The sequence below is a fragment of the Taudactylus pleione genome, unplaced genomic scaffold, assembly GCF_031769625.1.
Source record: "Taudactylus pleione unplaced genomic scaffold, aTauple2 ptg000008l, whole genome shotgun sequence".
NCBI lineage: Eukaryota > Metazoa > Chordata > Amphibia > Anura > Myobatrachidae > Taudactylus > Taudactylus pleione.
In genome coordinates, this window is record NW_028284411.1 from 7,943,851 (window position 1) to 8,088,029 (window position 144,179).

General features: G+C 48.0%; 1 protein-coding gene across 1 annotated transcript; it reads right to left on the reverse strand.

Annotated features, from left to right (window-relative positions):
• Positions 1 to 16,207: 16,207 nt before the first annotated feature.
• On the reverse strand, positions 16,208 to 107,336 carry LOC148542825 (guanylate cyclase 2G-like). The gene is made up of 22 exons (XM_088464485.1): positions 107,024 to 107,336; positions 103,181 to 103,305; positions 95,872 to 96,048; positions 88,756 to 88,900; positions 87,653 to 87,788; positions 85,854 to 85,957; positions 80,172 to 80,338; positions 79,007 to 79,153; positions 77,591 to 77,653; positions 76,745 to 76,831; positions 72,961 to 73,065; positions 63,728 to 63,799; positions 61,493 to 61,661; positions 42,778 to 42,933; positions 40,924 to 41,098; positions 37,913 to 38,053; positions 30,671 to 30,863; positions 29,014 to 29,188; positions 24,851 to 24,949; positions 21,662 to 21,753; positions 21,309 to 21,416; positions 16,208 to 16,291 (listed from the first exon to the last, which is right to left on the reverse strand). Exons 1-22 carry the CDS (start codon positions 107,334 to 107,336, stop codon positions 16,268 to 16,270), a joined length of 2,973 nt encoding a protein of 990 aa, XP_088320611.1. The 3' UTR covers positions 16,208 to 16,267.
• Positions 107,337 to 144,179: the final 36,843 nt, after the last annotated feature.

Genomic DNA, 144,179 nt, shown 5'->3' on the forward strand with positions numbered 1-144,179 from the left:
CACAGGAGACAGTGGCTACCCTTGCACGTCCTGGCTGCTCACTCCTTATTTGGCTCCCACACCAGGCCCACAAAGTGATTTTAATTCCACACTTACAGCCACCAGGCAAGTGGTGGAGCGCTGTATCGGCCTTCTAAAAGGCTGATTCAGATGCCTCCACCGCTCTGGTGGCGAGCTCATGTATTTGCCGGATATGGTTTTGAAAATTGTGGTCCTGTGTGGGATATTTCACAACATCGCCATAAGAAGTCCTGTCCCAATGCAGCCAGACGATGCCTTGCCTGAGGATGGCCCCCCCGAGGTTGGTCGGAGGTCAGTATGTGGGGGGGCCATACGCGATAATGTGGTGGCCAGATTCTTTAGGTAATTATTGACACAAAATAAGTTATTTGACACAATGTAGAAAGGAAATTATTTTTCAATCAAATTAATCATTTTTTTATTTCCCATCTTGTGTTTTATTTCATAATATTTTGGAATGAAACGATGACTACTTCCTGCTCCCAAAAAATGACTGCATGGGGCCACATTGGATATATATTCTGGACCGAATTTGGAAACGCAATATTTGTGGAATCATGTTGGCATGCTCATTCGTCAACCAGTTCTTGATTTTTAGCTTAATTTTTATTATGGTGTTTGCTGTTTTTTTCAGTTTGTTATCACTGTGTGTATTGTTTGTGACCCAACACTTTGTGTTTTTAATTTTTGGTGAATAAATTTTTGGTTATTTGAAACAAAACATTTCTTTTCGACATTACAAGCAAGTGTAAGCAGGTTCACCCAAGGAAAAGTTGCTTAATGGCTAATCCTGTAATGTGTCAATTTGCTCATTTTTTAACTATGCTTTGTGGGTAAAAACCAACACCAAAAGGTATTATGTAGAATCAGTATGTTTTTGAATCTCGGCCTAAGCAGGTTTACCTAAAAAAAAAAATCTGTTAACTCCTCCAAACCTATTGTTAGTGTTAGGTGTTTCATGTGGCTGCTTTAAAAAATCAGCATAACACAATCTTATTTACATTAGTTTCAAATACTTGCTGCAATAGTCTACTTATGTAAGTTTAAACAATCTAAGATTTTCAGACAAGGAATGAGACTGTATTCAAAATTTTAATTTTTATTTTGGAAAAATAATTCTGTTGAAAACAAAAAAAATTAGTGGCGCAGGATCCCCGACATCCTATCCAGGACCACCAGCAGGCCGATCACATGCCCCCGCATCATTTGGACACACCCGGCTAGGTCCGCCAAACGCCTCTGGTCCTCTGTGGGTTATAAAATTGTGGTGCTTACTAAAATGAATCCATAATTTATGAATCTAAAAAACTACTCAAGCAAAATAGACTTAGCAAAAAGTGACAAAAGTGTTTCAAAAACAACAATAAAAAAAAACCTTGAACAATACAAAAAGAAAACCTTAAAAATCTGGCTACCGTAAACAAGAGATACAAGTTTGACTGTTTTGACATGTGGGATATGTGTATGGGGAAATCAGCTGTGAAATGTAAATACAAACAGATATATAACCAACCTTTTAAATTAATAAAAAAAGGAAAAGGCACAGACAAAGGATTACATCAACACATTTTCCTTAAAAAAAAAAAGGATAAAAGGGAAACATACCGTTGAGAATGACGGCTGGCCCCGAAACCACTCCATCGTCCTCCTCGGAGGTGGGCACATTTCCAAAGGAGGTGGGGGGTGTAATGACTGACTCGGGAGATGGGGTGGTCAAGAGAGGGGTGGGTTGAGGGGAGGGGGAATTTGGATGGAGGGGAAATCTCCAAGAGGGATGGGCGACAGGGTCTGGGCAGAGGAGGTTTGGCTGGGGGTTGGGGAGAGTGGACGAGGGCGACGTCTGCGCCGGCGATGACGCCGTAGTCTTCACTCGGCCCCTAAATGATGGGAAACAAATTGAGGTTAGTTTAGAACATCACCTTGCTAAACGCTAATTGTTTAACAAACAAAAAGGAAAACATGCACACGCAGATATGAGTGAAAAAAAGAAACAGGCCAAACAAGAAAACATGCACACGCAGATATGAGTGAAAAAAAGAAACAGGCCAAACAAGAAAACATGCACACGCAGATATGAGTGAAAAAAAGAAACAGGCCAAACAAGAAAACATGCACACGCAGATATGAGTGAAAAAAAGAAACAGGCCAAACAAGAAAACATGCACACGCAGATATGAGTGAAAAAAAGAAACAGGCCAAACAAGAAAACATGCACACGCAGATATGAGTGAAAAAAAGAAACAGGCCAAACAAGAAAACATGCACACGCAGATATAAGTGAAAAAAAGAAACAGGCCAAACAAGAAAACATGCACACGCAGATAGGGCCACAAAGATAAACATGAAAAACAAACAAAACATAACTTACTTTCCGCTATACGCTGGCGAAAACATGCCAGCAAGCAGGGCGTCCGCTGTTGAAGGTCGGACCACCTGCGCTCCAGCTGGCCGATCTGTCGGCGTGAGCCGAAGGAACGCAGGCGGCCGCGAACCTCCGCATAGGCGGCATGCTTCTCCCGATTGCTGATGGAGGGAGGCTGGCTGGTGATACGCCTGTCCATCACCTCTGTAAGAACCAGAAGCTCTCGCTTGGTGAATGCCGAGGCTCTCATGATGGCAATGGTGTATTTTTAATAAAACAGTTTTAATAAAGACCAGAAAATTATTTTGATTGGCTAATGTAGTTGGTAAATTAACAGGAACCATTCTATTGGTTAGTGTATGAGTCATGTGTTCTACAGGCCAAAAAATCTATTGTGAGTTATGATAGGCTTGATGCAGTGACATGCGTAAGCTAATTTAAATAAAGAAATGAACCCAGTAAAATATGCGTGGGTAAAAACATGGAAAACAAATGGATAATTGGCTCAAACATGTATTTTGGCAAAAGAAAACCATTGTTTAAACCGTACGTATTCTGCGGGTAAACAAAAACACGGACAAGAGTAAAGTTTATTGAAAAAAATATAAAAAGGAACACATGTGAAGAGCAATTAAGCTAATTGATATATTGATTGGCATGATACGATTGAAGGAGGTAGGCAGAATGAACGAGCAGGTAATCGGAATCTGACAGGCCCACTTCCGGTTTGTACTTGTGCGTGCGTTCCCTGCAAGCCACATTGGGGATGTACGCTCGCTATTTGGCTCGCTCGTTAGCTAGAGGAGGGGTCGGTAGACTTTGGGGAGGAAGTTTAGCTGCGTTCGAAATTACGTGCGAGCGCTTAAATTAACATATTTTGGCACGTACGCCGAACGTACGAACGGCCACTTGCGTCCGGGTCTGAATCAGGGCCTATGGCCCTGATTCAGAGCCGGACGTTCTGACCAGAGCACTCGCTCTGAATCAGGGCCCACCTCCATTAATATGGAGCGTCCTCCTGGACGCTCGTATAGCTGTGGGTCACCATCCACAGCATATACGAGCATGCAGGATGATGGTCGCGATGGTCTTGACCATCGCGACCATCGAAACTGCGAGCAAAACCCTGCGGTTGAGTTTTTCAACCGCAAGGCCAGGAGTGATTTTGGCTCTATCAGAGCCAAAATCACTCCCACTGACATCACTAGTGATGTCAGTGGGGCTGGCTTCAGACGGTAGGCGTTCCCTTGGGAACGCCTCCGTCTGGCAGGCACGCCCACCAAAGGGGGCGTGCTGTCAGTCAACATCGACAGCATGCCCCCTTTGATGAGACACTCCGAGCGAAGGAAAGTCCTTCGCTCGTCGCATCTCGCGCATGCGCACGACGGAGCTCCCTCCGTCGTGCGCATGCGCAGTGCAGACCATCGACCCACTTGCGAGCGGACAGCCGCTCATGAGTGGGTCTGAATGAGGGCCAATGTTACTATGCGCCTGTGGTGCAAACACATCCCATTGCGTCTGCAATCCTGTACGTCTGTGGTGCACACACATCCTATTGCATCTGCGATCCTATACGCCTGTGGTGCAAACACATCCCATTGCGTCTGCGATCCTGTACGTCTGTGGTGCAAACACATCCCATTGTGTCTGCGATCCTGTACGCCTGTAGTGCAAACACATCCCATTGCTTCTGTGATCCTGTACGCCTGTGGTGCAAACACATCCCATTGCTTCTGTGATCCTGTACGCCTGTAGTGCAAACACATCTCATTGCGTCTGCGATCCTGTATGCCTGTGGTGCAAACACATCCCATTGCATCTGCGATCCTGTACGCCTGTGGTGCAAACACATCCCATTGCTTCTGTGATCCTGTACGCCTGTGGTGCAAACACATCCCATTGCTTCTGTGATCCTGTACGCCTGTAGTGCAAACACATCTCATTGCGTCTGCGATCCTGTATGCCTGTGGTGCAAACACATCCCATTGCATCTGCGATCCTGTACGCCTGTGGTGCAAACACATCCCATTGGTTCTGCGATCCTGTACACAGCACTTCTGGGAAAATTTGCAAATGCCGCAACCATAGGAATTTGTAACGAAACGCCCACTAGTGCCATCTCAAATCCACTGCTTGCATACAAAGATGCACCACCGATCTTCTGGTTGCTTAGAAAGTCCGTCGCAAATAAGCCGGCGGAGCCTTTCCCACTGCATACAAGTTTGCATTCACAGGCACGCCCCGAGAATGGGCTCAGCATGCCAATGTTTGCCTCGTCACTTCCTGTAACCTCCCACAAACGCTTCCTGAGTGTCACTCACACCGCATCTAACGTGGCTCATGCGCAGTATAAAAAAATTCATCGTTCAGATCCGCAAACAACCGCTGAATCGGGCCCTATGTGAACAAAGCCGCAAGGAAACAGTGTGTTGTAAGAGATGCGTAGAGCCCAGGGGCCCAAGCCATGAGGCCTATGATGGCCACTATTGCACAAGAAAAGTTGAACTTCCATTGCTTCCAAAGGGACATGTCATCGATATACGCCTAATGTGGACCGGATATGAAATGAATATTGCACAAAGTATGTTATATTCAGTGGGTGGCACCCAGGGCCATCTTTTCCATTGGGCTTGTTGGGCAGTTGCCCAAGGGCCCGAAGCTTGCAGGGGCCCACCAATCCGCCCCCCTACAGCCACGAGTACTCACTTCAGTCCCAGTTTCACTTCTTCCGCCGGCTTCAGACCAGTCAGGCAGAGTCTCTCTGCATGTGTGGGAGGTCTGATGGGCATGCAGGAGGGTTTAATTTTATTGACCGTTTACATTTTTTTCCCGTAAATGGGTGGGTAGGGGCCCCAGTGCATTGCTTTGCCCAGGGCCCACACTGCTGTTAAGACAACCCTGGTGGCACCGCCATTCTGGAATAGTTAATGACCGGCCCTGCAGCGCTGGAGTGAACTAAGGGTCTCATTCAGTAAAGATCGCAAGTGCTAAGACGCACGCAGTCAGCTGATTTAGCTGATTTTCACGATCTGTACATACATCGCAGTGCGCTTGAGTTAACTAGCCACTGCAATCGGGAATTAGAGCGCAGTGTGTATGCAGACCCTTCACAGAGTGATTGACAGGAAGTGCCATTTGTGGGTAGTGATGGCGGGGTGGTCGGACGAACGCAGGCGTGTCAGTGCATTGGAACGGCATTGCAGGGGTGTGAATAAATTATTCACTGCGATACCATACGCAGCCTGAAGCCTCATAGTGTGCGCTGAAGTAAGCAATTCCTGAGTGAGATCTGACCTGCATTTTCTGTGCGAAACGGTCCGATGTTACTTGATGTTACCGATTGTTTCACTATGTTGCCAAAGTAAACGGATGGGAGTAAGGGGAAGTGGGCATCCTTATGTCAGGTTGCGATCGCATTGCAAATGCAAACATTTACATATCACCGCTGATATTAGCAACTGCGTTGCGTGCGTATAAGCAGAATTGCGATCCATGCTGAATCAGGCTCTGAGTCCCAAATTTGTGCGTACTTTTAAAATGCATAAACGTATTTGAATAATAGTATTCTTGAGAGAGTTATATTGTGTGACATAGTAATAGGAAGCCCTGTTAGGTAAGTTAGTTTGGTTTGAGCTAGGAACTTGTCAGATTGACCAAACGCGTTTCGCTTACTGTTTATGTTCAGAAAGGCAATTTGATTTGCCAAATATTAAGCGTGGAATCTTAGCCTAGGCTTAATGCACAGCAGTGGGTCATCCTCCCTTATCTGCATTCTGTATGGGAAATACTCACAGGATGGACTCATCTGGCAGAGTGATGTCTATTGAAAGGCATGACACTAATTACTGAGGGTCTTAATCAGACGTGGAAGCGGCTGCAGCAGTCACTGGGTCTTTATGCTAATGTTGCGGCTGCTGGTCTTCCTACAGAGACGCCTACCGGCTACTGTGCGTATTAAGATGCACAATCGAAGAAAGCGCCAGCCCTATGGAGGAGCAGATTATCCGCCTCAACATGGCCGCCAGGGTCAGTGCAACTGCGTCTTTAGATGCAGCCGCTTACCGCAACACGCCAGCACCTGGCAAGCCACACCCATTTCCACCTGGAAGCACCCACCTAAATTGCCTCTCTCTGCATGCAACTGCGTCTTAGAGCATTAAACATCGGGGCACAGACGCAGTGCGACTCAAACGCATGTGCAGACTGAAAACATTGACACTACCTGCATCTCCGAATCGGGTTCTAAATGCCGATATGTGTACAAATGTGGTCGCTATATCGATGACCTGTCACTCACAATTCCTCACAGATTCATTTTTTAGATACCACTTTAGAAGTTTTAGAGGGAGGGGAGTCATATATACCTCTACATATAAAAACCCTGCTGACACACTCAACTTACACAAGTAATCATAAGAAAACTAAGTTGGCTCACCAATGTACCAAAAAGATGTACCAACTTCGCAGCAATTGGACCTCAGAGAAGATTTTTGAGAAACAAGCGTCCGAACTTGTACATACATTTGCAGAGTGTGAGTACCCTCACGAAAATTTTGGAAAAAGCATTGAAAGACACATTGTCTACAGACAGTAAGAATAGAAGGAAAGGAATCTGGGGAAAGCTTCTGCACCAGTAAATATTTATTTAAAAATAAGTGTGAAACCCCACACTTATTTTACTGCTGCATGAGCAGATATGTTACTGCTCAAACGTCTGTAGTGATGTGATGTGATGTAAAAAGAAGAAAATACTTCACTTAGTACTCACCTGATATATGCGCTGTGTATATGAGACACTTATCTCTACTGAGCTGATGTAATGCTCATATATATTATATTAATTAAGTCAAATTTAATACTCATATAACTTATACTGCTGAATTCAACCATTATTAGTGAGCTAGTGAAAGGCTCAGATAGTGTATACCATGTGACTGATTAGAGCTGTTGCTAGACTCACTAAGTTACCAGTTATTCATGTTATATCCTATTTATTTATAGCTGCATGAACAACAGCAAGCTTAGAATCATTTATACACACCATGGCCCTCATTCAGAGCCGCTCGTTAGCGGAAGTACGCTCGTTCCGAGCGATGTTTGCACATCTGCGCATGCGCGAACCAGTCAGTGCGGCCAAAAATCGTTTGTACGCTATATAGCGAGTGCCTGCTATTTTGAGTGACAGAATGAGGCGTATGTGGGTGGTAACAGGGGAAGGTGCTTGAAAATGGGGAGTGGAGATCCGAACGCAGGCGTGCTTAAAGGTCAAAACAGGCGTTTTATGGGTGTGCATAATTAATACAGCAGCGTCATTGACCACGTCACTGGGTTATTTTATAGCCAGAACTGCTCGCAAATTTGTGGTAGCAAACACCAACCACAAGAATAGCGTGCAGTTCATACGCTGGTCGATGTACTCGATTAATCTAATAAATAGCGGACATGACGTATGGTGCGAGCGGCCAGGGGGCATTTTTAACAAATAAACGAGCGTATGTTTTGCTCGCTCGTTCAGACTTAGAGGTGGGAACAGACTGCAATTTGCGAACGGATCATTTGAATAGCCACCCCTTGTTTTTGAACGAACGGCCGCAAATAGCGAACGGCTCTGAATCAGGCCCCATGTGTGCTGTTAAAATTTGGCTTCTTTCCCAGATACTCCCTAATATGGGCATGGGTTTTCTTAGTGTCAAAGCTAATGTAAATACCCTTATGATTTAAATGGCTACATGTGCTGCTAACATTATAACAAGACGCTGTGACACTGCAACATTGTATATCTGAAGATTTGGCTTTCTTCCCAGAGATTTGCTGAATACACTGCAGACAGCACATGTGCATGTTTACCTGCAGCCTAATGAATAGCCATTAATGTCCAATAACATGGTAGGATAATATGAGGGGATAAGGTGATAATATAGGATATCAATCTCCTACTCCTACATGACATTTGTGATATGAAATCTATATTAATTGAGCCAATTGACTGATTACAAGTATATTAGTCGGTCTATACGGAATATAATTCCAGCCCCTTAGATGTTATAAGTTATTTGTTGGCTTTGCAGCAGTTAAGTCAACCTTTGTTTAAATGTATTAGATTCCATGTGCATTTCAGCTATAGGTGGCAATCTAGTTATATGAGTATATTGCGGCCATTTCTCACATGCATATCATAGCAATTCTGACATGCAGTGAACATTGCAGAATATTATCCCACTTATAGGGATGTTATAGCATGCCACATATAATTGGTCCCAATTAAATGCATTTTTTGATTTGCTGTTTTTGGATTTGCATATATTCTATGACTTATTTGTGAGAGATTTTCTATTTATTAATATCCATTTTTGTGTCACCATTCCACGCGCAGGTGTACCAATAACACTATTCATTTCAATAATTAACACACTGAGACGTTTTTTCATTTTTTATTTTCACTGGAGAGATTATTATATATACAATTTTAATATTGTTTAATAAAAGTTAAATTTTATCACATTTTTTGTTAGTGCGCCAACCAAGGGACATTTCTGTCTTCTTTTTTATTTTTCTACAGACAGTAAGACTTTATTTACAGATAGGACTGCACCGACAGATACTAAAACAGACTTAGGACCCACTTTTATTTCTAAATATAATATAGCAGCACCAAAAATCATGTCAATAATCAGCTATTTTGGCAAAAGATCTTGACAAGAAACCTAATATTATTTTTAAAAGAGCGAAAAATCTAAAGAATATTCTTGCCCCAAGCTTCTGTAGGAATTCTATGGTGAATAAGGCACCTATATAACAAGCACTCACTAAACAAGTTGTACGTAGGTTCTATTGCTGTAATAGTAATAGATGTCTGACCTGTACATATGCTATGGATAAAACAAAATCAGTACATGCCGCTCACTCCAAGAAAGAATTTAACATTAAATCTTATATGAATTGTAACTCTAGTTACGTCGTTTATCTTCTATGGTGCCCTTGTAATCTATATTATATAGGGAGAACCACACAACCCTGAGAGTCAGATTCCTCGAGCATAGACACAATATAATGTATGGAATTCTCAATCATAGAGTATTTAGGCATTTCTCTGAGTGTCACACCAGAGACCCAAAAGGACTCAAAGTAACAGCAGTAGAACATACAGTATCACTGATACATGTAGAGGTGAAGATTTATGTAGACAAGAAGCCGCTTGGATTTGTAAATTACAGACCACAAGGATTAAACGAAAATATAGATCTGGAATTTATCTAGATATATTTACACAGCAATATATTTGTGCTTTCTGCAGTCTGTGTCTGTATACACGTGTGTACTGTATATACATATACACATATCACTTATTGTGCGGTTGTGCGTGTGTGTTTATGCACACGTGTTTGTATTTATGTTCTCTCTCTCTCTCTCTCTCTCTCTATATATATACTGTATATAGACATTTTTTATGCAATACCAAATTATGTGTATGTATATTTCCTATTATTGGTTTTGGTTTGTTACTTTACTGTAGGTAAAAGAGCATATAGATATTATTCTAGTTAAATTATTGCTTTTCTATATACCTATTAAAGGTTAAGATGAGCACCATTACTAATTATATAGGGCCTGATTCAGAGCCGGACGCTCTGACCAGAGCGCTCGCTCTGAATCAGGGCCCTCCTCCATTAAAATGGAGCGTCCTCCTGGACGCTCGTATAGCTGAGGGTCACCACCCACTCAGATTGCACACTATGGGGGTCATTCAGACCCACTCGCGAGCGGCAGTACGCTCGCAGGTGGGTCGATGTTCCCCACTGCGCATGCGCACGACGGAGGGAGCTCCGTCGTGCGCATGCGCGAGACCCGGTGAGCGACGGGCTTTCCATCGCTCGGGGTCTCGCACCAAAGGGGGCGTGCTGTCGATGTTGATTGACAGCACGCCCCCTTTGGTGGGCGTGCCAGGGGCGTGCCTGCCAGACGGAGGCGTTCCCATGGGAATGCCTACCGTCTGAAGCCGGCCCCACTGACATCACTAGTGATGTCAGTGGGAGTGATTTTGGCTCTGATAGAGCCAAAATCACTCCAGGGCTTGTGGCTGGGAAACCCGACCGCAGGGTTTCCCTCGCAAGTCCGATGGTCGCGATGGTCAAGACCATCGCGACCATCTTTTTGAACGCTCGTAAATGCTGTGGGTGGTGACCCTCAGCTATACGAGCGTCCAGGAGGACGCTCCATTTTAATGGAGGAGGGCCCTGATTCAGAGCGAGCGCTCTGGTCAGAGCGTCCGGCTCTGAATCAGGCCCTATATAAGTATACCAGTGAGTGTTGTAATACAATAAGTCCGCTGAAGATTAGTCACACAAGTGAAGGTTACTAAATTTTATAATAGAATAGGTTTAAAGTATTTTAATTTGAGTATATATTTTTATTTGTTCATTTCTTCAATCACGAAATCTCAGGGGAAGATGTACTAAGCTCTGAAAAGTGATAAAGTGCAGAGTGGTAAATAACCAGCCACTCAGCTCCCAACTGTCATGTTACAGGCTGTGTTTGAAAAATTACAGTTGGGAGCTAATTGGCTGGTTATTTATCACTCTGCACTTTATCACTTTTCAGAGCTTAGGGCCTGATTCAGACCCACTCGCGAGCGGCTGTCCGCTCGCAAGTGGGTCGATGGTGTGCACTGCGCATGCGCACGACGGAGGGAGCTTCGTCGTGCGCATGCGCAAGACGCGACGAGCGAAGGACTTTCCTTCGCTCGTTGTGTCTGATCAAAGAGGGCGTGCTGTCGATGTTTATTGACAGCACGCCCCCTTTGGTGGGCGTGCCGGGGGCGTGCCTCCCAGACGGGGGCGTTCCCAAGGGAACGCCTACCGTCAGAAGCCGGCCCCACTGACATCACTAGTGATGTCAGTGGGAGTGATTTTGGCTCTGATAGAGCCAAAATCACTCCGGGCCTTGCGGTGGAGAAACTCAACCGCAGGCTTCGGCTCGCAGTGGCGATGGTCGCGATGGTCAAGGGGGTGTGCCCTGGCAATGCCTGCCCACGCCCTATCCTAGGCTTGATCTAGGGTCTTCGCCGCTCATGTCCTAACCTGGCAAATGCTCAGGAAAGCAGAGAGGGTCCGCAGGGGTGTGACTCGGTATTGCTGGGTGGGTGCCTGGAAGAGCAGTACCCACACATACTGAAAATCATGTTGTGCACCCACTAGCCGGTGTTGCTTGTTGGAAAGAGCCAAACAGTCACTTCAATAATAAAACCACCTAACTCTTTAGATGCACTTCCCTTGCTAAATTAAACTTTTACATCTCAAAAACGCTGCTCACTCTAGTTTCATTTATGTTTTACAATAATCATGACAGCGAGGGGCCATTTGGGACAGCGAGTGGCCATTTGGGACAGCGAGGGGCCATTTGGGACAGTGGACCTCATTCAGAGTCTCTCGCAAGCGGCCACTCACTCGCATCAAGCATATGCAAATTTTTCAAAGTGACGCCACGGGAAGCGATCACTCGCCAAGGCATAAGCACGCCCACCATGACTTAGCGAGTGGCCAGCGTACGCCCTATCGCACAGGCAGAGCCGCCCACCAGCACACGTCATCTCCAGGAAGTGTATTAAAACATTGGTACATCGAGCACCATCAGTAGTGATCGCAGCACTTGTGGTTGCATTACCCTACCGCAAGCACTGCGAGAACTTCAGTGTAAAAATCAGGCATGTGACGTGTACTATGACGCTGGCTGTTAATTATGCATCCCTTAAAAAAGGCGTTGCAAGTCCACTCCCCTGTTATTAGTGTCCTGCCCCTGTTACCACCCACAAACGGCCTCTCCTGTCACTCATTTCACTGGGCTGTCTTTGCTGGGCAAGCCAGCGGCCTGCGATCGCACAGAGTAGTTCGCGCACGCACATGCACGTACATAAACCACCGGTCCGCTTGCGAGAGCACATCGCTAGCGAGAGACTCCAGTGTTTTTTGTAACATTTGAATGTTTTTAACTTTTTATTAAATTTGTCAAAAAGCTTTGGGAAAAGTGTTTTTGTGCAGAGGTTTGTCTGGGAGGATCAGAAGGCATCCAATTTAGTATAGGAGAAGAGCCAAGAAAGCCCTTTTGGTGCTCTCCCGCTAGGTACAGTAGGGAACACACACCCCTCTAAATGCACTTACTCATTTAAATAATCTCACCCCGAAAAAAAAAAAGTCAGCACACACATCACCCAGTACTAAGGCAGACACTTGATCGTGGACAGTGGAACCTCTACACCCCAGACCACCTTGGCAATTGTACATCTGCGCACAAGCAAGAGAACAGGTACATTTGTGCTACACTGCGCTTATGACAACACATTTGCGCGGCACATTTTGAACAACATTGTGTATTTCCTGCATACAATAACTGGTCAGTTGTCTTATATCCCAATAAATTTATTAAGGGTACAATTTTTATGGGCAATAACAGATTAATGTAATAAAGATAAAAATGACAGTCATTTTATGACCGATTTATTAATTTCCAACAAAATACAATTTATTTTTATTTTTATAAAAGTGAAATTCAATGCATTAGTAATAGTAGTAATAATAATAATATATTTACATTAAAACCCTGTGCGAGAGACAAAGTGATATACTTGTGATACACTGTTTGCTGGGAGAGGCCAGGTGGCTTTCTGTAACGTGTCTTCTATACCTGGGAAATGATGTAATAAGGGAAATGCTTTGCTCTCACTGGGGGCGATTCAATTCAGCCCAATGTTTAATAGCCCCGGTAAGGAGTTCCTGGAGCCAGGGGCGTCTTAAGAGAGGAGGGGGCCTGTGTGCAATCCCTGTGCCGGGCCCCCTCCTCTCTCCCCGGCGGCCGGCAGCCGACTGACACAGCTGGCCGGCCACGGCAGAGTCAGTAGACTCTGGGCACTAAAGAGTGTGCCCAGAGTCTACTGCGCATGCGCAGAACGCCAGAAAAATGGCCGCGGCGGCTATTTTCCGGTGTTCTGTGCAGCGCTGACACCCGACGCTGGACCACAGACAGGTGAGTTTTAGACAATAAGGGTGCAGCAGCAAGTAGTCTCCCTTTGCAGCCCCGCGGCCCCAGCACACAGCAGCATGTGCTGGGCTGCTCAGATGACAAGGAGGAGGGGGGAGTGGCGTCGGACCCGGGACCCCGTCGGCACTCTCCAGCAAGCCTGGGTAATTAGTGACCACTCCTCCCCCTCTCGGTGGCCCTGGTTGTGCTCAGTGGCACCAGCCTCCCTGTTCTCACTGCAGCCCAGCACACAGCAGCCGCTGACAGGACTAAGAGGGGGAGGGGGGAGCGGTGGACCCCAGCCCTTCCAGCAAGCCTTTTTAAGGCACTACAACAACCAATTTTGCAGAATCAGGGTGGTAGAGCGCATTGTTGTATTCCAAAACATATAAGAGGCTTATGGGACATGCTATAAAACACTGTCCTGGCTGCTGTAGTGAGGCTCAGCCTCTCCCGAAGATTGTGGTGCAGATAATCAGGGTGACGCATAGAGGACCAGCACTATACTATCTCTATAAAACACTGTCCTGGCTGCTGTAGTGAGGCTCAGCCTCTCCCGTAGTTAATTGTGGTGCAGATAATCAGGGTGACGCATAGAGGACCAGCACTATACTATCTCTATAAAACACTGTCCTGGCTGCTGTAGTGAGGCTCAGCCACTCCCGTAGTAAATTGTGGTGCAGATAATCAGGGTGACGCATAGAGGACCAGCACTATACTATCTCTATAAAACACTGTCCTGGCTGCTGTAGTGAGGCTCAGCCTCTCCCGTAGATTGTGGTGCAGATAATCAGGGTGACGCATAGAGGACCAGCACTATACTATCTCTATAAAACACTGTCCTGGCTGCTGTAGTGAGGCTCAGCCTCTCCCGTAGTAAATTGTGGTGCAGATAATCAGGGTGACGCATAGAGGACCAGCACTATACTATCTCTTTAATTCAACAAAATTTATAGTTAATCTTTTTTTCTGAAATTTTTTTCAAAGCCAGATAAAAGGTAGAGAGTACAAGTACACACATCTTCACAGGATTTCCCTTGCTCTATGTGCTGGTGTAATTCTCAGTATCGTCTCTCACTCTGCGTGTACGGACAGCTGTACAGGATTTCCCTTGCCCTGGATGTAATTCTCAGTATCGTCTCTCACTCTGCGTGTACTGACAGCTGTACAGGATTTCCCTTGCTCTATGTGCTGGTGTAATTCTCAGTATCGGTTCTCACTATGTGCGTACGGACAGCTGTACAGGATTTCCCTTGCCCTGGATGTAATTCTCGGTACTGGCTCGCACTCTACATGTACGGACAGCTATACAGGATTTCCCTTGTCCTGGATGTAAATCTCAGTACCGGCTCTCACTCTGTGTGTACAGACAGCTATACAGGATTTCCCTTGCCCTGCGTGCTGGATGAAATTCTCAGTATCGTCTCTCACTCTGCATGTACGGACAGCTATACAGGATTTCCCTTGCTTTATGTGCTGGTGTAATTCTAGGTATTGGCTCTCACTTTGCGTGTACGGGCAGCTGTACAGGATTTCCCTTGCTCTATATGCTGGTGTAATTCTAGGTATTGGCTCTCACTCTGGCCCTCATTCAGAGGCGGTCGGAGGATGCAAGCGGTCACTCAGAAACTGGGCGGCCACTTGCATCCTGAACGGCCGCCTCTGTTTCGGTTGTTAGGCTGTGGGTTTACACCCACAGCTCTAACGACCGCTAGGGTGATGGTCGCGATGGTCATAGACCATCGCGACCATCGGGGCTTACGACGAGACCCTAGGGTAGGGTTTCACTTGTCGTAAGCCCCGAAGAGCTTCTGGCTCTGTCAGAGCCGGAAGCTCTCCACTGACATCACTAGTGATGTCAGTGGGGCCTCCCCCAAATGGCAGGCGTTCCCATGGGAACGCCTCCGTTTGGGCTGCCACCCCCCCGGCCCGCCTTCCAAACGGGGCGAGCTGTCAATCAACATCAACAGCTCGCCCCCATTGGAAAGAGACCCGCTACGACCGGCGCTGTCGGTCGCAGCGGGTGTCACGCATGCGCACGAAGGAGCCAGCTCCCTCGTGCGCATGCGCACTGGACAAACATCGAGGCGGCCGTGCAGTCGTAGACCGTACGGCCGCCTCTGAATAAAGCCCTCTGTGTGTACAGACAGCTATACAGGATTTCCCTTGCCCTGCATGCTGGATGAAATTCTCAGTATCGGCTCTCACTCCACATGAACGGACAGCTATACAGGACTTCCCTTACTCAATGTTCTGGAGTAATTCTAGGTATTGGCTCTCACTCTATGTGCACAGACAGCTATACAAGATTTCCTTTGCCCTGCCTGCTGGATGAAATTCTCAGTATCGGCTCTCACTCTGCATGTACGGACAGCTATACAGGATTTCCCTTGCTCTATGTGCTGGTGTAATTCTAGGTATTGGCTCTTACTCTGTGTTTATGGACAGCTATACAGGATTTCCCTTTCCATGTATGCTGGATGTAAATCTCAGTACCAGCTCTCACTCTGCTTGTATGGACAGCTATACAGGATTTCCCTTGCATTGTTTGTATCACCCCAGATATACTGTACAGGATCGGATGTAGTATAATAGAACATTAATGCAGTAAATGTAGCTAGACTTTTCCACTTTCTACTTATATTGTAAGTCCTGACTTTGTAAGGAATCCCTTATATATTGTACGTGCATATTATTGTATAAATAAGAAAAGTGTCAGGGAGTATTTGTAATTGAAAATCTCAAGCCGTAGAGTCGTAGGGTGGTAATAATATGTCTGCTGAACCGTCCTCATTTCCAGCTGCTGTGGTTTCCTGGCTCTATAAAGTTACTGACAGGTGGAATTTGAGCATCATGGACACAGGTCGGCTCAGGTCAGGTGACAATGATCTCTTCCTCCTGCAGTGAAACAATAAAGACCGGACTCATAAGGACACATTCACTACCATTGTGTGTGTGCCTATATATATGCACATAGGGCCGGACTCAGACCCGTTCGCTAAGCTGCAGACGCACGCTATGGGCGATTATCGCACATTTGCACATGCGTATGCGTCAAAGTACACATGCGCGAACCAGTCACTGCGGCCGGGAATTGTGCGCTTGTAGTACACAGACTGGACGCTACTTTGAGTGACAGATCGTGCCGTTTGTGGGTGGTAACAGGGGAAGGTGCTTGTGAACGGGGGAGTGGTGCTGCGAACGCAGGCGTGTCTGGCCGTCCAAACTGAGTTTTATGGGTGTGCATAATTAGCATGGCGGCATCATTGTGTAATACCCCACTATATGAGGTATTATGCCTGACTGGGCATTGGACTACAGCGCATGTCTGTCATTACACAGGCAGACACCCAGTCATTTCTGTAGCTGCTGAAGAGGTCAGCAGCAGGTCACATGACCAGTGTCAGGTGGTCAGACATGCTGTATGACAGTTGGAAGCGAGCGGCAGTTGGCCAGTGAGTGCCTGAGATAATGTTCGGAGGGCAGGACGCTGCCGATGGTGGTAAAAGGCTCCTGACAGGAACCCGCGGCTGTGTGAGCCGAGGTAGCAGACGACGGCCCCAGAAGGCCCTCTGCCTGCAGCCTTTCAGCCTGCAGAGGGATAAATAGGCCACAGCTTATGAGGACTGATAGCTGGAGCTGTCACTGCAATAGTGATAATTCAACAAATATTGAAGAAGTGAAGCTCTGTGAGTATAGTGCCTACTGTTCCCCCTCTGCAGTGTGTGTTAGTGGCAGAGCACACTTACCTCTATAGTGACAGAACTATTGATTAAGGGCCTGATTCAGAGCCGGACGCTATTTGCGCTCGCTCGTTCAGAAAATAAGGGTGGCTATTCAAATGAACCGTTCGCTCTTTGCGGTCTGTTCACGCCTCTATGTCTGAACGAGCTAACAAAACTTGCGGTCGTTTCTTGGAAAACTACGCCCCCTGGCCGCTCGCATCCTACGTCATGTCCGCTATTTATTAGATTAATCGAGTACATCGACCAGGGTATGAACTGCTCGCTATTCTTGTGGTTGGTTTTTGCTACCACAATTTTGCGAGCAGTTCTGGCTATAAAATAACCCAGTGACGTGGTCAATGACGCTGCTGTATTAATTATGCACACCCATAAAACGCCCGTTTTGACCTTTAAGCACGCCTGCGTTCGGATCTCCACTCCCCGTTTTCAAGCACCTTCCCCTGTTACCACCCACATACGCCTCTTCCTGTCACTCAAATTTTCAGGCATTCGCTATTTTGCGAGCACATTAATTTCGACCGCACTGACTGGTTTGCGCATGCATATAACGATCCGTACGCATGCGCAGTTGGGCAAACATCGCTCGGAGCGAACGAGCGGCCGCTTACGAGCGGCTCTGAATCAGGCCCTAAGTGAGGAAATAGAGACTAAAGGAAACTGCTCTAAGAAGCTACAAAGGGGCCCCTAGGTGCAGAATAATATGTTACTGAGCCAGAGGCTAATGAGAGCAAGTAAGCGCTCAGATTACCTGACCGTGGCAGGAAATATCTGAGAGCTGTGGTACAGTTAGTTCTGCATGTAGCCGTGCTGAGCTCCGATATTACCTCAGGAGAGGGAGACGCATACTTGCCGACAATCAGCTCCAGCCTTCCGGGAGGGAGCTGATTGTCGGCTAACAGCGGGGGGCGGGGCCGGCCATTGAGGGCGGAGCCGGTCAGGTTGTTTCTCATTGGGGGTGGAGCCGGGGGCGGGACAGCACCTTCGCGTCATAGTGGCTCCACCCCCTCTTCACAATGCCGTTATTTTCGGTGTTGTGAAGCAGGGGGCGGGGCCACGATGACGCGATTCAGCGCGAATCGCGTCACCGGCCCCCCTGCTGCGGGGGTTTCTAGTTGTTTCAGGGGGGAGGTAGGGAGGGTCAGAGACTTCCGGGAGGCTTGCCTGCCTTTTCGGGGGGCCGGGAGCGGCACCCGAAAATCGGGAGGCTCCCGGGGAAATCGGGAGGGTAGGCAAGCCTGGAGACTCATTCACAGCAGCACTAACAGCAGCAGCGCACACACACTGAGGCTATATCAGAACAGTCAGTATAAACTGTGATAGACAGACTCTTGCGTCAGACGTTACTTTAACTGCTCAGAATAAAGCATCTTAAGGAGAGGAGCCGTCAGCCGCCATTTTATACTTCTGCAACAAGTTTTATCAGTGTAATTCCCAAAATGACCCTCAGCCTAGGGCTGCTACAGTACGTAAAAAGTCAGGATACAGCTTTGACAGGAACACTTATAGTGTATTTTGCTAAAGTTTCCTTATTCACCAGCCAGTTCATCTTTCGTTTCTTTATTCCGTAATGTGCACCAACGAAGGCCTGGCCAGGCAGGACTGCCAGGTTTTAGCCGGGGTATAGTGTATTACTAATGAATTGTATTTGTATACATATTGATGGGTAGAGTTAAGCTAGTCTCTATGGTTATTTAATGTGTGCAATTGAAGGTTCTAATACACTGTAAACCTTATATAATTCTATTTCTGGGGTATTAATAGTAACAAAGTGTAGAGTTAGTGTAAAGATATAGGAAGCATGGTTACCGTTTCTTAGAGCATACATGATCATAAGTTAGTGTTGCACTTTAATTGAAAGTCTTCCGATATCGGTTAGACTAGACATTTAATGGTCATTTCAATTCACAATTCCTGAAATGTATATATGTGACGCATGTATATCCTATTTGTTGCAATAGTTTGCTGTGGCATATTAACTATTACTTAAAGACATAGGGCCTGATTCAGACCCACTCGCGAGCGGCTGTACGCTCGCAAGTGGGTCGATGGTCTGCACTGAGCATGCGCACGACGGAGGGAGCTCCGTCGTGCGCATGCGCCAGACACGACGAGCGAAGGACTTTCCTTCGCTCGTTGTGTCCGATCAAAGGGGGCGTGCTGTCAATGTTGATTGACAGCACGCCCCCTTTGGTGGGCGTGCCGGGGGCGTGCCTCCCTGATGGGGGCGTTCCCACGGGAACGCCTCCCGTCAGAAGCCGGCCCACTGACATCACTAGTGATGTCAGTGGGAGTGATTTTGGCTCTGATAGAGCCAAAATCACTCCGGAGCTTGCGGTTGAAAACCTCAACCGCAGGCTCCGGCTCGCAATTTCGATGGTCGCGATGGTCACGACCATCGCGGCCATCAAAATGCACGCTCGTATAGCCTGTGGGTGGTGACCCACAGCTATACGAGCGTCCAGGAGGACGCTCCATGAAAAAGGAGCCCGGCCCTCATGCAGAGCGTGTGCTCTGCTCAGAGCGTACGGCTCTGAATGAGGGCCATAGTCAGGTAAGGAAATAAAAGGAAAACCCCCACTATTGAGGAGTTCCTATTTAATAAAGCGATTGTGGGTTTACACTGTGTCAATTGCTGTGTTGGGAATGGGGACCACCTGCCTCTCTGCTGGGGCGTAGGCAAGAAGGAAAACCAGGAACAATTTAACATTTAAAAGTTCCATACTACAGAATCTAACCACACGTGGTATAACACTTGTACACGTCACTTGGTTGTTTTTCAGCCTGCAGTGTATGACACGCCTCTCAGATGTAGCAGGACATGCCCATCACATGTATGACACGCCTCTCAGATGTAGCAGGACATGCCCATCACATGTATGACACGCCTCTCAGATGTAGCAGGACATGCCCATCACATGTATGACACGCCTCTCAGATGTAGCAGGACACGCCCATCACATGTATGACACGCCTCTCAGATGTAGCAGGACACGCCCATCACATGTATGACACGCCTCTCAGATGTAGCAGGACACGCCCATCACATGTATGACACGCCTCTCAGATGTAGCAGGACACGCCCACTGTACAGCTGCTCTCAGAGGTGCTGCTTTCACAATCTCCCTGAAATGCTTTTTCAAAAGTAGGCAAGTATGGCTCCGATGGCTCTCGATGGTTCCGATTGTGACATGATGCAGTGACCCTGTATGCATCCATAACAAGCAGGACAATGCTTAAATGCCTATGTCACATCAGAAGCCAGGGAAATACAATCTGGGCTAACGCACCTGTGCGGCCGCCCTGCTGGAACAGACTTTGAGCCGGCACTGGCAACATGGTTTGTCCAGACGCAAAGTTACTTGCTTACTTTGGTCCCAAATCAGGATGAGCCCCAAAGTCCCTTGTACTACTCTCTGGAGCTCATTCAGACCCGCTCGCTAGATGCGTTCACTCGCACCCCACGTATGCAAATCCAGCGCACGCCCAGCAAGGCATGCAATCGCCCACTATGTCTTGGCGTGCGATCACTTTGTGTATGCAGACGCCCAACAGCCATTCAGAAGACGCCCACTTGCGCACGTCATCTCCTGGAAGTGCATGAAAACATTGGTACATTGAGCGCCATCGGAGGCGATCGCAGTGGTTGAGGTTGACTATACCCTGCCGCAAGCACTGCGATCACTTCAGTGTGAAATACAACCAGGTGACGTGTACTATGACGCTGCCTGTTAATTAAGCACGCCTCTGCAACGGCGTTGAAACACTCAGGCACGCCTGCGTTCATACCTCCACTCCCACGTTTCTAGTGGCCTGCCCCTGTCACCACCCACAAACGGCTTCTCCTGGCGGGCTGTCTATGTGCAGCGAACGATTGCTTCCCGAGCGCTCGCACAGGTTTGCGCACGTGCCTTGTGATGCATGCGCAGATTGCAACTATCGGCCAGCTATGAGCGATCGCATCCCTAGCGAGCGGGTCTGAATCAGCTCCTCAGTTCTAACAGCAACTCTGTGAGAGCTCTCTGCCCTCACCTGGACCATCTAGTTTGCAGGGCAACGGTCAATTAATAACGTTTCTCAATGAAGGCTGACGACAAGGTGGCGCTGCAGTGACAGGACCTGGGTCAGTCTGATAGGAACGTGAGAGGACAGGGGACTATTGGGCAACATACCTCAAAGGAACCATTTATGGGGTCTATCAGGTCATCAGGAAAATCCGGTAGGGGCATCTGGAAGCCTTTCTTGCCCTTCAGCCAGAACGTTTTCTGCTTTCCTTTCCCCTGAGAATAAATAATTCACTGTTATCCGCTGAAGACCCTAAACATCAGTGTAATATGTTCACCGCTACTTTGCTAGGAATTCAGTTGTCCCCTAAGGGAGAGAACACGCATCACACAGATTGCTAAGGTCCCATAAAAGGCCATCGCTGAACTCCTTTCCCGGTGGCCAGAATCAGGACTGTGTAAATAGGGACTATTGAGGGATATGGAGTCAGGGCTGCTATTACGTATCACAGAGACCTTACCTTTACCTGGATCCAGCCCCTTTCCTTTATGTCGTAGCCCCCGATCTGCTTCAGAGCGCTGGCAGTGGTTTCAGAGATATGAATCCGCAGAGCTGCCAGGAGGAAAGACCCAGACTTTAACCGTTTTACAGACATTATTGCAGTAAGAAGCAGCGTGGGTGAGTACGTGGAGCGTCACTTCCTTCTGCATGGGGAGGACGCATGGCCGGATTAAGGACCACATGGGACATGGAAGTAGAGGAGCTTCCCTGGCCTATGTGAGAAGTGGAGTAGGGATGGACACCAGAAGCCGATGGTTAGCAACCATCGAGGTTTCTGATTTGATGGAAGTGCTTTTTCCAATGAATACCAGGAATTCGATGGTTGCCAGCCATCGGATGCAGCTTTCTGATACCCACTCGATGGCTGGCTGTAAAGGGGGAGCACCGGGTGAGCTGCAGGAAATAGATAGGGTGCTTCCCCTTTTCGGCCGCAAGTATAACCATCGCGATGGTTAAACTATCTAATGGATGTGATGTCGTTAGCCCGGCAACTATTATGATGCCGGGTTTCCGTTGTCCATCCCTAAAGTGGAGGAACTGTAAGAAATGAAGGAGCTGTGACCAGTGCCATGTAGGTGTGTCCAGTGCGGTGTGGATGTGGCCAGTGCCGTGTGGGTGTGGCCAGTGTCATGTGGGTGTGGCCAGTGCCATGTGGGTGTGGCCAGTGCCATACGGGCTTATACATCTCCTACTCTTTCAGACCCAATGTCTGGAACATAAAAATACAATTTTAATACTTGGCAGCTGGTCACCATTATGCTGTGATGTTGATGGGCCTATTTTTATGTAAAGGCCTGGAGCTCTAGTGTCACCTGCCCTATTCTTTATCTGGCCCTGGGGGGACGGGTACTCCAAAATTCTTGGCTGCCCTGACAAAAATGGCAACTTTGCTGAATAGTGAGCTCTGCAAACAGATTAACTAGTACTATCGTGTAATAGAGTCATATAATACTACTACTACTACTACTACTGCTACTACTACTGCTACTGCTGCTACTACTACTACTGCTACTGCTACTACTACTACTACTACTACTGCTACTACTACTGCTACTACTGCTACTGCTACTACTACTACTACTACTGCTACTGCTGCTACTACTACTACTGCTACTGCTACTACTGCTACTGCTACTACTACTACTACTGCTACTGCTACTACTGCTACTACTACTACTACTACTACTGCTACTGCTACTGCTACTACTGCTACTGCTACTACTACTACTACTACTGCTACTACTACTACTGCTACTACTGCTACTGCTACTACTACTACTACTACTGCTACTACTACTACTACTACTACTGCTACTACTACTGCTACTACTACTACTACTGCTACTGCTGCTACTACTACTACTGCTACTACTACTACTACTACTACTACTACTGCTACTGCTACTGCTGCTACTGCTACTGCTACTGCTACTGCTGCTACTGCTACTACTACTACTACTGCTACTACTACTGCTACTACTACTGCTACTACTACTACTACTACTACTACTGCTACTGCTACTGCTGCTACTGCTACTGCTACTGCTGCTACTGCTACTACTACTGCTACTGCTGCTACTACTACTACTGCTACTACTACTACTGCTACTGCTACTACTACTACTACTGCTACTGCTACTACTGCTACTACTACTACTACTACTGCTACTGCTACTGCTACTACTGCTACTGCTACTACTACTACTGCTACTACTACTACTACTACTTCTGCTACTATTACTACTACTACTGCTACTGCTGCTACTGCTACTACTACTGCTACTACTACTACTACTGCTACTGCTACTACTACTACTACTACTGCTACTGCTACTGCTACTGCTGCTACTGCTACTGCTACTGCTGCTACTGCTACTACTACTGCTACTACTACTGCTACTACTACTACTACTACTGCTACTGCTGCTACTGCTACTACTACTACTACTGCTGCTACTACTACTACTAATAATAATAATAAAACGCAAAGAGAAAATAGAGCTCATGTATACAGATGCGCCCTGTTACCTTGTGGCTGATCGCGGCACAAACGTGCATACGCATTGCACCATGCGTTTTCCCGCACCTGCATATGCTATGGTACGCTATGGCGTGCACTGCGATCGCACCATGCATTCCTATGGAGGCACGATTGCATACACAGTGCGCGTATCCGCTCTAGGGCACGGGTTTCGTGCTATGCATAGTGCGATTTGCCGTGCCAGCAGCAAGAATATAGCTGGGCATATCTGTATGTATCTGGAAAGAGTACAATTATTGCTGGACGGAAGACAGAACAGTGAAATGATGGCACATTGTGTCTGGTTTGTGCTAATGACATTGCCGAAGTTACTCCGTGCACATTGGGCCTGATTCAGCAAGGATCGCAGATTCTAATAAGCACGCAATCGGCAGATTGTTGCGTTCTGACAATGCGTATCGCAGTGACCATGCAGACCCATCGCAGAATGATTGATAGGAAGCGCCGTTTGTGGGTGGTGACGAGGGGGTGGTCGATGAAACGCAGGCGTGTCAGTGCGTGTCAATGCCGTTGCAGGGGCGTGCACAAATTAGCCACTTCGATGCCCTACGCAGCCTGAGGACTCATAGCGTGCAATGAAATTAGCAATTTCTGACCTTGTGCAAGTGTGTGTGAGGCTGCGATGGTACTCGATTGTACCGATGGTTTTGCAGACTTGCTAAACATTACGGATTTGTGTAAAGTCAAGTGGGCATCCTTATGTAGTTCTGCGACGACATAGCGATCGCAATGGATTAGCGTACTATCGCAGTTGAACGGCGTGCGAAATCACAGCTGCGATGGCAATAGCAATGAATAGTGAATCAGGCCCATTGTCATTTCCTGCAATAGGACAACAGCAAGTAGTGCGCTATACAGCAACTGTGCAATGCTGATCATTGGGAACCTGGCTGGAATAATCCTTTTTTAGTTGAGAAGCATATTACATGGTATGTTACATGGTATATTACATGGTATGTTACATGGTATATTACATGGTATGTTATGTTACATGGTATATTACATGGTAGCACAATGTAATTGAATGGAACTTATTTTAGACACATGACGTTACTAATAGTGACCGATACATCACACAAACTCGTCACATACAGCGGGAACACCTACGTAAACTGTTGCTTTCCATTCTTGACGCTGTGTTAACGGTGTCCCCAAACAGACAGTATCTGGGCATCGTCACGCCCACCACCCCGGCCACGACGGGACCTGGAGCCAGCAGATGGAGGCAGAGATGAGAGAGTTACTTTATCATTAACTTTTATTCATAACAACACACTGTCAGACACACGCATACACCTGCTCAGGCACTACAGGGGAAAGCTCAATTAAAGGGGTTTTCCGCCATAGGCTCATGTTCAATTTGAGGTGAAAAGTCCAGACTTTTCGCCTGCTGGACTTTTCGTCTCCTTCGCCTGTTTTCCAGGCGGAAAAGTATCTCGCACGTGCCCGCTATTCCCCGTATTCAATTCCAAAGTAGGCGAAATGGGGAACAAGCGAAACTTGGATCGGCGAAAAAAATACGGGAATTTTCGGGAAATAATTGTAGGACCGCCCTAAAGATGTCCAGACCTCGGGGATCACTATGGGTACCCCCATTTTTGCCTGCAGAAGAAAGTTGGCTTTTAAATAGATGCAGCAGGTGGTTATTTTTCCCGACATTGAAGAAGTGATGCAGAATAGCACTTTTTTTTTTTTTTTTCGTTTTTAAAAGTGGTCCCATTAAATTTGGGGTACATGAAAATGTAGGTAAGCATATTTTTAAGTCCCTAAAGGTAATTTTAAAAATACTTCAAAAATACAGCTGCCGATACTCTGCGCAATGAAAAAACACCTGTCATATATTTGGGGACCTCACCAGAATTAATTTCATTAGTTTGGCATTTTGTTGACCTATTTTTTTTTTTTCATCCCAAAATTTTTTACATTTTTTTTGGGGTGTCCCAATTAGGGGGTCATTCAGACCCGGTCGCGAGCGCTGAGCGCTCGCAACCGGGTCGATGTTTCCCCACTGGGCATGCGCACGTCGGAGCTGGCTCCGACGTGCACATGCGCGAGACCCGGCTAGCGACGGGCGCTCCGTCGCTTGGGGTCTCGCACCAAAGGGGGCGAGCTCTCGATGGTGAGTGACAGCTCGCCCCGTTTGGGAGGCGGGCAGGGGGCGTGGCCGGCCAAACAGAGGGGTTCCCGACGGAACGCTTGCTGTTTGGGGGTGGCCCCACTGACATCAGCAATGATGTCAGGGGGGAACTTCCTGCTCGATCAGAGTAGGAAGCTCCCTGGGGCTTGCGAGTGCCGAGACCCAACCTTAGGGTCTCATCGCAAGCCCTGATGGTCGCGATGGTCTTGACCATCGCGACCATCACCCTGGTCAGTTACCAGAGCTGTGGGTGGTAACCCACAGCTTAGCAATCGACCAAGAGGCGGCACTACAAGATGCAAGCGGCCGCCCTCATTCAGAGCGACCGGGAAATATGCCTGGGACTCCCCTAAAGATGTCCAGACATGAGGGATCACTATGGGTACCCCCATTTTTGCCTGCAGAAGGAAGTCGGGTTTGTAATAGCCGAGCAAGGTGCAATTTTGCGGCTATGAAGAAGTGGTAAAGAATAGTACTTAGGAATAGTTATTTTCCCCCAGAAAAAAATCTATCAAATTTGGGGTACATGAAAATGGGGGTAAGCATTTTTTTAAGTCCCTAAAGTTATTTATTCAAATCTGCCAAACTGCACCTGCCGCTTGCCCCCGCAATGAAGAAAACACGTGCCGCATACATGGGGATCCGACCTGAATTAATTTAGATAGTTTGGCACAATTAAACATAATTTTTTGGGGGTGTCCCAAATATTTTTAAACTTTTTTTGACGCAGTTTACCTTTAGGGGACTCTCTTAAGGCTGCACGAGGGTTCCAGCAATGATGTACCCCAAAACCGCAATTTTGCACTTTTTTCCGCCTGCTATTCCTAGGCGAAACTTTTTCGCCTAGTACATTGCATTGACGTTCCGCCTAGGCAAAAAGTCTTCCAAATTGAATACGGAGGAAAGTCAAAACAGGCGAAAATGACGTCATCGGCGAAAATGTATCGTGGATCCGGAATTTTCGCCTCAAATTGAATACGGGCCTTAAGCTGGCCACACACTAGACCAACTTTCATCCAACCATCCATCCAGATTTTCATTCCAACCAATCAACTAGTTGGGTGTAAGTTGGTCTAGTGTGTGGCCAGCTTTAGTCTATAATATGTGGTTGAACAACTGTTTTCCCGGGATACTGGCACAGTAGACAATACTCCCACATACTTCTCCCATTAAGTGAGCTGGGGCGTGATGATATTTTCTATGAAATTAGTCATCTTGGCCCTCTCCCCCCCCCCCAATCAAGGCATCGTCCCATGGGGTCGGGACTGGGATGCCCACTTCTTCAACCTAGTCTCCCACTCTCTGACTGTAACCACCTTTCCTTTTACCTTACCTTGTCCCATCACCCTCACACCTACCCCAAAATAAATGGGCACACATTCTCCCCTTAATATCCTCCACCCAGTCTTCTTCTCTGTCACTCACGCCACTTTATCCTGCCACCTGCAAAAAGGCTCCCATTCTGCTGGGCACCAATGCTGCCTTCAATAGTTACATACTAATTCTGTATTCTCACTTTACAGTTCTCTCTCTCACCAAACAATGCTACTTTAGGTCCCTAATAACCACCCATTGCAACAACCTCCATCACCTCATCACTAACATGAACTCACTTTATACCCTCCCATCTTACCTTCCCTCACTGCTCATGAATTTCGCACCTACTTCAATGGCAAAATTGACACCATCTGATAACCCCCCCCCACCCCACCCCCCAATGCTCCCCATCCACCCACACGCACCTCCTTCCCTTCCACACCTTGGATCTACACTGTCCTCTCTTCCTATCTCCTCCCTCTCCATTTCATCTGCTTAGTGTCAACGTCTAGCCCAGATCTGCAATCTCATGTTTGTCGGTCGGCATGTCGGCAAACTCTACTCACACTCTACTTGGCTTCAATCGGTTTATGTCCTCGACACACCAAAACTGGCCTAACCGAAGTGACCAAAAATGTCCTTATGTCTAAATTAATGTCTCTACATCTGACTCACGCACCCCCTAATTTTTCTGTCCGTTGGAGTCCCTCAAAGCTCTGTTTTTGGCCCTCTGCATTTCTTTCCTTACACCACTTCTCTCACCAAACTCTCTGGCCCCGTTGGCCTTGATTACCACCACTAAGCACATGATGCTCAACAATACCTCTCCTCGTCCAACCTCTCGTCATCTCTGATATACCAAGTGCCTCTCCGCCATCTTCACCTGCTTGTCCCAATGCTCAAACTCAGCATGTCCAAAACCAAACACACAAGACACCACCACCCTCCACCACTCCTCCATCATTTCCTGTATTGTATTGTTGCAGTCTCCTGGTAACTGCCCTTCCCCTCACCATCGCTCCACTCTTCAATCCATCCTAAATGCTGTGGGGAGACTAATCCCTTCTCCTGTCATTCAACGTCCATCTTCCCTCTCTGCAATGCTCTAAACTGACTTCCCAATTCCTCCAGAACTTTTTTGAAGCTGCTCACCCCAACCTACAAAGCCCTCACTAACACCTGCCCTTCATACATCTGTGACCTCTCTGTCTGACCTGCACTTCTATTCTCTCCTAATTACCACCTCTCATTCTCCTACCAGACTTCTTACGCATTGCTCCCAACATCTAGAACTAATTCCCCACCTTACTAGGCTATTAATCATCTTAATCATCAAAATCTTAAGCACTCCCTTAAAATGCCCTTTTGACCTTTCCTGTCCCCATCCCCAGCCGAGACTATGCCTTTGAACCCTCTTCCTCACAGCTGACACTTTATATTGCCTCGGATATCAACCTCTCTCCAGACTGTAAGATGTCTCGAGCAGGGCCCTCACTGTTTCTGCCACGTTTGTACCTGTTATATGTCTTTATTTTGTTTACACTGAAGAACTTGTATGATTCTAACGTCATCTTCTATATTTGCTGTGTATTGTGCTGATGTATTTCTTTGTATGCTCTACTTTGTATATTTCATCTAGTACTATATTTTAGGACGCTGTCTTTCTGGTGGTGCAGAACATTCTTGCGCCTTAGGAATAAACTATAGCGATGATAAAAGCAGAGAAAGTCATGCGGAGCACAAATACATCTGAGTGTAGGGATATGGGATTGGATGTATAGGCAAGGCTTTCGGCACAGATACGGTAACGTCCTACCTGTGTGCAGCCCAATGCGCAGCTTCAGCTTTTCCTCTGGCATGTGTCGGATTCTGAAGGACAGCATGGCGCTGAGAAAGTGGAGAGACATGGTGGCGATTTCCCCAATGTGTCTTAAACCATTCTGTATCGGGAGGCCACTGGCAACCATGTATGCGTCTCCAATGGTTTCCACCTGCGGACAACATTAGTGCTGGTCAGGGTTCATGCCAAATGGGACATTATCTGACTCTTTGCTATGCAATAACTGATGTGACTATTTCCATAAACATTGATGTGTTGATGGAGGGGTTTAGCGGAGGCCCGGATCCTCCGGGAGCCCCCTCCCTTACCTGGCAGGAGAAGCAGCAGTCTCCCCTGGCTGTGCTGATCATGCCTACCCCCCGCAACCGGATTTGCCTCTGACTGAGGGGCACATAGCGCCCCCCTGTAGAGCGCAAATAATATTTATTTATTAATGTAAGGAGACATAGCCCTGCCAGACACACTAGGCCACGCCCTCCAAAAGTACCAGGGCATGGCACAGCTGTCTACCTACAGACCTATGTACACAAACTAGTAATGGACCCGACATCTGCTGGGTCACCTCAGCTGCTCCACCCCCCAGCAGCTCCCCCTGTTCCTGCCCCGTCTTCTCCGTCCACACCCATCCCTCTACCAAAATCGGAGCAAAGCATCAGACTGACTGCTGTACTGTAGCTCAGTTTTGCACCAAATGCAATATTAGTAAATGATGCTTACTGATAGAAAACGATGACACCGTGGCCCCGTTTCTGGGCCGCAGGCAAAGCCGATATTTACGGAGTCGAGCGTTTTTGCTTTTTTTTTTTGCTTCTGACGAAAAGCCGAAAAAACGCACATGTCACACACTTCCCATGGTGTGTACGCACACAGGCGCAACTGAGACACAAGGGATCAGGTTTTTCTTGGAAAAGTCCTGGACGTTCCTGGTTGGTGGTATCACAGACGCACGGAGACAGTCCGTCTTATTGGCGTGTTGTGGAAGTGTCACAGGCGTGATGCTGAAGTATTTGCATACTCATACGCTTAATCGCTTACAAAGGAGGCCATACTCTGACAGAAAATCTGCACCAACCATAAGGCTGGTGCACGTTTCAAAAGTGTAACCGATGGTGGTGCACCAAAAGGTAAGTGGGTGCCTCGGTCCTTGCACAGTCAGACACACGCTTGTACATCACTGGAAGAGCTTATACTAGTATTAGCATATAATGCGACAAACGGCAAGAAACGCTAAAGCAGTCGCAGCGGCATCAGGCCCGCCATGTGGTAAATTATGTATACTGTAATACAATACTTGGTAAACTCGGCCAAATAGTAGTTAAGAACTTGTGTAAGAAGAGGCGACACTTAGGCTGGTCATCGGTTCAAAGCTAAAAAATGAGATGAAAGTAGACTCAAAAATTATCACAAACTAGGAAAAGCTACGATGTGATATCAGATAATTATTATATGCCAACTCATGCAACAGACAAGTCTAAAACTATATTATAGAATAGTACAAAGCTTTGTAAATATTGCCACTAAACACTTAAGCAAATTTCCTTCTGATCATTCTATTGTCACCCAGCTGGCTGTGTGACTGTATATAGAACATTCCTATAGGACCTGGCAGCAGGAATGAGAGACGTTTCCATACCTTATATACATCATATGCTTTGATAATATCGTCGAACAGGCTGTACAGGTCATTCAGCAAATCGACCACCTGCAGGGGGAGACTGGAGGAGCAGAGGGTGGTGAATCCCACTATGTCCGAGAAGAAGACTGTGACCGAGCTGAAGCTCTCGGGTTCCACCGACTTTCCGGCCATCAGCTGCTCTGCAATAAAGCTGAAAATACAAAATGTATAGCACGTGAACGACCCCACCAGGGACCATAGGAATAATCCCGGTATCCCATATTTCATCTTCAATGACACAGCTTTAATCCTCACAGTCCTACAGACCTAGGTCATTACGTTACAGAGACCTTCCTCATTATCCAACCACTACGGTTTGATGATGCGTCTGATGGTGGCAACTAAAGTTGGGTTGGTTGTGTCTGCAGCCACTCAAAGTTGGCGTCTCAGTCCTTGAACAGTCAGACGCACGGCTGCACAACAGTGGTAGGTCTGGCGCGACTACGGCAACAGACAGTAGTGCAGTCGTAGCAGCTTACGACGCAGAATCGGGACCAAATGTTACCTGGTGCTATGGTCACACAAATACTACAGCCGTGGCCAAAAGTTTTGAGAATGACACACGTATTGGTTGTCGCAAAGTCTGCTGCTTCAGTGTTTTTATACCTTTTTGTCAGATGTTACTATGGTATATTGAAGTAAAACTACAAGTATTTCATAATTGATCAAAGGTTTTTATTAACAATTACATTAAGTTTATACAAATAGTCAACATTTGCAGTGTTGAGCCTTCTTTTTCAAGCCCTCTGCAATTCGCCCCGGCATGCTGTCAATCAACTTCTGGGCCACATACTGACTGATGGCCGCCCATTCTTACCTAATCAATTCTTGGAGTTTGTCAGAATTTGTGAGTTTTGACAAACTCCAAACTGTTATTCTAACATCTGACAAAAAAGGTCTAAAAACACTGGAGCAGCAAACTTTGTGAATACCAATACTTGTGTCATCCTCAAAACTTTTGCCCACTGCTGTGTATAATTGGATACCTAGCTAATTCTGTATTAAATTGAATCCATTGAATCACAGCACAATAGTGACATCTACTGGTAAAATATGGTAAAACGGCATACAAATTATAGATTTATATCACTTATTTATTTGCAGTTATTTATATAGGGCCTGATTTACGTAAATGTCCGATATTTAATTATCTGTGCACACGCAGAAGTCGCACATGTACATACCCCAGGGGCGGGCTGCACCAATCATTTTTTTAGTGAAAATCAGCAGTTACCGCCAACAGCTTCAGTGAAATGCTTATATCGCATATGCATCATGGGGTTTTGTCTACTCGTGGACGCACAGATTACCGCCTGAAGCTAATCACCGCATATTCTCCTCAGTGCGGCTTTCCCCCATGTAAGCCAATGGCGCCTCCCAGTTCTGGGTATGCCTCATTGGTGATGTTGATGTTTACTCGGCAGTGAATGGCAGTTTATGATCTTGTTGTGGCGGAGTTTACTTCTCTCTACTCTACAGTGTTATACAGAGCCTTATTTGTTACAGCAGACTGACAAAAATATATTTAAAGGTATATAAGTTAATGCACAGATTCTTTTAACTATCGTGTGCATAACCTTCGGGGGTTTCACTAAATCGTGCCGGAGACTGAGAGCTTGGCGTCCGGAGAGATGTTCTGCGCAAGTCAGAAATAAGCCCTTTGTGCATGTGCACTGGCAACAAGTGCCTACCTGTCGGACATCGCTGAGAGTGCCGGTTATCGCAATGACCGGACTGTCAGGTGAAAAATAGCGCATACCAGCAGTCGCAAAAATAAAAAATTTAGTTTTTTTTTAAAAGCGGTAGGCGCCGTTAATTATCACATATAAGCGACGATTGGTGCATCCTGCCCCTGGTCCTGTGACGTTGGTCAAGGTGCCCCAAAAACTGCAGCATGAATGGCATCTGTAAGGATAAACTACACCCTCCTGGGTCAGTATATGGCATGTGTGTAAGGATAAACTACACCCTCCTGGATCAGTATATGGCATGTGTGTAAGGATCAACTACACCCTCCTGGGTCAGTATATGGCATGTGTGTAAGGATAAACTACACCCTCCTGGGTCAGTATATGGCATGTGTGTAAGGATAAACTACACCCTCCTGGATCAGTATATGGCATGTGTGTAAGGATAAACTACACCCTCCTGGATCAGTATATGACATGTGTGTAAAGATAAACCACACCCTCCTGGATCAGTATATGGCATGTGTGTAAAGATAAACTACACCCTCCTGGGTCAGTATATGGCATGTGTGTAAGGATAAACCACCCCCTCCTGGGTCAGTATATGGCATGTGTTTAAGGATAAACTACACCCTCCTGGATCAGTATAAGACATGTGTGTAAGGATAAACCACACCCTCCTGGGTCAGTATATGGCATGTCTGTAAGGATAAACCACACCCTACTGGGTCAGTATATGGCATGTGTGCAAGGATAAACCACACCCTCCTGGGTCAGTATATGGCATGTGTGTAAGGGTAAACCACACCCTCCTGGGTCAGTATATGGCATGTGTGTGCAAGGGTAAACTAAACCTCCTGGGTCAGTATATGGCATGTGTGTAAGGATAAACTACACCCTCCTGGGTCAGTATATGCCATGTGTGCAAGGGTAAACCACACCCTCCTGGGTCAGTATATGGCATGTGTGCAAGGGTAAACCACACCCTCCTGGGTCAGTATATGGCATGTGTGCAAGGGTAAACTAAACCTCCTGGGTCAGTATATGGCATGTGTGTAAGGATAAACTACACCCTCCTGGGTCAGTATATGGCATGTGTGTAAGGATAAACTAAACCCTCCTGGGTCAGTATATGGCATGTCTGTTTGGATAAACCACACCCTCCTGGGTCAGTATATGGCATGTGTGTAAGGATAAACTACACCCTCCTGGATCAGTATATGACATGTGTGTAAGGATAAACCACACCCTCCTGGGTCAGTATATGGCATGTGTGTAAGGATAAACTACACCCTCCTGGGTCACTATATGGCATGTGTGTAAGGATAAACCACACCCTCCTGGGTCAGTATATGGCATGTGTGTAAGGATAAACTACACCCTCCTGGGTCAGTATATGGCATGTGTGTAAGGATAAACCACACCCTCCTGGGTCAGTATATGGCATGTGTGTAAGGATAAACCACACCCTCCTGGGTCAGTATATGGCATGTGTGTAAGGATAAACTAAACCTCCTGGGTCAGTATATGGCATGTGTGTAAGGATAAACCACACCCTCCTGGGTCAGTATATGGCATGTGTGTAAGGATAAACTAAACCTCCTGGGTCAGTATATGGCATGTGTGTAAGGAAAAACTACACCCTCCTGGATCAGTATATGGCATGTGTGTAAGGATAAACTAAACCTCCTGGGTCAGTATATGGCATGTGTGTAAGGATAAACCACACCCTCCTGGGTCAGTATATGGCATGTGTGTAAGGATAAACTAAACCTCCTGGGTCAGTATATGGCATGTGTGTAAGGAAAAACTACACCCTCCTGGGTCAGTATATGGCATGTGTGTAAGGATAAACCACCCCCTCCTGGGTCAGTATATGGCATGTGTGTAAGGATAAACTACACCCTCCTGGGTCAGTATATGACATGTGTGTAAGGATAAACCACACCCTCCTGGGTCAGTATATGGCATGTGTGTAAGGAAAAACCACACCCTCCTGGGTCAGTATATGGCATGTGTGTAAGGATAAACTACACCCTCCTGGGTCAGTATATGGCATGTGTGTAAGGATAAACTAAACCTCCTGGGTCAGTATATGGCATGTGTGTAAGGAAAAACTACACCCTCCTGGGTCAGTATATGGCATGTGTGTAAGGATAAACTACACCCTCCTGGATGAGTATATGGCATGTGTGCAAGGATAAACTACACCCTCCTGGGCCAGTATATGGCATGTCTGTAAGGATAAACTAAACCCTCCTGGGTCAGTATATGGCATGTATGTAAGGATAAACCACACCCTCCTGGGTCACTATATGGCATGTGTGCAAGGATAAATTACACCCTCCTGGGCATGCTTGCCGACTATCTGGGTGCCCCTTCCGGGAGGGAGCAACCAGATCGGCTTTACTGGGGGGGCGTGGCCAGCAAATGGGGCGAGGCCAGCCAGACTAAAAGAGTATGCGGGCGGAGCGGGGGGCGGAGCCACGTAATCGCGTCACTTTGGCCCCGCCCCCGCTACACACTGACGATATTACAGGCAGCGTGAAGCAGGGGGTGGGGCCAAAATGACGCAATTCGCGTCACAGGTCCCCCGCTGCCGAGGATTTTACTGTTATTTCAGTGGGGGGCAGGAGGGGTTTGCAGCCGCCTGGAGACTTGCCTGTCTTCCCGGGAGATCGGGAGCGGCACCCGATTTTCGGGAGGCTCCCGACTAAATCGGGAGGGTAGGCAAGTATGCTACTGGGTCACTATATGGCATGTGTGTAAGGATAAACCACACCCTCCTGGGTCACTATATGGCATGTGTGTAAGGATAAACTAAACCTCCTGGGTCAGTATATGGCATGTGTGTAAGGAAAAACTACACCCTCCTGGGTCAGTATATGACATGTGTGTAAGGATAAACCACACCCTCCTGGGTCAGTATATGGCATGTGTGTAAGGATAAACCACACCCTCCTGGGTCAGTATATGGCATGTGTGTAAGGATAAACCACACCCTCCTGGGTCAGTATATGGCATTTGTGTAAGGATAAACTACACCCTCCTGGGTCAGTATATGGCATGTGTGTAAGGATAAACTACACCCTCCTGGGTCAGTATATGGCATGTGTGTAAGGATAAACCACACCCTCCTGGGTCAGTATATGGCATGTGTGTAAGGATAAACTACACCCTCCTGGATCAGTATATGGCATGTGTGTAAGGATAAACTACACCCTCCTGGGTCAGTATATGGCATGTGTGTAAGGATAAACTACACCCTCCTGGGTCAGTATATGGCATGTGTGTAAGGATTAACCACATCCTCCTGGGTCAGAATATGGCATGTGTGTTTGGATAAACCACACCCTCCTGGGTCAGTATATGGCATGTGTGTAAGGATAAACTAAACCTCCTGGGTCAGTATATGGCATGTGTGTAAGGAAAAACCACACCCTCCTGGGTCAGTATATGGCATGTGTGTTTGGATAAACCACACCCTCCTGGGTCAGTATATGGCATGTGTGTAAGGAAAAACCACACCCTCCTGGGTCAGTATATGGCATTTGTGTAAGGAAAAACTACACCCTCCTGGGTCAGTATATGGCATGTGTGTAAGGATAAACCACACCCTCCTGGGTCAGTATATGGCATGTGTGTAAGGATAAACCACACCCTCCTGGGTCAGTGTATGGCATGTGTGTAAGGAAAAACTATACCCTCCTGGTTCAGTATATGGCATGTGTGTAAGGATAAACTACACCCTCCTGGATCAGTATATGACGTGTGTAAGGAAAAACTACACCCTCCTGGGTCAGTATATGGCATGTGTGTAAGGATAAACTACACTCTCCTGGGTCAGTATATGGCATGTATGTAAGGATAAACCACACCCTCCTGGGTCACTATATGGCATGTGTGCAAGGATAAACTACACCCTCCTGGGCATGCTTGCCGACTATCTGGGTGCCCCTTCCGGGAGGGAGCAGCCAGATCGGCTTTACTGGGGGGCGTGGCCAGCAAAAGGGGCGAGGCCAGCCAGTCTAAAAGAGTATGCGGGCGGAGCAGGGGGTGGAGCCACGTGATCGCGTCACTTTGGCCCCGCCCCTGCTACACACTGCCGATATTACAGGCAGCGTGAAGCAGGGGGCAGGGCCAAAATGACGCGATTCGCGTCACAGGTCCCCCACTGCCGAGGATTTTACTGTAATTGCGGTGGGGGGCAGGAGGGGTTTGCAGCCGCCTGGAGACTTGCCTGTCTTCCCGGGAGGTCGGGAGCGGCACCCGATTTTCGGGAGGCTCCCGACTAAAGTGGGAGGGTAGGCAAGTATGCTACTGGGTCACTATATGGCATGTGTGTAAGGATAAACCACACCCTCCTGGGTCACTATATGGCATGTGTGTAAGGATAAACCACACCCTCCTGGGTCACTATATGGCATGTGTGTAAGGATAAACTAAACCTCCTGGGTCAGTATATGGCATGTATGTAAGGATAAACTACACTCTCCTGGGTCAGTATATGGCATGTGTGTAAGGATAAACTACACTCTCCTGGGTCAGTATATGGCATGTGTGTAAGGATAAACTACACCCTCCTGGGTCAGTATATGGCATGTGTGTAAGGATAAACTAAACCTCCTGGGTCAGTATATGGCATGTATGTAAGGATAAACCACACCCTCCTGGGTCAGTATATGGCATGTGTGTAAGGATAAACCACACCCTCCTGGGTCAGTATATGGCATGTGTGTAAGGATAAACTAAACCCTCCTGGGTCACTATATGGCATGTGTGTAAGGATAAACCACACCCTCCTGGGTCAGTATATGGCATGTGTGTAAGGATAAACCACACCTTCCTGGGTCAGTATATGGCATGTGTGTAAGGAAAAACTACACCCTCCTGGGTCAGTATATGGCATGTGTGTGTAAGGATAAACCACACCCTCCTGGGTCAGTATATGGCATGTGTGTGTAAGGATAAACTACACCCTCCTGGGTCAGTATATGGCATGTATGTAAGGATAAACTACACCCTCCTGGGTCAGTATATGGCATGTGTGTAAGGATAAACCACACCCTCCTGGGTCAGTATATGGCATGTGTGTAAGGATAAACTAAACCCTCCTGGGTCAGTATATGGCATGTGTGTAAGGATAAACTAAACCCTCCTGGGTCAGTATATGGCATGTGTGTAAGGATAAACCACACCCTCCTGGGTCAGTATATGGCATGTGTGTAACGATAAGAATAATGGATATATTCTCTGTAAAGCGCTGCAGATTGTGTGTAAATACCTGGTAATAAGTAAAGAATGATCATAATCTGGATAGAACATGTCCGTCCTAACGTTGATGCTACTTAAACACCATAACCCCATATAAGGAGGGAGTTTGAGTTTCACTGATCAGTTAATAATACAGAGGATCTGTGGGACGCAGGGTGGATCCCGCAGGATATTTCCAGGAAGCAGGACATAAAGCGACGTCATATTCCGCAGCACTGCGCACGTTTCAGCTTCTTACCTGGGTAACATGGTTGATAACAACTTGTCGGTCTTTTTTTTCTCCGCCATCAGCTGGACCGTCCTCTCCTCCACGACCTCCTCCAGGTGATTGGCGTATTTCTCCAGCTTGTTCACCATATTATCCAGGATACTGACATGTCTATAGAGAGAAGTACACGTAGGGGATCCGGTCAGAATGTTGACAGTCAGTATGTCAACACTAGAATGCTGACATGTACTTTAGGTCTACAACCAATATGTCGATAAGAAAAAATGTCGTCATCTTTAAAATGTCGTTATTTTTTTTTAAAGGTGCCTATACACGGTGCGATTTTTTTACATGATTTGGCGTGTTCGATCAATCGTGTAAAAAGTGGCGTTTTCCTGGACGATTACGATGGCGATAAAGTCTGTGGGTTCCCGAAATGCGTGTTTTTATTTTGCCAAGTCCGGGTATGCCTACTTCGGTACCCTATCGTGCACGATGTGACACACATCGTTCTGTGTTTGTGCACATAGAACAATGTCATGCACGATCGAGAATCATGTAGCACGGAACAGGAGATCCGTGCTACACACATCTGTGTATCTGTGTCATTGACACACAGCACAGACAGGTCAGTGAGACCCATCTGTGCTGCTGTGTTCTAAAAAACAAATGATTCCTGTGTAAAAATAGGAGAAAGACTGCATGCCCCCTCCCCAAAAAAGAGCAACTAGCTCCGGGCTTCTAGTGAGCCGGTGCTGGTTGTGCGTAAATACAGGGGACAAACAACGTAGGCGTCCCCTGTATTTAAGCACAACCAGCACCGGGCTGGTCAGGACTCATGACCAGCCCTGGTTGCCAAAATATGGGGGACAAACGAAGTAGGGGTACAAGCACTGGGCTCTAATCCGGTCCTTGGGCCTGATTCAGACCCACTCGCGAGCGGCTGTCCGCTCGCAAGTGGGTCGATGTTCTGGACTGAGCATGCGCACGACGGAGGGAGCTCCGTCGTGCGCATGCGCCAGACGCGACGAGCGAAGGAAAGTCCTTCGCTCGTTGTGTCCGATCAAAGGGGGCGTGCTGTCAATGTTGATTGACAGCACGCCCCCTTTGGTAGGCATGCCGGGGGCGTGCCTCCCTGACGGGGGCGTTCCCACGGGAACGCCTCCCGTCAAAAGCCGGCCCACTGACATCACTAGTGATGTCAGTGGGAGTGATTTTGGCTCTGATAGAGCCAAAATCACTCCGGAGCTTGCGGTTGAAAACCTCAACTGCAGGCTCCGGCTCGCAATTTCGATGGTCGCGATGGTCTCGACCATCGCGGCCATCAAAATGCACGCTCGTATAGCCTGTGGGTGGTGACCCACAGCTATACGAGCGTCCAGAAGGACGCTCCATTTTCATGGAGGCCGGCCCTCATTCAGAGCGTGCGCTCTGCTCAGAGCGTACGGCTCTGAATGAGGGCCCTTGTTCTGGAAATACAGGGGGACAAAATGAGTAGAGTCCCCCTGTATTAACCAGAACCAGTACCAGACTTTTTCTAGCGTGGGGGGGGCTAATGCGACAGCCAGGGGAGCCCTTTCACCAACCCCCCCAGCCGAAGCATTAACCCTGACCGCTTGTCAGTCCAGGCTGGGGAGCTTGGGACCCCCTGATAAAGGGATCCCCGTCTCCAGGGCACCCCAGGCCTAGGCTGATAGCCCGGGGCTATCCCCGGCAGCCCTGGGCGCTGGGTATGGGTTGATAATGTAGTGTAGTGTAATTGAAAGTGTTTAAAATATTGTCTTTTGCTGTGGAACTGCAGGTCCCAGCAAGCATCCCCCGCATGCTGGTACTTGGAGAACCACAAGTACCAGCATGCGGGGCGTTAAGGGCCCGCTGGTACCTGTAGTTCCACAGCAAAAGCAATATTAAAATAAACACAGGGCACACACCATACAAAGTATAAGTTTATTAACAATACATGCACTCACACATGTACACATACTCACCTATGTATTCCTGAAGCCCCTTGCATCCTCTTCTCCATGTAGAAAATCCATAGAGTACCAAATATCCATACTCACCTTTTCCTATGCGAAGTTCGGGTCCTCTTCGTTCCAAAGTAGGCATCCCCGGTCTTGGCAAAATAAAAACACGCATTTCGTTGACCCACAGACTTTAGTACCAACCTATAAGGACGGTACTTCCAGAATGAGAGTGTGCAAAATACGGGGGACCTATACGTAGTTTGTCCCCCCTGTATTTTGGCAAGCAAAGCTAGTTCTGACTAGCCCGGTGCTGGTTGTGCTTAAATACACAGGAATCATTTTTTTTTTTTTAGAACACAGCAGCACAGACGGGTCTCACTGATCCCGTACGTGCTTCTGTGTCAATGACACAGATGCATGTAGAACGGATCTCCCTGGTCCGTGCTACATGCGTCTGTGTCATATCGCACTAGATCTAATGAATATGCAAATCATTAGTTTGTGCACGATAGATTGGGTGAACATCGTGCAGCTTTTGATGCACATCCTTTACTTCAGCTGCTGGAGAGGCTTCACGGGCGATTGCATACGACATCGGATCGTTTGCAAATCGCACCGTGTATGGGCACCTTGAGATTTACAGTTAGGTTTTGTTTAGGCTAAAATAGGCAAAAAAACCTGTATGTCTACATTCTGGTGTCGATGTTCTGCCGACCCACAGATAGTAAATGCTGTACTGTGCTGGCCAGTTCAGATCGATTGGGTGACATTATCAGGGGGGGATCTGTAGCCGGCATGTGCCCAGTGCTTATTCGGGACAATACACCCCTTAACATGATGGCAGTTATCATCATAAGAAAATTCTATAATAGATTATTTCAATTACTTATCCTTTAAAGGATAAGTAAACTCTAGGATTTGGGTGAAATTATGGGAGATAAATAAAATACAGAAGATCTCATTTCCATGCGCCCAACCAATCCTCCAATCCGATGGTCCTACGATGTTTATATTTGTCTGTGCAAGAGATCGATCACCTCTCCTGCTCAGATGTGACTCAAGCAGCGCTCTCACCCTTCTGGGCTCGCTCCCCGCAGGCTCCTCTTTATGGAAACAAAGGTTGGACGCCTCTCCGGGTTCTCATCCCAGCATAGTTTCAGTATGGAGATGATCCGCTCGTTACACTTCTCTGCCGATAAGGAGGGCCTCATTGGTGCTGAGTTTGGAGCTATGATTTGGCGGATGATATCTACAATATACAATGTTAAGAAATATTTTGGTGAAAACATTTTTCTGCTATTACTAAATATTTTCCTATTAAAACGACTTTGCTTATCTCTATCTCAGCTCTCTTCTAGGAGACAGTTATGCTGAGACTTTGCTATCACATTTACATTGCTCTAAAGGTGCGTATCCACTTGCCGATTAAAGTGAGCGATTGAACGATTACAACATCGTAATCGTTCAATCGCTCATTAATCGTTCAGTAATTGTGCAGTTTAATGTCGAAAACGACCAGCGATGCATGCTCCCACTGGTTGCTTTCGACATCAATCGTCGCCTGAACATGCCGGTCAATCTGCCGATAACGACTGATTGGACATGTTCGGAGATGAGGGAGGTTGCCTGTACTGAACGACATATTGTTCCATGTAGGCACTATACAGGATGAGGAACGACAGTATGATTACAATGTTGTAATCGTACTGTTGTTCCTCTATCGGCTAATGGATACGCAGCTTTGCACAATACATTGTTTACGAATGCACAAAGTTGGATAATTAAGTTAAAATGCAGTTTGTGAAAGTACATTACTGGGCGCTATAATAAAACACATGGGGGCTCATTCCGAGTAGGACACAGCCGTCTCCGCGTCTTCATCTATTGGTGGTCGAAATGATGCTACAAAGCCCTTCTCGGGTGTACAGCCCCGCATCCAAAGACACCCACTGACGCGTTCGTAGACGCTGAAATACCGATTGGTGCATCTCTAGACACCACCATCGGTTGCACCATCGAAACACTTGCACCAGACAGACATCGGGTACAGAGGAGTGCTGACACGGACCATGGGGGTCATTCAGACCCGCTCGTGAGCGTCAGTACGCTCGCAAGTGGGTCGATGTTCCCCACTGCGAATGCGCACGACGGAGGGAGCTCAGTCGTGCGCATGCGCGAGACCCGGCGAGCGATGGGCTTTCCATCGCTCTGGGTCTCGCACCAAAGGGGGCGTGCTGTCGATGTTGATTGACAGCACGCCCCCTTTGGTGGGCGTTCCGGGGGCGTGCTGCCAGACGGAGGCGTTCCTATGGGAACGCCTACCGCCTGAAGCCGGCCCCACTGACATCACTAGTCATGTCAGTGGGAGTGATTTTGGCCGCAGGGTCTCCGTCGCAAGTCCGATGGTCGCGATGGTCAAGACCATCGCGACCATCTTTTTGGCCGCTCGCATAAGCTATACGAGCGGCCAGGAGGCCGCTCCATTTTCATGGAGGAGGGCCCTGATTCAGAGCGAGCGCTCTGGTCGGAGCGTTCAGCTCTGAATCAGGCCCCATGTCCCTGTGAGCGCGAAGACACGTTGCCCAGACACATCGCCCAGAAATGCCCATCGCAATTTCAACACATTGAGAAGACTGTGAGTTTCCTGTGCGCCTCAATCGCAACTCCAACTCTATGCATGCACGCAGTCTTAATGCATTCGCAGTGCAACATAAATGCATGAAAAAATTTCTCCTTCGCATCCGATCGGCAATGCGTGCGACACAGAATCAGGCGCTCAACTGAGGCATAATACCGTGCTGGGGAAAAAGTGCTGAGTTTCTGGGAAAATTATATGAAATTGCAGCTGAAATTTCAGGTAAAGGTCCCAAAACACAACGAGTGTGGCCGAAAATGTTGCACCTTAACCTTGTACCCTGATGATTTTACCTTGTGGTTCCATGTGAAAGTCCTGGAAAGGTCCGTCCTCGCTATTACATATGAGTTCTCTCATGACGATGGCGAAACTATACACATCTCCTTTCTGGGTGCCCTGGAACGGGAATCTCCCCAACCGCAGGAGCTCCGGCGCCGTCCAGTACAGGTCTGTAAGGAGACATACATATTGGGCCGGGTTCATAGTGGTATGCACAGGGCCGGTGCTACCATTAGGCAACCTTAGGCAGCCGCCTAAGGGCGCCGGCTCCTGGAGGGCGCGGCTGAGTCCACAAAGAAAATAAAAATGAATGGCATAATTGATGTCTGAGTGATATATAATTAATTTGTGGCACAGCTGTGTGGCATATTATGAATTTCTGGCAGTGTTATGAGTAGGGATGAGCGGGTTCGGTTCCCTGAGAACCAAACCCACCCGAACTTCGGGGATCCGGGGCGATCCGAGCCCAAGCTCGGATCTCCCTGTCTTCCCCGGATCCCTCTCCCGAGGCAAAACCTTGAGATCTGCTGTCGGATCTCGAGGTTTTGCCTCGAGCGGCCATTTTAAAAAAAATGCCTTTGCCTTTAATGGGCAAAGTGCTGATTGGCTGACAGAGCCGTCTGTCACGGCTCTCAGCCAATCAGCATTATGGTGCTCATTTGCATGTAGCACGGACTCGTGAGATCCGTGCTACATGCATCTGTGTGACTGACAGTGACACAGAGCACAGATGGGTCAGTGAGACCCGTCTGTGCTGCTGTGTATTTCAATGACACAGATGCACGCACGGACCAGGAGATCCATGAGTATGTTTTTTTTCACAGGTCCCCTATGGATACTTTACCGGACAAGTGGGCCGATGCTACAGGTTACATAGGTGAGTATGTGTACATGTGTGTGTGTGTATATGTATGTTATAAACTTATACTGTCACGGTGTGTGTGTCCTGTGTTTTTTTTAACATTTTTTTTACAGGTGAACTACAGGTACTAGTGGGCCCTTAATGTCCTGCATGCTGGTACTTGTGGTTCTCCAAGTACCAGCATGCGGGGCAGGCTAGCTGGGACTTGCAGTTCTACTTGTAAAGACAATGTTTGATATTCTTTATTTACACCACACCACACAATCAACCCGCCACCCACCGCCACCAGGGGTGGCGGGGATAGCCCCGGGCTATCAGCCTGGGCCTGGGGTGCCCTGGAGAGGGTGACCCCTTTATTGGGGGGGTCCCCAGCTCTCCAGGGATCCCCGGCCTGGGCTGACTAGCGGTCAGGGCTGATGCTGCGGCTGGGGGGTCCGGTGAAAGGGCTCCCCTGGCTGTGGCATCAGCCCCCCGCTAGAAAAAGTCCAGTGCTGGTTCTGGAACATACAGGGGAACCCTACTAATTTTTTTCCCCTGTATTTCCAGAACCAGGACCGTATCAGAGCCCAGAGCTGGTTGCACAGAATACGGGGGACCCCTACGTCGTTTGTCCCCCGTATTTTGGCAACCAGCGCTGGTTCTGACTAGCCCGGTGCTGGTTGTGCTTAAGTACAGGGGACCCCTACATCGTTTGTCCCCTGTATTTAAGCACACCCAGCAATGGGTCACTAATGCCCGGGGCTGGTTGCTCTCTTTTGGAGGGGGGCACGCCATTTTTTTCTTTTTTTACACAGGTTTTTTTTTTTTTTTTTTACCACAGCAGCACAGACGGGTCTCATGGACCCGTCAGTGCTCTGTGTCAATGACACAGATGCAAGTAGCACGGATCTCCCGGGTTCGTGCTACATGCAAATGGGCACCATAACGCTGATTGGCTTCCTGTCTGCCACTGCAGTGCCACTCCTAGATGGGCCACGTGTTTGTGCCGCCCACTTGTGTCGCTTAGCATAGTCATCCAGCTACCTCGGTGCAACCTTTTGGCCTAAAAACAATATTGTGAGGTGTGAGGTGTTCAGAATAGAGTGGAAATGAGTGGAAATTAATGTTATTGGGGTTATTAATAGCGTAGGAACAAAAAAAGGCCCATTTTATGTGATTTTAGTTTTTTTTTTTATTTTTTAAGAAAAAATCCAGATCCAAAACACAAAACCCAGAACCCAAAACACGGAAGGGTGGTTTTGGCAAAACCAATCCAGATCCAAAACACGAAGAAAGATCCAGATCCAAAACCAAAACACGAAAAGTGGCCGGTGCACACCCCTAGTTATGAGGTACATTATGATTTTGGCGCTCTGCTGAGTGTAATATTCTATATGGTATATTATGAATTTGGGACACTACTGTGTGGCATGTTATTTAACTGGGGAGACTGATGCGTGGCATATTATGAATTGGAGGGAGCAGGGGCAGTTGGCGTAAATGTTGCCTAGAGCGCCCGGAAACCTTGCACCGGCCCTGGGTATGCAAACCCAATGGTTTCATTGTTCCAATGCAGACTTCCTGGCCCCGGCAGAGGAGTTCCGGCGGCCATTTTGAGTAAGCTTAGGCTTACCCAGATGGCTAAAGGCCACAATGGTGATGCAAGGCTGCATCTTCAGATTGCAGCACTAGGATCTATGATGCTGACAGAAGGCGTCTTTTTCTTTCGGTGCCTCCAGCGGCATTATCATATGTTCACATCGCTGTTTCAAAGATGTATGGGGTATATTTACTAATGCGGGATTTTAGAAGTGGAGATGTTGCCCATAGCAACCAATTAGATTCTACTTAACATTTATCTAGCATCTTCGGAAGATAATAGCTAGAATCTGATTGGTTGCTATGGGCAACATCTCCCCTTCTAAAAACTCTCACTTTAGTAAATATACCCTGCAGCAGTGATGAAATCAGCGTACACCTCCCAATCACCCCCATTGTTCCTCCAAATTATACTATTATATAAAGCGCAGCGATGTTCTGTAATGCTTCGTCACTGTTATTACCAGTGCTATTACTATTATTATATCTTGGACTTTTTCAGTACAGGAAAACTGTGATAAAACTAAGGGCCATATTCAATTAGGTGCGAAAAGTCGCATTTGGCGAAAAGCGTTCGCGGGTGCGACCATTTCACGCATACGTGCGTTTGACACTATCCAATTGTCGGAGTGTTCACATTTGCGAATACTCCATAGGCAGAAAGAAACCGGCGAAACATTTTCCCCATCTCAGAGGCAGGTGATAAAATGTGCCAACATTTTTGGCTAAAAATGTGGGGACTTGGTTCAGAACCCTGTGGACACCCCCTCCCACTAATAACAAATTAGGCAAAAAAAAAAAAAAGTCAATTAGCTTAAATCACCCTAATAATGTCATGTCATATTTTGGGGTGAAAATGTAAAAAGTGTTGGAAAATTGGTTTCAAGTACTAGGTCAGGTATTAATTTTGGGGGGCTGTATGGATGGGGTAGGTATATTGGAGGGTTGTATGGATGGGGTAGGTTTTTGGGGGCTGTATGGATGGGGTAGGTATATTGGAGGGTTGTATGGATGGGGTAGGTTTTTGGGGGCTGTATGGATGGGGTAGGTATATTGGAGGGCTGTATGGATGGGGTAGGTTTTTGGGGGCTGTATGGATGGGGTAGGTATATTGGAGGGCTGTATGGATGGGGTAGGTTTTTGGGGGCTGTATGGATGGGGTAGGTATTTGGGGGTCTATATGGATGGGGTAGGTATTTGGGGGTCTGTATGGATGGGGTAGGTATTTGGGGGTCTGTATGTACATGAGCCCCAAAGCAGTTAGTAAGATGATACGATCTACAGTGTTTGTTGATGAAAACACACTGATACTTATCAGACAATGGGGCAGATGTATGAAGCTCTGGAAAGTGATAAATTAGAGCGTGATAAACGATCAGCCACTCAGCTCCTAACTGTCATGTTACAGGCTGTGTTTGAAAAATGACAGATGAAAGCTGATTGGTTGGTCGTTTATCACTCTGCATTTTATCACTGCTCAGAGCTTCATACATCTGCCCCAATACATGTAGCCATAGGGCTCATTGTGCCTTATACCCAATGCAGGGAAATTATACTAATGATCCCTTTTGAATGTATATATATATCTGTAATTTTTTTTATTTTTATTTTTTTTAATATAACAGCTCCATAATGGGGGTAAGGTGCAATCAGGGAGAGTTGGCTGGTATGAGCAGATAGGATAGAAATTAAATTAGCATTTTGGGTTAACCTGTTATTAGAAGGGAAGAAAGACTGAAGTATATAAGTCTGTTCCTCATAGGCTAACATCAGAGCATTAGAACACTCACAGGACTAGGACAACATGCAGCACCATACTTGCCAGCTCTCCCTGATTGTCAGGGAAACTCCCAGAAATAGTAGCAATCTCCCTGACTCCCTGAAGAGACTAACAATCTTCCTGATGGCACCTTACCCCCTTTTATTTGTTATATATATAAAAAAAAGACATGTATACATTCAAGTGGGATCATTAGTTTCATTTCCCTGCATTGGGTATAAGGCACAATGATCCCTATGGCTACATGCATTTTACTGAAAAGTATCAGTGTATATTCATCAACAAGTAGATCGTTCTAACTGCTTCGGGGCTCATTTACATTTGGATGTATACCAATTTTATGACACGCCTCTCAGATGTAGCAAGACACGCCCACTTTACTGCCACGCTCATAGGTGCTGCTTTCACAATCTCCCTGAAATGCTTATTCAAAAGTAGGCACGTATGCATGTAGACAATCAGAGCATTAGAACATGAGCCAATCAGAGCATTAAACATACATAGGACTAGACCAACCTGCAACCAGAGCATTAGACTGCTCACAGAACTAGAATAACATTTAGCCAATCAGAGCATTAGAACACTCAAGGGACTAGAATAACCAGTAGCCATTCAGAACACTAGATTAGCAGGTAGAAATGCTATAGAAACAACAACAAAATGTATGTGTCAGATGTATCTTTTATAATGGTTATATACAAACTGCAAAAATAATTTATTTATTGGTAACACAAGAAATCCGTAGCGCAGTACATATTTGATGGAACATATAACAACATTGCATAGTACATAGGTGATCAAACAGGACAGTTACAGAGACGGTTCAGAAGTTTACAAATACACATAATTATAATCCGCAGATTGCATAGTTACATAGAGAGCACAGAGGGAGAGAAGGCCCTGCTCGCCAGAACGGGCATGCAGGAGGCACCCACAATATTTTGTTAAATGCACAAGTGCCCCTACTTACCTGTGTACCACATTTCAAGATGCACGCCTACTACACAGTCTGCGAAAACCTCTCAGTAATATCAATTTGTCGGACACTTCAGAAAAACCACAAGGTAGACCATTAGAATGTCCAGCGTAATAACACTTTAGAATTATCCCCTTTATTTATGCCGGCTTTAACATTTTACTCCTTAAACATTGCTCAGGTTATCATAAACTGCGTCATACATTAATCATGAGACTGAGGGGACATGAGGCCTGTCTTTTCTACACGTGGATTTTTTTTCTGTGTGTTTGAATCCTTACATTGCATAACTTTTTCAGCTAACATGAGTTTCAACTTGAAGGAGCCAAATGCGTTTCATTAAAAGGATGTAGTACAATATCTGGGGCATCGGGGGAAAAATAAAGTGGGGAACAGTATGCCCCCTCATATTGAGAAGCTAACACTTTTAAATAGTCTCATCACTCAAACTGAAATCTAATTTATTCATGTGGACTCAAAAGTAGACAGACCTATGATTTAATGAGCATTCAGTAAGGAACGCCCCTGAGCAGCCTAACGCCTCTCATCAGCATGCCCTCGAGCAGCCTAACTCCTTCCATCAGCATGCCCCCGAGCAGCCTAACTCCTCCCATCAGCATGCCCTCGAGCAGCCTAACTCCTCCCATCAGCATGTCCCCGAGCAGCCTAACTCCTCCTATCAGCATGCCCCCGAGCACTCTGCAGACCTGTCATCTTGGCTCCTTAAAATCATCTGTATTTGTTCAAAAATTGGCATGTGACATCACAAAGCAGAATGTGGGCAGTGAACTGTACTTCTGCACGCTCATATATGAGTCTTTGGGCCCGGGTCACACAAAGAAGTAGCAGCATCTATTGGTGGTTACCTATCTGCGACTTTATGCAAAGTCCCTTCCTTGGGAAGTAATGAGACACCCAGTTTTAGCGTCTATGAACGCTGTAATACAGATCGGTGCATCCTTATACTGTACACTGCCATCGGTCCCACCATCAAAACATGTATCAGCCCTAAAGTAGGTACAGCGTCTCCGTCTGACCACGGCCCCCTATGCGTCTGTGAATGCAGCAGTTTGCACGCCCGCGACACTCTCATTACACGCCAACTGAACGGACCATTTTATGTGCACTACCAGCCACCACCCAGTAACCGCCCAGGAACACAATCCACACTATTTTTGATACCATCTGACCCGATCGAAACAGCAACTTTCTGCATATGCTTTGTGTAACACATGTGCTGCAGGACTTAAGCAAATTTTTTTCAAGTGTGCATGTGCGAAAATTTCTTAACTACGCGAATATCGTCATTGCAGGCGGATTACCTGACACCCAGAATCAGGTAATTTATGTGAAACTGAAGGCCTGATTCATTACAGATCGCAACTGCGATTACGCACGTAGTGGGCCGATTGTTGCGTTCTTCAGGACTGCGATCACAGTGACTACGCAAACTCATCGCAGAGCAATTGACAGGAGGTGTCATTTGTGGGAGGTGACGGGAGGTGGTCGGCGAAACGCAGGCAGGCCAGTGCGTTTGAACGCCGTTGCATGGGCATGCATAAATTATCCACTGCGATGCCGTATGCGGCTTGTGTACTCATAGCATGCGATGAGGTTAGCAATTCCTGAGTAAGGTCAGAGCTGTCACAGCCCGGTCCTGTCTTCTGTACCGCTGGGTCACTTACCACTCCTTCCGTGCTGTGATCGAGTCTCATGGCAACTTGCCAGCGTCCTTTGGGTCTCATTCAGAACCGTTCGCAAGCGGGTCGATGTTGTGCTCTGCGCACAGGTTAGCGGCCGCACTGCGCGTGCGCAAGCGCCGGAGCGAGAGAGAAATGCTCTCGCTCCAGGACTCACTTCAAAAGGGGCGGCTGTCGATGGTGATCGATAGCTGTCCCCGTTTTGTAGGCGGAGCGGGGCGGTGGCTACACAAATGGAGGCATTCCCAAGTGAACGCCTGCCTTTTGTGGGCTGTTAGAGCCGAATGCTCTCTGGGGCTTGCGGCAGACGAGACCCTACCACAAGGGTCTCGTCGCAAGCCCTGATGGTCGCGATGGTCCTGAACTGTGTGACTAATTTCCTAATTTGTGGCCTTCCTAGCAACCAGAGGCGGCCCTAGGCATAGGCATAAGAAGCAAATGCCTAGGGCGACTGGAATCCGACGGCTCTGCTGCTGCCTCCCCCGCCTGCCGCTGCTCACGTGCCTGGCGCTGCCGCAATCGGAGCTCAGCTCCGATCGGCAGCTCAGCGCGTGGCCAGGTCAGAATGAGCTTCTGTACAGAAGCTCATTCTGGCTAATTTAGTTAGATCCAGGGGGGGGGGGGCGATAAGGGCGTTCACCCCCGTAACACTTATCCTACGGGCAGCAGAGGCTGGGATCAGCTGCGGGTACCAGCCGGGACCGGGCCGCGCTGTCCATATACAGTTAGACGAGTCAGCTGTCAGCCCATGCACCCGACCGGCCAGAGGAGAAAGTGGAGTGACATGGGATTTGTAGTTTTTTTTTACTCCCCAGACTCTTAGCAGTAAAAGAGAAACTACAAATCCCAGAAGTCATTGCATCTGATTTCAAAGATGGCCGCTGCTGGAGCAGCCCAGCATGTAAATTGTGAATAGGGGGAATAAAGTAAGAGTGGAACACATGAAGACAGAACTTGAAGAGGGAGGACCCTCTTCCACCAGGTAGTACCACCCAGTGGCTGATCCTAGGGGAGGGGGTGAGGGGAGGAGAGTAGAGATGGGCAGAACGATTCACTAAACTGAGTTAAGCCACATGGCTCAACTCAGTGAAGTGTCTTGAGTCAGTGTCTCGAGACACGACTCTTTAGGTAGTGCAGTGCTGTAGCCACCAGGGGAGCCAGCGACAGAGTGAGTCGCTGACAGCTCAGCCCCCCCCCCCCCCAGGGGAGGTGACAGAGAGGCTGGGGGAGGTGACAGAGAGGCTAGGGGAGGTGACAGAGAGGCTAGGGGAGGTGACAGAGAGGCTGGGGGAGGTGACAGAGAGGCTTGGGGAGATGACAGAGAGGCTAGGGGAGGTGACAGAGAGGCTAGGGGAGATGACAGAGGGGCTAGGGGAGGTGACAGAGAAGCTTGGGAGGTGACAGAGAGGCTAGGGGAGGTGACAGAGAGGCTGGGGAGGTGACAGAGTGGCTGGGGGAGGTGACAGAGAGGCTGGGGGAAGTGACAGAGAGGCTAGGGGAGGTGACAGAGAGGCTAGGGGAGATGACAGAGGGGCTAGGGGAGGTGACAGAGAAGCTTGGGAGGTGACAGAGAGGCTAGGGGAGGTGACAGAGAGGCTGGGGAGGTGACAGAGTGGCTGGGGGAGGTGACAGAGAGGCTGGGGGAGGTGACAGAGAGGCTAGGGGAGGTGACAGAGAGGCTAGGGGAGGTGACAGAGTGGCTGGGGGAGGTGACAGAGAGGCTAGGGGAGGTGACAGAGAGGCTAGGGGAGGTGACAGAGTGGCTGGGGAGATGACAGAGAGGCTAGGGGAGGTGACAGAGAGGCTAGGGGAGGTGACAGAGGCTAGGGGAGGTGGCAGAGAGGCTAGGGGAGGTGACAGAGTGGCTGGGGGAGGTGACAGAGAGGCTGGGGAGGTGACAGAGAGGCTGGGGGAGGTGACAGAGAGGCTAGGGGAGGTGACAGAGAGGCTAGGGGAGGTGACAGAGAGGCTAGGGGAGGTGACAGAGTGGCTGGGGAGATGACAGAGAGGCTAGGGGAGGTGACAGAGAGGCTAGGGGAGGTGACAGAGGCTAGGGGAGGTGACAGAGAGGCTGGGGAAGGTGACAGAGAGGCTAGGGGAGGTGACAGAGAGGCTAGGGGAGGTGACAGAGGGGCTAGGGGAGGTGACAGAGAGGCTAGGGGAGATGACAGAGGGGCTAGGGGAGGTGACAGAGAGGCTGGGGGAGGTGACAGAGAGGCTGGGGAGGTGACAGAGAAGCTGGGGAGGTGACAGAGAGGCTAGGGGAGGTGACAGAGAGGCTGGGGAGGTGACAGAGTGGCTGGGGGAGGTGACAGAGAGGCTGGGGGAGGTGACAGAGAGGCTAAGGGAGATGACAGAGAGGCTAGGGGAGGTGACAGAGAGGCTGGGGAGGTGACAGAGAGGCTAGGGGAGGTGACAGAGAGGCTAGGGGAGGTGACAGAGTGGCTGGGGAGATGACAGAGAGGCTAGGGGAGGTGACAGAGAGGCTAGGGGAGGTGACAGAGGCTAGGGGAGGTGGCAGAGAGGCTAGGGGAGGTGACAGAGTGGCTGGGGGAGGTGACAGAGAGGCTGGGGAGGTGACAGAGAGGCTGGGGGAGGTGACAGAGAGGCTAGGGGAGGTGACAGAGAGGCTGGGGGAGGTGACAGAGAGGCTTGGGGAGATGACAGAGAGGCTAGGGGAGGTGACAGAGAGGCTAGGGGAGATGACAGAGGGGCTAGGGGAGGTGACAGAGAAGCTTGGGAGGTGACAGAGAGGCTAGGGGAGGTGACAGAGAGGCTGGGGAGGTGACAGAGAGGCTGGGGGAAGTGACAGAGAGGCTAGGGGAGGTGACAGAGAGGCTAGGGGAGATGACAGAGGGGCTAGGGGAGGTGACAGAGAAGCTTGGGAGGTGACAGAGAGGCTAGGGGAGGTGACAGAGAGGCTGGGGAGGTGACAGAGTGGCTGGGGGAGGTGACAGAGAGGCTGGGGGAGGTGACAGAGAGGCTAGGGGAGGTGACAGAGAGGCTAGGGGAGGTGACAGAGTGGCTGGGGGAGGTGACAGAGAGGCTAGGGGAGGTGACAGAGAGGCTAGGGGAGGTGACAGAGTGGCTGGGGAGATGACAGAGAGGCTAGGGGAGGTGACAGAGAGGCTAGGGGAGGTGACAGAGGCTAGGGGAGGTGGCAGAGAGGCTAGGGGAGGTGACAGAGTGGCTGGGGGAGGTGACAGAGAGGCTGGGGAGGTGACAGAGAGGCTGGGGGAGGTGACAGAGAGGCTAGGGGAGGTGACAGAGAGGCTAGGGGAGGTGACAGAGTGGCTGGGGAGATGACAGAGAGGCTAGGGGAGGTGACAGAGAGGCTAGGGGAGGTGACAGAGGCTAGGGGAGGTGACAGAGAGGCTGGGGAAGGTGACAGAGAGGCTAGGGGAGGTGACAGAGAGGCTAGGGGAGGTGACAGAGGGGCTAGGGGAGGTGACAGAGAGGCTAGGGGAGATGACAGAGGGGCTAGGGGAGGTGACAGAGAGGCTGGGGGAGGTGACAGAGAGGCTGGGGAGGTGACAGAGAAGCTGGGGAGGTGACAGAGAGGCTAGGGGAGGTGACAGAGAGGCTGGGGAGGTGACAGAGTGGCTGGGGGAGGTGACAGAGAGGCTGGGGGAGGTGACAGAGAGGCTAAGGGAGATGACAGAGAGGCTAGGGGAGGTGACAGAGAGGCTGGGGAGGTGACAGAGTGGCTGGGGGAGGTGACAGAGAGGCTGGGGGAGGTGACAGAGAGGCTAGGGGAGGTGACAGAGAGGCTAGGGGAGGTGACAGAGAGGCTAGGGGAGGTGACAGAGGCTAGGGGAGGTGGGAGGTGGCAGAGAGGCTAGGGGAGGTGGGTGTCTCGACTCACCAAACACTGAGTGACTCAAATCATTCACTCATCTGAATGATTCGAGTCACTGTGTTGAGACAATCACCCACTAGCCATCTCTAGAGGAGAGGTCCCCTTCAAGTCTGCAGACAGACTGTGTGTGTGTGTGTGTGTGTGTGTGTGTGTGTGTGTGTGTGTGTGTGTGTGTGTGTGTGTGTGTGTGTGTGTGTGTGTGTGTGTGTGTGTGTGTGTGTTATATATATATATTACAGTCAATTTGAAAAGGAGGGGCACTCACCAGAGTAAATATAAACAGCTACAAACTGGATATGTAAGCAATAAAAACCTGTAGCTGTTTATATTTACTCTGGTGAGTGCCCCTCTTTTTCAAATGGACTGTGTTTATCTGGATTGTTGCCAGTGGGGAGCACCCCGAATATTGATTATCTTGTGAAGATGTGTGTGTGTGTAGGGGGCACCAGTCAAAATTTTGCCTAGGACACCAAATTGGCTAGGGCCGGCTCTGCCAGCAACTGTAATATTTGTTTCATATTGCTGATATTTGCACTTCACCTCTAGCATCCAGAGCCAGGGCCGAAACTAGGATTTTTGTCACCAGGCGCAAGACAGTAATTTGGCAACCCCCCCTGGTAATTCCCTCTGCAGCAGTGCCCCTATAGTAATGCCCCCTGAGTAATGCCCCTGTAGTAGTGCCCATATAGTAATGCTCCTGTAGTAGTGCCCATATAGTAATGCCCCCATAGCAATGCCCCTGTAGTAGTGCCCAAATTGTAATGCCCCCATAGTAATGCCCATATGTTACTACTCCCATAGTAATGCCCCTGTAGTGCCCATGCTCCCATATTAATGACCTTGTGGTAATGCCCCTGTAGTGCCCATGCTTTCATAGTAATGCCCCTGTAGTGCCCATGCTTTCATAGTAATGCCCCTGTAGTGCCCATTCTCCCATATTAATGACCTTGTGGTAATGCCCCTGTAGTGCCCATGCTTTCATAGTAATGCCCTGTAGTGCCCATGCTCCCATATTAATGCCCTTGTGGTAATGCCCCTGTAGTGTCCATGCTCTCATAGTAATGCCCCTGTAGTGCCCATGCTCTCATAGTAATGCCCCTGTAGTGCCCATGCTCTCATAGTAATGCCCCTGTAGTGCTCATGCCCCCACAGTAATGCCCCTGTGGTAATGCCTCTGTAGTGCCCATGCCCCAATAGTAAAGCCCCTGTAGTGCTCATGCCCCATTAGTAATGCCCATTATTGCCCATGCCCCCATGGTAATGCCCATGTCCCCATAATAATGCCCCTGTAGTGCAGCTTATTAAAAAAAAAATACTGACCTTGAACCCTGCTCCTGCATCTAGCGTCGCATCCGGTCCGCCAGCTGCTCCTCGGAACTATGGGGGAAACCTCATGACGTCTCTCCCATAGTGCCCGTGGGGAGTGCCGGAAGCTTGCGTTCGGGAGAGAACTCCAGCCTCCGGCTACGGCTACACCGCATCGCTGCAGAGAAGGAGCTGGGCGCCCGCTGGTAATAAATATTACCAGTGGACGTACGGCTTGGAGCCTCTCTGCAGTGCCGGGCTGGAGGTCACTGGCACCAGGTACAGCGGCTCACCTGGTCCATGTGCACCTCCAGCCCCCCCCCTAGCTGCGGCCCTGTCCAGAGCCAGCTATCTATTAGTTTGCAAGTTTTCAGCATTGTTAGAGATTCTGACTTCAGGCCCCCATGCATCAGTGACAGATTGCTGCCATGCATCCCAGCATTGCAGGATCGCTGAAATCCAACATGTTGGATTTCACAGTTATGCTGATCACGATCAAAAAATGATCGTGATTGGCAGATCGGTGAAATTTAACATGTAGAATTTCACCGAACTTGCGACTGATTGTGGAACATCGATGGCCGCCGGTCGGCATTTCCGACCAGCGTATCCGATCACAGGATCGTGCAATCCCCCTTCAGATGTATGGGAGCCTTTTACCTGTGGTGAGTCTAATTACCATCTATGTGGCTCACCTGTCCCCCAGCTCTGATAGAAGGAATCGTTAATCCACGGCAGCGTACTTAACCTGTTGTCTCCCAGTTCTGATTCAGCATTGCTTCACATCTGTTTCATCTCTGGCTCACCACTAATATTGATTGATTGCAGCAATTTGCAATCGATTGTGCATAAAAATCTTTCCCTTTTTCAATCGATTGCACGATTGCTGCAATCAATCTCTGATGTATGGGGGTCTTTAGACCCTACTGAGGGAAGCTCAACTGTGCTCCGGTTACATAAATTTGTTATCCTGCTGGCGCAGTTCTGTTTGTATTTGCTGCACTAACTTTCTATGCCATTCTAGTCCTGTGTAAACAGCATCTCAAGTTGCATAGGTAATTCCAGCTTGTTCTAGTGCAGTGTTGGCTAACCTTGACACGCCAGCTGTTGTGGAACTATATATCCCAGCATGCCCTGCCACAGTTTTAGCATGCCCTAATAGCAAAACTGTAGCAGTGCATGCTGGGTTATATAGTTCCATAACAGCTGGAGTGTCAAGGTTAGCCAACACTGTTCTAGTGTGCTAAATCTGTGCTACACCTGTGCAAAGCATCCACCAGTCTGCTCAGTTATATCTGTTGTTCCTAGTTCCGTTCCAGATTATTCCACAGCTACCATCCATTCCGGTGTTCGGTCTGTATCCGGTCCTGTCATCATTAGAGTGCTCCCAGACTACAGAGAAAACCCAGTCCACGGGGGGTATTCGTTTCGCACCCGCGAAACTTTTCCGCCTGCCGGACTTTTCACCTACATCGCGTGTTTTGCATGTGGAAAAGTATCGGGTGCACTCCCGCTATTCGCCGCATTGAATTAGAAAGGACGCAAAAACGGCACCCGGCAAAACTGAAACAGGTGAACAGTCCTCTCAAAAAAGGGGAATTGAGCCTGACACCCCCCAAAAGATGCACTAACATTGGGGATCACTATAGATGCCCCCGATTAGCCCTAATTAAGGTATTTGGGGTACTTAAGTTGTGACAATTGGTGCCAATTAGCGTATTTACACAAGTGATGAAGAATAGCATTAAGCAGTATTTTATTGTGAAAATAACTACTCCCAGCAAGTTTGGGGTACATGAAAATGGGTGCTAGCATATTTTTTAGTTACTAAAGTGAAGTTTTAGATCATGTAAAAAATACACCTGCCGCAAGCACCTGCAATAACAAAAAACACCTGCCCCATACTTGTGAACCCCCCCAAAACTTTTTTACTTGACACAGTTTATCTTTGGGGGACTGTCCCAAGGGTGAAGGGGGTTTCCTGAAGTTTGCACCCCAAAGCCGCAGTTCTGCACTTTTTTCCACCTGCTATTCATAGGTGAAACTTTTCCGCCGATTACATTGCATTGATTTTCGCGTACATGAAAAGTCTTTGGAATCGAATACGGCAGAAACTTTCCGTCTGGTGAAATGATGTCATCTGCGATACTTTTCCCCGGATTCGGACCGTCTATTTGAATACGGGCCCAAGCCTGGTAAATACTTCTGCCAAAATCTGCCACTCAAGTGTCCTGGAGTACAGTACCAAGTAAGAAGAGTGCTTTATTATTATCAAGTAACAACTTAGGGCCTGATTCAGACCCACTCGCGAGCGGCTGTCCGCTCGCAAGTGGGTCGATGTTATGGACTGAGCATGTGCACGACGGAGGAAGCTCCGTCGTGCGCATGCGCCAGACGCGACGAGCGAAGGAAAGTCCTTCGCTCGTTGTGTCCGATCAAAGGGGGCGTGCTGTCAATGTTGATTGACAGCACGCCCCCTTTGGTGGGCGTGCCGGGGGCGTCCCTCCCTGACGGGGGCATTCCCACGGGAACGCCTCCCGTCAGAAGCCGGCCCACTGACATCACTAGTGATGTCAGTGGGAGTGATTTTGGCTCTGATAGAGCCAAAATCACTCCGGAGCTTGCGGTTGAAAACCTCAACCGCAGGCTCCGGCTCGCAAATTCGATGGTCATCACAATGCACGCTCGTATAGCCTGTGGGTGGTGACCCACAGCTATACGAGCGTCCAGGAGGACGCTCCATGAAAATGGAGCCCGGCCCTCATTCAGAGCGTGCGCTCTGCTCAGAGCGTACGGCTCTGAATGAGGGCCTTAGTTCACTAATAGGTAGAGAGAATCCGCCCCGATTTTTAAATATAGATCTAATAAAGTAAACCAAAATTAATGGTCAATCACATGATATTCATTAGTTGACCCTTTTATTGGTGGTGCACCCAAAGAATTTGTGTAATACGCATACAGAAATTGTTGCTAAGAGGCAACGCAAGACAAAAACTAGCTTTTTGGGGCACTCTTGAAGAAATAATAATAATTCTAATAGATACTAATAGTCCAAGAGGAAAATTAATAAATATAAATGATTAAAATTTAACCTTTAATTAATTGCTTTAAAAATGATATTATTAATACGTTATAGTGATTAGACAATTAACAATATATATAGCAAATGAAAATCGATCATGACAATTACCAATACATATAGTAACTCACAATACACAACTGAATAAGACATCAATCATTAATGTATTGAGCAGGCGACAATATTCTCTAAATGAGTTCCTATGATAAACCCCAGGGTGAGAAACTGATACAAGTATATAAATGAATATAAATAAAATATACTCTAATCCTCAGGATTTAAACAAACAAAGGCCCTCATTCAGAGCCGTACGCTCTGAGCAGAGCGCACGCTCTGAATGAGGGCCGCCCTCCATGAAAATGGAGCGTCCTCCTGGACGCTTGTATAGCTGTGGGTCACCACCCACAGGCTATACGAGCGTGCATTTTGATGGCTGCGATGGTCGTGACCATCGCGACCATTGAATCTGCGTGCCGGAGCCTGCGGTTGAGGTTTTCAACCGCAAGCTCCGGAGTGATTTTGGCTCTATCAGAGCCAAAATCACTCCCACTGACATCACTAGTGATGTCAGTGGGCCGGCTTCTGACGGGAGGCGTTCCCATGGGAACGCCCCCGTCAGGGAGGCACGCCCCCGGCACGCCCACCAAAGGGGGCGTGCTGTCAATCAACATCGACAGCACGCCCCCTTTGATCAGACACAACGAGCGAAGGACTTTCCTTCGCTCGTCGCGTCTGGCGCATGCGCACGACGGAGCTCCCTCCATCGTGCGCATGCTCAGTCCAGAACATCGACCCACTTGCGAGCGGACAGCCGCTCGCGAGTGGGTCTGAATCAGGCCCAAAGACAATACACATAACAAAACAAAACAAAAATCATGAATATATTGAAAAGGCGAAAATATGATATTAATGGGTTACTATAATAGAACCTGAGGTAAAGAATCGCTGCACATGTAGATATACATATAAATAAATTAAATATAAATATTTTAGATCCTCAGGATTCGACCACTCCACTGAAGCTGATGCGAAACCTTATATATGACACAATAATGATTGTAATAGGATAATATATGTATTAACAAAGTACGCTAAGACCAAAGTACCTACTCTATAGAGAAAGAATGAGTAAATGAATAAATTGGTTATGCATCTAAGGGGCCCATTTATCAAAGTGCATTTGAGGTAAATTCCCCGAAAACACCTGTTTTCGGGGGTTTACCTCAAATACTTAGTATCCCCCGAATGTATGAAGGAGGGACCGCAGCAGGTATCTCCGACACCTGCTGCGATCCCTCCATTGCCGCCGGCAGCCGCCTCCCCCATAGGTTTCTATGGGGGATACGATGCTGCCAAATGTATCAATATCAGGAATGCGAAGCATTTCCGATATTGGCCCCAGCAGCTAACGCTATCTAAAGATAGCGTTAGCCGCTGTTTCCTATGGGCACTTACCGCATATCAGCCGGCGGAGGGATCTGCCAGATCCCTCCGCCGGCAATGGGCGCCGCTCATGTGCAGTCCGCGGGACTGCGCATGCGCAGAAGCCCCGACTGCCCTCCGGAGACATCGCAGGGACGGGCTCTTTTCGGAGCCCGTCTCCCTGCATGTCCCGGATAATACATCCGGCAGATAGGATCGCATTTTGCAATGCGATCATGGGCGATACTGCATGCCCTGATCGCATTGCAAAATGCGATCATTAATAAATGGGCCCCAAAGACATGATGAAGTATTGTGATAGAATCAAATACCTAATTCGTCAGGGGATCCTGGCTAGAACTAGAAATACTATCTAAATACTAATTCAATAACATGCAAAGGAAAAAGAAATATTCGATTGTTATCTAGATAAACATGATTTGTCCTCATAGAGGTGAGTTTGGCATACACAAAAGTGAAAGGATGAGCATATCATAAAGCAACATTATTAAAAGATCCAAACTGTAATCATCCTCCCTATGATGAATAAATGGGACATGAAATCATGAATGGAATATAAAAGTGGAAGAAAGAAGTAAGATCCAGGGTGGTATAAGGAACGGCTTCTCCAATTCTGCTGTCCCTTGTCAATGATCAAACAAGGGATGAGGGAGTATTAATAATATCATTTTTAAAGCAATTAATTAAAGGTTACATTTTAATCATTTATATTTATTAATTTTCCTCTTGGACTATTAGTATCTATTAGAATTATTATTATTTCTTCAAGAGTGCCCCAAAAAGCTAGTTTTTGTCTTGCGTTGCCTCTTAGCAACAATTTCTGTATGTAACAACTTAATTCAGCCTGGTAAATCTACTGACACACTCTTCTCTGCTACATTCATCGTACCATCATCAAGACCAATGTCCCTGGTGGTCTAGTGGGTACGATCTCTGCCGAGACCCGGTCAGGGAAGCATCTACATCACATGACAAAAGGTCTCCCAGCTTTGCTTACACACCTCCCGCTTCTCAAACAGACAACTGCCCGACCCTGGTTCCACAAACAAATACAAGCGTGACAAGAACTTGTGTAAGTGTGCGTGAGGCTGCGATGGTACTCGATGTTACTGATGGTTTCGCAGTCTTGCTAAGGTAAAGGGTCTTGTCTTGTGTGTAAGGTAAAGGGGGCATCCTTATATTGTGCTGCAATGGCATAGCGATTGCAGAGATTAGCATACTATTGCAGTGAGACTGCGTGCGTAATCGCTATTGCAATCGCAGCGGCGATCTGTAATGAATCAGGCCCTAAGTTCATATGTCCAATTTGTCCGTAACAAACTGGGGACAAGCTTCATTCCTGTGTACAAATGAACATACTGGTAGGTTAATTGGCTCAAAAAAAAAAAAAAGAACTCTTGTATATATAAGGGTGTGAGCAGCATGTGGTAGGGAATATAGGGCCTGATTCAGAGCCGAACGCTCAGGGCCCTCCATGAAAATGGGGCGTCCTCCTGGACGCTCGCATAGCTGTGAGTGACCACCCACAGGTTATGCGAGCGTCCATGATGATGTTCGCGATGGTCAAGACCATCGCGACCATCGGGCTTGCGACGGAGACCCTGCGGTAGGGTCTTGCTGCCGCAAGCCCTGGAGTGATTTTGGCTCTATCAGAGCCAAAATCACTCCCACTGACATCACTAGTGATGTCAGTGGGGCCAGCTTCAGACGGTAGGCGTTCCCATGGGAACGTCTCCGTCTGGCAGCCATGACCCCGGCACACCCACCAAAGGGGGCGTGCTGTCAATCAACATCAACAAAACGCCCCCTTTGGTGCGAGACCCGGAGCGACGGAGAGCCCGTCGCTATCCGTGTCTCGCGCATGTGCAGTGGGGCAACATCGACCCGCTTGCGAGCGTCCTGCCCTCGCGAACGGGTCTGAATGACCCCCATAGAGTGTAAGCTCCACTGGGGCAGGGACTGATGTGAATGGCCATCTATTCTCTGCGGAATATGTGTGCGCTGTATAAATAACTGATAATAAATAATAATGTGTGAGTGATTTAACCCTTTATGTTCTGTTGAAATTGAATTAAATAAATAAAGCTCCAATAATCTTTACTGATAAGAACTGCATCTTCTGGTTTCTATAAATGCCTTGTTCCTACCTGAATAGATGACATTCTTAGCTGTGATGTCTCGGAATGTTGTCCCGTGTTTGAACTCCCATAAAGCGAAGCCAGAGAGCTTCACCTGCATGCGGCCGTCTACCAGGCAGTTTGTGGGCTTCAAATTCCCATGGGACGTCAGCGGGCTGTTGTGTAAGAATCCCATCCCCTGTTATAGACAAGGAGGCATCAGAGTAGGGATTGGAACTATATATATTATACATACAGTATATATATATATATATATATATACATACATACATACACACACTGATACTGTACATGCATATGGGTTTCGTATGTGTTGCTGGCAGTCAGAATCCTGACGCTGGGATCCCAACAGGGTTAACATACCGACACTTGTTGGTCGGTATGCTAACCGTCCCCTCTCCCTACCCTAACTCTCCCATTATGGTGCCTAACCCTAATCTCCCCCCCCTCTAGTGCCTATGCAGATGATGTTGTTAGAGTACTGACTCCATAAAGAGATTGACATGCTGCTAGTGCATCAGGGCGGCAACACGGAGCGTTTCCGAAGACGGGGAGGGTGTTGGCCCCGTTTTTCTTGGTGCGCTGAAGCCAGGGGTGGTATTCTTAGATGCAGCATCACTGGCCCAGGCAGCGTGATTTTCCCGGGCATCTTGAGTGTTCGAGGGTCACGGAGTTGATCCAATGCTGTGTATTACTGTAGCTGCCGATCCATCTCCCCATAGTGCAATGTAAGTGTGCACAAAGAGACAATATTGCAGCACAGAAATGTGTTACGCCGTGTATCCACTAGTAGACATGGAAACGACAGCACGATTACGATATTGCAATCATGCTGTCGTTTCCATTTCTAGTGGTGCGCCTACACTGATCGTTCACTCGTTCAGTCCCAGCACATACATCCGTACGGGATCGCCAGGTTGACCAGCATGTACGGGCGATGATAGATGTCGGAAACGACCAGCGGACACGTGCATCGCTGGTCGTTTCCAACCAAAACCTGCCCGATGCATGCGCGATTTGCAAGCTATTGCACGATTATGATGTCGTTATCGTGCAATCGCTTGGTTAAATCGCTAAGTGGATACCCCCCTTTACTTAGAATTGACCTCACTGTTTCTCCTTTTATCACCTTCTGGATATACAGTTTCTAATAAGGGGTAACCAAGGCCAGAAGGTTTGGTACAATCATAGAACGTGTTGGTGACAGGTTCATTATGTGCAGCTACTATATGTCATTTGTGCTCAGACTGAGGGGCCTATTCATTAAACTTAAAAATTCTCTGGAGATAATTAGCTTTAGAACTCTCATGGAGTTCTAGCTAATTATAGGTGGAATTCATCATTCCACCTCTCCATAAGTATCTATTCCGAAAAGCTGTCATTTTTGCGATGACAGCTTTTCGGGAAATAGATACTTTTCCTGCCTACACTACCTTATCGCATCTGGAAACAGTGCTGCGCATGCGCTGTTACATCTGTAAAACCAGCGCATGCGTAGCACTGCCTACAGATGCGGTAAGTTTGTATCCAGTAAGGAGACGCACTCACGTCTGTCACATCAAATTCTGGGTAATTGTGTTTCATGATATACACAGAGATATTATTCCCCCAAAGAAGGAGCAGAGTCGGTATGATTTACCGGCAGACGGGATGCCGGCGGTCAGAAGACCAACAACGGCATTCCGATGTTGAAGATCCCGACAGGGGCCGGTAAGTAGCTTAACCCTCCTCCCCCCCCCCTAACCCCAACACATCCCCGCTGGTGCCTAACTCCTACCTCCCCCCCATTGGTGCCTAACCTAACCCCCCCTTCCTGCACCCTAAACCTAACCCTCCCCAGGAGGTGCCTAGCCTCCCCCCCTAATCCCAGCACTCCCCGGTGGTGCCTAACTCCTACCTCCTCCCCCCAATGGTGCCTAACCCTAATCCCCCCTCCCTGCAGCCTAACCCTAACCCACTCCGGCAGGTCCATAAACCTAACCCCCCCATCCCCAGCCTAACCCTAACTGTAGCCTGTATAATTACCTTCGGAATGCCGACGGTATTCTGAGGGGAGTCGGTATCCTGACGTCCGGCATCCCGTCCTCCGGCATCTTGACTGGATCCCGAAGGGGCCTACGCTGCCTGCGGTCTCCCTGTATACACTACTGATACTCTTCAGGTTATTGGTTACCCTCAGCAAATAGAGATATTACAGGGATTGTGTGATCTGGGATGTAAAGTGGGAGATATAGAGATACTCACATTTACTATGTCATAGGCAAAGGACAGCTTGAAGACCCAGTCCAGCTCTATGTCATTATTCTGCAGCACATCCTGATGGAGAGAGGATAAAGCACACCGGTAACTGCACGTGTCTTACTTGTGTAATACATGTCATGCTCTTTCCCACCATACCCATAGGGAACAGTCACTGTATTGTGTATATTGGTTTCTGCACACCCTGTGTACATTACTGCACATGCAGCGCACCCTGGGTACATTACTGCACATGCAGAGCACCCTGTGTACATTACTGCACATGCAGAGCACCCTGTGTACATTACTGCACATGCAGAGCACCCTGTGTACATTACTGCACATGCAGCGCACCCTGGGTACATTACTGCACATGCAGAGCACCCTGTGTACATTACTGCACATGCAGAGCACCCTGTGTACATTACTGCACATGCAGAGCGTCCTGTGTACATTACTGCACATGCAGACCACCCTGTGTACATTACTGCACATGCAGCGCACCCTGGGTACATTACTGCACATGCAGAGCACCCTGTGTACATTACTGCACATGCAGCGCACCCTGGGTACATTACTGCACATGCAGAGCACCCTGTGTACATTACTACACATGCAGAGCACCCTGTGTACATTACTGCACATGCAGAGCGTCCTGTGTACATTACTGCACATGCAGAGCACCCTGTGTACATTACTGCACATGCAGAGCACCCTGTGTACATTACTGCACATGCAGAGCACCCTGTGTACATTACTGCACATGCAGAGCACCTTGTGTACATTACTGCACATGCTGAGCGTCCTGTGTACATTACTGCACATGCTGAGCATCCTGTGTACATTACTGCACATGCAGAGCACCCTGTGTACATTACTGCACATGCAGCGCACCCTGGGTACATTACTGCACATGCAGAGCACCCTGTGTACATTACTGCACATGCAGCGCACCCTGGGTACATTACTGCACATGCAGAGCACCCTGTGTACATTACTGCACATGCAGAGCACCCTGTGTACATTACTACACATGCAGAGCACCCTGTGTACATTACTGCACATGCAGAGCGTCCTGTGTACATTACTGCACATGCAGAGCACCCTGTGTACATTACTGCACATGCAGAGCACCCTGTGTACATTACTGCACATGCAGAGCACCTTGTGTACATTACTGCACATGCTGAGCGTCCTGTGTACATTACTGCACATGCTGAGCGTCCTGTGTACATTACTGCACATGCAGAGCGTCCTGTGTACATTACTGCACATGCAGAGCACCCTGTGTACATTACTGCACATGCTGAGCATCCTGTGTACATTACTGCACATGCAGAGCGTCCTGTGTACATTACTGCACATGCAGAGCACCCTGTGTACATTACTGCACATGCAGAGCACCCTGTGTACATTACTGCACATGCAGAGCACCTTGTGTACATTACTGCACATGCAGAGCGTCCTGTGTACATTACTGCACATGCAGAGCACCTTGTGTACATTACTGCACATGCTGAGCGTCCTGTGTACATTACTGCACACGCAGAGCACCCTGTGTACATTACTGCACACGCAGAGCGTCCTGTGTACATTACTGCACATGCAGAGCAGCCTGTGTACATTACTGCACATGCAGAGCACCCTGTGTACATTACTGCACATGCTGAGCACCTTGTGTACATTACTGCACATGCTGAGCGTCCTGTGTACATTACTGCACATGCAGAGCGCCCTGTGTACATTACTGCACATGCAGAGCACCCTGTGTACATTACTGCACATGCTGAGCATCCTGTGTACATTACTGCACATGCAGAGCACCCTGTGTACATTACTGCACATGCTGAGCGTCCTGTGTACATTACTGCACATGCAGAGCACCTTGTGTACATTACTGCACATGCTGAGCGTCCTGTGTACATTACTGCACATGCAGAGCGTCCTGTGTACATTACTGCACATGCAGAGCGACACGCAGAGCGTCCTGTGTACATTACTGCACACGCAGAGTGTCCTGTGTACATTACTGCACACGCAGAGCGTCCTGTGTACATTACTGCACACGCAGAGCGTCCTGTGTACATTACTGCACACGCAGAGAGTCCTGTGTACATTACTGCACATGCAGCTCACCCTGTGTACATTACTGCACATGCTGCGCATCCTGTGTACATTACTGCACATGCTGCGCACCGTGTACATTACTGCACATGCAGCGCACCCTGTGTACACTACTGCACATGCAGCGCACCCTGTGTACATTACTGCACATGCAGCGCACCCTGTGTACATTACTGCACATGCAGCGCACCCTGTGTACATTACTGCACATGCAGCGCACCCTGTGTACATTACTGCACATGCAGAGCACCCTGTGTACATTACTGCACATGCAGAGCACCCTGTGTACATTACTGCACATGCAGATCACCCTGTGTACATTACTTCACATGCAGAGCGTCCTGTGTACATTACTGCACATGCAGAGCATCCTGTGTACATTACTGCACATGCAGAGCATCCTGTGTACATTACTGCACATGCAGAGCGTCCTGTGTACATTACTGCACATGCAGAGCGTCCTGTGTACATTACTGCACATGCAGAGCACCCTGTGTACATTACTGCACATGCAGAGCGTCCTGTGTACATTACTGCACATGCAGAGCACCTTGTGTACATTACGGCACATGCTGAGCGTCCTGTGTACATTACTGCACATGCAGAGCACCCTGTGTACATTACTGCACATGCAGAGCGTCCTGTGTACATTACTGCACATGCAGAGCATCCTGTGTACATTACTGCACATTCTGAGCGTCCTGTGTACATTACTGCACGTGCAGAGCACCCTGTGTACATTACTGCACGTGCAGAGCATCCTGTGTACATTACTGCACGTGCAGAGCGTCCTGTGTACATTACTGCACACGCAGAGCGTCCTGTGTACATTACTGCACACGCAGAGCACCCTGTGTACATTACTGCACACGCAGAGCACCCTGTGTACATTACTGCACACGCAGAGCATCCTGTGTACATTACTGCACACGCAGAGAATCCTGTGTATATTACTGCACATGCAGCGCACCCTGTGTACATTACTGCACATGCAGAGCATCCTGTGTACATTACTGCACATGCAGCTCACCCTGTGTACATTACTGCACATGCAGAGCACCCTGAGTACATTACTGCACATGCAGCGCACCCTGTGTACATTACTGCACATGCAGAGCATCCTGTGTACATTACTGCACATGCTGCGCACAGTGTACAGTACTGCACATGCAGCGCACCCTGTGTACATTACTGCACATGCAGCGCACCCTGTGTACATTACTGCACATGCAGCGCACCCTGTGTACATTACTGCACATGCAGCGCACCCTGTGTACATTACTGCACATGCAGAGCACCCTGTGTACATTACTGCACATGCAGAGCACCCTGTGTACATTACTGCACATGCAGATCACCCTGTGTACATTACTTCACATGCAGAGCGTCCTGTGTACATTACTGCACATGCAGAGCGTCCTGTGTACATTACTGCACATGCAGAGCATCCTGTGTACATTACTGCACATGCAGAGCGTCCTGTGTACATTACTGCACATGCAGAGCGTCCTGTGTACATTACTGCACATGCAGAGCACCCTGTGTACATTACTGCACATGCAGAGCGTCCTGTGTACATTACTGCACATGCAGAGCACCTTGTGTATATTTTACGGCACATGCTGAGCGTCCTGTGTACATTACGGCACATGCAGAGCACCCTGTGTACATTACTGCACATGCAGAGCGTCCTGTGTACATTACTGCACATGCAGAGCATCCTGTGTACATTACTGCACATTCTGAGCGTCCTGTGTACATTACTGCACGTGCAGAGCACCCTGTGTACATTACTGCACGTGCAGAGCATCCTGTGTACATTACTGCATGTGCAGAGCGTCCTGTGTACATTACTGCACACGCAGAGCGTCCTGTGTACATTACTGCACACGCAGAGCACCCTGTGTACATTACTGCACACGCAGAGCACCCTGTGTACATTACTGCACACGCAGAGCATCCTGTGTACATTACTGCAAACGCAGAGAATCCTGTGTACATTACTGCACATGCAGCGCACCCTGTGTACATTACTGCACATGCAGAGCATCCTGTGTACATTACTGCACATGCAGCTCACCCTGTGTACATTACTGCACATGCAGAGCACCCTGAGTACATTACTGCACATGCAGCGCACCCTGTGTACATTACTGCACATGCAGAGCATCCTGTGTACATTACTGCACATGCTGCGCACAGTGTACACTACTGCACATGCAGCGCACCCTGTGTACATTACTGCACATGCAGCGCACCCTGTGTACATTACTGCACATGCAGAGCACCCTGTGTACATTACTGCACATGCAGAGCACCCTGTGTACATTACTGCACATGCAGAGCACCCTGTGTACATTACTGCACATGCAGAGCACCCTGTGTACATTACTGCACATGCAGATCACCCTGTGTACATTACTTCACATGCAGAGCGTCCTGTGTACATTACTGCACATGCAGAGCGTCCTGTGTACATTACTGCACATGCAGGGCGTCCTGTGTACATTACTGCACATGCAGAGCACCCTGTGTACATTACTGCACATGCAGAGCATCCTGTGTACATTACTGCACATGCAGAGCGTCCTGTGTACATTACAGCACATGCAGAGCGTCCTGTGTACATTACTGCACATGCAGAGCGTCCTGTGTACATTACTGCACATGCAGAGCATCCTGTGTACATTACTGCACATGCAGAGCATCCTGTGTACATTACTGCACACGCAGCGCACCCTGTGTACATTACTGCACACGCAGAGCGTCCTGAGTACATTACTGCACACGCAGATCCTGAGTACATTACTGCACAGGCAGAGCATCCTGAGTACATTACTGCACATGCAGAGCATCCTGTGTACATTACTGCACATGCAGAGCGTCCTGTGTACATTACTGCACATGCAGCGCACCCTGAGTACATTACTGCACATGCAGAGCTTCCTGTGTACATTACTGCACATGCAGAGCGTCCTGTGTACATTACTGCACATGCAGAGCACCCTGTGTACATTACTGCACATGCAGTGCACCCTGAGTACATTACTGCACATGCAGAGCGTCCTTTGTACATTACTGCACATGCAGAGCGTCCTGTGTACATTACTGCACATGCAGAGCGTCCTCTGTACATTACTGCACATGCAGAGCGTCCTGGCATTTCTGAGAAAGGATGCGCTCAGTGACCCTGATGCAGAACTGAACGGACGCCTGTTTGCGGAGCGTGTCTTGCTCGGCACAGAGCTACACTTACCTGCGCTGCTATGGGGTGCTCTCTCAGTTAGCCCAAGATCACATAAGGTGCTAGCACGGGCTGTACAGAGCTGGGTGTGAGTGAGGATACACCTGTTCCCAGGTGTGTCCCATTCACCTACTGTAGGCCAGGGGTAAGTGCGCAGTGACCAGGATGAGTATTAGCAGACCAAGTATATGGATAGGGGTTGGGCACAGCCCTGCATATGGGTGTTTGCTGTGCACAAAGTTTGGGAACATCATAAGTGCAATTTCCATCCAACTCAGCATCAGACGCAGTATGTTTTGTAATGCTGTGACATTGGGTACTGCATGTTAGTGATGCATCAGGTCTGCCCCAGGTAGGGGGAAGGCACCAGCTTGGCAACTACATTCCTTTGAATCAGTGCCCACCAAGGTAACCCGCTGTTCCATGCATCCAGAGCTATTGCCTGACGTCAGCCATCTATAGGTAATATTCTGTGTTGAAAGCTCTCCCGTTCGCCCTCGTGGCTAAAGAGCGGAGCAGCGAACTGTACATGAGTGGAAAGCCCTGGTCCATTGGCCTGGTCAAATCTAGTTCTAATTGGTTGGCTCAGTGCAGTCCGCCCACCTCTCCCAAAACTGCTACACTTATCCCTATATTATTATTATCCTATGGCGTCACAAGGGCTCTGTAGCGCCTTACAAAGTGCATAAACAATTGAGCAGAACAAGAGAACGGTGACTTAAAGGACAAGTACATGGTATATAAACATTGCTGCAACAGTGGTCATAACCCTCAAATAAGTAGTATGGTGGCAGTAATGAAGGGTTAGGTGCCATAAGTAATAGTAAGGGATGGAAAAGCACATGGGGGAAGAGGACCCTGCTTGTGAGAGCTTACATTTTAAAGGGTAGGCTTAGACAGACAGGGGTGTCCCAGATGGGGTAGATGGTGAGCATGGGGTAGTGGTTTAGGATGAGAGCTGGAAGGCTTTGATGAAGAAGTGGGCCTTGAGAGTCCGTTTGAAGTTTTGCAGACAGGTGGAGAGTCTGATAAGGAGAGGGAGAGAGTTCCAGAGGTAGGGAGCAGCACGGGCAAAATCTTGCAGGCGGTCGTGGGAAGAAGTAATCAGTTGACAGGAGAGGCGGCAATCATTAGCGGAGAAAAAAGAGGGCGGGTGGGACTGTGAAGGGAGATGAGGTCAGAGATGTAAATGGGAGAGGACTGGGTATGGGCTTTTTAGGAAAATGTGAGAAGCTTGAATTGGGTTCTGAAGGGGAAGTGGACTAGGGCTTGTAGTAGAGGGGAGACAGATGTGGAACGTTTGGAGAGGAAGATGAGCAGAGCAGCAGCACTGAGGACAGATTGGAATGGAGAGAGGCGGGAGTCAGGGAGGTGGATGAGGGTTTTAGTAGCATCCAGGGTGAGAAAGGGTCTGATCCTGGAAATATTTCTGAGATGGAAACGGCCGGACTGAGAGAGGTTCTGGATATGTGGTTTAAAAGAGAGGGAGGAGTCCAGGACAGCTCAAAGATAGCGCACTTTGGGGCTAGAGGAGATAGTTGTGCCATCAATTGATAAAGAGATTGTCAGAAGTGAGGTTATGCGGGAGGGTAGGAAGATGATCAGCTCAGTCTTCGACACTTTAAGTTTAAGAAATCTCTGGGACATCCAGGAGTCATGAGAGGAGACAGAGAAGGAGCGGTCAGAGAGGTAGGAGGAGACAAGGGCATGCTTGAATGCAGAAGGGACAGTGCCTGAAGAGTGGGAGAGATTAAGGAGGAGGGCAAGATGGGAACAGGCAGAAGGAGAGTGGTAGTGGAGGAGGAGGAATAGGAAGGGTGGAGGGGGGGTGAAGATTGGATGAGGGCCATAACTTCATCTCCGGACACAAGGGAAAAAGAAGTCTGAGTTGGTGGGATGGCTGGGGAGGGATGAGCGGACAAAATAGGGTGTGGGGTGCCGAGGGTCTGGTGGAATATGATTTTCTGACGTATGGAGTAAATTTTTAGATGTAAAGTAGGTGGCAAAGTCAAGTGATGTGGGGAAGCGAGTAGGGGGTGGGCAGAGGAAGGAGTTAAAAGTGGCGAAGAGACGCCAGGGGTTTGAGGACTAGGAGGAGATGAGATTATTGAAATACAACTATGTAGAGACGGAAAGGGCAGCACTGTAGGATGAGAGCATACACTTGAAGTGGGGGGAAGTCTGCCTTAGAGCCTGATATTCTGCACTGTCGCTCAGCGGTTTGTGAACACTTTTGCTGGTATCTGGTGCCTTTGGAATGCCAGGGTTGAGGTGCGGATCTGTGAGGGCGAGTAGTGATCGCCGGAGCAACAGAGGGCCTGATTCATTACAGATCGCAATACTGCGTACGCGCGCAGTTCAATTGCGATAGCAAGCCAAACCACTGCAATCGCAATGCAAACTCCGCACCACATAATGACGCCCACTCTACCATACGCACATCCGTAATACTTAGTAGAATAGCAGAACCATCGGGTTAATCGAGTACCGTCGGACCCATACGCACACTTGCACAAGCCCTGACCTTACTCAGAAAGTGCTAGCAGCCACGCACGCTATGAGATCTCAGGCCTCATAGGCTGTCGCAGTGGATAATTTATGCACACGCCCCGGCAATGACGTTGGAACGCACTGGCACATCTGCGTTCACCCGACCAACCTCCTCTGTCACCACCCACAAATGGCACTTCCTGTCAATCACTCTGTGATGGGTCTGCGTAGCCTCAGTGATCGCAGTGCCGATCGCAGTGGCCGGCTTGCACACTGCAATGCATGCGCACAGTGATGCATACACAGAACGCAACAATCGGCCGATTGCGCGCGTATTAGCAACTCAGGGCCTGATTCAGAGCCGGACGCTATTTGTGGACGGTCGTTCCAAAAAAGGGGCCGGCTATTTAAATTGAGCGCTCGCTCTTTGCGGTTTGTTGACGCCTCTATGTCTGAGCGAGCGAGCGAAAAATGTGCTCGCTATTTTGTAAAGACGCCCCTTTGCCGTTCGCATCACACGTCATCTCCGGTATTTATTGGATTAATCGGGTACATCGAAAGGCGTCTGAACTGCTCGCAGTGCTTGCGGTAGGTTTTTCTTACCGCAATCACTGCGAGCAGTTCAGGCTAGAAGACAACCAAGTGACGTGGTCGATGACGCTCCTTTACTAATTATGCACTCCCATTAAACGCCCTTTTGACCGTTAGGCACACCTACGTTCGGATCTCCACTCCCCCGTTTTCAAGCACCTTCCCGTTACCACCCACAAACGGTACATTCTGTCAATCAAATTAGCAGCCCCTCGCTGTTTTGCGAGCGCACGATATCCGACCGCAATGACTGGTTTGCGCATGCGCATTACGACCCATACGCATGCGCAGTTGTGCGAACATCGCTCAGAGCGAACGAGCGGCTCTGAATCAGGCCCTGAGCCAAAGGCAGAAGTAAGGGAGGCATTGTATAGGGAAGCGGCTTGTTCATGGCAGGAGAGAGAGAGAGGATAGGGGAGAGAAAGGAGTCGAGCAGTGAGGATGGAATGGGTGTCGATAGCCTCAATGTTACATTTAGTGATAGTAGCCTTAAGGGCAGAGGTGGAGAAGATGAGAGGGATTAAGTGAAAAGAGAGAAGGTGATGGTCAGACACTGGGAATGGGGAATTTGTGTAGTCAGAGATATAATGGTGAGTGAGAACCAGGTGTGCCCACTCACATGGGAGGGTGAGGAGGTCCATCGATGATGTGAGGGTAAGGAGTTTAGAAGCAGAAGTTTCTGTGGGGACATCGATAGAGATATTGGTATCTCAATCAGAGATTGGGGCTCAGGGAAAATATCCATACTATGAGGAATACAGACAACATGTATAATGTATGTACAATATACCTTTAGGCTTCCTTTCTTGCAGTACAGGGTCACAATACACACATTGGGGGAATCCGTGCAGATCCCAAAGAAGGTGAGCAGGTTCTCGTGCTTCAGCTCCCGGATCTGCAATGGGAAGGGCGCGTTTTCGGGTTTAGCGATTATAGAGTTTAATTCTGCTTCATAAAAGGGAGCCATTCATTTTCATATTTGTGAATCTAGGCCCTCATTCAGAGCTGTACGCTCTGAGCAGAGCGCACGCTCTGAATGAGGGCCGCCCTCCATAATTATGGAGCATCCTCCTGAACGCTCGTATAGCTGTGGGTCACCACCCACAGCCTATACGAGCGTGCAGTTTGATGGCCGCGATGGTCTTGACCATCGCGACCATCGCCACTGCGAGCCGGAGCCTGCGGTTGAGGTTTTCAACCGCAAGGCCCGGAGTGATTTTGGCTCTATCAGAGCCAAAATCACTCCCACTGACATCACTAGTGATGTCAGTGGGGCCGGCTTCAGACGGTAGGCGTTCCCTTGGGAACGCCCCCATCAGGGAGGCATGCCCCTGGCACGCCCACCAAAGGGGGCGTGCTGTCAATCAACATCGACAGCACGCCCCCTTTGATCAGACACAACGAGCGAAGGAAAGTCCTTCGCTCGTCGCGTCTGGCGCATGCGCACGACGGAGCTCCCGCCGTCGTGCGCATGCGCAGTGCACAACATCAACCCACTTGCGAGCGGACAGCCGCTTGCGAGTGGGTCTGAATCAGGCCCCTAATCTTCTTGGTACCACTATTACTAAACACAGATAACTTGCTACCGTATCTATACAATGATGTGACTGTAAGGTTTTCCCGTCACTGAGTAATGATCTCTACAAAACGTAATACTCTGCAAATTCATAGACGTTTCAACTATTTTTAAGATACTGAAGGCCTGATTCTGATCCGGACGCAATATGTGGATGAAAGCAGCGGATATCTGCAAACTGGGCAGCCCGAGTATACACGTGTAGATGGATATTCGAAATACACGGGCGGAAACTAGCATTAATATAAGGTAGTAAGCTGTATGTCATGGCCAATGGGGAAGCCCCACAGATGCCGCAGAATAAGGCCCCAAGTATAAAGTAATCTGGCAAAACAAAACTTTAATGTAAGTAAAGCATTCTGGCTATTATAGGCCAGATATCGATGTGCAACAAAATCTTGAAGGCTGGCCGGACACATTGTAACTTGTGCTCTAAGTCAGCTTATGTTTGATGTGTGGCAAGACACTTAGGGCCGTATTCAATTAGGTGCGAAAAGGCCGTTTCTGCGCCGGTGACGTAATTTTGCCAGGTGAAAACGTATCCCCGTATTCAATTCCAAACACTTTTTCGCCAGTGCAGAAAGTCAATGCATTGGAATAGCCAAAAAAGATTTGCCCATGAAAAATAGTGCAGTTTTGAGGTGTAAACTTGCAGAAACCACCCTGCACCCTTGGGACAGGCCCCCAAAGGTAAACTGTGTCAAAAAAAAAAAATTTGAAAAAAAACCAAAAAAACTTAAGAACACCCCAAAAAATGACTTTGAACAAGGGGGTGAAAAAGTACAAAGTTGGGGACAAACTTAAAAACTAGTGAAATAGACTCCAGAGGGGTCCCCAAGTATGCCCCAGGTGTTTTTAAGTTTACAGGTGCTTGCGGCACGTGGATTTTTTACGTTTTTTAAAACACGTTAGCGACTGTAAAATATGCTAGCACCCATTTTCGTGCACCCCAAATTTGCTGGGAGTATTTATTTTCTGCAAAAAAAACTTCTAAATGCTATTCTTCACCATTTCTGCAAAAATGCTAATTAGCAGCTATTGACAGCATTTAAGTACCCCAAATACCTTCAGCAGGCCTATTCGGGGTTATCTATAGTGATCCCCAATGTCAATGTATCTTTTGGGGGGTGTCAGGCGGATTTCCCCAAATCTGACAGCATTTTTCGCAAGTTCCGATTCCGCCAGGTCCCGTGTTCGCCGATTTCTAATTGAATACGGGGATAAGCAGGAACGAGCGCGATACTTTTTCGCATGGACAACCAGCGATGTCGGCGAAAAGTCCGGCTTGCGACAAGTACGGGACTTTTCGCACCTAATTAAATACAGCCCTTAGGGGTCAATCATATTAGGTGCAAATTGTGAGGTGCAAGTTGCTATTTTCACTTCGAATTCGCATAGCGAATTAATTTTGCAATCCAATTAGCAACTCGCACTGATAGGTCAGACTGAATTCACAACTTTCCACTCGCACCTCCCTGAGATGGAGAGGAAAATCTTTATTTTAAGGTTAAAATGTCGGGACACTGGGCCTGATTCAGACCTGCTCGCAAGCGGGGGGTGGCTTCACAAACGGAGGCGTTCCCATATGAACGCCTGCCGTTTGTGTGCGGCCCCACTGACATCACTAGTGATGTCAGTGGGAGAGCTTCCGGCTCTATTAGAGCCAGAAGCTTTGCGGCCACGAGACCCTACCACAAGGGTCTCTTCGCAGGCCCCAATGGTCGCGTTGGTCTTGACCATCGCGACCATCATCCTGGCCGCTCGCAATAGCTGTGGGTGGTCACCCACAGCTATGCGAGCGGCCAGAGGGGCCGCACAAAAAAAAAAAATGCCCTGATTCAGAGCGAGCGTCCGTCTCTGAAATCAGGCCCACTGTGCTGAACCCCTTGGACACCCCCTCCTAATGACTATTAGGCATTTGGGAGTTTTCAATTAGCTTTATCAGTCCAATAATTACATGTCATTTTTTGGGGTAAAAAAAAAAAAAAGTCCTCTAATTACCCCAACATCAACTTTTTTGTTAGTTTAGGCAGCCCAAATTTAATTACAATAATTTTTTAGTTGAAAAATAATAGTTTTAATCATTTTTATTTTATTTTTCAAGGTGCCCTCAAAGTAGTCCAAAATCACCCTTTCCTAGTTTCTTTTGCATTTTTCGTTTAATTCGTTTGAGATTAAACGAAAAAAGTTTGTTTTTTTTATCATCTCCTTGCATTTTACAAAATTTAAAGACCTACTGTACAGTACGTTCCTAATGCCCACAAACAGCCTTCTATACGGTCCTGCTAACTAAATTATCCATTTTGGGGGGGATCCAGGATGGTCTCCCCACATTTTCATCCATTTCTCGCAAATCTCATTTGGCAGTCAGTTCGCACCCCTCCGCTGCGAGTAGTGCGAATAGGGATTTTTAACTGGATTGGAGAATTCTCGGGGGCGCGCTTCACTGCGAAGTCTGCGAGTTTCAAGAAACAAACTCGCTACTCGCCATTCGCACCTAATTGGATTGAGCCCTTATTTGGTGCAATGATGACCTGTCTGCCTGAAGATACAATATTTTTGCCACTTTACATTTAGAATTATGAAATTTATGAAATTAAGCATTTCCCAAAATCAGAGGGAAGGGGAAAATCATCGGCTCTGAGGCTGAGCACACAGGGAATGTTTCCAACAACCAGGTCTGTTGCCAATTTTGTCACACACACATGCAAGGCCAGATTGCGCAGATTGGATTGCTCAGTGGGTTTTTATCATCAGACAAATCACAAAAGTTCCAGACGTTGCAGCGAATACGCACATAATTCTACAGCTGTTGTCATGGCCGGGGCGGGTTCCCCAGTAACTAACTGCACTTGCCCCACAGAGAAAAGGACCCTATAACCTGCCTGTATTTGGGGCACTATATTCACCATAAGCATAAAATCAAACATACGCAACATAGTATGTAACTAATCATTCCCACATGTCACTGCAGAGCACACGTGTGAGAGACTCCTACCATATGGAATTCCTTCAAGACAGACGGCTTCCTAACCCGAGAGGCAGCGGCTTCATCGCTGAGGAACGTCAGAGCAACATGACTACCCTGGAATAAGATCAAATATGCACACAAATCAGTGGTATAGTACATGTGTGCCCTACAAGCCAATGTACAAGGAATATAGCAGCAAACTGAGGGTTCTGAAGTGGCGCAGCATTACATTATTCAACAGTGGTACTCAACCTCAACCCTCAAGTTTTCCCAACAGGCCATGTTTTCATGATTTCTCTAAGTAAGCTTGGGCTGCTTAATAGCAGCCCGTTGTTAAAAAGGTGACACCAACGAAACTGAGTTGCCCTCAGGCTGTGGGCGGGGTATAGGGGGAAGAACCGGAGCATCCAGGGATTGAAAAGCTTTGCTGTTGGTGACCCACTTTTGTTATCCCCTATTCTTTTCCTACCAATTTAATACTCTATGGTTAAGACAGGAAAAATCCACCAAGAGACCCTGTCGTTCTTATTGCCCACGTTAGCGCAAAGTTTTGCAGATCGCGGCTATGGTGATTACTTGTATACACCTCCCAACATTTCTACATGCCAAACTGCACTATAATAAGCCGGACCCTCGGCCCATGTGAGTGTAAGCTTTGTCCCCTTTGAAGCCTACAAGTCTGATGATAAAGCAGGATCATGCTGTATCTGGGCCAGAACCAAGGCTTTGGTTTAAAACATTCATTACTTTGTGGAGACGATTCTCCTCTCCTAATGTATGACAATAAACATCAATAGTACCGCCACCCTGTGCTCAGGGTCTTCATGTCATAAGACCCCCTGGGTCTCTCCTGGCCCAATGTCTGCCTCCTACCTGTGAATCCTGATTGCCGCTTTGTCTTTTACTCTTTTGTTGTGCAGCCTGTACACTGTTCGCCTGTTCCCCCGAGTCGTAAAAAGGAAACCAGAAGGGACATAGAAAGTTAATGACTTATTGGGGAGTATACCACAACTTGGGGGGGGAATCACCAAAGAGGCTCCCTCTAGTGGTATAAAACTACGTTACACAATTACAGCTGGCCAGTAGCCAAATTACGGGACCTGGCGTTTCAGTAAATACATCATACACAATATGGAAACTCTGGTACTATCCTTAAATGGTCTTCCACCTCTAGACAGCTATATTTTTCTACATACACCCTCATGTGACACTTATAACTAATCCCGCCCCTCATTGCATGCAGGTATGCATAAAGATTTGCGATTAAACTGACAAAGTACAGCTCTCCTGATAAGATCTTGCTGGATCCCTCTGACAGCACACTGTGAAAAGACGCCCATAGGCTTCTATTGGGCAACGCCATCTGGAAATGGTGTTACCCAACAGGTCCAAGCTGCGGAAAGCCAGTATTTATCCGATCAACAAACTAGGAACAAAATAAAATGATACAAACATTAATGGCAGACAGCCCAGATGTAATAAAGGAATTTCTTCACTGTGGTCAATTTAACATTTATAAACTTGGGAGATTAGCTGACAAAAACAAGGAAACAGACAGATTAATTAGCATTTTAGTTGCAAGGAATGGAGGATCCGCACAGGACTAGTGCATCAATAGCCGCCTGGCCGGGAAGCATCTTCCGTTCCTGGGAGTGTGGCACCAGGATGTGACATTTTACCCTAGTGCCACACTTGCTGCCCATTACTAACATGCAGCAGGTGGCAGGTGAAACGCTGCTAGATGTGACATTACGCCAGTCATTCAGTGTTCTAGGTGCCCGTTAAGTATTGGCACCCGAAGCGGATGCCTACATTCGTGCGGCCTTGGATTTGCCCCATAATGATAGAATGTGCTGATGTCACTCACTAACAGTGTCGGACTGAGGCATGAAGGGCCCACTGGGGGAATGCAGTGATAGGGGCCCATACTTAGGGGTGTGGCTAGCCTCCACAGAGGCTTAGCTAACCACTGGAAAGTGCATGGTCTGGGCCCCTTTAAAAATATATATAGTTATACAGTATATAGTAAATACTGTTAGTGCATGCATGATAATGTACCACATTAATAACAGCAATAGTTTGTATGAAATACACCATAGCCCTGTACAATATATTGTAACATATGTATATTGTATAATTCAGGTGCACAGTCTGTAACCTGATCCCTAGAGGAGGGGGTGGGCCCTCAGGCAGTGGGGTCAACCGGGGGATTCCCCTGTATCCTTGTGGGCCAGTCCAACTCTGCTCACTAGACGTTCTGCGATGCATCTGGAGAGTCAGCGACTGTACCTGGTAGATGCCGATAGTAGTGTAGAATATATCTTTGCCTTGCTTGTCTGTGAAACCGCAGCTCTTGTTGCTGGAAATGACCGCACTGGACCCAAAGCTCCCAAACCTCTTAGATGTCGGAGTACTCGAGTGTGTCTCAGGATTGTTCTGCGGGATAAAAGAAGGCTGGGCCCTCCAGTAATTCATTTACCAGATTATCAATGCTGACATCAGTGTCTTTCAAAGTATTCAATGACCTAACACTGGTCTCCTATAAACTAAGCTCATCTGGGTTCCTGGAAGGTACGAGAATAGAATCCGAAATATTGATCAGTGGCAAAAGCAGCTTTTATAAGTTTAGTGGTCCTATAAAGATTTGCGCAGTGCATAATGTGAGAGCTGCTGGTATATGTAGTGCTGCTGGGAAATGTTCTGCATTATAGCCTCTACATGAGCTGTTACTGTAACCCATAAATCACTTAAATGTAAATATAAATGGATTCTAATGGTTTTAAAATCATTAACGTTGCACTTTTCAACTAACGAGCTAAAAGAATGTGCACAACGCCCGGAATGGGTATGTAATGCCGGCTGACGGGATTCCTCCTGTCAAAATACCGACAGCGGCATCCCAATGGTTGATATACCGACAGAGGTCGTGTATTATACTTACCCTCCCCCCTTCTCCCCCTAACCCTCCCTTCTTGTAGCCGAACACTAACCCTCCCCATCCCACACCCTACCCATCCCCGTTAGTGCCTAAACCCAAGTCTCTTCCCTTCGGGACTAAACCTAACCCTCCCCCCTTAGTGTCTAACTCTAACCCCCCCCCCCAGTGGTGCCTAACCCTCTAACCCTAACCCCCAAAAAAACCTAACGCTAACCCCACTATGGTACCAAAACCTAACCCTGCCCCCTGCGGCTAACAGCTAAGACACCCCGGCTATACCTGGCTCGGACTGGCGTCTGTCTGTGTTCCGGCGTTGGGATTAAGATACTCGTTGGTATTCCGACGCCTATCTTAAGTCCCATGTCGGACTTCCAGCATCGGGATTCAGACCGGCGGCATGCCATCCACCGGTCTGCTAACGACATCCCCAACACCCGAGCAAAAGAGCTTACAATCTAGTGAAGAGCGAGTCACCAAATGGTATCTTGTTCCATATCCACCATGATAAAGACTGACCTTGCTGTCCTTTAGAATGGTGATGTCTTCATACTTAATTTGCCACCAGTTGTTATTAGTAAACTGTGTTCTCAGTTTGCCCTTCTGGACAACGAGGAACAGCACAAAGATGAGACCGATCACAGCCGTTACTATGAGGGTGGCAATAAGAGCGACCACCGGGGTGTCTGCAAAAGAGCAAAACAGGAAAGGGGCTCACCAACGTGTGATGCAGGATTTTATCTATAGCTGCTGACACAGGCGGCGGCAGTGTGTGATGGAGACCCGTCCACATGTTTAATAGCTTAAAGGGGTCTTTAGTGTATTAACCAGGTAAAACAGGTCATCATGTCGACAGTCATCTGGTCAACATGATAATGTCGGCATGGGCAAACTATCTTCATGCAACATGTCGGCATGGTCGAACAGTTGACAGTTACCATGTTGGCATTCATCATGTCTACATGGATGATATGTCGATAAGATGAACTGTCGACAAACCGTCCCTGGTGACCCAGTGGTCACTTACCCTCTCCCGGCAGCATCGGCGGCTCCAGTGTCTTCTTCTGGGTCCCAGCGGCTATGTGCAGTCACTTCCAGTGGGGACCTCTGATGCTCCAGCATATGCCTAACCCTAACCGCCCTCACCGCATCCTAACCCTGACCCCCCTCCCCGCAGCCTAACCCTGACCCTCCTCCCCGCAGCCTAACCCTGACCCCCCTCCCCGCAGCCTAACCCTGAGCCCCCTCCCCGCAGCCTAAACCTAACCTTCCTCACCACATCCTAAACCTGGCCCCCCTCCCCGCAGCCTAACCCTGACCCCCCTCCCCGCAGCCTAACCCTAACCCCTCTCCCCGCAGTCTAGCCTTTAATCCCCCTGCAGCCTAACCCCTCTCCCCGCAGCCTAGCCTTTAATCTCCCCCTGCAGCCTAACCCTGACCCCCCTCCCCGCAACCTAACCCTGACCCCCCTCCCCGTAGCCTAACCCTAACCCCCCTCCCCGCAGCCTAGCCTTTATTCTCCCCCCGCAGCCTAACCCTAACCCCCCTCCCCGCAGCCTAGCCTTTAATCTCCCCCTGCAGCCTAACCCTAACCCCCCTCCCCACAGCCTAGCCTTTAATCTCCCCCTGCAGCCTAACCCTAACCCCTCTCCCCGCAGCCTAGCCTTTAATCTCCCCCTGCAGCCTAACCCTGACCCCCTCCCCGCAGCATAACCCCCCTCCCCCTGCAACCTAACCCTAACCCCTCTCCCCGCAGCCTAGCCTTTAATCTCCCCCTGCAGCCTAACCCTGACCCCCCTCCCCGCAGCCTAACCCTGACCCCCCTCCCCGCAGCCTAATCCTAACCCCCCTCCCCGCAGCCTAGCCTTTAATCTCCCCCCACAGCCTAACCCTAACCCCCCTCCCCGCAGCCTAGCCTTTAATCTCCCCCTGCAGCCTAACCCCCCTCCCCACAGCCTAGCCTTTAATCTCCCCCTGCAGCCTAACCCTAACCCCCCTCCCCGCAGCCTAGCCTTTAATCTCCCCCTGAAGCCTAACCCTAACCCCCCTCCCCGCAGCCTAACCCTAACCCCCCTCCCCGCAGCCTAACCCTAACCCCCCTCCCCGCAGCCTAGCCTGTCCCCCTGCAGCCTAACCCTAACCCCCCTCCCCGCAGCCTAGCCTCTCCCCCTGCAGCCTAACCCTAACCCCCCTCCCCACAGCCTAACCCTAACCCCCCTCCCCAAGCCTAACCCTAACCCCCCTCCCCACAGCCTAACCCTAACCCCCCTCCCCGCAGCCTAGCCCCTCCCCCTGCAGCCTAACCCTAACCCTCCTGGTGGCGCCTAACCCTAACAATTGTCATCCTCAGCATGTCGACATTTGACATTGTGGTGTCGACACTATGAATGTTGTCATGGTTACTGTCAACCTTTTGACCGGATACCAGAACAACAGTGTGTGAGACAACACAGGGTTAATGTAGCACAACTCAGATACATGAGGTATGAGATCCAGCCAGGAGCGGGCTCACACAGGTGGCGGGCCATGTCTGGGGTCTGCACAGGATGAAATGCATCAAGTGGCAGCTTGGTACTTGTAGTTCCACATGAAGGGAGAAGAACGGGCAGTAAGCAGCGCATGCGCAGAACGTGCACTGGGTCGGAGTTCGCACTTGCACGGCGAAAGCGCCTCCGTTACTTTGAGAACAGACCGAGGAGACAGCTCAAATGCTCTCGTCCAACACATAGGCATCTATAGGATTCCTTTTCCAAAATAAATTCATACTAAATGTGCACTAATCCTATTTATGTAATATTCCTTTAGGGGCCCACAGTATTTATAAAATCATATTTGTGGGTTATCCCCCAAACATCCATTTTTAGGGAGGTAGCAGCGATCACTTCTCACTGATCGCCGGGACGGGCACCTTTAGGGAACCCCTGTCCCAGCGGCTCTGTAATAATACATATCGGCCCCTTATTGCCGCGAATTGCAGTGATAAGGGACACAGTAGTTATTACCAGGGGCACACCGCAAGAAATAAGGTGCCCACACACATACCGACTTTTCATCCAATTTGGCCGATTTCAACGAATCGTGACGACAGATCATGTAAAAAATGGCCAAATCGTGAGTTTCTACTCTTGATCACGATGCCGATGCGCGTCCCCGCTCGTCGTACCTCGCATCTTCAGATCTGCCGTGCTGTAGGGCAGATTAGCCAATCTGGGATACAATGCACTGGCTGCAAGATAGATCTTAAGTCAGATTGGACATTTTAAACTCCAAATCGTGACCACGACTGCCTGGGGAGAGTTCAGGGGAAATCGTGTACATCGGCTGATTGGGAGCAAGTCGGTATGTGTGTGGGCACCTTTAGTCCTCATTACAGTCATTAATGTTATCGGCCCCATCTAGTGGCCAGCACAGAAGTAGTGTATTTGTGAACGTTGCAGGCTACCTTAGCTAAGCTCTCAGGGTCTTCTGGGTAATTACTGGAGGCAGCTATTTAATTTCTCACATGGTCAGCCAGACAGCTACACACATGTGCTCCTCTCAGCCAACATCTAAATTTGCCATTACAGATCTGCTGACAGGGAGGATGTATCCCAGGAGGGAGCAGCCAGATCGGCATAGCAGGGGGGCATGGCCGGAATAAGGGAGCGGACAGCTTACCCGGCATTTGTGGGCGGTGCGGGGGCGTGGTCATGCAAGTGTGTCATTTTGGCCCCACCCCTGCTACACAATGCCAAGATTACCGGCATTGTGAAGCAGGGGGCAGGGCCAAAATAGCGCGATTCATGCCCCCCCACCTGGGGGGTTCTCTCTTGTTACCGTAGGGGGGGCTGGAGGGTTCGGCAGCTACCGGGAGGCTTGCCTGCCTTTCCGGGGGGCCAGGTGCGGCACCCAATTTTCGGGAGGCTCCCGGCCGAATCGGGAGAATAGGCAAGTATGATTCCAGCTTACTCTACACTAAGTGTGACTTATTAATGTCTGTATATTGCGTTCATGTTTCTGCACGCTGCATCAGAGCCATAACTAGACTTTTTGGTGCCCTGTGCCAGAAAGAGCATTGGTGCCCCCCTATTTTTCAAATGGGGACAAAGCTCACCCGAAAAAGGGGCATGGCCTCATGGGGAAGGGCCAAGGAATAGATGAGGATGCTGGGGATAAAGTAAGAGGAAGCTACAAGTGAGAATGATTATAAACAGAAAATTGACAGGCTTGAACAGCTCCCCCCTGCCCTGCGGTGCCCTGTTACATGGCACAGGTCGCACAACCCTAGTTACGGCCCTGCCCTGCGGTGCCCTGTGAGGTGGCACAGGTGGCACTACCCTAGTTACGGCCCTGCCCTGCATGTTTGTATGTTTGCATTGTAGTATCTCATCTGTGCATGTAGTAATTTTATTCCATCATTTATTGTCACAGTTTTACCAATTTCCTCTATTGTATAATAAAAACACCATTCTTAAGATCATCACATCTGACGGGACTTAGGGCCTGATTCAGCAAGGAACGCACAAGAGAGAACGCACGCACTTGGCCGATGTTTTCATGCTACGCATGCATCGCACCTCACGTGCGCAAACTACCCGGTGCGAATGGTAAGCATACGCAGACTACACGCAGCGAGTACGCAGACCCCTTCCGATGTTGACTGGCAGGAAGTGCCGTTTGTGGGTGGTGACAGGGGGTGGTTGTGCGAACGCAGGCGCGCCTGTGCGTTGGGACGCCGTTTTAGGGGCGTCCATAATTAAGCCAGTGCGGCAACAGACGCAGTGATGAGACTCCGTGCCAACATCCTACGTGAGGTCTGGTCAACCACTATTATGCTAATGGTTTCGATGTTACCAAGGTTTTCGCTGTCTAGCGCGGTATGGCGGATGTGAGTAAAGGGCTAATGGGCTTATGTAGTGCTGGGTGTCTGGTTCTTGTGCTGCGGTGTCATTGCGATCGGGTTCATTAGTGCGTGCGTATGCAGACTTGCATTCTGTGCTGAATCAGGCCCGCTGATCTCGCTAGACTTTCACCCTAGATCGGTTCCTCAAGAAGAGCCAGCACAGATCAAAGACCCCTGGCCCAAGCTCCTCAGTTGAACTGTTGTTCCAGAGGAGGTGGAACAATTGCTCGTCCTTCTGTAATGTGTGGTGACCCGTGTGTACTAGACTGGCATCCTGCAGCCATGGTGGCTATATTGGTGCCGCTGACCACCGTGCCGGTTGGTCAGATAAAGTAATTGCCAAACTTAAAAAGGATAAAGAATAAATAGTAGGGTGGCCAGCTCTATAGAAAGCATCCAACTCATGAGTTCCCAGGAGACAGGGTATATAGAAGGAGAAGGTGTTTCAATGCTAGAACTGTGGGCCTGATTCAGACTCGGACGCTAAGAAGCGTTCGCTCATAGCTGGCCGATGTTCGCATTCTGCCCATGCATCGCAGTGCGCCAACCAGTGCTAGAGATCGGGAAGCGTTCGCTCGTTGCGCATAGACTGCCCAGCAGAGTGAGTGACAGGAGAGGTCGTTTGTGGGTGGTGACAGGGGCTGGCCACTAGAAACAGGGGAGCGGAGGTGCAAACGCAGGTGTGCCTGAGCGTCTTAACGCCGTTTCAGAGGCGTGCATAATTACCAGGCAGCGTCATAGTACATGTCACCTGGTTGTATTCCACACTGACGTGATCGCAGTACTTGCGGTAGGGTATAGTCAACCTCAAGCGCTGCGTTCGATTCTGATGGTACCCGATGTACTGATGGTTACATACACTCCCTGGAGATGACGTGCGCAAGTGGGCATCTTAAGAATGGCTGGTGGGCGTCTGCATACACAAAGTGATCGCACGCCAAGACATAGTGGGCGTGCTAATGCCTTGCCGTGCGACCGCCTGCCTTGCTGGGCGTGCAATGGATTTGCATACGCTGGGTGCGAAAGAACACATCTAGCGAGCGGGTCTCAATCAGGTCCTGTAATCTTAAAGTGTCAAATTCCTGGATGGACCCACTATGCCCAGCGTCCCCCATAGAATATAAGAGAACATTATATGCACTAGGCAAGATCGTTATCAGACATGTTGGTGGACGTGGTCAGAAGACAACCACGGGCCACCACTACAGGCCAGTGAGTGAGGTTTTCTGTGGAACTCACTAACAGACCACTACGTGTATGGCCAAGCTGCCCATTAGTCCTGTCGCCCAATCGTCGGCATTGCCACAATGAGTACTTACTGATTATAGTCATCCTGCAGAGCTCATTGCTGAAGCCACAGTCAGGCATGTCCTTGGGGCGAGTAGATCCAGGCCAGCTGATACGGGAGAAAGCTCCTGTGGGGCTAAACCAACAAACATAAGGAACATACTCATCAATTGAAAGAAAATACGATGAGCTATAACGGTGTGGTCCATTACATCGACAATAAAAAGGTTGACATTGTATAGGTCAACACCAAATGGTCGACAGGGACAAAAGGCCAACAGGCACAAAAGGTTGACATGGATGTAAGTCGACATGTACAAAAGGTCGACTGGGGTCAAAAGGTCGACACAATAAAAAATAGTGGACACTTTTTTACTAATCATCAACCTAACATTAATCTTAACCCTCCTTGGTCCCTAACCGTCCCTCCTAGTGCCCAACCCTAACCGTCCCTCCTAGTGCATAACCCTAACCATCCCTCATAGTGCCCAACCCTACCCGTCCGATAAGTGCTTAACCCAAACTCTAAAAAAAAAAAAAAAAAAAACAAGTTGACCATTTTTGTGTCGACCATTCACATCTCGACATTTTGTACATGTCATCCTAAATCCATGTCGATCTTTTGTGTGTTGACCTTTTATTCCTGTCGACCTATTGTCCCTGTCGACCTATTGATTGTCTACCATCTGGTGTCAACCTATAGCTTGTCGACGTTTCATCCGGAACCCGAGCTGTAAATGCAGCCAAAATCGCCACTTGTGTGGCTCGAAAACGCTGATCAGATATATCATAATAAAACTATATCATTTTTTATATTATCCTCTTTTTACATAGTGTCGGCATGCTACGCAGTGCTTTGCATAGGGGACAAATGAACAATAAAACAAGACTGGGTATTATTTAGCACACATACACATACATAATACACACACATACACACACATTTACAATTTATTCTGATGAAATGTATGATTTTAAACTAATCTTTGCAAATGTAGAAGTTTTGGACTCATAGGGGGAGATGTACTAAGCCTAGCTGTCATGTTACAGGCTGTGTTTGAAAAATTACAGTTAGGAGCTGATTGGTTGGTACTTTATCTCTCTCCACTTTCTCTCTCTTTCTCTCTAGGAATTAGTACAACTCCCCCGTAGACTCATAGAATATTACCAGTGGCATGGAAATGAATGGTCCCGTGTGCCAGTGTTTGTGTTGGCTCCCTCCTCCTGGAAGACTGGCGTTGGCGCATCAGATAGCACAGCGCCAGATTCCTTGCTCTCTTTTGCACATCCGCCATAGTTTTGGAAATCCCTGCACAGTATTTTTCAAGATATTGAAGGAAACAATGGCGTCTAAGCCCGACCAGACCTTGTTCTGGGGTACAGGGCCTGTGGTGTGGGCCTCCCTAGACCCAGGGTCCTGTGTGCACAGCGCTCATTATAGATAGGACCCTACATTTTACAGTTAATGGAAGAAATTAATCTTTGTAGCTAGTAGTTATCGTAAGCACCTGTAGGGGCCTAGTTATCACTCCCTGCATTTATAGTGCAGTTCTCATGTGATAATATCAACTAAATTCACAAAGCAAAAATTTACATTTTTGCTAGAATTTAGTAAAAGTCTCTCACCGGGACCCGGATTCCGATTAGAGCCCGGCTATCACTTTGCTTCCGGGTTCAGACTTGGACACGGTCGACAGCCTAATGCGCAAGCGCAGCCGACAGGGATGCTGGAAATTTGCAACTATCACCTGAAAATAAACCTAACAAATTCTACCAAAGTTACAGGAACAGCCTGGAATGTACTAATGACAAACTCTCACAGGGTCCTCACCTGATCTCCTTCCTATAGCTGTCGTACTGCAGGACCGGGACAAAGCGAGTCTCGTTCCCGAAGAGCTGCAGGTCATACACAGAGTAATCAATGAATCTCTCTCCCTTTGCATCGATGTTCAGCAGACCAGTCACTCCTAATAAATTAGAATGGAATTCAGTTGCGACCACGTCCATCATTTTCGTTTCATTACGTTTCATAAACCACGAGTCCTGTTACGTTATCTGACCGAGCCCTCGCTGAACGCTCGCAGTCCTCCCTCAGACGCAGCATGATTGATAGGCTCCGGCGTTTGGGAGGCAGAGCAAGGGCAGGGGGACCTTTAGGCGTGGCAACCTCAGGGTCTGCGTCTTCGGACGCAGCCATCCTGGACCTGACAGAGGGGTCCGACGGCCAGGCTGAGTAAGCTCCGGTTTACACCGCCTGGCCGAGGTCAGCGACCATTGTGACGGATGGTCATGATGATCCGACTCAGCAGGGGCGTATCTATAATGGGTGCAGGGTGTGCGGGGAACACGGGCCCCTGGGTCCAGGGGGGCCCCGCACCGCACACCCTGCACCCATAGAATTACTTACCTCTCTGGAGTCCCACGTCAGTGAGGGGGTCCGGCGCTGTAAAAACGACTGGAAAATCACCGCCGCAGCCATTTTCCCGTTGTTTGCGCATGCGCAGTACAGGGAAAATGACCACGGCGGCATTTTCACGGCGCATCCTCTATAGATTCTGGGTGCACTCTAGTGCCCAGAGTCTATAACTCCGGCGCTGGCCGCGCACAGCTCGGTGCGCTGCTGGCCGCTGGACAGAGAGGAGTTTGTCGGAGAAGGCACACGGGCCCCCTCCTCTCTAGAAATGCCCCTGCGACTCAGCGTCTATGGACACTGCACTCAGATCGCAGACGCTTGCAGGAGATCTCTATTTCCTACACCTTGCATTTTAGTTGGACGGTATTGCACAGACGCTTCCTGGCTGAACCGGGCCCAATGTCACTTAGTATACACTTCATTTTCTACCAGAAAGCTTCACTAATAGAAATAGATTGCTAGTTCTTCCAATCAATTGAAGGATGTGACTTAAAGAAACTTAAATATGAAACTCTACTCACCAAACAATTGTTCCCGATTGTATCCTCTCAGGCTTTGCACCAGCGCCCGTCCGTCTGTGATATTTTGTCCTTGTCTGAGAGCTTCCTTTAACCCCATTACGTAAATTAATACTGAATCATGGAGGTAAGCGGCATATGGACTGACCTATAACACAGAGGTCATCTATTCACACACACACGTATATATATATATATATATATATATATGTATATTTTGAGCCTGTATAATGACAGTAGCTGATTAGTTGTTTTGTGAAACTTCTCCACTTTATCCCTCTCCAAAGCTGGATACTTCTCTCCCGGGAAGAGATGCATGATGGCATTAATTGTTCAGGTACGCCGGTATGCGATACCGGTATACGATAGTATGGGATAAAGGGATAGTATGGTAAGCCTATGTATATATAAATGGATAGTATGGTAAGCCTATGTATATATAAAGGGATAGTATGGTAAGCCTATGTATATAAAGGGATAGTATGGTAAGCCTATGTATATATAAAGGGATAGTATGGTAAGCCTATGTATATACAAAGGGATAGTATGGTAAGCCTATGTATATATAAAAGGATAGTATGGTAAGCCTATGTATATATAAAGGGATGATATGGTAAGCCTATGTATATATAAAGGGATAGTATGGTAAGCCTATGTATATAAAGGGATGATATGGTAATCCTATGTATATATAAAGGGATAGTATGGTAATCCTATGTATATATAAAGGGATACTATGGTAAGCCTATGTATATAAAGGGATAGTATGGTAAGCCTATGTATATATAAAAGGATAGTATGGTATGCCTATGTATATATAAATGGATAGTATGGTAAGCCTATGTATATATAAAGGGATAGTATGGTAAGCCTATGTATATAAAGGGATAGTATGGTAAGCCTATGTATATATAAAGGGATAGTATGGTAAGCCTATGTATATATAAAGGGATAGTATGGTAAGCCTATGTATATAAAGGGATAGTATGGTAAGCCTATGTATATATAAAGGGATACTATGGTAACCCCATGTATATAAAGGGATAGTATGGTAAGCCTATGTATATATAAAGGGATGATATGGTAAGCCTATGTATATATAAAGGGATAGTATGGTAAGCCTATGTATATAAAGGGATGATATGGTAATCCTATGTATATATAAAGGGATAGTATGGTAATCCTATGTATATATAAAGGGATACTATGGTAAGCCTATGTATATATAAAGAGATAGTAGGGTAAGCCTATGTATATATAAAGGGATAGTGCGGTAAGCCTATGTATATATAAAGGGATAGTACGGTAAGCCTATGTATATTTAAAGGGATAGTATGGTAAGCCTATGTATATATAAAGGGATAGTATGGTAAGCCTATGTAGAGTCAGGTGCATAAATATTGGGACATTGACAGAATTTTTATATTTTGGACTCTATTCACCGCCACAATGGCTTTGAAATGAAACAAACAAGATGTGCTTTACCTTCAGACTTTCAGATTTAATTTGAGGGTAATTACATCCAAATCAGGTGAACGGTGTAGGAATTACAACGGTTTCTATATGTGCCTCCCACTTTTTAAGGGGCCAAAAGTAATGGGACTATCAACTCAAAAGCTATTTAATGGACAGGTGTGGGCTATTCCCTCATTATTTCATTATCAATTAAGCAGGTAAAAGGTCTGGAGTTGATTCTAGGTATGACATTTGCATTTGGAATCAGTTGCGGTCGACTCTCAATATGAGATCCAAAGAGCTGTCACTATCAGTGAAGCAAGCCATCATTAGGCTGAAAAATCAAAACAAACCCATCAGAGAGATAGCAAAAACATTAGGTGTGGCCAAATCAACTGTTTGGAACATTCTTAAAAAGAAAGAACGCACCGAAGAGCTCAGCAACACCAAAAGACCCGGAATACCACGGAAAACAACTGTGGTGGATGACAGAAGAATTATTTCCCTGGTGAAGAAAAACCCCTTCACAACAGTTGGCCAAATCAAGAACACTCTCCAGGAGGTAGGTGTATATGTGTCAAAGTCAACAATCAAGAGAAGACTTCACAAGAGTGAATATAGAGGGTTCCCCACAAGATGTAAACCATTGGTGAGCCACAAAAACAGGAAGACCAGATTAGAGTTTGCCAAACAACATCTAAAAAAGCCATTACAGTTCTGGAACAACATCCTATGGACAGATGAGACAAAGATCAACTTGTACCAGAGTGATGGGAAGAGAAGCGTATGGAGAAGGAAAGGAACTGCTCATGATCCAAAACATACCACCTCATCAGTGAAGCATGGTGGTGGTAGTGTCATGGCGTGGGCATGTATGGCTGCCAATGGAACTGGTTCCCTTGTATTTATTGAATATGTGACTGCTGACAAAAGCAGCAGAATGAATTCTGATGTGTTTCGGGCAATATTATATGCTCATATTCAGTCAAATGCTTCAGAACTCATTGGACGGCGCTTCACAGTGCAGATGGACAATGACCCGAAGCATACTGCAAAAGCAACCAAAGAGTTTAAGGCTAAAAAGTGGAATGTTATGCAATGGCCAAGTCAATCCCCTGACCTGAATCCGATTGAGCATGCATTTCACTTGATGAAGACAAAACTGAAGGGAAAATGCCCCAAGAACAAGCAGGAACTGAAGACATTTGCAGTAGAGGCCTGGCAGAGCATCACCAGGGATGAAACCCAGCTTCTGGTGATGTCTATGCGTCCCAGACTTCAGGCTGATATTGCCTGCAAAGGATTTGCAACAAAGTATTAAAAAGTGAAAGTTAGATTTAGGATTGTTTAGTTTGTCCCATTACTTTTGGCCCCTTAAAAAGTGGGAGGCACATATATAAACCGTTGTAATTCCTACACCGTTCACCTGATTTGGATGTAATTACCCTCAAATTAACTGTGAAAGTCTGCAGTTAAAGGACATCTTGTTTGTTTAATTTCAAAGCCATTGTGGTGGTGAATAGAGGCCAAAATATGAAAATTCTGTCAATGTCCCAATATTTATGCACCTGACTGTATATATAGAAGGATAGTATGGTAAGCCTATGTATATATAAAGGGATAGTATGGTAAGCCTATGTAAATAAAGGGATAGTATGGTAAGCCTATGTATATATAAAGGGATAGTATGCTAAGCCTATGTATATATAAAGGGATAGAATGGTAAGCCTATGTATATATAAAGGGATAGTATGGTAAGCCTATGTATATAAAGGGATAGTTGGGTAAGCCTATGTATATAAAGGGATAGTATGGTAAGCCTATGTATATAAAGGGATAGTAGGGTAAGCCTATGTATATAAAAGGATAGTATGGTAAGCCTATGTATATATAAAGGGATAGTAGGGTAAGCCTATGTATATATAAAGGGATAGTAGGGTAAGCCTATGTATATATAAAGGGATAGTAGGGTAAGCCTATGTATATATAAAGGGATAGTATGGTAAGCCTATGTATATAAATGGATAGTATGGTAAAGCCTATGTATATAAATGGATAGTATGGTAAGCCTATGTATATATAAAGGGATAGTATGGTAAGCCTATGTATATAAAGGGATAGTATGGTAAGCCTATGTATATAAAGGGATAGTATGGTAAGCCTATGTATATATAAAGGGATAGTATGGTAAGCCTATGTATATAAAGGGATAGTATGGTAAAGCCTATGTATATAAATGGATAGTATGGTAAAGCCTATGTATATAAAGGGATAGTATGGTAAGCCTATGTATATATAAAGGGATAGTATGGTAAGCCTATGTATATAAAGGGATAGTATGGTAAGCCTATGTATATAAAGGGATAGTATGGTAAGCCTATGTATATAAAGGGATAGTAGGGTAAGCCTATGTATATAAAGGGATAGTAGGGTAAACCTATGTATATATAAAGGGATAGTATGGTAAGCCTATGTATATAAAGGAATAGTATGGTAAGCCTATGTATATATAAAAGGGATAGTATGGTAAGCCTATGTATATAAAGGGATAGTATGGTAAGCCTATGTATATATAAAGGGATAGTATGGTAAGCCTATGTATATAAAGGGATAGTATGGTAAGCCTATGTATATAAAGGGATAGTATGGTAAGCCTATGTATATATAAAGGGATAGTATGGTAAGGCTATGTATATAAAGGGATAGTAGGGTAAGCCTATGTATATAAAGGGATAGTAGGGTAAGCCTATGTATATATAAAGGGATAGTATGGTAAGCCTATGTATATAAAGGGATAGTAGGGTAAGCCTATGTATATATAAAGGGATAGTATGGTAACGCTATGTATATAAAGGGATAGTAGGGTAAGCCTATGTATATATAAAGGGATAGTAGGGTAAGCCTATGTATATATAAAGGGATAGTAAGGTAAGCCTATGTATATATAAAGGGATAGTATGGTAAGCCTATGTATATAAATGGATAGTATGGTAAAGCCTATGTATATAAATGGATAGTATGGTAAGCCTATGTATATATAAAGGGATAGTATGGTAAGCCTATGTATATAAAGGGATAGTATGGTAAGCCTATGTATATAAAGGGATAGTATGGTAAGCCTATGTATATATAAAGGGATAGTATGGTAAGCCTATGTATATAAAGGGATAGTATGGTAAGCCTATGTATATAAAGGGATAGTATGGTAAGCCTATGTATATAAAGGGATAGTAGGGTAAGCCTATGTATATATAAAGGGATAGTATGGTAAGGCTATGTATATAAAGGGATAGTAGGGTAAGCCTATGTATATATAAAGGGATAGTATGGTAAGGCTATGTATATAAAGGGATAGTAGGGTAAGCCTATGTATATATAAAGGGATAGTATGGTAAGCCTATGCATATAATGGGATAGTAGGGTAAGCCTATGTATATAAAGGGATAGTATGGTAAGCCTATGTATAGAAAGGGATAGTATGGTAAGCCTATGTATATAAAGGGATAGTAGGGTAAGCCTACTAAAATCCCATTACTTCCCCATTCACGTGTTTGGTCTGAACAACATTATAGAGTTTTTGTTTTTTAAATATGGTGTGATGCAAATCTCTAATCTCCAATGGTTATCACTAGTGCGAAAATGTTAAATCAGAGCATTATTTTTACTTTGTTGCTTCAAATAAAAGCTAACAGAACCGGCAGTGTGTTTCCATTGAATGACGGATTTAACACCCTATTCAGGGGCGTATCTACAATGGGTGCAGGGTGTGCAGGGCACACAGGCCCCCAGGTCCAGAGGGGCCCCGCACCGCACACCCTGCACCCATATTATCTAAAACTCACCTGTCCATGGTCCCGCGTCGGGTGTCAGCGCTGCACAGGACACCGGAAAATGGCCGCCGTGGCCATTTTTCCGGCGTTCTGCGCATGCACAGTACACTCTAGTGCCAAGAGTCTACTCACTCTGCGGTGGCTGGCCAGTCGCGTCAGTCGGCTGCCGGACGCCGGGAAGAGAGGAGGGGGCACTAGCGCACGCAGGGGGGGTTTCTGAGTACCCAGAAACCCCCCCCCCCCCGGCCCAAAATTTTTTTATTTTTTACAGGCAGCCAGACCCGGCAGCTGCTGCAATATGTATTTGCCGGGCGCCCGCTGTGATGTATATCAGCGGCGCACCCGGCTTAGTCCTGACTGCTGGGAATGTTGTTTATAGATCCCCTTTCCGTAGGTACATCTATGGAAGGGGATCTATCCACAACCCTTCTGTGCGCTCCGCCTCCCCCGGCTCCCGCTTCCGCCTCCCCCGGCTCCCGCTTGTCTCTCCAGTGACCTCTCCCACAGTGCTGACGAGGGATGGAGGAGCAGTTAGGCGCAGCGCGGGAAGGCGGCACGGCACTGAGTGGCTCAAACGCTGAAGAATCAGGTCAGGTCACTCTTGTTAGTGTTGGCCAGGGTAGGTGGTATGTGTGTTGTATGTGTGTGTGTTGTATGTGTTTGTGTGTGTGATGTATGTATGTGTGTGTGAAATTGTAGTCCTGGGGAGGAAGGAGGGGAGAGTGTTTGGGATGTATGTGTGTGAGATATAGGAGTCCCAGGGAAAGGGGAGGATCATCACGGCCACCCAAGCAGCAGCAGTCTGGCAACAAAGTTGTGTGTAGGTATGCTATGTGTATGTATATTGTGTGTGTGTGTTTGTTGTGTGTACATGTATGTTTTGTGTGTATGTTGTGTGTATGTTTTGTGTGCGTGTGTGCGTGTTGTGTGTGTATGTGTGTATGTTTTGTGTGTGTGTGTATGTTGTGTGTGTATGTGTGTATGTTTTGTGTGTGTGTGTATGTTGTGTGTATATGTTGTGTGTATATGTTGTGTGTGCTGAGTATGTCTCACTATATATATATATATAGATATATATATATATGTATATATATATATATATACATATATATATATGAAACGGAAACCCCCCCTAAAAATCCTGCGTTTGCCCCTGGGGGGCCCGGGACAGGGAATGCACACAGGCCCCCTCCTCTCTAAAGAGGCCCCTGACCCTATTTACCTTTTCACAAAGACGGAAGCCATGTTTCACCATAAAATTGATTTATTATTTACGTCTTTATGCACCTAAATCCTGATACCTGCGGGCTGTATGTTGTTGCTACACAACAAGCTTCGGACAAAGGGCCTTATTCAGAGATATACGCAAAGCCAATATTTACGCAGATCGAGCGATTGTTTGCCACTGCGCATGCGTGTAAGCCGCTATGAGCACGTGCAGCGCTTGTTTTGCGACTACGCTCCCACAGAGGATTAGATCACAAGATGTGTGCAGGTGGTCAGCGTTTGGAGGAGGTAACGGGGGGGGGGGGTAGCTAGGCAAACGCAGGCGTGTCTGACCGTTTAAGCACCGTTTCATGGGCGTGCATAAATTAGCCACTGCGATCTCCTTTGCAGCATGAAAGCTCTCTGCCTGCCAGGAGACTCTCAGTGTTTGCGTCTGGTCAGACTTGCAGCATATGCTGCGTGGCTGCCCGATCTGCGTCAATCTTACCGATGCTTATGCTGGTGCGTGACGTCGGATGGATATGAGAAGGCTGCAGTGGGTGTCCCTATGCTCGGGTGAGCTTTGGGAGGATTAGCATATTGTCAGCAGAAGGGGATTAAAATGCACCTGGTCCTCGGAGGAAATCTCGCTGTAAAACGGTGGACCTCGCAGTTTGTCGTAGACCTGCTTCATAAACAAGGTGTAGCTGCTACTGGAGTTCAGGGCGATCATGAGTACACAGTCGTACGCCTGGATGATGCTCTCACTTTTCTCACTGATTAAGGTGTCTTTCCAAAACACTTCCTGGAAATAAACATATATTATATATTTATATTATACAGAGGCTGATGCCCAACTTTCATAAAAAGGCAGGACACTTTCTGGGTGTATTTAATAGTTATGAGAATGCGATCAATTAAATCACTAGAGAATTACTTTGCATAATGTCATCAGTTATTGAGAAGCCGCATTCTCGAGAAACTTGGTTTAGTCCACAAAATGGCTGCCTCCAATGGCCCACAGTGATTCCTAGTGAATGGATACTCATGAGTATTATGTTAGTTCATAAAATGGCTGCCTTAGACCACACACTTTATAAATTACCTCAGTGCTGTCATAGGCCCTCATTCAGACCCACTCGCGAGCGGCTGTCCGCTCGCAAGTGGGTCGATGGTCTGCACTGCGCATGCGCACGACGGAGGGAGCTCCGTCGTGCGCATGCGCGAGACGCGACGAGCGAAGGACTTTCCTTCGCTCGTAGTGTCTGATCAAAGGGGGCGTGCTGTCGATGTTGATTGACAGCACGCCCCCTTTGGTGGGCGTGCCGGGGGCGTGCCTCTCAGACGGAGGCGTTCCCAAGGGAACGCCTACCGTCAGAAGCCGGCCCCATTGACATCACTAGTGATGTCAGTGGGAGTGATTTTGGCTCTGATAGAGCCAAAATCACTCCTGGCCTTGCGGTTGAGAAACTCAACCGCAGGCTTCTGTACGCAGTGGCGATGGTCAAGACCATCGCGACCATCATCCTGCACGCTCGTATATGCTGTGGGTGGTGACCCACAGCTATACGAGCGTCCAGGAGGACGCTCCATATTTATGGAGGTGGGCCCTGATTCAGAGCGAGCGCTCTGGTCAGAGCGTCCGGCTCTGAATCAGGGCCATTGTTTCCTAGTGAAAAGAAGGTGTTCTCAGGAATACTTTTTCAGCGCACAAAATGGCTGTGCCTCTCAGTCATACCAGTGATTCCCACTGAACTGATGTTGCCTTGCTCTTAAAAAATTTTCAGCTGACAAAATGGTTGTCCTCTACCACATACTAGATGCTTCACAAGCCTCAGTGATATACAATAACTTGGTCCTAGTGAATTGAAAGGCCCCATTCATAATAATAATGTTTCAGCTTATGAAAAAGCTGACGCCCATTTGTACATACAGTACATACTTGCCTACTTTCCTGGAACGTCCAGGAGGCTCCCGAATCTCAGATCGTACTCCCGCCTGCTCTGAAGAGCACTCAGGTCTCCTGGAGCTGCAGACCCTCCAATATAGGCCCGTATTCAATTTGAGCCGAGCCGCGATACTTTTTCGCGGCCCGGACATTCCACCTACTTCGCTTGTTCTGCAGGCGGAAAAGTATCGTGCGCGTGCCCGATTTACCCCGTATTCAATTTGAAAGTACGAGAAAACGGGACCCGGCGAAACTTAAACAAGCGGAAAGTCCTGTCAGATTTGGGGAACTCAACCTGACACCCCCTAAAAGATGCTCTGACATGGGGGTTAGCTATGGTACCCCCCGATTTGGCTTGCTGAAGGTATTTGGTGTTTTTAAATGGGCTCAATAGCTGCTAAATATCGTTTTGTATAAGTGGTGAAGAATAGTATTCAGGAGTATTTTTATCCAGAAAATAACTTATCCCAGCAAATTTGGGGTACTTGAAAATGGGGGTCAGCATATTTAAAAGTTACTAAAGTGAAGTCCAAAAATCCTGAAAAATCCACCTGCCGCAAGCCCCTGCAATGAAAAAAAACACTTGGGGCATACTTGGGGACCCCCCAGAGTCAAGTTCACTAGTTTTTAACTTTGTACCCCAACATTTTTTTCAAAGTAATTTTTTAGGGTGTCCTTAAGTATTTTTTAAACAATTTTTGACACAGATTACCTTTGGGGGGCTGTCTGAAGGCTGCACGGGGGTTCCCGCAACGTTGCACCCCAAAACCCCAATTCTGCACTTTTTTCCGCCTCCTCTTCATAGGTGAAACTTTTTCGCCTATTACATTGCATTGACTTTCTGCCTAGGCGGAAAGTCTTCCAAATTGAATACGAGATAAAAGGCAAGCAGGCGAAAATGAAGTCATTGGCGAAAAGTTTCAGCCAAAAATAGGCGGAAACAGACTTTTTGCTCCAAATTGAATACGGGCCATAACCTCTTCCATCAGGTACAAAATGCTCTGAACCTGGACTTCCCACTTAATTTAGGATTGCCGTCACCTGTGTTGAAACACCCTTCTCATCAATTAACTATTTCAGGTATTGTCAGGGAGACTAAAATAAAAAATGGTGCACTGTCTGTTCAAATACTGTCTAGTAGACACTTGCAGCTGACACCAGAGGGATTCCTGCAGAATACCCTCACAAAACATGTATGAAATAGAAGAAGGTGTCTGCGCTGGTGTCAATACATGGAATCGGTATGAATTACCGCTGGACCCCTTGCTGGCGGTTCAAATCCCGACAGCACTTGGCCGACAGAGAAAGAAATCCCGATCGCCCCTAGGCAAGTATTCACTAACCTAATTCCCTACCCTAACCCTAACCCTCCTTTACGGTGACTAACCTTAACCTTCCCCCCTCCCAGTGCCTAACCCTAATCACCCCTCTAAGTGCCTAAATCTAACCCCCCTTTCCCCGCCGCGTAAACCTAAGTCCCCCGGGGGGGTGCCTAACCCTAAGCCCCCCCCCCGGGAGCCCTAAACTTAACCCTCCCCCCCGCGGCTGTCCACTGTGGCGCCCGGCATCCGCTCGGTCGGGATGCCGGGCGCCGGTCTCCCGACGTTGGTGAAATGACATTCATCCCTAGTTGGGATAACAATGTCTGGAAGCCGGTGGTCGGCATCCGTCCGCCGGCTTCCTGAACGTATACCCAATACATAAATCACATAACTATAGTATTTATATAACATATACATTTATTAAACATATAAATGAATGAACTGCAGTTCAATAATATTAAAACAAATATATCATCACACATGGGATAGGTTTTAAACTGTATACAGTGCAAATCTGTGGCTGAATAAATGCAGGTATTAAAGCTCAGACACAATGTATCACTGCTGGTTTGGAATCTATGTTGCAACCAAATTGGATCATAAGCCCCAATGTCACAGTGTAAATGTATAAATTGTAAGGAAGTCTACTGAATATAGTCACCATACGTAGCTCAGGGCCAGAAACGGTTCCTTAGCAGGTGTATTAGGGGGAATGATACCGCTGATGTCGCGGTGTGTGGAACCGGAGGGTTCTCCTGACCAAATGCACGCTCCCTTGTCTCCCTTGTCCCGGTGGTGGCAATGATGCAAACGGACTCCCCAAATCCTTACCCTGCCAAGGGCTCTCAATGAGTAGGTAGGAGCAATGGTGTATGGCTGGGTCGCGCCACTCCGGCAGCTCCCGACCAGGGTGTAAAGGGGATGGGCAGATGTCCGGTTGTGGTGGGCTCACCATAGCAAACGGGCTGTGGGTGGGGGAGGCGAGGTCGAGGATGCGGACTCGACGTGTGCTTGGATTTGGAACTTTCACACACCGGCTGACAGCAGTCTTTGCCGCCACGTCTACTAGTGCCTGTGCCTGCGCTATTTGCACTCGCCCCTAGTTGCACGTGTGGAGCCCGCATCCTCGACTTCGGCTCCCCCACCCACAGCCCGTTTGTTATATTAATACTATAGTTATGTGATTTATGTATTGACACCATTGTCAGGGAGACTCCCTGAAATAGTAACAATCTTCCAGACTCACAGGACAGGATATACTAAATGCAAAAATGCGTTAAACACCCCGAAAATACTGTTTTGGGGGGTTTTACCGCATACCCCATATGTACTAAGCACCAGAATGTGATGTATTCTGGTGCTTCGTCCTTATGGGTAACGCCATCTTCAGGTGGCGTTATCCAATAGAAACCTATGGGTTTATTTTCAGGAAGCCTCCCCCCTGAGATGAATCCAGGAACAGGAAAGTCTTGATTCTATTTTTGAAGGACTCTAGAGTGGAGGCTTCTCGAACTGTGTGGGGAAATTAATTCCATAGAGTCGGAGACACAAAAGCTGAAAGCTCGACCCCCAAATGGATTTTGGGAGATTTTAAGTACTGTTAATAGTCCTTTATCAACGCATCATAGTGATCGAGTGGGACAGTAAGGGATCAGAAGCTGCTTCAGGTAACTTGGGCCCTGGTTATGTATAGTAGGGTTATGAAAGTCAGTAAGCCAATCTTAAAAACAATTTGCCATCTGACAGGCAGCCAGTGAAGGGAGTAGAGAATGGGTGTTATGTGGCAGGAACTGGGCTGGTTGGTTAATAGCCTGGAAGCTGCGTTTTGTACCATCTGCAAGTGGTGCAATTCTTTTGCTGGAAGAACAAGGTATAGGGCATTGCAGTAGTCTAGTCTTTTGCGGTTCCTCTGACAGGAAGGGTGCCAAAAGGCATGCCCACTGACCTTTAGGCCAACTCTCCCTCTCTGCGGTTAAATCAAAAGTTCTTAAATAGGCTTCAACATCATCAGTCTTTGTAATCTTTCTCAGAAAATGACTCGCCCGAATGGAGCTGGAGCTAACTGTGACATCCCTGGAAGCATTTCCAGACAGTGCTGCACCACCTCTTTGAAGGCTTCACAGTCCTGGTGCTGTTGTTTACGAAGTTCATCGATGGTCAATTGCTGTTGCGTCCGGACCTCCTCAATGGCTAATTGCTGCACTCTGGTAGTAACCTGCTGGGCCGCGGTATCCAATAGCAGTGCCTTAACTACGGCTTCTAAGTTATCTATTGGTGCAAAGGGGGAAGAAGCAGAATCTGGCTTCCCTAAGCATCTAAAGATGACACCACCAAAAAGTTCACCAAATAACAGTTTTTAAAAAAGAAAATAGATTTGAATTTTATGGCTGCAATGCTCGCATTCTCCGCCATGTCTCTCAAGGTGGAAGGATCTCTCTCTCTCTCTCTTTCTCTCTCTCTCTCTCTCTCTCTCTCTCACTTATCAGCCTTTCACAGGTGGTCTGGCAATCAAAACTGGTGAGGAATTTCAAAGTCCTTTATGCCAACATTTCGCGATAGATCCCCCGTCTTCAGGGACAGACAGTACAGTCTGTCCCTGAAGACGGGGAATCTACCCTGAAACGTTGGAATAAAGGACTATTAAATTCCTCACAAGCCTGCAGAGTGCCACCCTACTTACGTGTTTGTTATGGTTGTACTATCACCCCAGGAAGGCACCACAGCAATACTGATTATATCCTGGAGTGCCGGGCGTCACAGCTTATATATATTATATACATATATATATATATATATATATACATATATGCATATATATATATATATATATACACATATATACACATATATATATACACACACACACACATACACACAGTGCCTGGGAGAAAATTTTCACTTGGTCATGACTTCCGTGATCACCGACGAGGCTGGGCTGGGCTCTGGTTAGCTGGTTAGCTAGAGGAGTGGTGAACCACATGTTAATGTAACCAGTTGTGGAGAGACGAGGGCGGCCCCAGGGTCGTTTTTGTCCCATGAACAGAGGATCCCTACACTGCTGCTTCCAGCTGCCAGTTTCCGCCGAGTCCCGGAGCTTGCGTCCGGTCACACTGAGCCCCCCCCATCAGGTGCCAGCTGCATGGTGTGCTGGGAGAAGTTTGCGCGGCAGGTCTGCGCTGCCTGGCATTGGTGATCTGTGCCCGGGGAGGCTGAGGAGGGGCTTCCCCCGGAGCTCAGCGCTGTTATTGTGACTCTTCTGCCTGTTTGTTTCCCAGCGTCGGACGCGCAGGATCTGTGCCTTCCATTTGGATGTTTATGGAATGCTGCTGGGACTGCATCCACCCAGCCCCCACCCATTTGTGCCGTCCTTCCCTCCCTCCGAGCATGAGTCCCCAGGGCCGCCGCTGCTGCTGCTACTGATTCCCCATCTGCTGGTTGGGAGGTGAGACGCTCTGAGCTGCCTCTGGGATCTACCTGGCCAGCATTTTCATATATATATATATATATATATATATATATATATATATTATGTACCCACCTGACGAAGTCTGTGTTGACAAAATGCATTGGACTTTTGTTTTGGAGGACGCAGACATGTTAACGACATGTTAACGTCAATTGCCGGGTTCCAGCCAGCCGGAGACTAGGAGTTGTCTTGGCCGCAGTGAACTGCTTTGGAGCCAGCGTGATTCGAGACCGGGTGCTATCCGGAGAGGGATCATATGTGTATATATATATATATATATATATAGATAGATAGATAGATATATTACTATAATCAAGGCGGCACTCTGAGTCGTCAATAACGGTGAAGACTCCGAGTGCCGCCTTGATTATAGTACTATGGCCCTCATTCAGAGCCGTACGCTCTGAGCAGAGCGCACGCTTTGAATGAGGGCCGCCCTCCATAAAAATGGAGCGTCCTCCTGGACGCTCGTATAGCTGTGGGTCACCACCCACAGCCTATACGAGCGTGCAGTTTGATGGCCGCGATGGTCTTGACCATCGCGACCATCGAAACTGCGAGCCGGAGCCTGCGGTTGAGGTTTTCAACCGCAAGGCCCGGAGTGATTTTGGCTCTATCAGAGCCAAAATCACTCCCACTGACATCACTGATGTCAGTGGGCCGGCTTCTGACGGGAGGCGTTCCCATGGGAACGCCCCCGTCAGGGAGGCACGCCCTCGGCACGCCCACCAAAGGGGGCGTGCTGTCAATCAACATCGACAGCACGCCCCTTTTGATCAGACACAACGAGTGAAGGACTTTCCTTCGCTCGTCGCGTCTGGCGCATGCGCACGACGGGGCTCCCTCCATCGTGCGCATGCTCAGTGCAGAACATCGACCCACTTGCGAGCGGACAGCCGCTCGCGAGTGGGTCTGAATCAGGGCCTATGTGTTGGGGGTGCTGTCCTCCTAAGGAAGGCAACGGAGCAAGTGACCCTGCGGTGGGTTCTGAGACCAGGGTGGTTATATATACACACACATTATATTTTTATATATATATATATATATATATATATAAATATACAGCGGCACTCCGGGTTTTGATAAATTATTATATTTCAAATCAAGTGGATAATAGCCAACTATATATATATACACACACACACACATACACACGGTATATTGCAGCATTGGACTGTTATCTAAAACCATGAAGACTCACCAGAAATCCACTGAGTTCAAATTGTTGCACCATAATAAATACATAATTCCCCTCCGTCAGCCCCTGTTTTTCGGCCTCCAGCAGAATCAGCCTGGCGTCCTCAGAGCTCACCACTAAGATAATAACTGGAAGAGAGGAGAATAGCATCAAACCTTCACTCTAAGCAAAGCCCAAAGGAAAGCACTGCATGCTGTTTGTGGTGAACTGGGATTTTATCCATAATATATATAATGAGCATGTACAGTCAGGTGCATAAATATTGGGACATTGACAGAATTTTCATATTTTGGCCTCTATTCACCACCACAATGGCTTTGAAGTGAAACAAACAAGATGTGCTTTAACTGCAGACTTTCAGATTTAATTTGAGGGTAATTACATCTAAATCAGGTGAACGGTGTAGGAATTACAACGGTTTTTATATGTGCCTCCCACTGTTTAAGGGGCCAAAAGTAAAGGGACTATCAACTCAAAAGCTATTTCATGGACAGGTGTGGGCTATTCCCTCGTTATTTAATTATCAATTAAGCAGGTAAAAAGTCTGGAGTTGATTCTAGGTGTGACATTTGCATTTGGAATCAGTTGCTGTCGACTCTCAATATGAGATCCAAAGAGCGTCACTATCATTTCTTTGGTGGGCGTGCCGGGGGCGTGGCTGCCCAGACGGAGGCATTCCCATGGGAACGCCTACCGTCTGGGGCCGGCCACACTGACATCACTAGTGATGTCAGTGGGAGTGTTTTTGGCTCTGATAGAGCCGAAAGCACTCCAGGGCTTGCGGCAACGAGACCCTACCACAAGGGTCATCACCATGGCCGCTCGCTATAGCTGTGGGTGGTCATCTACAGCTATGCGAACGGCGAGGAGGCCGCTCTAAAATTCAGAAGGACGGCCCTGATTCAGAGCGAGCGCTCTATCAGAGCGTCCGGCTCTGAATCAGGGCCTCAGTCCGGTCATCAGCTTCATCGGTCCCAGTCTGGTCACCATCATCACTGGTCACCAACATCACTGATTCCTATACAATCAACAGCAACACCAGTTCCAGTCCAGTTACTAAAGTTACTGAATCCAAAGTTCCACTTACCGGTCCCAGCCTGGTTCCAAAGTTAGGCATTACCGACCCCAGTCTAGTTCCAGTGTTCAGCATTACCGGCTCCAGTTCAGTCCCATTGTTGAGCATTAACGCCCAGCACAGTCCCAGTATTGCACATTAACATTCTCAGCCTGGTTCCAGTGTTACGTATTATCTGTCCCAGCCCAGTTCCAAAGTATCGTATTACTGGCTATTATCCAATTCCTAGCTTTTCTGAACTTATCTGATTCCAGTCCGGATCCTCTCCACTATTTCTTCCATGCGCAGGAACCTCATCAAGGGGTCTAGTTACTAAGCAGTTTTAGGAGACACAGTGAAAAGTGATAAGGTGCCAGCCAATCAGTTCCTAACTACCAACTCCCAGGCTGTGTTTGAAAAACGACAGTTGGGAGCTGATTGGCTGGTACCTTATCACTTTTCAATCTGTCTCCTAACACTGCTTAGTAACTAGACCCCCAAGTCACCTAGTTTTATGCAAACACTTCCGCTCCAGCTCCTGTCCTGGACCCCAGTCCAGGAACACAATCTAATCCAGACCTTCAGTGTGGTAGGAGAGTGACTGATGGTGGTGATGAATGTAGCCACACACCCCCGGGCACACATAGGCGCGCAGAAGCTTCCTCCTCTCACGCTCACCTGGCTCTGACTAAACGGATTCCTGGAATACTGGGTTTGTGCGGGGGAAGCGTGCTGATTGGTTGGCTGCGTAGAGTGAAGGAAAAACAAAAAGTGAGCCTGCTCCGCACCCTGGGATTGGTTTAAGGAGAGAGCATTGTATCTGGTGCAGTAGGCCAGACAGCTGCCTGGGAGTCTTGAGGTGCTGGCAGGGAGGACTGTACAGAAGCGCTAAACACGGGCTGTCGAGAGCCAGGCTGCGGAGAGTCCAGCAGCAGTCTATGCTCTCTCTCTGCTCAATGTGCCACTTCATTGCCGGCTACACAGCAGCTAGCGGACATGGGCAGAGGAAAAGATGTACAGGTGGTGGGGGCGATCTCACTTAACGTGCCCTCCCTCTCTGAAGTGTGCTCCTTTGCTGGTTGTGCGTCACCGCTCCGCGGTGCCTCAAATAGTGTTTTTGAATTTATTTATTTTTACAAAGGGGGCATGGCAACGCCTGTCAGAGTCGCCCATGTACCCCCAAGTACCTGTGCCTGCCAGAGCTCTCAACAATCCTGGGTTTAACTTTATAATGAGGAGAGTCCGGGAGCATTCACTTATCTTCACAATTATATTACATATTCGTCACTGTCACAAAATCACTTAATATGGGGACAATCTTAAATTACACAGGTTCCAGGGCTGGCTCTAGTGGGAATTTGCAGTCTGACAAAAACCTATGTGAAAGCTACAAAAGTGTCCTTTTAATCTCACAGTCTGAGCAAGTGTCAAATGTTATAACTCATAACAGTTTATATTAAAATCAGAGTTAGGACCTCATTCAGAGCCGGTCGCACAGAGCGTGCGGTCGGTCTGAATGAGGGGAGGACCTCTTGAATTTTCAAGACGTCCTCCTTTGCGGTGGTAAGGCTGTGTTAACACCCACAGCCTTACGACCGCCTAAGGTGATGGTCGCGATGGTCATCGGGGCTTACGACGAGACCCTAGGGTAGGGTCTCCCTTGTCGTAAGCCCCGGAGAGCTTTCGGCTCTGTCTGAGCCGGAAGCTCTCCACTGACATCACTAGTGATGTCAGTGGGGCTGCCTGCAAACGGTAGGCATTCCCATGAGAATGCCCCCGTTTGGGCTGCCACCCCCCCGACCCACCTTCCAAACGGGGTGAGCTGTCAATCAACATCGAGAGCTCGTCCCCTTTGGATCGAGACCCGCTATGACCGGCGCTGTTGCTCGCAGCGGGTCTCACGCATTCGCACGATGGCGCCGGCGCCGTTGTGCGCATGCTCTGTGGAGGGCCGTCGACCCGGTCCGAGCGCATCGGCGCTAACGACCGGGTCTGAATGACCCCCTTAGTCCCTAAAGTGACCATTAGTTAGCCCTCCGTGTTTGCATGCAAGGGTGTAACTAGAACTTTTGTGGCCACATAGCAAAATCTTAAATGCCAAGTCATGTTATGCCACACAGAATCCATTCAGGTTATGCCATATAAACATTATGCCATGCAGTAGTAGCGCCCCTTATACATTATGCCACACAGTATTGCTCCTTACACTACACAGTAATGCCCCTTACATAATATACCACACAGTAATGCCTCTTACAGATTATGCCACATAGTAGTTGTGCCCCATATAACACATTATTCCACACAACAATAGTGCCCCTTACACATGCCACACAGTAATGCCTCTTACACATTATGCCCCCCCCCCCACAACTCACCTCCCCATGTCCCTCTAGCAGCCTCTTGTGCATGACTGGGTGCAGGGGGAGCAGCGGGCCACTGAAGCAGCTCAGATACCATAGCAGCCGCACCCCTTGCACCCAAGGTAGCTGCGCCATTGTTTGCATGTTAGCAAATAGTGGGGTACTCTTCAGGATTAATGGAATGGTGTTATATGCAAGGACAATGTACACAAATAAAGGCTGCAGGTGTACTTCAGGGATGAGTCCTCAACCTGGGCAATGCCAGGTATCCTAGCTAATATGTAATATAAACATGGGAATAAAGGTATAGTAAAATACTGTATACTAGAGTTAAAATTAGCCAAGAGCCTGGCCTCCCAAACATAATAAATGCCTCAAAATATAAAAAAACAGAAGTCCCTGTCCATAATGTATATATATATGCAATACCTCGGGCAACTGACGCGACTAAGAGGAGGTTCTCACGAAGATTTCCAGGTTTACTTGGTTCATACTTTATCTTTGCTGTGACGGTGAAGTTCAAGGATAGTTGGTTATCCAGCAGAGTCCACAACTCATCGATTTTTTCCCAAGTTGACCCCTCAGCCGATCCCCCAAACAAAGCGATATACTTCCAGCTAAAATACCTCAGGGTCTTCTCCACGGCCTCAGAAATGCACTGGAGTGGTGACACCATTTTCACATACGTGTCATATATTCGGGTGTTATCAAGTTTTGGTGTCTGACTCACAAAGCCGAACATTGGAATGTTCCAAAAGGAAGCCAGCAAGCCGGTGACCTGGAGAGACAACAGCAAGTTATCTACACTGGTGTCACAGTGGTTCATTATTTCCTAACGGCCCCTATGATTTTGCACAACCTACAGCTGGGAATCAGGGTACATCAGCTTTTATTCATGCCCAAGACCCTTCGTTTTAGTTACAGTGTGACTCTGGAGGTGATTGCAGAAACCATAGAGAAAAGTGATTTCTCTACGTTATCAGATAGCACTGGTTATAGCACATTTAACACAGGGATGTAGTCGGCATCCCGACAGTCAGGATGTCGGTGCTCAGAATACCGCCCGCTGACAGTGAGTATAAATGTTAGGGGTTATGGTTAGGCACTATGTAGAGGTAGAGGGTTAAGTTGTGGGAGGGAAGGGGTAGGCTGCATGGAAGGTGGGCTAGGGGGGGTTAGGGAATACATGCCTACTCTCCCGGGAGTCGCAAGTGGCTCCTGATTTTTCGGGTAACCCCCTGCATCCCCGGAAGAGTAGGCATATCTCACACATCCTGCCCACTTCCTAGTAAAGTGGGTAGGATGGGGAGATTTTACGTGGAAATTTCGGGTCCGTAGGGAAGGGGCGGGGCTAAATGGTGAAAATCATGTCATTTAGGCCCGCCTCCTCCTCACAGACCCGTGAATCGCGGGGGTTTTCTGTAAAGGGGGTGGGGCCTACTGACGATTATAGTCTGGCCCCACCACCCAAAGATGAAAGCAGCAGCTCCCCTCCGGCTGCTTCTGGAAAGGTGCCCAGCAATGTCGGTAAGTATGGGTTAGGGTACGGGTTAGGGTTACTTATCAAATTCTGTTGAGATTCTGACTATCGGGATGCCACTGTCTGTATTATGACTGTCGTCATCCTGACTGCCGGAATCTCCTACCCAACCCCTTACCATCTTCTCCCACAGACCAATCTGACTGGATTTTTATCAGTTCAAATTATTATTATTATTTATTGTTTTTGGCGGAGACAAATGTAAGTTCAGGCCTACTTGATTGTGAAGTATATTAACAATTCTGTAAAATCGGGCCTCATTTATCAACCAGTTTTATCATTCACAACGAGTGACAAAAATTCATTACGTATGATAACATCATAAACATTGCGTGCCTCCCTTCACCCTCCAAGTTACTAAAATGTGCCTTATGGAATGCACGCTCTGTCTGCAACAAACATCCATCCATGACCTCTTTATTTCAATTAACCTCAACCTTCTGGCAATAACAGAAACATGGCTCACACATGGTGACCTACACTTCTCACACAGCTCCAGGCCTGGTAATTGTAAAGGACCTGGGGTAGGAATATTAATCTCCCAGTCTTGTACATTCACAGTTCTCCCACAGGTACCTTCACTTATATTTACATCATTTGAAGTACATTCTATCAGGACTTTCACCCCCTTCTCTCTGCTAGTTGCTGTTATCTATCGCCCACCTGGGCCATCTCAACAATTTCTGGAACATTTTTCAGCCTGGCTCCCTCACTTCCTATCCTCAGACATCTCCACCATCATTATGGGTGATTTCAATATCCCCATTGACAGTCCACAATCTCTTCATGCCTCCAATCTACTCTCTCTAACCTCCTCTCTTGGCCTCTCCCAATGCACTGACTACTCTACTCATAAGGAGGGCCACTGCCTTGATTTTGTATTTACCAGACTATGCTCAGTTTCTGATTTCACTAATGCTCCTTTCTCTCTCTCAGATCACAACCTTATCACCTACACACTCTCCTCCATTACATCAACCTCAATGTCAGTGAAATCAACCAAACCTCCTACAACCCGCAGAAATATTAATGCTATTAACTTTCAACAACTATCTACCTACAGCAGCGACTCTCACCAATTTCTGCATTCACTTCTCCTGAGACTGCTGCATCACACCTAAATCAGATTCTAGAAAAAGCCCTAGATGAAGTAGCTCCAGCTACCCATCACACACCACGTAGACTTAGATGTCAACCGTGGCATTCTAACTTAACAAGGCATCTACAAAAACTCATGTAAAGTAAAATGTCAGTGGCGAAAGTCTCGTACTCCATGTGACTTCCTCACATATAAGACTATCTACAACTCTTATCATACTGCTCTGGACAATGCCAAACAAACATATTTCCAATCTCTTATCTCTGCTCAAACCTCTGACCCCAAGCGACTTTTTAATACATTTAAACTGCTTCTTACCCCTCCGTCACCCAAGCCACCTGCTACTATCTGTACGCATGATCTCGCTTCCTATTTTAAGGACAAGATTGATAAGATCCGAAATGAAATGGTATGTTCTTCCTCAGCTAGTGACCTGCTCAATTCCCTACCTGAACCCTCTGGCACATTCTCTTCATTTGACCTCACAAACAAAGATGAAGTATCTACACTCTTCTCATTCTCCTACTGTATTACCTCTTCTCTAGATCCTATACCCTCACAAATCAGTAAAGTTCTGTCCCCTGTGCTCATCCCAACCCTAATTAAATTCTGTAATTTCTCTCTCTCTCTCTGTACTGGCAACTTTCCATCACTGTTCAAGCACGCAGTGATTACTCCCATTCTGAAAAAAAACAAAATTCTGACCTTAACACTCTCTCAAATTACCATCGTATCTCCCAGCTCCCTTGCCCCTCTAAGCTACTGGAGAGAATTGTCTACACTCACCTCACACACTTTAACACCCACAACTTATTGGACCCACTTCAGTCTGGCTTTCGTTCCCGGCACTCCACAGAGACAGCACTGACTAAGGTAGTAAATGATCTGGTCACTGCCAAGGCTAAAGGCCATTACTCACTCCTAATTCTTCTAGATCTCTCTGCTGCTTTTGACACTGTTGACCACTTTCTCCTCATACAAACACTACAATCCCTAGGTTTTAAGGACACAGCTCTTTCTTCGATCTCTTCCTACCTATCTAATTGCTCTTGTTCTGTTAGTTTTTCGGATTCTGCCTCCTCTTCGCTACCTCTATCAGTTGGAGTACCGCAAGGTTCTGTCTTAGGTCCTCTGCATTTCTCAATCTATACCTCCTCTCTTGGCAAACTAATCCGCTCTTTTGGATTTCAGTACCATCTGTATGCGGATGATACTCAAATCTACCTATCCTCTCCAGATTTATCACCATCTGTATTGGTCCGTGTCACTGAATGTATTTCTGCCATTTCATCTTGGATGTCATCTCGCCACCTGAAACTTAATATTTCTAAAACAGAATTAATTATATTTCCACCGGCCAATAACAGTTACCAATCTGATCTCTTTATCACTGTTGATAACTCAATAATCCACCCCACAAGCTCGCTGCCTTGGTGTCATCCTTGACTCTGAACTGTCCTTTGTTCCCCACATTCAATCTGTCTCAAAATCATGTTACATACATCTAAAAAATATATCCAAAATTCGACCATATCTCCAACAAGACACTGCAAAAACTCTAATCCATGCACTCATTATTTCCCGCATTGACTATTGCAATCGCCTCCTTACTGGTCTTCCCAAAAACAGTCTATCGCCATTACAATCCATTATGAATGCAGCTGCGAGGCTTATCTTCCTTGCCAAATGTTCATTGTCTGCTGCCCCACTCTGTCAGTACCTCCATTGGTTGCCCATTTTCTACTGTATTCAATACAAAATACTGTTACTTACACATAAGGCCATTAACCAAACCACACCAACATATGTCTCTTCACTCGGTATGCAGTCGGGAAGCCGACAGACCTAATCCCGACAGCCGGCTTCCCGACTGCTTTATCCCGACGAGGGTTAAATGACAGGTGTCTAAATCTAGACGCCTGTCGTTTTACCAATGCCAGGAGACCAGTGCCTGGCATCCCGATCTAAGTGATGCCGGGTGCCGAAAGCAGACAGCCACAGGGGAGGAGGGTTAGGTTTTGGGCTCCCGGGGGGACTTAAGGTTAGGCAGCACCCTCCCGGGAGGTTAGGGTTAGGCTAGGGGGAGGGAGGGTTAGGGTTAGGCACACCCAGGGGGACTTAGGGTTAGGCCCCCCCGGGGGACTTAGGTTTAGGTGGCGGGGAAGGGTTAGGCACTGGGGGGAAGGTTAGGGTTAGGCAACCCTAAGAAGGGTTAGGGGAGGGAATTAGGTTAGTGAATACTTACCTTAGGGACGATCTGGATTTTCAACCATGTCGGGCAGCTGCTGTCGGGTAAATCATACCGATTCCCTTCACTCATCTCAAAATATCTCCCAACCTCTCAGCTCAGCACAAGATCTGCATCTCTCATCCCACGCATTACTTGCTCTCATTCATGGTTACAGGACTTTCTTTGGGCTGCACTCACTCTATAGAATGCCATACCATGCACAATAAGACTTACCTCTAGTCTTCAATCCTTCAAGCATTCCCTGAAAACTCAACTCTTCAGACAAGCTTATCAGATTCCAGAACCGACCACATAACCTTCATAGCTTCCATGTCTTATTACATCCCCTCTCACAGTCCACACACAACCTCACACATTGTCTTTCTTTCACATCCTCCTGACATTTGGCCGAGATTCCTGTGTGACTGGATCATGCAGCCCACCAAGAAATGTTGTATTCTGGCTGGACCAAAATGCAATATATAGCACCTATCCTTGTGTATCAATGTCTATTTCCCTATAGATTGTAAGCTTGCAAGCAGGGTCTTCCTACCTATATATCTGTCTGTTATTACCCTGTTTTGTTCTATAAATGTTTCCAATTGTAAAACGCAATGGAATATGCTGCGCTATATAAGAAACTGTTTATAAATAAGTAAATAAAAAATAAATAAATAATGATGGTGCTCCAGCCAATCAACTCCAATCTGTTTGCAAACTGACAGTTGGGAGCTGATTGGCTGGGGCACCATTTATCAGATGCAACGAGTTTTATCACTTGTGAATAATAAAACTCATTTATAAATGAAGCCGTTAGTGCTTAATATTGCCTGGGTCATTTAAGCTCAGTACAGAACATGATTTTGCTCGCCAAGTTGGCCTCTCAGTACACATACATAGCTTTGTGGACAGGGCTGTTAAAACTAAAGGATACCTACTTAGAGCACTCTGGAGTCAGTACTAAGGCGCGTAATGAAGAGATCTTTGGACAACAGAGGATGCCCTAGCTATTTGTTGAAAAAAAGATCAGTTAGCGCTAGAGATGAGCGGTGTTCTACAAAATCCGGACTGCTCCGAACACAGGGAATCTGAGTCTACCCCAGCCGTGCCTCGGATGTTCAGGCCTGACTCGGATCCGACTTTGAGGCCGAACATCATCCTCCTGATGTCGGATTCTCGCGACAGTTGGTTTCTATATAAGGCGTAGTGACCGGGACTCGGCGCCGTTTCACTTGCATGCTGCGCACTGCTCTGCTCATTAAAGTGGCTGTGTCCAGACTCACAAGTGGCTTTGCTGGTAAAGTGACTGTACAGCATACTTACATACTTTGCTGGGCAGCTTTCCGGGAGCAGCAGGAGGGGACCTGCTGCTCTCCTCTTCGGGGGGCGGGGCCAGACGATAGACGCTAAATGAGGTAAAATCTCCCCATCCTGCCCACTTCACTAGGAAGTGGGCGGGATGCGGGAGATATGCCTACTCTTCCGGGATCGCGGGGGGTTACCCGAAAAATCGGGAGCCTCCCGCAATTCCCGGGAGAGTAGGCATGTATGCTGTACAGGGGGCACACTGCACGCTGATGTATGCTGCACTATACTCTGCTGATTAAAGCGACTGTGTCCAGACTCACAAGTGGCTGTGCTGGTAAAGTGACTGTGTATAGGGGGCACACTGCACACTGATGTATACTGCACTATACTCTGCTGATTAAAGCGACTGTGTCCAGACTCACAAGTGGCTGTGCTGGTAATGTGACTGTGTATAGGGGACACACTGCACGCTGATGTATGCTGCGCTATACTCTGCTGATTAAGTGGCTGTGTCCAGAGACTCACAAGTGGCTGTGCTGGTAAAGTGACTGTGTATAGGGGGCACACTGCACACTGATGTATGCTGCGCTATACTCTGCTGATTAAGTGGCTGTGTCCAGACTCACAAGTGGCTGTGCTGGTAATGTGACTGTGTATAGGGGCACACTGCACGCTGATGTATGCTGCACTATACTCTGCTGATTAAGTGACTGTGTCCAGAGACTCACAACTTGGCTGTGCTGGTAAAGTGACTGTATATAGGGGGCACACTGCACGCTGATGTATGCTGCACTATACTCTGCTGATTAAAGCAACTGTGTCCAGACTCACAAGTGGCTGTGCTGGTAAAGTGACTGTGTATAGGGACACACTGCACGCTGATGTATGCTGCACTATACTCTGCTGATTATGTGCTGTGTCCAGAGACTCACAAGTGGCTGTGCTGGTAAAGTGACTGTGTATAGGGGGTACACTGCACACTGATGTATGCTGCACTATACTCTGCTGATTAAGTGGCTGTGTCCAGAGACTCACAAGTGGCTGTGCTGGTAATGTGACTGTGTATAGGGTACACACTGCACACAGATGTATGCTGCACTATACTTTGCTGATTAAGTGACTGTGTCCAGAGACTCACAACTTGGCTGTGCTGGTAAAGTGACTGTATATAGGGGGCACACTGCACGCTGATGTATGCTGCACTCTACTCTGCTGATTAAAGCGACTGTGTCCAGACTCACAAGTGGCTGTGCTGGTAAAGTGACTGTGTATAGGGGGCACACTGCACACTGATGTATACTGCACTATACTCTGCTGATTAAAGCGACTGTGTCCAGACTCACAAGTGGCTGTGCTGATAATGTGACTGTGTATAGGGGACACACTGCACGCTGATGTATGCTGCGCTATACTCTGCTGATTAAGTGGCTGTGTCAAGAGACTCACAAGTGGCTGTGCTGGTAAAGTGACTGTGTATAGGGGGCACACTGCACACTGATGTATGCTGCGCTATACTCTGCTGATTAAGTGGCTGTGTCCAGAGACTCACAAGAGGCTGTGCTGGAAAAGTGACTGTGTATAGGGGGCACACTGCACACTGATGTATGCTGCGCTATACTCTGCTGATTAAGTGGCTGTGTCCAGACTCACAAGTGGCTGTGCTGGTAATGTGACTGTGTATAGGGGCACACTGCACGCTGATGTATGCTGCACTATACTCTGCTGATTAAGTGGCTGTGTCCAGAGACTCACAAGTGGCTGTGCTGGTAATGTGACTGTGTACAGGGTACACAATGCACACTGATGTATGCTGCACTATACTCTGCTGATTAAGTGACTGTGTCCAGAGACTCACAACTTGGCTGTGCTGGTAAAGTGACTGTATATAGGGGGCACACTGCACGCTGATGTATGCTGCACTATACTATGCTGATTAAAGCGACTGTGTCCAGACTCACAAGTGGCTGTGCTGGTAAAGTGACTGTGTATAGGGACACACTGCACGCTGATGTATGCTGCACTATACTCTGCTGATTATGTGCTGTGACCAGAGACTCACAAGTGGCTGTGCTGGTAATGTGACTGTGTATAGGGACACACTGCACGCTGATGTATGCTGCACTATACTCTGCTGATTAAGTGGCTGTGTCCAGAGACTCACAAGTGGCTGTGCTGGTAAAGTGACTGTGTATAGGGGGCACACTGCACACTGATGTATGCTGCGCTATACTCTGCTGATTATGTGCTGTGACCAGAGACTCACAAGTGGCTGTGCTGGTAATATGACTGTGTATAGGGGGCACACTGCACGCTGATGTATGCTGCACTATACTCTGCTGATTAAGTGGCTGTGTCCCGAGACTCACAAGTGGCTGTGCTGGTAATGTGACTGTGTATAGGGGGCACACTGCACGCTGATGTATGCTGCTCTATACTCTGCTGATTAAGTGACTGTGTCCAGAGACTCACAAGTGGCTGTGCTGGTAATGTGACTGTGTATAGGGGGCACACTGCACGCTGATGTATGCTGCACTATACTCTGCTGATTAGGTGGCTGTGTACAGAGACTCACAAGTGGCTGTGCTGGTAATGTGACTGTGTATAGGGGGCACACTGCACGCTGATGTATGCTGCACTATACTCTGCTGATTAGGTGGCTGTGTCCAGAGACTCACAAGTGGCTGTGCTGGTAAAGTGACTGTGTATAGGGGACACACTGCACGCTGATGTATGCTGCACTGTACTCTGCTGATTAAGTGACTGTGTCCAGACTCACAAGTGGCTGTGCTGGTAAAGTGACTGTACAGGGGGCACACTGCACACTGATGTATGCTGCGCTATACTCTGCTGATTAAGTGGCTGTGTCCAGACTCACAAGTGGCTGTGCTGGTAAAGTGACTGTACAGGGGGCGCACTGCACACTGATGTATGCTGCGCTATACTCTGCTGATTAAGTGGCTGTGTCCAGAGTCTCACAAGTGGCTGTGCTGGTAAAGTGACTGTGTATAGGGGGCACACTGCACGCTGATGTATGCTGCACTATACTCTGCTGATTAAGTGGCTGTGTCCAGAGACTCACAAGTGGCTGTGCTGGTAAAGTGACTGTATATAGGGGGCACACTGCACACTCATGTATGCTGCACTATACTCTGCTTATTATGTGCTGTGTCCAGAGACTCACAAGTGGCTGTGCTGGTAAAGTGACTGTATATAGGGGGCACACTGCACGCTGATGTATGCTGCACTATACTCTGCTGATTATGTGCTGTGTCCAGAGACTCACAAGTGGCTGTGCTGGTAATGTGACTGTGTATAGGGACACACTGCACGCTGATGTATGCTGCACTATACTCTGCTGATTATGTGCTGTGACCAGAGACTCACAAGTGGCTGTGCTGGTAATGTGACTGTGTATAGGGACACACTGCACGCTGATGTATGCTGCACTATACTCTGCTGATTATGTGCTGTGACCAGAGACTCACAAGTGGCTGTGCTGGTAATGTGACTGTGTATAGGGGGTACACTGCACACTGATGTATGCTGCACTATACTCTGCTGATTAAGTGGCTGTGTCCAGACTCACAAGTGGCTGTGCTGGTAATGTGACTGTGTATAGGGGACACACTGCACACTGATGTATGCTGCACTATACTCTGCTGATTATGTGCTGTGTCCAGAGACTCACAAGTGACTGTGCTGGTAATGTGACTGTGTATAGGAGGCACACTGCACGCTGATGTATGCTGCTCTATACTCTGCTGATTAAGTGGCTGTGACCAGAGACTCACAAGTGGCTGTGCTTGTAATGTGACTGTGTATAGGGGCACACTGCATGCTGATGTATGCTGCACTATACTTTGCTGATTAAGTGGCTGTGACCAGAGACTCACAAGTGGCTGTGCTGGTAATGTGACTGTGTATAGGGGGCACACTGCACACTGATGTATGCTGCACTATACTCTGCTGAATATGTGCTGTGTCCAGAGACTCACAAGTGGCTGTGCTGGTAAAGTGACTGTGTATAGGGGGCACACTGCACGCTGATGTATGCTGCACTGTACTCTATTGATTAAGTGACTGTGTCCAGACTCACAAGTGGCTGTGCTGGTAAAGTGACTGTACAGGGGGCACACTGCACACTGATGTATGCTGCGCTATACTCTGCTGATTAAGTGGCTGTGTCCAGAGACTCACAAGTGGCTGTGCTGGTAAAGTGACTGTATATAGGGGGCACACTGCACACTCATGTATGCTGCACTATACTCTGCTTATTAAGTGACTGTGTCCAGACTCACAAGCGGCTGTGCTGGTAATGTGACTGTGTATAGGGGACACACTGCACACTGATGTATGCTGCACTATACTCTGCTGATTAAGTGGCTGTGACCAGAGACTCACAAGTGGCTGTGCTGGTAATGTGACTGTGTATAGGGGGTACACTGCACGTTGATGTATGCTGCACTATACTCTGCTCATTATGTGCTGTGTCCAGACTCACAAGTGGCTGTGCTGGTAATGTGACTGTGTATAGGGGGCACACTGCACGCTGATGTATGCTGCACTATACTCTGCTGATTATGTGCTGTGTCCAGAGACTCACAAGTGGCTGTGCTGGTAATGTGACTGTGTATAGTGGCACACTGCACGCTGATGTATACTGCACTATACTTTGCTGATTAAGTGGCTGTGACCAGAGACTCACAAGTGGCTGTGCTGGTAATGTGACTGTGTATAGGGGGCACACTGCACACTGATGTATGCTGCACTATACTCTGCTGAATATGTGCTGTGTCCAGAGACTCACAAGTGGCTGTGCTGGTAAAGTGACTGTGTATAGGGGGCACACTGCACGCTGATGTATGCTGCACTGTACTCTGTTGATTAAGTGACTGTGTCCAGACTCACAAGTGGCTGTGCTGGTAAAGTGACTGTACAGGGGGCACACTGCACACTGATGTATGCTGCGCTATACTCTGCTGATTAAGTGGCTGTGTCCAGATACTCACAAGTGGCTGTGCTGGTAAAGTGACTGTATATAGGGGGCACACTGCACACTCATGTATGCTGCACTATACTCTGCTTATTAAGTGACTGTGTCCAGACTCACAAGTGGCTGTGCTGGTAATGTGACTGTGTATAGGGGACACACTGCACACTGATGTATGCTGCACTATACTCTGCTGATTAAGTGGCTGTGACCAGAGACTCACAAGTGGCTGTGCTGGTAATGTGACTGTGTATAGGGGGTACACTGCACGTTGATGTATGCTGCACTATACTCTGCTGATTATGTGCTGTGTCCAGACTCACAAGTGGCTGTGCTGGTAATGTGACTGTGTATAGGGGGCACACTGCACGCTGATGTATGCTGCACTATACTCTGCTGATTATGTGCTGTGTCCAGAGACTCACAAGTGGCTGTGCTGGTAATGTGACAGTGTATAGGGTACACACTGCTCACTGATGTATGCTGCTCTATACTCTGCTGATTATGTGCTGTGACCAGAGACTCACAAGTGGCTGTGCTGGTAATGTGACTGTGTATAGGGGACACACTGCACACTGATGTATGCTGCACTATACTCTGCTGATTATGTGGTGTGACCAGAGACTCACAAGTGGCTGTGCTGGTAATGTGACTGTGTATAGGGGGCACACTGCATGCTGATGTATGCTGCACTATACTCTGCTGATTATGTGGTGTGACCAGAGACTCACAAGTGGTTGTGCTGGTAATGTGACTGTGTATAGGGGGCACACTGCATGCTGATGTATGCTGCACTATACTCTGCTGATTAAGTGGCTGTGTCCAGAGACTCACAAGTGGCTGTGCTGGTAATGTGACTGTGTATAGGGGACACACTGCACGCTGATGTATGCTGCACTATACTCTGCTGATTAAGTGGCTGTGTCCAGAGTCTCACAAGTGGCTGTGCTGGTAATGTGACTGTGTATAGGGGGCACACTGCACACTGATGTATGCTGCACTATACTCTGCTGATTATGTGCTGTGACCAGAGACTCACAAGTGGCTGTGCTGGTAATGTGACTGTGTATAGGGGGCACACTGCACACTGATGTATGCTGCGCTATACTCTGCTGATTATGTGCTGTGTCCAGAGACTCACAAGTGGCTGTGCTGGTAATGTGACTGTGTATAGGGGGCACACTGCACGCTGATGTATGCTGCACTATACTCTGCTGATTAAGTGCTGTGACCAGAGACTCACAAGTGGCTGTGCTGGTAATGTGACTGTGTATAGGGGGCACACTGCACGCTGATGTATGCTGCACTATACTCTGCTGATTAAGTTGCTGTGACCAGAGACTCACAAGTGGCTGTGCTGGTAATGTGACTGTGTATAGGGTGCACACTGCACGCTGATGTATGCTGCTCTATACTCTGCTGATTAAGTGGCTGTGACCAGAGACTCACAAGTGGCTGTGCTGGTAATGTGACTGTGTGTAGTGGCACACTGCACGCTGATGTATGCTGCACTATACTTTGCTGATTAAGTGGCTGTGACCAGAGACTCACAAGTGGCTGTGCTGGTAATGTGACTGTGTATAAGGGGCACACTGCACACTGATGTATGCTGCACTATACTCTGCTGATTATGTGCTGTGACTAGAGACTCACAAGTGACTGTGCTGGTAATGTGACTGTGTATAGGGGGCACACTACACGCTGATGTATGCTGCACTATACTCTGCTGATTATGTGCTGTGACCAGAGACTCACAAGTGGCTGTGCTGGTAATGTGACTGTGTATAGGGGGCACACTGCACGCTGAAGTATGCTGCGCTATACTCTGCTGATTAAGTGGCTGTGTCCAGAGACTCACAAGTGGCTGTGCTGGTAAAGTGACTGTGTATAGGGGGCACACTGCACACTGATGTATGCTGCACTATACTCTGCTGATTAAGTGGCTGTTTCCAGAGACTCACAAGTGGCTGTGCTGGTAATGTGACTGTGTAAAGGGGGCACACTGCACACTGATGTATGCTGCACTGTACTCTGCTGATTAAGTGGCTGTGTCCAGAGACTCACAAGTGGCTGTGCTGGTAATGTGACTGTATAGGGGACACACTGCACACTGATGTATGCTGCACTATACTCTGCTGATTATGTGCTGTGACCAGAGACTCACAAGTGGCTGTGCTGGTAAAGTGACTGTGTATAGGGGGCACACTGCACGCTGATGTATGCTGCACTATACTCTGCTGATTAAGTGGCTGTGTCCAGAGACTCACAAGTGGCTGTGCTGGTAATGTGACTGTGTATAGGGGGCACACTGCACACTGATGTACGCTGCACTGTACTCTGCTGATTAAGTGGCTGTGTCCAGAGACTCACAAGTGGCTGTGCTGGTAATGTGACTGTGTATAGGGGACACACTGCACACTGATGTATGCTGCACTATACTCTGCTGATTAAAGTGGCTGTGTCCAGAGACTCACAAGTGGCTGTGCTGGTAATGTGACTGTATAGGGGACACACTGCACACTGATGTATGCAGTGCTATACTCTGCTGATTATGTGCTGTGTCCAGAGACTCACAAGTGGCTGTGCTGGTAAAGTGACTGTGTATAGGGGACGCACTGCACGCTGATGTATGCTGCACTATACTCTGCTGATTATGTGCTGTGACCAGAGTCTCACAAGTGGCTGTGCTGGTAAAGTGACTGTGTATAGGGGGCACACTGCACGCTGATGTATGCTGCACTATACTCTGATGATTATGTGCTCTGACCAGAGACTCACAAGTGGCTGTGCTGGTAAAGTGACTGTATATAGGGGGCACACTGCACGCTGATGTATGCTGCACTATACTCTGCTGATTAAGTGGCTGTGACCAGAGACTCACAAGTGGCTGTGCTGGTAAAGTGACTGTGTATAGGGGGCACACTGCACACTGATGTATGCTGCACTATACTCTGCTGATTAAGTGGCTGTGACCAGAGACTCACAAGTGGTTGTGCTGGTAATGTGACTGTGTATAGGGGACACACTGCACGCTGATGTATGCTGCACTATACTCTGCTGATTATGTGCTGTGACCAGAGACTCACAAGTGGCTGTGCTGGTAAAGTGACTGTGTATAGGGGGCACACTGCACGCTGATGTATGCTGCACTATACTCTGCTGATTAAGTGGCTGTGACCAGAGACTCACAAGTGGCTGTGCTGGTAAAGTGACTTTGTATAGGGGGCACACTGCACACTGATGTATGCTGCTCTATACTCTGCTGATTATGTGCTGTGACCAGAGACTCACAAGTGGCTGTGCTGGTAATGTGACTGTGTATAGGGTACACACTACACACTGATGTATGCAGCACTATACTCTGCTGATTAAGTGGCTGTGACCAGAGACTCACAAGTGGTTGTGCTGGTAATGTGACTGTATAGGGGACACACTGCACACTGATGTATGCTGTGCTATACTCTGCTGATTATGTGCTGTGTCCAGAGACTCACAAGTGGCTGTGCTGGTAAAGTGACTGTGTAAAGGGGGCACACTACACACTGATGTATGCTGCACTGTACTCTGCTGATTAAGTGGCTGTGTCCAGAGACTCACAAGTGGCTGTGCTGGTCATGTGACTGTATAGGGGACACACTGCACACTGATGTATGCTGTGCTATACTCTGCTGATTATGTGCTGTGTCCAGAGACTCACAAGTGGCTGTGCTGGTAAAGTGACTGTGTATAGGGGACACACTGCACGCTGATGAATGCTGCACTATATTCTGCTGATTATGTGCTGTGACCAGAGACTCACAAGTGGCTGTGCTGGTAATGTGACTGTGTATAGGGGGCACACTGCATGCTGATGTATGCTGCACTATACTCTGCTGATTAAGTGGCTGTGTCCAGAGACTCACAAGTGGCTGTGCTGGTAATGTGACTGTGTATAGGGGACACACTGCACGCTGATGTATGCTGCACTATACTCTGCTGATTAAGTGGCTGTGTCCAGAGTCTCACAAGTGGCTGTGCTGGTAATGTGACTGTGTATAGGGGGCACACTGCACACTGATGTATGCTGCACTATACTCTGCTGATTATGTGCTGTGACCAGAGACTCACAAGTGGCTGTGCTGGTAATGTGACTGTGTATAGGGGGCACACTGCACACTGATGTATGCTGCGCTATACTCTGCTGATTATGTGCTGTGTCCAGAGACTCACAAGTGGCTGTGCTGGTAATGTGACTGTGTATAGGGGGCACACTGCACGCTGATGTATGCTGCACTATACTCTGCTGATTAAGTGCTGTGACCAGAGACTCACAAGTGGCTGTGCTGGTAATGTGACTGTGTATAGGGGGCACACTGCACGCTGATGTATGCTGCACTATACTCTGCTGATTAAGTTGCTGTGACCAGAGACTCACAAGTGGCTGTGCTGGTAATGTGACTGTGTATAGGGTGCACACTGCACGCTGATGTATGCTGCTCTATACTCTGCTGATTAAGTGGCTGTGACCAGAGACTCACAAGTGGCTGTGCTGGTAATGTGACTGTGTGTAGGGGCACACTGCACGCTGATGTATGCTGCACTATACTTTGCTGATTAAGTGGCTGTGACCAGAGACTCACAAGTGGCTGTGCTGGTAATGTGACTGTGTATAAGGGGCACACTGCACACTGATGTATGCTGCACTATACTCTGCTGATTATGTGCTGTGACTAGAGACTCACAAGTGACTGTGCTGGTAATGTGACTGTGTATAGGGGGCAGACTACACGCTGATGTATGCTGCACTATACTCTGCTGATTATGTGCTGTGACCAGAGACTCACAAGTGGCTGTGCTGGTAATGTGACTGTGTATAGGGGGCACACTGCACGCTGAAGTATGCTGCGCTATACTCTGCTGATTAAGTGGCTGTGTCCAGAGACTCACAAGTGGCTGTGCTGGTAAAGTGACTGTGTATAGGGGGCACACTGCACACTGATGTATGCTGCACTATACTCTGCTGATTAAGTGGCTGTGTCCAGAGACTCACAAGTGGCTGTGCTGGTAATGTGACTGTGTAAAGGGGGCACACTGCACACTGATGTATGCTGCACTGTACTCTGCTGATTAAGTGGCTGTGTCCAGAGACTCACAAGTGGCTGTGCTGGTAATGTGACTGTATAGGGGACACACTGCACACTGATGTATGCTGCACTATACTCTGCTGATTATGTGCTGTGACCAGAGACTCACAAGTGGCTGTGCTGGTAAAGTGACTGTGTATAGGGGGCACACTGCACGCTGATGTATGCTGCACTATACTCTGCTGATTAAGTGGCTGTGTCCAGAGACTCACAAGTGGCTGTGCTGGTAATGTGACTGTGTATAGGGGGCACACTGCACACTGATGTACGCTGCACTGTACTCTGCTGATTAAGTGGCTGTGTCCAGAGACTCACAAGTGGCTGTGCTGGTAATGTGACTGTGTATAGGGGACACACTGCACACTGATGTATGCTGCACTATACTCTGCTGATTAAGTGGCTGTGTCCAGAGACTCACAAGTGGCTGTGCTGGTAATGTGACTGTGTATAGGGGGCACACTGCACACTGATGTACGCTGCACTGTACTCTGCTGATTAAGTGGCTGTGTCCAGAGACTCACAAGTGGCTGTGCTGGTAATGTGACTGTGTATAGGGGACACACTGCACACTGATGTATGCTGCACTATACTCTGCTGATTAAAGTGGCTGTGTCCAGAGACTCACAAGTGGCTGTGCTGGTAATGTGACTGTATAGGGGACACACTGCACACTGATGTATGCAGTGCTATACTCTGCTGATTATGTGCTGTGTCCAGAGACTCACAAGTGGCTGTGCTGGTAAAGTGACTGTGTATAGGGGACGCACTGCACGCTGATGTATGCTGCACTATACTCTGCTGATTATGTGCTGTGACCAGTCTCACAAGTGGCTGTGCTGGTAAAGTGACTGTGTATAGGGGGCACACTGCACGCTGATGTATGCTGCACTATACTCTGATGATTATGTGCTCTGACCAGAGACTCACAAGTGGCTGTGCTGGTAAAGTGACTGTATATAGGGGGCACACTGCACGCTGATGTATGCTGCACTATACTCTGCTGATTAAGTGGCTGTGACCAGAGACTCACAAGTGGCTGTGCTGGTAAAGTGACTGTGTATAGGGGGCACACTGCACACTGATGTATGCTGCACTATACTCTGCTGATTAAGTGGCTGTGACCAGAGACTCACAAGTGGTTGTGCTGGTAATGTGACTGTGTATAGGGGACACACTGCACGCTGATGTATGCTGCACTATACTCTGCTGATTATGTGCTGTGACCAGAGACTCACAAGTGGCTGTGCTGGTAAAGTGACTGTGTATAGGGGGCACACTGCACGCTGATGTATGCTGCACTATACTCTGCTGATTAAGTGGCTGTGACCAGAGACTCACAAGTGGCTGTGCTGGTAAAGTGACTGTGTATAGGGGGCACACTGCACACTGATGTATGCTGCTCTATACTCTGCTGATTATGTGCTGTGACCAGAGACTCACAAGTGGCTGTGCTGGTAATGTGACTGTGTATAGCGTACACACTACACACTGATGTATGCTGCACTATACTCTGCTTATTAAGTGACTGTGTCCAGAGACTCACAAGTGGCTGTGCTGGCAATGAGACTGTGTAAAGGGGGCACACTGCACACTGATGTATGCTGCACTGTACTCTGCTGATTAAGTGGCTGTGTCCAGAGACTCACAAGTGGCTGTGCTGGTAATGTGACTGTATAGGGGACACACTGCACACTGATGTATGCTGTGCTATACTCTGCTGATTATGTGCTGTGTCCAGAGACTCACAAGTGGCTGTGCTGGTAAAGTGACTGTGTATAGGGGACACACTGCACGCTGATGAATGCTGCACTATACTCTGCTGATTATGTGCTGTGACCAGAGACTCACAAGTGGCTGTGCTGGTAATGTGACTGTGTATAGGGTACACACTACACACTGATGTATGCTGCACTATACTCTGCTTATTAAGTGACTGTGTCCAGAGACTCACAAGTGGCTGTGCTGGCAATGTGACTGTGTAAAGGGGGCACACTGCACACTGATGTATGCTGCACTGTACTCTGCTGATTAAGTGGCTGTGTCCAGAGACTCACAAGTGGCTGTGCTGGTCATGTGACTGTATAGGGGACACACTGCACACTGATGTATGCTGTGCTATACTCTGCTGATTATGTGCTGTGTCCAGAGACTCACAAGTGGCTGTGCTGGTAAAGTGACTGTGTATAGGGGACACACTGCACGCTGATGAATGCTGCACTATACTCTGCTGATTATGTGCTGTGACCAGAGACTCACAAGTGGCTGTGCTGGTAATGTGACTGTGTATAGGGGACACACTGCACGCTGATGTATGCTGCACTAAACTCTGCTGATTAGGTGGCTGTGTCCAGAGACTCACAAGTGGCTGTGCTGGTAAAGTGACTGTGTATAGGGGTCACACTGCACGCTGATGTATGCTGCACTATACTCTGCTGATTATGTGCTGTGACCAGAGACTCACAAGTGGCTGTGCTGGTAAAGTGACTGTGTATAGGGGGCACACTGCACGCTGATGTATGCTGCACTATACTCTGCTGATTAAGTGACTGTGTCCAGAGACTCACAAGTGGCTGTGCTGGTAATGTGACTGTGTATAGGGGGCACACTGCACACTGATGTATGCTGCACTGTACTCTGCTGATTAAGTGGCTGTGTCCAGAGACTCACAAGTGGCTGTGCTGGTAATGTGACTGTGTATAGGGGACACACTGCACACTGATGTATGCTGCACTATACTCTGCTGATTAAAGTGGCTGTGTCCAGAGACTCACAAGTGGCTGTGCTGGTAATGTGACTGTATAGGGGACACACTGCACACTGATCTATGCTGTGCTATACTCTGCTGATTATGTGCTGTGTCCAGAGACTCACAAGTGGCTGTGCTGGTAAAGTGACTGTGTATAGGGGACACACTGCACGCTGATGTATGCTGCACTATACTCTGCTGATTATGTGCTGTGACCAGAGACTCACAAGTGGCTGTGCTGGTAAAGTGACTGTGTATAGGGGGCACACTGCACGCTGATGTATGCTGCACTATACTCTGATGATTATGTGCTGTGACCAGAGACTCACAAGTGGCTGTGCTGGTAAAGTGACTGTATATAGGGGGCACACTGCACGCTGATGTATGCTGCACTATACTCTGCTGATTAAGTGGCTGTGACCAGAGACTCACAAGTGGCTGTGCTGGTAAAGTGACTGTGTATAGGGGTCACACTGCACGCTGATGTATGCTGCACTATACTCTGCTGATTAAGTGGCTGTGACCAGAGACTCACAAGTGGCTGTGCTGGTAAAGTGACTGTGTATAGGGGGCACACTGCACACTAATGTATGCTGCACTATACTCTGCTGATTAAGTGGCTGTGACCAGAGACTCACAAGTGGTTGTGCTGGTAATGTGACTGTGTATAGGGGACACACTGCACGCTGATGTATGCTGCACTATACTCTGCTGATTATGTGCTGTGACCAGAGACTCACAAGTGGCTGTGCTGGTAAAGTGACTGTGTATAGGGGGCACACTGCACGCTGATGTATGCTGCACTATACTCTGCTGATTATGTGCTGTGACCAGAGACTCACAAGTGGCTGTGCTGGTAATGTGACTGTGTATAGGGGGCACACTGCACACTGATGTATGCTGCACTATACTCTGCTGATTAAGTCCTGTGTCCAGAGACTCACAAGTGGCTGTGCTGGTAATGTGACTGTGTATAGGGGGCACACTGCACACTGATTTATGCTGCACTATACTCTGCTGATTATGTGCTGTGACCAGAGACTCACAAGTGGCTGTGCTGGTAATGTGACTGTGTATAGGGTACACACTACACACTGATGTATGCTGCACTATACTCTGCTTATTAAGTGACTGTGTCCAGAGACTCACAAGTGGCTGTGCTGGTAATGTGACTGTATAGGGGACACACTGCACACTGATGTATGCTGTGCTATACTCTGCTGATTATGTGCTGTGTCCAGAGACTCACAAGTGGCTGTGCTGGTAAAGTGACTGTGTATAGGGGACACACTGCACGCTGATGTATGCTGCACTATACTCTGCTGATTATGTGCTGTGACCAGAGACTCACAAGTGGCTGTGCTGGTAATGTGACTGTATAGGGGACACACTGCACACTGATGTATGCTGCACTATACTCTGCTGATTATGTGCTATGACCAGAGACTCACAAGTGGCTGTGCTGGTAAAGTGACTGTGTATAGGGGGCACACTGCACGCTGATGTATGCTGCACTATACTCTGCTGATTAAGTGGCTGTGTCCAGAGACTCACAAGTGGCTGTGCTGGTAATGTGACTGTGTATAGGGGGCACACTGCACACTGATGTACGCTGCACTGTACTCTGCTGATTAAGTGGCTGTGTCCAGAGACTCACAAGTGGCTGTGCTGGTAATGTGACTGTGTATAGGGGACACACTGCACACTGATGGATGCTGCACTATACTCTGCTGATTAAAGTGGCTGTGTCCAGAGACTCACAAGTGGCTGTGCTGGTAATGTGACTGTATAGGGGACACACTGCACACTGATGTATGCAGTGCTATACTCTGCTGATTATGTGCTGTGTCCAGAGACTCACAAGTGGCTGTGCTGGTAAAGTGACTGTGTATAGGGGACGCACTGCACGCTGATGTATGCTGCACTATACTCTGCTGATTATGTGCTGTGACCAGAGTCTCACAAGTGGCTGTGCTGGTAAAGTGACTGTGTATAGGGGGCACACTGCACGCTGATGTATGCTGCACTATACTCTGATGATTATGTGCTCTGACCAGAGACTCACAAGTGGCTGTGCTGGTAAAGTGACTGTATATAGGGGGCACACTGCACGCTGATGTATGCTGCACTATACTCTGCTGATTAAGTGGCTGTGACCAGAGACTCACAAGTGGCTGTGCTGGTAAAGTGACTGTGTATAGGGGGCACACTGCACACTGATGTATGCTGCACTATACTCTGCTGATTAAGTGGCTGTGACCAGAGACTCACAAGTGGTTGTGCTGGTAATGTGACTGTGTATAGGGGACACACTGCACGCTGATGTATGCTGCACTATACTGTGCTGATTATGTGCTGTGACCAGAGACTCACAAGTGGCTGTGCTGGTAAAGTGACTGTGTATAGGGGACACACTGCACGCTGATGAATGCTGCACTATACTCTGCTGATTATGTGCTGTGACCAGAGACTCACAAGTGGCTGTGCTGGTAATGTGACTGTGTATAGGGTACACACTACACACTGATGTATGCTGCACTATACTCTGCTTATTAAGTGACTGTGTCCAGAGACTCACAAGTGGCTGTGCTGGCAATGTGACTGTGTAAAGGGGGCACACTGCACACTGATGTATGCTGCACTGTACTCTGCTGATTAAGTGGCTGTGTCCAGAGACTCACAAGTGGCTGTGCTGGTCATGTGACTGTATAGGGGACACACTGCACACTGATGTATGCTGTGCTATACTCTGCTGATTATGTGCTGTGTCCAGAGACTCACAAGTGGCTGTGCTGGTAAAGTGACTGTGTATAGGGGACACACTGCACGCTGATGAATGCTGCACTATACTCTGCTGATTATGTGCTGTGACCAGAGACTCACAAGTGGCTGTGCTGGTAATGTGACTGTGTATAGGGGACACACTGCACGCTGATGTATGCTGCACTAAACTCTGCTGATTAGGTGGCTGTGTCCAGAGACTCACAAGTGGCTGTGCTGGTAAAGTGACTGTGTATAGGGGTCACACTGCACGCTGATGTATGCTGCACTATACTCTGCTGATTATGTGCTGTGACCAGAGACTCACAAGTGGCTGTGCTGGTAAAGTGACTGTGTATAGGGGGCACACTGCACGCTGATGTATGCTGCACTATACTCTGCTGATTAAGTGACTGTGTCCAGAGACTCACAAGTGGCTGTGCTGGTAATGTGACTGTGTATAGGGGGCACACTGCACACTGATGTATGCTGCACTGTACTCTGCTGATTAAGTGGCTGTGTCCAGAGACTCACAAGTGGCTGTGCTGGTAATGTGACTGTGTATAGGGGACACACTGCACACTGATGTATGCTGCACTATACTCTGCTGATTAAAGTGGCTGTGTCCAGAGACTCACAAGTGGCTGTGCTGGTAATGTGACTGTATAGGGGACACACTGCACACTGATCTATGCTGTGCTATACTCTGCTGATTATGTGCTGTGTCCAGAGACTCACAAGTGGCTGTGCTGGTAAAGTGACTGTGTATAGGGGACACACTGCACGCTGATGTATGCTGCACTATACTCTGCTGATTATGTGCTGTGACCAGAGACTCACAAGTGGCTGTGCTGGTAAAGTGACTGTGTATAGGGGGCACACTGCACGCTGATGTATGCTGCACTATACTCTGATGATTATGTGCTGTGACCAGAGACTCACAAGTGGCTGTGCTGGTAAAGTGACTGTATATAGGGGGCACACTGCACGCTGATGTATGCTGCACTATACTCTGCTGATTAAGTGGCTGTGACCAGAGACTCACAAGTGGCTGTGCTGGTAAAGTGACTGTGTATAGGGGTCACACTGCACGCTGATGTATGCTGCACTATACTCTGCTGATTAAGTGGCTGTGACCAGAGACTCACAAGTGGCTGTGCTGGTAAAGTGACTGTGTATAGGGGGCACACTGCACACTAATGTATGCTGCACTATACTCTGCTGATTAAGTGGCTGTGACCAGAGACTCACAAGTGGTTGTGCTGGTAATGTGACTGTGTATAGGGGACACACTGCACGCTGATGTATGCTGCACTATACTCTGCTGATTATGTGCTGTGACCAGAGACTCACAAGTGGCTGTGCTGGTAAAGTGACTGTGTATAGGGGGCACACTGCACGCTGATGTATGCTGCACTATACTCTGCTGATTATGTGCTGTGACCAGAGACTCACAAGTGGCTGTGCTGGTAATGTGACTGTGTATAGGGGGCACACTGCACACTGATGTATGCTGCACTATACTCTGCTGATTAAGTCCTGTGTCCAGAGACTCACAAGTGGCTGTGCTGGTAATGTGACTGTGTATAGGGGGCACACTGCACACTGATTTATGCTGCACTATACTCTGCTGATTATGTGCTGTGACCAGAGACTCACAAGTGGCTGTGCTGGTAATGTGACTGTGTATAGGGTACACACTACACACTGATGTATGCTGCACTATACTCTGCTTATTAAGTGACTGTGTCCAGAGACTCACAAGTGGCTGTGCTGGTAATGTGACTGTATAGGGGACACACTGCACACTGATGTATGCTGTGCTATACTCTGCTGATTATGTGCTGTGTCCAGAGACTCACAAGTGGCTGTGCTGGTAAAGTGACTGTGTATAGGGGACACACTGCACGCTGATGTATGCTGCACTATACTCTGCTGATTATGTGCTGTGACCAGAGACTCACAAGTGGCTGTGCTGGTAATGTGACTGTATAGGGGACACACTGCACACTGATGTATGCTGCACTATACTCTGCTGATTATGTGCTATGACCAGAGACTCACAAGTGGCTGTGCTGGTAAAGTGACTGTGTATAGGGGGCACACTGCACGCTGATGTATGCTGCACTATACTCTGCTGATTAAGTGGCTGTGTCCAGAGACTCACAAGTGGCTGTGCTGGTAATGTGACTGTGTATAGGGGGCACACTGCACACTGATGTACGCTGCACTGTACTCTGCTGATTAAGTGGCTGTGTCCAGAGACTCACAAGTGGCTGTGCTGGTAATGTGACTGTGTATAGGGGACACACTGCACACTGATGGATGCTGCACTATACTCTGCTGATTAAAGTGGCTGTGTCCAGAGACTCACAAGTGGCTGTGCTGGTAATGTGACTGTATAGGGGACACACTGCACACTGATGTATGCAGTGCTATACTCTGCTGATTATGTGCTGTGTCCAGAGACTCACAAGTGGCTGTGCTGGTAAAGTGACTGTGTATAGGGGACGCACTGCACGCTGATGTATGCTGCACTATACTCTGCTGATTATGTGCTGTGACCAGAGTCTCACAAGTGGCTGTGCTGGTAAAGTGACTGTGTATAGGGGGCACACTGCACGCTGATGTATGCTGCACTATACTCTGATGATTATGTGCTCTGACCAGAGACTCACAAGTGGCTGTGCTGGTAAAGTGACTGTATATAGGGGGCACACTGCACGCTGATGTATGCTGCACTATACTCTGCTGATTAAGTGGCTGTGACCAGAGACTCACAAGTGGCTGTGCTGGTAAAGTGACTGTGTATAGGGGGCACACTGCACACTGATGTATGCTGCACTATACTCTGCTGATTAAGTGGCTGTGACCAGAGACTCACAAGTGGTTGTGCTGGTAATGTGACTGTGTATAGGGGACACACTGCACGCTGATGTATGCTGCACTATACTCTGCTGATTATGTGCTGTGACCAGAGACTCACAAGTGGCTGTGCTGGTAAAGTGACTGTGTATAGGGGGCACACTGCACGCTGATGAATGCTGCACTATACTCTGCTGATTATGTGCTGTGACCAGAGACTCACAAGTGGCTGTGCTGGTAATGTGACTGTGTATAGGGGACACACTGCACGCTGATGTATGCTGCACTAAACTCTGCTGATTAAGTGGCTGTGTCCAGAGACTCACAAGTGGCTGTGCTGGTAAAGTGACTGTGTATAGGGGTCACACTGCACGCTGATGTATGCTGCACTATACTCTGCTGATTATGTGCTGTGACCAGAGACTCACAAGTGGCTGTGCTGGTAAAGTGACTGTGTATAGGGGGCACACTGCACGCTGATGTATGCTGCACTATACTCTGCTGATTAAGTGACTGTGTCCAGAGACTCACAAGTGGCTGTGCTGGTAATGTGACTGTGTATAGGGGGCACACTGCACACTGATGTATGCTGCACTGTACTCTGCTGATTAAGTGGCTGTGTCCAGAGACTCACAAGTGGCTGTGCTGGTAATGTGACTGTGTATAGGGGACACACTGCACACTGATGTATGCTGCACTATACTCTGCTGATTAAAGTGGCTGTGTCCAGAGACTCACAAGTGGCTGTGCTGGTAATGTGACTGTATAGGGGACACACTGCACACTGATCTATGCTGTGCTATACTCTGCTGATTATGTGCTGTGTCCAGAGACTCACAAGTGGCTGTGCTGGTAAAGTGACTGTGTATAGGGGACACACTGCACGCTGATGTATGCTGCACTATACCCTGCTGATTATGTGCTGTGACCAGAGACTCACAAGTGGCTGTGCTGGTAAAGTGACTGTGTATAGGGGGCACACTGCACGCTGATGTATGCTGCACTATACTCTGATGATTATGTGCTGTGACCAGAGACTCACAAGTGGCTGTGCTGGTAAAGTGACTGTATATAGGGGGCACACTGCACGCTGATGTATGCTGCACTATACTCTGCTGATTAAGTGGCTGTGACCAGAGACTCACAAGTGGCTGTGCTGGTAAAGTGACTGTGTATAGGGGTCACACTGCATGCTGATGTATGCTGCACTATACTCTGCTGATTAAGTGGCTGTGACCAGAGACTCACAAGTGGCTGTGCTGGTAAAGTGACTGTGTATAGGGGGCACACTGCACACTGATGTATGCTGCACTATACTCTGCTGATTAAGTGGCTGTGACCAGAGACTCACAAGTGGTTGTGCTGGTAATGTGACTGTGTATAGGGGACACACTGCACGCTGATGTATGCTGCACTATACTCTGCTGATTATGTGCTGTGACCAGAGACTCACAAGTGGCTGTGCTGGTAAAGTGACTGTGTATAGGGGGCACACTGCACGCTGATGTATGCTGCACTATACTCTGCTGATTATGTGCTGTGACCAGAGACTCACAAGTGGCTGTGCTGGTAATGTGACTGTGTATAGGGGGCACACTGCACACTGATGTATGCTGCACTATACTCTGCTGATTAAGTCCTGTGTCCAGAGACTCACAAGTGGCTGTGCTGGTAATGTGACTGTGTATAGGGGGCACACTGCACACTGATGTATGCTGCACTATACTCTGCTGATTATGTGCTGTGACCAGAGACTCACAAGTGGCTGTGCTAGTAATGTGACTGTGTATAGGGTACACACTACACACTGATGTATGCTGCACTATACTCTGCTTATTAAGTGACTGTGTCCAGAGACTCACAAGTGGCTGTGCTGGTAATGTGACTGTATAGGGGACACACTGCACACTGATGTATGCTGTGCTATACTCTGCTGATTATGTGCTGTGTCCAGAGACTCACAAGTGGCTGTGCTGGTAAAGTGACTGTGTATAGGGGACACACTTTACGCTGATGAATGCTGCACTATACTCTGCTGATTATGTGCTGTGACCAGAGACTCCCAAGTGGCTGTGCTGGTAATGTGACTGTGTATAGGGGACACACTGCACGCTGATGTATGCTGCACTAAACTCTGCTGATTAAGTGGCTGTGTCCAGAGACTCACAAGTGGCTGTGCTGGTAAAGTGACTGTGTATAGGGGACACACTGCACGCTGATGTATGCTGCACTATACTCTGCTGATTATGTGCTGTGACCAGAGACTCACAAGTGGCTGTGCTGGTAAAGTGACTGTGTATAGGGGGCACACTGCACGCTGATGTATGCTGCACTATACTCTGCTGATTAAGTGGCTGTGTCCAGAGACTCACAAGTGGCTGTGCTGGTAATGTGACTGTGTATAGGGGGCACACTGCACACTGATGTATGCTGCACTGTACTCTGCTGATTAAGTGGCTGTGTCCAGAGACTCACAAGTGGCTGTGCTGGTAATGTGACTGTGTATAGGGGACACACTGCACACTGATGTATGCTGCACTATACTCTGCTGATTAAAGTGGCTGTGTCCAGAGACTCACAAGTGGCTGTGCTGGTAATGTGACTGTATAGGGGACACACTGCACACTGATGTATGCTGTGCTATACTCTGCTGATTATGTGCTGTGTCCAGAGACTCACAAGTGGCTGTGCTGGTAAAGTGACTGTGTATAGGGGACACACTGCACGCTGATGTATGCTGCACTATACTCTGCTGATTATGTGCTGTGACCAGAGACTCACAAGTGGCTGTGCTGGTAATGTGACTGTGTATAGGGGGCACACTGCACGCTGTTGTATGCTGCACTATACTCTGATGATTATGTGCTGTGACCAGAGACTCACAAGTGGCTGTGCTGGTAAAGTGACTGTATATAGGGGGCACACTGCACGCTGATGCATGCTGCACTATACTCTGCTGATTAAGTGGCTGTGACCAGAGACTCACAAGTGGCTGTGCTGGTAAAGTGACTGTGTATAGGGGTCACACTGCACACTGATGTATGCTGCACTATACTCTGCTGATTATGTGCTGTGACCAGAGACTCACAAGTGGCTGTGCTGGTAAAGTGACTGTGTATAGGGGGCACACTGCACACTGATGTATGCTGCACTATACTCTGCTGATTAAGTGGCTGTGACCAGAGACTCACAAGTGGTTGTGCTGGTAATGTGACTGTGTACAGGGGACACACTGCACGCTGATGTATGCTGCACTATACTCTGCTGATTATGTGCTGTGACCAGAGACTCACAAGTGGCTGTGCTGGTAAAGTGACTGTGTATAGGGGGCACACTGCACGCTGATGTATGCTGCACTATACTCTGCTGATTATGTGCTGTGACCAGAGACTCACAAGTGGCTGTGCTGGTAATGTGACTGTGTATAGGGGGCACACTGCACACTGATGTATGCTGCACTATACTCTGCTGATTAAGTGCTGTGTCCAGAGACTCACAAGTGGCTGTGCTGGTAATGTGACTGTGTATAGGGGGCACACTGCACACTGATGTATGCTGCACTATACTCTGCTGATTATGTGCTGTGACCAGAGACTCACAAGTGGCTGTGCTGGTAATGTGACTGTGTATAGGGGACACACTGCACACTGATGTATGCTGCACTATACTCTGCTGATTAAGTGGCTGTGACCAGAGACTCACAAGTGGCTGTGCTGGTAAAGTGACTGTGTATAGGGGGCACACTGCACGCTGATGTATGCTGCACTATACTCTGCTGATTAAGTGGCTGTGTCCAGAGACTCACAAGTGGCTGTGCTAGTAAAGTGACTGTGTATAGGGGCACACTGCACACTGATGTATGCGGCGCTATACTCTGCTGATTAAGTGGCTGTGTCCAGAGACTCACAAGTGGCTGTGCTGGTAAAGTGACTGTGTATAGGGGGCACACTGCACGCTGATGTATGCTGCGCTATACTCTGCTGATTAAGTGACTGTGTCCAGAGACTCACAAGTGGCTGTGCTGGTAATGTGACTGTGTATAGGGGGCACACTGCACACTGATGTATGCTGCGCTATACTCTGCTGATTAAGTGGCTGTGTCCAGAGACTCACAAGTGGCTGTGCTGGTAATGTGACTGTGTATAGGGGGCACACTGCACGCTGATGTATGCTGCGCTATACTCTGCTGATTATGTGCTGTGACCAGAGACTCACAAGTGGCTGTGCTGGTAATGTGACTGTGTATAGGGGGCACACTGCACGCTGATGTATGCTGCGCTATACTCTGCTGATTATGTGCTGTGACCAGAGACTCACAAGTGGCTGCGCTGGTAAAGTGACTGTGTATAGGGGACACACTGCACACTGATGTATGCTGCGCTATACTCTGCTGATTAAGTGGCTGTGTCCAGAGACTCACAAGTGGCTGTGCTGGTAAAGTGACTGTGTATAGGGTACACACTGCACGCTGATGTATGCTGCACTATACTCTGCTGATTATGTGCTGTGTCCAGAGACTCACAAGTGGCTGTGCTGGTAATGTGACTGTGTATAGGGGTACACTGCACACTGATGTATGCTGCGCTATATTCTGCTGATTAAGTGACTGTGTCCAGACTCACAAGTGGCTGTGCTGGTAATGTGACTGTGTATAGGGGACACACTGCACGCTGATGTATGCTGCACTATACTCTGCTTATTAAGTGGCTGTGTCCAGAGACTCACAAGTGGCTGTGCTGGTTATGTGACTGTGTATTGAGGACACACTGCACGCTGATGTATGCTGCACTATACTCTGCTGATTATGTGCTGTGTCCAGAGACTCACAAGTGGCTGTGCTGGTAATGTGACTGTGTATAGGGGGCACACTGCACGCTGATGTATGCTGCGCTTTACTCTGCTGATTAAGTTCCTGTGTCCAGAGACTCACAAGTGGCTGTGCTGGTAAAGTGACTGTGTATAGGGGGCACACTGCACGCTGATGTATACTGCACTATACTCTGCTGATTAAGTGGCTGTGTCCAGAGACTCACAACTTAGCTGTGCTGGTAAAGTGACTGTGTATAGGGGGCACACTGCACGCTGATGTATGCTGCACTATACACTGCTTATTAAGTGACTGTGTCCAGACTCACAAGTGGCTGTGCTGGTAATGTGACTGTGTATAGGGGACACACTGCACGCTGATGAATGCTGCACTATACTCTGCTGATTATGTGCTGTGACCAGAGACTCACAAGTGGCTGTGCTGGTAATGTGACTGTGTATAGGGGACACACTGCACGCTGATGTATGCTGCACTAAACTCTGCTGATTAAGTGGCTGTGTCCAGAGACTCACAAGTGGCTGTGCTGGTAAAGTGACTGTGTATAGGGGTCACACTGCACGCTGATGTATGCTGCACTATACTCTGCTGATTATGTGCTGTGACCAGAGACTCACAAGTGTCTGTGCTGGTAAAGTGACTGTGTATAGGGGGCACACTGCACGCTGATGTATGCTGCACTATACTCTGCTGATTAAGTGACTGTGTCCAGAGACTCACAAGTGGCTGTGCTGGTAATGTGACTGTGTATAGGGGGCACACTGCACACTGATGTATGCTGCACTGTACTCTGCTGATTAAGTGGCTGTGTCCAGAGACTCACAAGTGGCTGTGCTGGTAATGTGACTGTGTATAGGGGACACACTGCACACTGATGTATGCTGCACTATACTCTGCTGATTAAAGTGGCTGTGTCCAGAGACTCACAAGTGGCTGTGCTGGTAATGTGACTGTATAGGGGACACACTGCACACTGATCTATGCTGTGCTATACTCTGCTGATTATGTGCTGTGTCCAGAGACTCACAAGTGGCTGTGCTGGTAAAGTGACTGTGTATAGGGGACACACTGCACGCTGATGTATGCTGCACTATACTTTGCTGATTATGTGCTGTGACCAGAGACTCACAAGTGGCTGTGCTGGTAAAGTGACTGTGTATAGGGGGCACACTGCACGCTGATGTATGCTGCACTATACTCTGATGATTATGTGCTGTGACCAGAGACTCACAAGTGGCTGTGCTGGTAAAGTGACTGTATATAGGGGGCACACTGCACGCTGATGTATGCTGCACTATACTCTGCTGATTAAGTGGCTGTGACCAGAGACTCACAAGTGGCTGTGCTGGTAAAGTGACTGTGTATAGGGGTCACACTGCACGCTGATGTATGCTGCACTATACTCTGCTGATTAAGTGGCTATGACCAGAGACTCACAAGTGGCTGTGCTGGTAAAGTGACTGTGTATAGGGGGCACACTGCACACTGATGTATGCTGCACTATACTCTGCTGATTAAGTGGCTGTGACCAGAGACTCACAAGTGGTTGTGCTGGTAATGTGACTGTGTATAGGGGACACACTGCACGCTGATGTATGTTGCACTATACTCTGCTGATTATGTGCTGTGACCAGAGACTCACAAGTGGCTGTGCTGGTAAAGTGACTGTGTATAGGGGGCACACTGCACGCTGATGTATGCTGCACTATACTCTGCTGATTATGTGCTGTGACCAGAGACTCACAAGTGGCTGTGCTGGTAATGTGACTGTGTATAGGGGGCACACTGCACACTGATGTATGCTGCACTATACTCTGCTGATTAAGTCCTGTGTCCAGAGACTCACAAGTGGCTGTGCTGGTAATGTGACTGTGTATAGGGGGCACACTGCACACTGATGTATGCTGCACTATACTCTGCTGATTATGTGCTGTGACCAGAGACTCACAAGTGGCTGTGCTGGTAATGTGACTGTGTATAGGGTACACACTACACACTGATGTATGCTGCACTATACTCTGCTTATTAAGTGACTGTGTCCAGAGACTCACAAGTGGCTGTGCTGGTAAAGTGACTGTGTATAGGGGGCACACTGCACGCTGATGTATGCTGCACTATACTCTGATGATTATGTGCTGTGACCAGAGACTCACAAGTGGCTGTGCTGGTAAAGTGACTGTATATAGGGGGCACACTGCACGCTGATGTATGCTGCAATATACTCTGCTGATTAAGTGGCTGTGACCAGAGACTCACAAGTGGCTGTGCTGGTAAAGTGACTGTGTATAGGGGTCACACTGCACGCTGATGTATGCTGCACTATACTCTGCTGATTAAGTGGCTGTGACCAGAGACTCACAAGTGGCTGTGCTGGTAAAGTGACTGTGTATAGGGGGCACACTGCACACTGATGTATGCTGCGCTATACTCTGCTGATTATGTGCTGTGACCAGAGACTCACAAGTGGCTGTGCTGGTAAAGTGACTGTGTATAGGGGGCACACTGCACACTGATGTATGCTGCACTATACTCTGCTGATTAAGTGGCTGTGACCAGAGACTCACAAGTGGTTGTGCTGGTAATGTGACTGTGTATAGGGGACACACTGCACGCTGATGTATGCTGCACTATACTCTGCTGATTAAAGTGGCTGTGTCCAGAGACTCACAAGTGGCTGTGCTGGTAATGTGACTGTATAGGGGACACACTGCACACTGATGTATGCTGTGCTATACTCTGCTGATTATGTGCTGTGTCCAGAGACTCACAAGTGGCTGTGCTGGTAAAGTGACTGTGTATAGGGGACACACTGCACGCTGATGTATGCTGCACTATACTCTGCTGATTATGTGCTGTGACCAGAGACTCACAAGTGGCTGTGCTGGTAATGTGACTGTGTATAGGGGGCACACTGCACGCTGATGTATGCTGCACTATACTCTGATGATTATGTGCTGTGACCAGAGACTCACAAGTGGCTGTGCTGGTAAAGTGACTGTGTATAGGGGTCACACTGCACACTGATGTATGCTGCACTATACTCTGCTGATTATGTGCTGTGACCAGAGACTCACAAGTGGCTGTGCTGGTAAAGTGACTGTGTATAGGGGGCACACTGCACACTGATGTATGCTGCACTATACTCTGCTGATTAAGTGGCTGTGACCAGAGACTCACAAGTGGTTGTGCTGGTAATGTGACTGTGTACAGGGGACACACTGCACGCTGATGTATGCTGCACTATACTCTGCTGATTATGTGCTGTGACCAGAGACTCACAAGTGGCTGTGCTGGTAAAGTGACTGTGTATAGGGGGCACACTGCACGCTGATGTATGCTGCACTATACTCTGCTGATTATGTGCTGTGACCAGAGACTCACAAGTGGCTGTGCTGGTAATGTGACTGTGTATAGGGGGCACACTGCACACTGATGTATGCTGCACTATACTCTGCTGATTAAGTGCTGTGTCCAGAGACTCACAAGTGGCTGTGCTGGTAATGTGACTGTGTATAGGGGGCACACTGCACACTGATGTATGCTGCACTATACTCTGCTGATTATGTGCTGTGACCAGAGACTCACAAGTGGCTGTGCTGGTAATGTGACTGTGTATAGGGGACACACTGCACACTGATGTATGCTGCACTATACTCTGCTGATTAAGTGGCTGTGACCAGAGACTCACAAGTTGCTGTGCTGGTAAAGTGACTGTGTATAGGGGGCACACTGCACGCTGATGTATGCTGCACTATACTCTGCTGATTAAGTGGCTGTGTCCAGAGACTCACAAGTGGCTGTGCTAGTAAAGTGACTGTGTATAGGGGCACACTACACGCTGATGTATGCTGCGCTATACTCTGCTGATTAAGTGGCTGTGTCCAGAGACTCACAAGTGGCTGTGCTGGTAAAGTGACTGTGTATAGGGGGCACACTGCACGCTGATGTATGCTGCACTATACTCTGCTGATTAAGTGACTGTGTCCAGAGACTCACAAGTGGCTGTGCTGGTAATGTGACTGTGTATAGGGGGCACACTGCACACTGATGTATGCTGCGCTATACTCTGCTGATTAAGTGGCTGTGTCCAGAGACTCACAAGTGGCTGTGCTAGTAATGTGACTGTGTATAGGGGGCACACTGCACGCTGATGTATGCTGCGCTATACTCTGCTGATTATGTGCTGTGACCAGAGACTCACAAGTGGCTGTGCTGGTAATGTGACTGTGTATAGGGGGCACACTGCACGCTGATGTATGCTGCGCTATACTCTGCTGATTATGTGCTGTGACCAGAGACTCACAAGTGGCTGCGCTGGTAAAGTGACTGTGTATAGGGGACACACTGCACACTGATGTATGCTGCGCTATACTCTGCTGATTAAGTGGCTGTGTCCAGAGACTCACAAGTGGCTGTGCTGGTAAAGTGACTGTGTATAGGGTACACACTGCACGCTGATGTATGCTGCACTATACTCTGCTGATTATGTGCTGTGTCCAGAGACTCACAAGTGGCTGTGCTGGTAATGTGACTGTGTATAGGGGTACACTGCACACTGATGTATGCTGCGCTATATTCTGCTGATTAAGTGACTGTGTCCAGACTCACAAGTGGCTGTGCTGGTAATGTGACTGTGTATAGGGGACACACTGCACGCTGATGTATGCTGCACTATACTCTGCTTATTAAGTGGCTGTGTCCAGAGACTCACAAGTGGCTGTGCTGGTTATGTGACTGTGTATTGAGGACACACTGCACGCTGATGTATGCTGCACTATACTCTGCTGATTATGTGCTGTGTCCAGAGACTCACAAGTGGCTGTGCTGGTAATGTGACTGTGTATAGGGGGCACACTGCACGCTGATGTATGCTGCGCTATACTCTGCTGATTAAGTTGCTGTGTCCACAGACTCACAAGTGGCTGTGCTGGTAAAGTGACTGTGTATAGGGGGCACACTGCACGCTGATGTATACTGCACTATACTCTGCTGATTAAGTGGCTGTGTCCAGAGACTCACAACTTGGCTGTGCTGGTAAAGTGACTGTGTATAGGGGGCACACTGCACGCTGATGTATGCTGCACTATACACTGCTTATTAAGTGACTGTGTCCAGACTCACAAGTGGCTGTGCTGGTAATGTGACTGTGTATAGGGGACACACTGCACGCTGATGAATGCTGCACTATACTCTGCTGATTATGTGCTGTGACCAGAGACTCACAAGTGGCTGTGCTGGTAATGTGACTGTGTATAGGGGACACACTGCACGCTGATGTATGCTGCTCTAAACTCTGCTGATTAAGTGGCTGTGTCCAGAGACTCACAAGTGGCTGTGCTGGTAAAGTGACTGTGTATAGGGGTCACACTGCACGCTGATGTATGCTGCACTATACTCTGCTGATTATGTGCTGTGACCAGAGACTCACAAGTGGCTGTGCTGGTAAAGTGACTGTGTATAGGGGGCACACTGCACGCTGATGTATGCTGCACTATACTCTGCTGATTAAGTGACTGTGTCCAGAGACTCACAAGTGGCTGTGCTGGTAATGTGACTGTGTATAGGGGGCACACTGCACACTGATGTATGCTGCACTGTACTCTGCTGATTAAGTGGCTGTGTCCAGAGACTCACAAGTGGCTGTGCTGGTAATGTGACTGTGTATAGGGGACACACTGCACACCGATGTATGCTGCACTATACTCTGCTGATTAAGTGGCTGTGACCAGAGACTCACAAGTGGCTGTGCTGGTAAAGTGACTGTGTATAGGGGTCACACTGCACGCTGATGTATGCTGCACTATACTCTGCTGATTAAGTGGCTGTGACCAGAGACACAAGTGGCTGTGCTGGTAAAGTGACTGTGTATAGGGGGCACACTGCACACTGATGTATGCTGCACTATACTCTGCTGATTAAGTGGCTGTGACCAGAGACTCACAAGTGGTTGTGCTGGTAATGTGACTGTGTATAGGGGACACACTGCACGCTGATGTATGCTGCACTATACTCTGCTGATTATGTGCTGTGACCAGAGACTCACAAGTGGCTGTGCTGGTAAAGTGACTGTGTATAGGGGGCACACTGCACGCTGATGTATGCTGCACTATACTCTGCTGATTATGTGCTGTGACCAGAGACTCACAAGTGGCTGTGCTGGTAATGTGACTGTGTATAGGGGGCACACTGCACACTGATGTATGCTGCACTATACTCTGCTGATTAAGTCCTGTGTCCAGAGACTCACAAGTGGCTGTGCTGGTAATGTGACTGTGTATAGGGGGCACACTGCACACTGATGTATGCTGCACTATACTCTGCTGATTATGTGCTGTGACCAGAGACTCACAAGTGGCTGTGCTGGTAATGTGACTGTGTATAGGGTACACACTACACACTGATGTATGCTGCACTATACTCTGCTTATTAAGTGACTGTGTCCAGAGACTCACAAGTGGCTGTGCTGGTAAAGTGACTGTGTATAGGGGGCACACTGCACGCTGATGTATGCTGCACTATACTCTGATGATTATGTGCTGTGACCAGAGACTCACAAGTGGCTGTGCTGGTAAAGTGACTGTATATAGGGGGCACACTGCATGCTGATGTATGCTGCACTATACTCTGCTGATTAAGTGGCTGTGACCAGAGACTCACAAGTGGCTGTGCTGGTAAAGTGACTGTGTATAGGGGTCACACTGCACGCTGATGTATGCTGCACTATACTCTGCTGATTAAGTGGCTGTGACCAGAGACTCACAAGTGGCTGTGCTGGTAAAGTGACTGTGTATAGGGGGCACACTGCACACTGATGTATGCTGCACTATACTCTGCTGATTAAGTGGCTGTGACCAGAGACTCACAAGTGGTTGTGCTGGTAATGTGACTGTGTATAGGGGACACACTGCACGCTGATGTATGCTGCACTATACTCTGCTGATTATGTGCTGTGACCAGAGACTCACAAGTGGCTGTGCTGGTAAAGTGACTGTGTATAGGGGGCACACTGCACGCTGATGTATGCTGCACTATACTCTGCTGATTATGTGCTGTGACCAGAGACTCACAAGTGGCTGTGCTGGTAATGTGACTGTGTATAGGGGGCACACTGCACACTGATTTATGCTGCACTATACTCTGCTGATTAAGTCCTGTGTCCAGAGACACACAAGTGGCTGTGCTGGTAATGTGACTGTGTATAGGGGGCACACTGCACACTGATGTATGCTGCACTATACTCTGCTGATTATGTGCTGTGACCAGAGACTCACAAGTGGCTGTGCTGGTAATGTGACTGTGTATAGGGTACACACTACACACTGATGTATGCTGCACTATACTCTGCTTATTAAGTGACTGTGTCCAGAGACTCACAAGTGGCTGTGCTGGTAATGTGACTGTGTATAGGGGACACACTGCACACTGATGTATGCTGTGCTATACTCTGCTGATTATGTGCTGTGTCCAGAGACTCACAAGTGGCTGTGCTGGTAAAGTGACTGTGTATAGGGGACACATTGCACGCTGATGAATGCTGCACTATACTCTGCTGATTATGTGCTGTGACCAGAGACTCACAAGTGGCTGTGCTGGTAATGTGACTGTGTATAGGGGACACACTGCACGCTGATGTATGCTGCACTATACTCTGCTGATTATGTGCTGTGACCAGAGACTCACAAGTGGCTGTGCTGGTAAAGTGACTGTGTATAGGGGCACACTGCACGCTGATGTATGCTGCACTATACTCTGCTGATTAAGTGGCTGTGTCCAGAGACTCACAAGTGGCTGTGCTGGTAATGTGACTGTGTATAGGGGGCACACTGCACACTGATGTATGCTGCACTGTACTCTGCTGATTAAGTGGCTGTGTCCAGAGACTCACAAGTGGCTGTGCTGGTAATGTGACTGTGTATAGGGGACACACTGCACACTGATGTATGCTGCACTATACTCTGCTGATTAAAGTGGCTGTGTCCAGAGACTCACAAGTGGCTGTGCTGGTAATGTGACTGTATAGGGGACACACTGCACACTGATGTATGCTGTGCTATACTCTGCTGATTATGTGCTGTGTCCAGAGACTCACAAGTGGCTGT

Bases quoted from the DNA above. Each gene is read 5' to 3' on its own strand.
- LOC148542825 (XM_088464485.1), bottom strand. From the start codon at position 107,336: ATGTTCGGCTTTGTGAGTCAGACACCAAAACTTGATAACACCCGAATA. The intron at 103,306-107,023 runs GTATTGCATATA...CCTCTCTTCCAG, and splicing joins AGTCGCGTCAGTTGCCCGAG to TTATTATCTTAGTGGTGAGC. The intron at 85,958-87,652 runs GTGAGGACCCTG...TTGTTGGTTTAG, and splicing joins AGCTATAGGAAGGAGATCAG to CCCCACAGGAGCTTTCTCCC.